The following is a 144,179-nucleotide window of genomic DNA, read 5'->3' on the forward strand; positions in this document are numbered from 1 at the left end:
ACACACTGCTCATGACTGGGTTGATGTTGAAATATAGTAATATTTAATTACCAAATCTCATTCGTAGACGTAGTATCATTAGCTGTATAGCAATAGTGTATAGCCATAACATATTCTCTTCCACCATTGCCAACTCATCACACAGCTCATTTCATTATTATTTTCATCTTTATAATTATTATACCTTGCATTTACTCTGTAAATTCCTGTTAAAGTTCTGAAATTAGAAATACTGATTTCCAGGCCTGGAAATGGTTTGGAATTAACTGAATGTTTTGGAAAAGTTTTGAATACACACTGTTTTAAACTATTGTTTAAAATATGTTAATCAGTCTATCCAGAAAGTCGCAATGTTGTCATTGCAATTATTAATGCAAATTCAATCTATCCCTGTGGATTCTGCACGACCTTGCATTTTTGTCCAATCACCGCAACTTTGTGCAATTTTGATTAAAAAAATCATCATAGTTTCCTACAAGTTGAACCAATCACCACTCCCTCAGCAAACCTTGATGTACGTGACCAAACTCACTTCCTTGTTTCTGGTTTTGAAGCATGTTGTGAAGCTGCAGACGTGTGACACGAATCCCCACCTGAACTGCACTGGCTTTATTCTCACTGGTACAAGTTGCCTTTAATTTTTAATTGATTATTCTTATTAGTGAATTAATTATCTAAGAATTATTAGATCAGCAACTTTTAAGAAAAGCTGCTGCAAAATCAGGTATTTTAGCCCAACAATCCCCAAATAGCCCACATAATCTTAAAGGGACTGATAAAATTTCCAAAACATGTTTTTAATTATGAAATACAATACTTGTATTGAAATTAACTTTTAGATACACAAACCAAAAAACTCTGTAATTTAAAACTTATAGGCATTATTACTTTTAAATTGATAAATGGGGCAAATGGGCTGAAATTCACTTAAGCAAATGCATGATTAGTGAAAGTAAAAGCACATCGGTGTGTGCAATAATGACGCTCTTATTCTAGTGCACTAACCACTAGGGCAGGTGGTATAGGAAAAATGTGGCACGGAATTGGAATGGAATTCCGAGTCTACTGTGTGTGTAGACAAAGACATTCCATGCTACATTTTTGCTACACAGCCTGTCAGAGGGCTAGTGCATCTAAGTAAAAGATTTGCATGTGCTGCTGTTGAAATGAATTTTGACAGTCCCCGTCAAAATGTGTTCATAATTACTACATATCTGACTAGTCATGTGTTGCATTATAATATTTAGTACAATAGTTTGCACTGCTGCTGCCACTGCACATAAACAAGAAACCATGCCATTCCCAATTAATGGCAGTGTTTTAGAATTGTAGGCTACTGGTTTCAGTCTCTCCCTATGCATCTGTGCCAAAACAGCAGCAGCCACATTTCCATCCTCTGCCACAGAGAGGTGAAAGGTCAGCAGCATTATTCACATGACGAAACACATGTCTCATTTTCTCGGTCCAATGAATAGCTGGAGGAGTCTCTTTCAGTGTAGCCCCCCGCAAATCAGCATCATACTGTATGTAGCATATTCAGGTAACTATGCCCAGCAGTAGTTCACAATTCCAAGGAAGGAAAGCATTTCCTTCTCTGTTTTTGGCCTCAGAATTTCTTTTATTGCATTGATTTGTTCAGGAGACAAATCAATCCTGCCCCTGGCAAGATGAGTCAGCAAGGCTAGTTAGTCTTTAATGCAATTCTCGTGTCAGTGATGCAACCTAAACTGTTGGACTGTTAACATATGCCATGCTCAACGTTGTGAAATTGATACTGACGATTGCAATATGTGAACGCAAATAAATCCTGTGTATTTTTTTTTTTTTTTTCGTATTTGTAGAAATTTATAGAAACAATTGATGACAGGGTAGTGAACCAGGCAAGGGTCAAAACCAGAGAATACTGTAGTAGTACTGTCCAAAATACACTGGCAGGAATTCAAAGTCCAGAAAAAAAAGACAAGGGGCATAGAACAAGGAAGCAAGACAAGAAGATAATGTTCTGGCAGCTGGACAGAAGAGGGTCAGTTATCCATGTATTCTCACATCACTGCTATGTAGACGACACCCAATTAAATGTGTTGTTCCCACCAAACAACCCCACTGTCTCTGAGCAGATCTTGTCCAGTCTCTATGACACATCCACATAGATGAAGAAACACCACCTTCAACTAAATTTCAATCAGGAGAGACTAATAAGAAGTAGGGTTGCAAAATTCCGGGAATTTTTCAAAGCTGGAAACTTTCCATGGGAATAAACGGGAATATATGGGAATAAACGGGAATAAACAGGAAATTTACAAAATTGAAGGTTGGCCCTTAACAGAGAACTTAAATATAGTTGGGGAAAATATATTGTAGCATAATCTTGGCTAAAACAACCAGATTTAATGCAAGTACACTTGAATATTTATGCTATTCCTCAATCAGATGAACACAGCACACTGCTTACTCCAGGGCTATTGAGGCCACACAACCTACATGCACTGTGCATTTGTCCATCACATGCACAGATGATTTCTAGAACCCTAGAGTTTTGAAGCCACACATTTGAGCCTGCGGACTACATAAAGTCAAATAAGTTTTGATAATATTATGGGGTAAATATATTTGACCTATGGTATTAATGTTTAACTTGTAAATATTAAATGAAAATGTATTCATACAGTAGCCAGCTAGCAGGTAAGCTAGGTAGCACCATTTCATTGACCATTTAAGAGGCTAGCTTATCATGATGCTAGCTACCTCAAATGTGATGCTGTTTCTTCCGCCTCCTGCAAGACAGTTTTCTGTAACCATACAAGAATTTATACAGCATCAATTGTAAAATATTTTGAAGACCGTTCCAGTTGTTTAGCTAATTATATATCTGTTCATGCTATTGCCTTAGTGTTTTTACAAGGTTTTTTTTTATCTAATTCTACAGAAAAATGCCACGTTCGCCATCCAATGTGTGGAGGCATTTCACACAAGCTAATGTTGAAGGAAAGTCTTTGTATATGTGTAAATATTGTGGAAAGACATACATGAAGAATGCCAGAAAAATGCAGCGGCATATTGCAAAGTGCCATATATTTCCTCAAAGCTCAAAACATGCAGCAGACAAGAGTTCCACTCCAGGGGAAAATGAATCTGCTGTATCAGAGTCAGATACCCTCTCATCAGCTCCTGGTCCCTCTGGTATCAGAGGATTCTTTGCCTCGATGGATGAACGTAGCCAGAGAAATGTAGATGAGTGCAGTCTATGCAACAGGATCAACCCTGATGCTGATATCCAATGTGTACTGGAAGAGATTTTTGAAAGTTCTCCTGCCCACTTTTCTACTGCTCAAAGCAGAGGAAACTGCTGTGGTCAAGTCATTGGAGAAGCGCCGGGAGTTCTGCATGAAGCCAGTGCATGCAGCAGTGTACATGCTGGACCCAAAATATGACAGGGGCATACTCTCTGGGGAAGAGATTAATGGTGCTCTTGCTGTAATTACAGCCATGTCTGACCACCTGGGCCTTGATAAAGGCAAAGTTCTGGGCAGGTTGGCGAAGTACCGAACCAAACAAGGCCTTTGGGAAGAGGATGGAATCTGCAGTCATGCCAGCACCTATCTGCATCGACCTGGTGGAAGGGACTTTGTGGATCTGAGTCCCTTGCACCTGTAGCCTCCATTATCCTCCAAATCCCACCATCATCAGCCGCCTCTGAGAGCAACTAGTCACTGTTCAGAAACACACACACATAGGTTCGCAACAGGCTCACAAATGTGAGAGTGGAAAACTGGTGGCCATTCGGGCAAACCACCGAGCCATCCTCAACAAGGCTGGACAGTGACACTGAAGAGGAGGAGTCAGAGTCGGATGTTGAGGAGGTGAACATGGAGGATGTTAATGAGGCCCATTGCCTGAAAGGGTTTGGCAAAAATGCAGAACATTTTTTTTACTTTTTGATTACTTCCAGTAAGAGGAATCTTCCCCCAGAGTCTAGACACTAGTGGTGGTGATGAGGAATGGAGGTCGAGAATGAGGATGTCTTCATGAGGGAAACTTCTGGTTTGACTGCAAGTGGTCTGGCATCCATGGTGGAGGTGGAGAAGGGGTGGAGGTGGGTCGCAGATTCTTACAGTGCTGAAATGACAGCTGAATGACAGCTGACAGTGGGACAATTTTTAAAGTTTGACAGCTTATAGGTGATTGGCTGAAGGCTACAGTGTAAGGTTGTGATTGGGTGAAGATGTGAATGACCGGATGGAGCTTATAGATAGCGGCAAATGTTGCTTGTGACTCAGAAGGCATTTGCAAGGGGATAGTCTTCCAGACTGAACTTTTGCTAAGCTTCATTTCAATCAGGAGAGACTAATAAGAATGCTTAGACCTCCGCAGGAAGTGGATCACCATGGACAAAATCCATAGGTTTAAGGTCCTTCCAATAAGAGGAATCTGTCACAGACTGCTCTGCTTCTCAGTGTTTTTCCACTCACTCTGCCTCTGTCTCACTCTCCACTCTGCCACACCACCTCATCATCCTGACTTCCCGGTATCGATTCTGCTCGTCCCTGACCATCCTGCCTCGTCTCTGCCCCAATAAACGCCTCAGCCTGTCGCTGACCACGAGTTCTGCCTGTGCGCTTCCTGGTCCCCATCTGCCTGTCCCTGTGGCTGTTTGGCGTTCTCCAGCTCCGACGTCGCAACGTGAGTGCTTCCCTGTTGTTTTCCTGATCCTTCGTCTGACTCCGATTACCCGCTGCCTGCTCGTTCCTGGTTCCGATCCTCCTGCACCCTCGACCAAGTCTCCAGCCTGCTCCCTAACGGTACTGTTGCCTGTGTGTGAGCCTCCCCAACCCGCTCCACTCACCTGCTCCGCAACACGGCATCTCCGGCCCCGGCCCCAGCCCCGGACCCCTTCCTCTCCCCAATACCCAATATCTCTGCCGGTTCATTAATAAAAGTCATTACCAACTATTCATCTGTTTGGTTGTGCTGCAATTGGGTCCTACCACACCCCAGAGAAGAGCAGAAGTGAGGACAACATTCATAAACATGTTAACAGTTATGTATTGTGCGATGATCAGGGAATGATACCAATGCCAGGGAATAAGGCCTGTTATAAAGGAAGGCCTAGTGATGATGTAAGGGACCACGGACAAATTGTGTTGCATAGTGTTGCAGTGTTGAGTGATGCAGGGGAACATGGCAAATATCAATGCAGTGGAGATAGCCATTAATGCGTGAGTATAAAGCTGGCAATGAAGCAGGGGGGAATTAATAGCTATGATGCATGAAAGTGAATTTGTGATGCCGAAATGCTAATAAATATACGATGAAACAATGACTTATGATACAGGGAACATGGGCAATTATGATGCAAGGATAAATAGCCAAATGATGCTGTCACAACTGAACTAAGACTTGAACCCAAATGCACGACTGCAAGACAAAGTACCAAACAATATTTTAATAACAAAGTAGCAACGGAAAATCACTCTAACAGAGGAATATCTATTCAAAGTACCCAAATAAAAATCACTCTTTCGAGGAAAACCAAACAAAAATTCAGGACACAGGAAAAGACAAAGTATCAAAATAATGCACAGCAAGACTGTGGCAAAACGTAATATTGAATTCAAAACCTGGCAGAACATTGACATGGGATTATGGCCTGGGGTTATAAAAAGAAGTGATGTTGAATTAGTGGGGGCGAATATAATTTACCATGGCTTTAAAAGGACAAAAGGTGGACTTGATGCAAGCTATAACAACACAACAAGCCCCCTTTGCTTTAGAATGCTTAAGGAATAAACCATAGTGACTAGGGTGAAACACTAGGTCAGAAAAAGACATATTTCTTAATAAATTAGTAAATTAGATGTGGTAGTGAATTCTCCAATTCATTTTTTTTGGGGCATTTTTGCCTTTGTTGTGATAGAGACAGTGAGAGAGAGACAGGAAGGTTGGATTGGGTTGGATTTGCTGCAGTTTCTCTTCGGGAAAAGATGGTTTCATGTCAGTGGTATCGAGTGTGATACCTAGAAACTCGAGCTTTGTCACTGGACCAACTTTTTCATCTGACAGAGGAATGCCGAGATGACTAAACTAAAGTTTTGACAAGGAGGAAACAGAGTTGTCATTTGGTGGGTCGATTAGCAAAAAAGTATCAAGGAGATGAAGTACGGATGGAAGTCTAACGTTGTTGAGCAGGATCCAACAGAGCTCTTCTGACACAGAATTAAAAATGCATGGACTACTTCTACAACCAAAAGTTAATCTCGTGGGGAAAAGAAGCTTGGAGTTCCACTTTAAACCAAAGAGGTGCATCTGTGATGTCTGCCTTGGATAGCCATGCGCCCTGACCTGCTAGTTTGATTAGTTTTATCGTATTATCCACTGTTGTGTAATGAAGGGAGAATGGGATGGGAGGGATGAGACTGTTAATGCTGACAATGGGACCGGAACAAAGAGACAATAAATCAGAGATTAGTCTTTTCTTGCCTGAGTATTTTCTAGTAGCTTTGCCAACAGATTCAAATGATGCACTGGCAACAAGTGGCAGCAAGTCCACATAGCTTGTATTTTTTTGCAATATATTTGTATATATTAGTATATTTTTTTGTCGATTGATGCTTATTTATTCTACATCATTGTTTCATCTGACGATGGACAAAATAATGTACACAAAGGAAGAGCTCCTGGCTTTGAAGTTTACCAGATATGGAGTGAAACATCCCATACCAGCTGAGCTGAAGAAGCCTTACTGTGGATGCAGAGCATAGTATCTATCTATCTATCTATATATAGGACTTGTGCGAAACACTGGGAAAGGAGATTAATCAAAGGGACCAATTCAGTAACCTTTATTGAGTTCTTTTTGCAGTAGCTGGGACAGAGTCTCAGGATCTTTTATGGCAGCCTGGAGTCACATTAGTCACATAAGTAGAGTCAGGGGGATGAAACAACCCCTACCCGGAAACCCTGAGAGAGGCCAGTGAGTAGATAATCTGTGAATACTGAATCGGGATGAGTGGACAGTTCTGCAGCCAGAGCCTGGATGTTTATTGGAGTAGAGGGATGATCTTTTAAGATGTTTTTGAGCCTTGCCTACTCACCTGACGATGGCAAGCCAGGCGGTGGGATTAGCCGGCGGGGGCACACCGAACAAGGATGGGCTTCCTTGCACACGCTGCACATGTGGAGAAAGATGCAGCTTGGGTAAGTACAGACATTTTCATTTAAGTTATTGCAAATGGGCCTGTTATTAAACAATTCCTCCTTTTGGCTGCAGCTGTCAGTCATGGGATGAAGAGAAGGGGCTTGTGAAGGCAGGAGCAAAGCTGTCAATGGCTCTGAAGCTGGTGGCAAAAAAGGCAGCTGAGGACAGAGGGACTCGGAGTGGCCTCTCCACAGTGGTATTGGCAAAATGTTTTGTGGACTGATGAAACTAAGATTGAACTATTTGGGAAAAACACCCAGCACTACATCTGGCGTAGAAAGGGCACGGCATATCGTCATGAAAACATCATCCCAACCATAAAGTATGGTGGAGGAAACCTCATGATTTGGGCCTGCTTTGCTGCATCAGGGCCTGGCCAGCTTGCAATTATTGAGGGGAAGATGAATTCCCAAGTTTATCAGAGAATTCTTCAGGATAATCTGAGAATGTCTGTACATCAGCTGAAACTCTCTAGAAAGTGGGTGATGCAACAGGACAACGACCCAAAACACCGGAGCAAGTCCACAACAGAATGGTTCCAGAAAAACAAAATCCGCCTTTTGGAGTGGCCAAGTCAGAGCGCAGACCTCAACCCAATAGAAATGCTATGGATTGACTTGAAGAGAGCCATACACATGAAACGTCCAAAGAATATGGCAGAGCTTAAACAGTTCTGCCAGGAAGAATGGGTAAAAATTCCTCCTCAACGATGTGCAGTTCTGATCCAGAGCTACAGGAAGCGCCTGGTTGAGGTTATTGTTGCTAAGGGGGGGTTCAACCAGTTATTAATTCTAAGGGTTCACTTACTTTTTCCACTGCCATTTTGAATGTTGAATGAGTGTGTTCAATAAAGACATGAAAGATCAGATTTTTTCTTGTGTTATTATTTTAGACACATTATATTTGTCAATACCCTTGACTTAGATGAAGATCAGATCAGATTTTAGGACAAATTTATTCAGAAAACCATGATATTCCTAAAGGTTCACATACTTTTTCTTGCCACTGTACATGCTGTTCAGACCCGCTAGTTACTTTAGCTTAGCAGTTAGCACTAACTTCTCTCTCCCCCTCTCTCTTGCTCAGTGTTGTAACTTCAGTGTAGAGGATTGTGATGTTTATTGCATCTTCAGCAATGTCTGCTGTCTCACTTTAGGCACAACTCCATTTACTAACCAGAGCTAACTGCGCACTCTAACTGCCATCCCTGAAAATTTTTCTTAAAAAAAAAAAAAATTAAATAGAATTTATATCTAAATCTGTATAGATTTTTGTACTGTATCACCCAGTTTTGGTCTCATTCTGTTATCTTTTACAGAAATCCCCCCAAAGTGCAGAGAGGGCTGTCCAAAGCTCCAATAGATGCTCATATTAAACTGAGCTCTGAAGCTCTTGCCCTCAATAGAGTCGAGGGGCGTTTAAAAACTGCGACAAAACCTAAACCTTAAACTGTAGGTACACATACAAGATATCAATTTCTTTATTGAAGCCTTGGGACGGCCGTGGTGAGGTTATCTTTTCAATAGGACTTGTAGTTTTCCCTCAGATCCAATTTTCGAACACAACTTTCATCTTAAAAGCTGTTGTCTGCAAAGGGAGACAGAGGGGATTGTGTGTGCATGTTTCCCCCCTCACCCTGGTGGCCACAGTCGCCACAGCAACCAGTGTCTCAGCAGGTGCTACGGACAATTTCTGGGCAGAAATGGACAAAATTGTTTATGATTGGCTAACTAGACTCATTAACTCTTAGCCTTTCAATTCAGGTATGAGAGCAACTGTAAGATAAATCAACACAGTGTATTTGCGTAAACTTGTATGTGTGTGTTGATGTGTGGTTTTTTGTAGGGCTGCCATGATTAGTCGCTATTATGGATGACGTTTACGATGAAAATGCTTTGACGTCAATATTTTGTGTCGACGAATCCTTTCTCATACATACATTGATTTATTTGTGGCGGCAAGTCACTATTAACTGCCATATATTTATTCTCTCTTTATCTTTTATGGTCACACTGCTACTCTGTCCTCTTTCTTGCTCTCTCTGCTCTCTGGGATAGGCAGGGCTGCAGGTACACAGCCCACACACAAAGACACACACACGTAGCAAACGGCACGACAGAGGCTGTGCTGGACACAGAACCAGGTGACATAAAGATAACTGAAGATTCCTGGAGTTGATGACAACTATCACTGAATTTTACTGTAAGTGCAATATAACGTAAAAGGCCAGTAAGAACTTTATCCAATCACCTGTTCAACATAAAACAAACAGAAAGGAGATATTTTCATGTTTCTTCCGCCAACTCCCAGTTAAGTGCTGGTTAAGCTAATAATGAACTGTTGGGAAAGGCTACAACGAAAGCTGTCTGTAACTGATTATCTTACTTCATCATGAATCTTAAAACTTGGCAGGTTGTTGTAAACTGAGCAACTGGCTGAAACAAACCAGAACAATCAATTCAAATCCTGTTCTGAATTTATTCAGAACTTTTTTTTTCCTTTTTTGTAAATAAAGAACCAGTAACAGTCTGAGCTGAATCGATAAGGATCTGGATAAGATAAAGACAAAATCCTAACGATACCCATCCCTACAGCTGGTTATGTCTGACTTTGGGAGGATGAGCACATAATGGCACGGGAAAACACAGGGGATCACAGGAACCAGAAGCACGAGGAAGACTTTACTTAACTTAATTGGTAACTCCGGGAACAAACACAACAGCAGACTCCAAGGACAATACAGCAGCAGGCCGAAGCACAAGTTAACACACGGAACTTAAACAGATACCAGAGGGGAGAATAACAGACAAACCGACCCAGACAAAGAGGGCACAGAGACTAAACAGACACAAGGGAGGCAAGGGTGATTGAACACAGGTGAAACACATTAGGGCAGGGCAGACAATCACCAAGGAGGGAAACAGGACAAAAACAGGAAGTAATACCATCAAGAAACACAAGGAAACTCACTACAAAATAAAACAGGAAGTGACAAAAATCCAAACATAAATTCAAACATAAAATGTGTAGCGTGAATACCACAATTTGAAATTTGCTCTCATTAAAGAATGGGGCACCAGTCCTCAGGGAGGACAATTTGATTAAAAATAAGGATTATTTTGATCAATCTCACATCCAAAGTTTCTCGATTACAGGGATCTCCGATCTTCACTTCAAAGAAACACAGGGGCTTGATAGTTGTCGCCACCCCTTAGGTTTTCCTTCTCTTTCTTTGTTTCAATAAAGAAAGAGAGAAATAAAACCTTAAGTTATTTTGTTTAATTTGTCTCTCTCTCAAATTGAATCGAAGGCAACTGGACTTGTATTTGTCTGTGGAAGACGTTTCGCCTCTTATCCAAGCGGCTTCATCAGTTCATCATGTATTGGTCTCTCTAGTCCGCACTAGTCTGACCAAGAACGTGGAGTAGGACCCAGGTATTTAACCTCTTGTGGGTGGGTCCACCAAAGTACCTGTGAAAGTACTGGTTTCACCTGACCATTGTTGTGATCTCATGTGGACGACCGTCGTTAGGGTCAGGTGACCCTGTTGTTATCCCGTGTGAACGACAGTCGTTAGGGTTAGGTGAGCCCCTGGTGGATGACGATCGTTGAGAGTCGTCTGAGGTTATGTTGTTGACTCTCCTGGGTACCGATGAAAGGGCGACATTGTAGATGGGGGATAGATGGTGTCGCAGACCCCCTCCCCTGTTTAGCGATGGCCTCTCCACTTTTACATAGATGGCTTCCTTGACTCCCCTTTCAAACCATCTGTCCTCCCTGTCCAAGATTTTGACATTGCTGTCTTCAAAGGAGTGTGCCTTTTCCTTTAGGTGGGAGTAGACAGCTTGATTGGTACTGAGCTACCTAGAGTGTAAGCTAAATGAGCCTGTAGTGGTGTTACTAGGTCTCGAGTGGCAGTGGCAAGGATGTCCTGTACCAGGGAGAGTGGAACCAGGTAGCGAGGGATCCTACCTATGTCTAGACTATCAACTGATGACCCAATATCCCTGAGCATATCAGACATTAGCATAGTCACCAGCTGTGTGTGAGCATAATCTGCCTGCAGGACGGACAGTAACAAGTTTACTGCTCCTAGAGTCTTGAGTAAGGTTTCACTGTGAGTGTTAAATACTAGGACTGTTCCCTGCAACGTCTTCCCAATAGTTTTCAGCTGGGCCTGTTGTTTTCCTATCTGTTCCTGAATCCCGGGGATTTCAGCCTGCAGCTCCCCCCATGTGCCATTTGACAGCGGCAATATTTACAGCATTAACTGAGGAGACCCCTAGAGTGAAGAGAGAGCCGAGAGCAGCAGCTGCGGTTAGCAAGCCTCCAATGAACCGCTTCTCTCTTTTGTTGACACTGCTCAATTCAGACTGAGTGATGGTGAATTTCTGAAGCTGTTGCAGCATGTGGGTTATGTCTACCTCCGCGTGGGTTATAACCTCCTTGTTCCAGCGAATGCCAGCCCAAGAGGTTAGTTTGGCTGTGGTGGGGACATTTCGGCGACAAACTATCTCAGGATTGAATCTAACGAACACTTTCTGGGTGTGTAGGCAACAATTTGTGATTAGAAGTCCAGGTTGTTCCTTTGGAACAATCCCCGAGTTAGGCCCAGGTTCTACGGTCTCGGGGTTCGCCGGGGTAGTTATCATCCCGAGAGTCACGACGGCGAGCAGCAGCCACATCATCCTGATGGGAGAAAACGCATGGTTACCGATTATTAGTGGCACAAATTAGTTTGGTGTTTCGTTTGAAATGGGCTGGTGACTAGTTACGTCACCCCCACTAGTTCGCTTTGCGATGTCAATCACTAGTTGGGAGTGTTGGACGGGGCTTGAAGAAAGATTGGTTTAAGTTTAAAATTTGGGTTCGTAGTGTATTTAAATTCAATTTCTCATTCTTATATTTGCACAACGCAGGTATTGAGGCACTATCGCGATTGTTCGACGTTGGTGAGCGATGTCTAGGTGTGCTAAGGGTTTTAAATCAGTTTATGACCTGACTGGGGTATTGTCGTCCCCTGTATGTCGCATGGGGGGGTCTTATGTGGTTTGATCTGGTTGCGATGGACCCATTTCAGGGTGGGTTCTTTCTGGCCCTTGCTAACCTTGATCTGGTACACAACGGGAGAAAGCTTGTCTGTGATCAGGTGGGGACCGGCCCACCGAGGAAAGAGCTTTCGGGTGAGCCTTCCTGTGCTTGGGTTGGTTTGTCCTGTTGGTTGGGAAAAAATGTAGTACCACACCTTGGAGCTCTTCATGTGAAACCTTTTGATCATAGTAGGCTTTACGTCCTTCTGCGCTTTTGTCCAGGTGTTTTTGGGCAAAGGCAGGGAGTAGAGGAGGGGGTATACGCCCAATCACTGGGATCCCTAACTCAAAATCGTGGAACTCTGTACTGATAAGCCACCCTAGTGGTGTGGACCTGGGAATCAGTATGGTCTCTGCGGTGGTATTTTGAACCAACAAGTAAGTTGACCTGGAGCATAGCTCTAGTAAGGGAATAGCTTCCAAGGAGAGTCCCATTTCGAAGAAAAGGGGAGATGGTTGAAAGAGTGCCTGTGGGTGTTCGCAGGTTTACGCGTACTGACACATTTTGGTGTATGGTGGTACGTGATGTTCGTTACTTATCTGACAGGCATCAGGGACGGTTAGTCCCGACTTCATGTTCTCAGGGTCAGGGCAGCGTGAGTTGTTTTGAGCTCCGGTGAGTGACCATAAAACATGGTTGATAGTGTCCAGTTGTGCATCCAGCCTAACCAGAATGTCGCTGCCTATGTAGGTAGGATGTGGTAAGTCTGGGATGACCAGGAAGAAATGTTTGAGCTCCCTCCGATTCCACTGCAGCTTTAAGGCGCAGACACCTTCTGCTGTGAGCATAGTCTGCGGCGTAGGGTCTGCGGGAAAACAAAAAGTTTTCTTCACAAGCTGTAGAGTGGGATTTGCTTGTGAGAGGGAGTTATATAGCTCTCGGCTAATAGCAGATTTGTCGGCCCAGAGGGCTAAAGTCACGTCCTCAACGTCAGTGTTTTCAAGTCTTATGCCACTGACCACTTGAGGGCAGTATTCATTGGCATTAGTTGAGGGATTTAGTGCACACAAGAACGTCTCTCGTTGGATCAAAGAGTCTGTAGGTGGCCACATTGGCATTGTGGTGATATCCGTCCTCACTTAGGGGTCATCGTTGACCTGGGTCACGTCTGGTTGGTTGGACCGAGCGCGCTGGGCCAGAGTGTTGGCCCCCTCTGTCTCAAGGACGCAACACTGAATGTGAGTGTCTTGGGGAAGAGCAATAGGCAGTGGCTGTCGCACTTGTGCCAACATCTTCAAGCGTTTAAAGTCGATTAGGGGTTCAAATCGATTGAGGAAGTCTTTGCCGATGAGAAGGGAGATGGAGTTCAAGGGAGACACATACACCGGATGGACTAGAGTCATGGGTCCAATGGTCAGTTGTATCGCTGACATGGTTGTCAGTGTGGTTCTGGTGGGAGTGTATGGCTGGACCTCCAGAGAACAAGGTTGGAGTTTCAAGTTTTTGTTAGATTGGCGAGCCATCCCCTGTAACTTATTGAAAAGTGTTAATGACATCAATGATGTCTACTGCCATGTTAAGGAGTGCTTCGTGTTTGAGCATTCCTTCAAGCGTCAGGGACATGTAGAATTTCCGTGCAACCCCTTTCTCATTAAGGTGGCAGAGAAACTGTTGAACAGGTGGTTCGACTTGGATGGCCGAGGCTTCTTCACAAGGGGACCTGTCTTCGGGGTCAAGCTGCACCACCAAGATTGCGCTTGGGGACATTGATTTGTCACTTTCCTGAGCTGATTCATTAGCATTGTCATCTGGGGTCGAAAGCGTCTGGTCCTGTGGTGGCGTAGACCCAGGTACGCTAGGGGCTAGGTACAATTCTTTGACCACCACATCAGGTTGGTCGGGGGACTTGTTTTGAGGGCCAGCCTCAGTGGCTACTGACGTTATTAATAAGAGATCAGCCATTTTGTTTTTCAGTTGCATTCTTTGGATGAGGCGCCTGATGGTCTCCATCTCTTCCTCGCTTAGACGAGATGTTTTGTTCTTACCTTCTGTCTTGTTGGGTTTCCGTGGAGATTTTTGTGAGTCACCATCTTGCTTTGTGTCTTCTTCAGATGAGTCTTGGCGAGGGTGTTGTACTGGTCACCTGTCTTGTGGGTATCTACCCTGGGGCCAGAATCGATGCTGTCCCTGGTCATCACGCGCCTTACGATTTTCCCATTTGATTGGGTGGGAACCTGCTTCAGCGGTGATCCCCTGAGTTACGGCGTGGCTCGTACCTTTGTTGGTTTTGTCCTTTACCAGACCAGGGAGGTCTTGAGGGTTCGTGGTTGTGGTAATTTTTTTCTGTTTTTCTGTAGGTCGATGGCTTCTGGGGCCCTGGTTGGCTGGTCCCTGTACCTCCCCACTTGAAGCCCCTTCTAACTCCATGGGTGGAGGATTGGTGTTGAGGGTCAGAACGATGGATTACTTCATGTAAGTCTTGTCAGTTCATTAGTAGACAGAGCTTTTGTCCTTGGAGCTGATAAATATTCTCATAAAGTCATCTGCTGCTGCCTGAGAATTTACACTGAATAAGTGTTTGAGAAAATGTTTAGGCCTGAATCTCGGATCATTGGTCATGCCAGCATGTCATTTAGATTCTCATGAGGAAAATTCACTCAACTTTTCGATAAAATAGTCAATAAAATAGTCGTTCAAGAAATAGTCATTAGTAGCAGCCCTAGTTCTTTGCACGTGTACATGTCTTTCTATAACTGTGAGGACAAATTTTGACAGGGAGGCAAGGGTGATTGAACACAGGGGAAACACATTAGGGCGCAGCAGACAATCACCAAACAGAAGCAGGACCAAGATAGGAAGTAAAAACAGAGACACACAAGGAAACCAACTACAAAATAAAATAGGAAGTGACAAAAGTCCAAACATAAATTCAAACAAAAAGTGTCTGCCATGGCAAACCAGGACAGTAACTTGAAATATATTTGGGCTTTGTGATTCTGATGACTATTACCTGTCTATATCACTTTGCATCTCAGCTGATTTTGGTTTGATGACAAAGGAAGAGGGAAGATGGAGATAGATGTCTGCAAACAGACCAGCAAATTTGAGATATTAATGGGGATTCAAACTAAATACTAAAAGCATTATACAACTTTATTATATGAGTAATCTTGTTGGTGTATATTAGTAGGCTATTGTTGGAGTACTAGGTGCTGTGTGGTGGAGGAGCAGTGATATTGCAGGTCAGCTGAGTGAACCATGGTGAGATTGTTGATGTTTCAAATAAGCCAGCATTCAGTCATAGTAAATGTCTATTATACAGGCATATTATATAAGGAATCATATTCATAATTTAATATCAATTATATAGGTTATCATACTGAATACAAAATACGTATTTAAGGAATAATAATGATAATAATAATTATTATTATTATTATTATTATTATTATAACACTTCCAAAGAAGTGTTATTACAAGTAATACTGTAATTATTAGTTAATACTTACCTGTGTTGCTTTTAACACTTGAGCTGTGATCAGGAGCTATGACTTCAATATTTACAGGTTCAAGAGAGCATCGTGGCCTCCTCTGTTTGACCACAGGATGATGCACAAATCTGGTGAGAGCAGCATCTGCTCTCAGCCTAGTTTTGCCCTTTTTGGTCTGAACAAACTGGTCTGCCTCAAAATGTACCTGCAGAATGACTTGAGTTTACTTCCCACACAACAATTCAGCTCTGTCTACCCACATAAATATCCAATATTGGTTGAATGCTCAGTATTAGGGAACACTTTACTTACTCGACATGTATATACTAATTACATTATTACTTTATAGGAATTCATATCACATCATCATCAAATTTTCTGTGTATCAAAACATACTTGACAAATAAAAAACTCAGTAACTAACAAAACAGCAGTAACTGATGCCACTTGTCACACTTTGTTTAACATCAGCAGCAAAAGCTTTTGATGATCAAAACTAATAAAGTTCCATAACTTTAATAATCGCTCAAGGCAATTTCCTGTGCAAACCTATATAGGTGTGTCCAAGAAAGGTTGAATCGAGGGCAACTGGACTTGGTTTTAGATACTAGAAAAAAGTTCAGAGCTGAAGAAGCCTCTTGGATGAAAGTTGAGATATCTTCAAGTATCTAAAACTAAGTCCAATTTTCTTAGATAACCATGACATGGATGACTGAGAATCTTCACAGATGTATAGGTGTATGGGTGTGTCTAAGCCTCTCCTCTGCCTTTCCCCTCTTTTTCAACACAAGAACCATAGGGAGATTCAATGGAGCCCGAAGATTCTCTGCAATGAGACAGCATTGCGTCTCAACTCCCTGGGTTTTACAAGCCTCTCCTTTTTCCTTATTTTTAATAAACCAAATATTAAGCTTTCCAATGATGTGTTCTTTTGAAAAGGTACAAATACAGTGTTTGAATACCTCATATATTTTTGGTTGTGAGTAAGTAAGGTTGTAAGTTAAGTGTTTAACATGTTATACATGTGTCTGGGTTTAGATTTATTAAATGAATTCATGACAATCTTTGACAGTCACCTGTGTTTAAGAAAATTCACTCAAGTCCTTAGTTCCAAGTTTGCTGAGAGGTTAAAATTGAGGATGGCGTCAACTTCTTTGGGATTCCAACTTCACAGAACGTCCAACAACACAGAGCAACAATAATGGGGTTTTCAAAAGGATCCCTTACCTCTAAAAGTAATTTGGATTGTAAGGTCACTGGTGTGTCTTTGGTCTGGAAGAAGGAGTCTCCATGGAAGCATGTTGCAATCCAGGTCACGCCACCATTTGTTGAACAAAATTCACTCAAGTCCTTAGTTCCAAGTTAGCTGTAGTGGTGTGAGTTTATTGGTATTCCAGAATACGGTGAACCTACTGACACAGAGCGGGTCTGAAGCAATAGACTGACCCAGAGTGAAGGGCATGGGGACAGTTATACACTTGATGAAAAGGGGTAACAGACATGTGGTCAGACAGGATGAAAAATGGATCAAAAGAGTATAGAAACAAAAGGTATTTTCATATAGAGGCCTTACAGTGTAACACCTAGGGTCAACTTACCATGGGGGCTGGGAGGGACCCCCAGACTGTATCAGTTAGTAAGGTAAGGGCATCTTATGATAGTGAGGAATTTAGCAATATAAGGAAGAGGGCACTGCATCCAGACAGACAGGCGCCAAGTCCCAACTACCCAAAATGTGTATTTTCTTCCTCACCTGTCAGTCTTCTTCTGTCCTATCTGAAAGTCATAAAGATTACATTAGTCATTAATATTACTGAGCCTTTACCTATCATGGGATTACTGAAACTACCATGAATGAAAAAAATATTAGAAAATGTAATTCTTCTCTTCCCCAACAGCATCATGCTCTTTAAACACAGGCTGTATACCCTCAATTGTACCCAATTTTGCTTGCAGTAATGTAACTACACATACTATATAACATTCATTCATTCATTCATTTTCTACCGCTTACCCTCTAGCAGGGTCGCGGGGGGGGCTGATTAGCTGACACTGACTGATTGACACCTGTCTCTAGCCAACACACAAACAGAAAATGGACCTGAGATTTTCAAGGTCTACTCCAAACAGGAAACTTCAGTACCTTACCAAAAATATACATTTCCCCATATTGATGTCCAAAAATAACTTCACACTGAGCCAGGACATATATACAGAATATAAAAGGATTGAAATGCAAGGCATACATTAAAAATAATTTATAAACAAAATTAGTAGGGTACTACAGAAGCTTTTCACACCATCAGCTCAGTTCTCATGTTTAAGTATCTCACTCAGTTGTTTACCTGTTCTCTGTGTAGTCACTCCTTAGACAAACATACTCAGTATTTCAGTCGATTACCTGACCAATTAATGTTAACATTAATTTTTACTTTGCTCGTCTTGGTTAATAATTGATTTAACATAGCAGGAGGGAGGGACTGTTGAGCGATGAGGTAGGACACACTTACTGGTAGGTCCAGTACATTTAAGTACATAATTCCACTTTGATATAACCACAATAACTATTGATTTAAGAAGTTTACCAATTGATGTTTTAGAGGAAGCTGAAGCAAGAAATCCAGAGAAAATGCTGACAAAAGGTCACAGAGTGGGACTCAATAGATCTGAACCTCAACTGAGCTGCCTCTCAGGAAACACCAGAGAGGCAGCTCAGAGAGTGGCTGTAGCATCACTTCACTCTGAACTGACACATGTCAAATGAGAGATTTGTAAAATAAATAAAAATTTATTAAAAATAATTAAAAAAAAAAACTAGCATTACCTTCTCATGGTTGTCTGCCTCCACCACTCAGACCAGTTTCAGGTTACATCCCTGTTTATCTAGTTGTGTAAAATATGAACCATTTGTGTGAATTTTTTCCCAATTGTTGTGTGAAGTCTTGATTAATGGCTAAAAAGTGTTTTGTGAGATCACACTGATCTTGACCTTTGGCCACCAAAATGAAATCAGTTCATCCTTGAGCCTAATGAATGTTTGTGTCAAATTTAAAGAAATTCCATCAAGTCGTTACTGAGATATCGTGTCCAGGAGAATGAAACGGATGGATGGACAACCTGAAAACAATACTGACTGTTGCCAGTGCAGAGGTGTAAAAAAGGTATCGGGCTATCACTGTATTGAGAGGGGAGATAGCGATGCTAAAAGCCCAGATGGACGCACAAAACCAAACTTTGAAGGAGTTGGCAGATGCGGCTCTTTGGATGTAGGAGCTGGAGAAGAAACTTTCGGGAGAGGTGGAAAAGCTCGCAGAAAAATGTGAACCTGTTTTATCCCCTGGGGGATTGCGCACTTTGCAGGGGCGTCACCCATCTTCTTCCGTTTTTTAACTTGGAGAAGAGAGTAATTTTCCACGGAACTTTTGAATAGTTTAATTCTACAGTTTACCTATAAACTCGCACATTGGTCTTCCCTACAGCCACTGTTGGACTGTCTTAAGGACATCCAAGCTTTAATGTTCTGTTATTCGGACCCAGTGGTGCCTGTGTTGGCCCACACATAGACCTGAGCTCTGTAAGTCCATATGTAAAATCCACTGTTAGAAATCTGGGTGTGATTATGGACAGTGATTTTAAATTGGACAAACACATCAATTCAGTTGGGAAATCTAGCTTTTTCCAACTGAGGCTTTTATTAAAGGTCAAGTTCTGCCTGTATTTTAATGATTTTGAAACAGTCATCCATGCTTTTATTTCATCCCGCCTTGACTACTGTAATGCTCTTTATGTTGGTGTTAACCAGAACTCCCTCTCACGACTACAGTTGGTCCAAAATGCAGCAGCTCGTCTTTTAACAGGAACAGGTAAGCAAGAGCACATTTCCCCCTTGCTGGCCTCCCGTCACTGGCTCCCTGTCCGTTTTAGGATTGATTTTTAAAATTTTAACTTTCGTTTGTAAATCATTACATGAGCTAGCTCCATTTTACCTGTCGGAACTTTTAGTGGCACATATACCTCTACGCACTCTCAGGTCTGCTGACCAGTCGCTTTTAGTTGTGCACAGATCCAGGCTAAAGCTCAGGGGAGACCGGGCTTTTTCAGTTGCAGGCCCCAAACTCTGGAACAAGCTGCCTCTACATGTCAGACTGTCCCCCTCACTGCCTGTTTTTAAATCACGTCTTAAAACACATTTTTATTCTTTGGCCTTTGACTCAGTATGAGAGTTGTAATTTCTGTCTGTTTTCACCAGTTTGTGTTCTTGCTGTCTTGTTTTTATGTTATTGATTTTACAGCACTTTGGTTGTTTTAAATGTGCTTTATAAATAAATTTGATTTGATTTGATTTGATTCCTGCATGACCGTAAAACATTAAATGAAATACCATATAAACCTAATGGCACTAATAACGACAGATGGAAGTAATACGAGTGTTGAGTTCATATTACATCCTTCAAACCTGGAATTAATCATAATACAAGTGGTTAACAGAACCGATACTTCGGAACCAAGTCGATGCCACGTGGCAAAAAATGGGATGGTACCCGTTTTTTCGTGGTATCGAAGGTACTGACATGTGACAAGATTGATAGTCACCCTTTTAGGAATTAACGTAAGATTGACATCCTATTTACAGTTGAATGAGTGCCTGTCATGCCCGCTTGCGCATCAGGTCTCATTGTACACAAGCAGGATGTCCTTAACTGTATGAACAACTTATCTCATGGTGCAAAAGTTACCTCAAAAGTTACAGTAATCTACCAAAAACATATGTAAAAGAACATTAACACTAATTACTGCATCACTGGCAACATATGAGTGACTCAGAACACATTTAAGCACAGTTTCTCCGGCACATGCTCTGCCTCTGCCAAAGGGAGGATGAGGAACGTCCACTACTAGGCTGCAGTCTAGTCGCAATAGCAAATGGAAGATGGCGACAAGCTCAGGCACAGAACTTGGTCCAGCTGCAGCACCTCGGCTTGTTGAAAGAATAAGCCAGAAGAGTCGCGTATGGAAATGTTTTACTTTCGAGGCGGATGACGAGGGGTCTAATATAGACCCGCAAAAACCCGTTTGTAAACAGTGCCTTTGCACTTTCCATACCACAGTTGAAATGCTGTGCAATAAAATTTTTATTGCTTATATTTTAGCAAAGTATTGTTTACTTTAAATACTTGAAGGCTACATGCCACTGTTCTTTTTTGCAGTGTCAAAAGTTGTTTAATTTTATTGTTATTATATGTCCATATTTTTATGACTAAGTATTAAAATGCTCTGCAATAAAAAGTCGACTGACTGTATATTTTAGTGCAGTAATGTTCATTTTAAATTCTTGAAGGCTACATGCCATTTTTCTTTGTTTTTTTGTTTTTTTATTCGTATTTTACAATAAAGGAGTGAAAGAGAAAGTACATGGAATTTATTGTGTTTTTTTTTTAGGTACCTTTGTCTCGGTTTCCTATCAATTTGATAGTTTGATGGTGGGAAGAGTAACAAAGTGTCAATTTTGGGTCCATAACTCTGTATATCCTTACAATGAACTTCTTTAATGGCTTGTGACTGATGCCAGGCCAGGTGTGTACACTACAGGGCCTAGTGCATGTTCTGGCCTCAGAAGGCAGAGAAGGGAGGGAGGGTCTGTATTCATTTATGCCATCTGGTCGGCCTACTTCAGGTATTGGAACAAGACATGTTGTTTTCCACAGAACTGGGACCCTCCCTGTTTGTAGACTTAGGTTGAAGATCCTCTGGAGAGGCTCAGCCAGCTGGGCTGCACAGTCCTTTAACAGCATCAGACAGACACACCGGGCCTGTTGCTTTTCCAGGACTCCTTTTGAGCTCCTTCCACACCTCTCTGGTGTTGTTGTGCTGCAGCTTGCTCTCTACTTTCTTTTTGTAGTCCTCCTTCCCCTGCTTTAATCTCCTCTTCAGCTCATGTTGCACACACCAGAGCTGTCTCCATCCCTGAAGGCCTACTTTTTCTGGTTGAGGAAGGTCTTGATGTCACTGGAGATCCTGGGTTTGTTGTTTGGAAAGCAGTGTACAGTCCTTGCTGGTATTACAGTGTCCATACAGAAGTTAACGTAGTCCGTGTTACATTCAGCCATTCTGTCAAGGTCAGTCTGTTGTCATTTTCCTTTGACTCCAACAGTTCATTCCAATCTGTGCACTCAAAACAGTCCTTTAGTTACTCACTGGCCTCTGGGGTCCAGTTCCTGAATGAGCGGGTATATATAGAATATCCTGCAAAAAAACAAACACATCATTCATGCTGGGCTTCTTTTAATATGGCAAATGACACATGTTCTTACTCTCATCTGTGACATGAAGTGAGTTTGGTGTGATCCTGTAATGTCAATCTGTTTGTTACTCCACACTGTTTAAAGAGCAAGACAGCTGCATCAGTTAATCATCTCTGTGATGATAACAGCAGATAGCATTGTGGCTGAACCTGAGGCCGCAACAGTGTGTGTGTGTGTGTGTGTGTGTGTGTGTGTGTGTGTGTGTGTGTGTGTGTGTTCTTCCAGCAGCGGACATTTGCTTAACACTTACTTACAATTGTCTGTCAGATTGTCACATTAAAGTTTGACAACCACAGAGAAGAGGACACCATCCTGACCAGAGCTCCCCCTGCTGGACAGAGACCATCACTACAGGACTCTGTAACTGCTCTGTGAGGAAGGAGGACCATGTTGAGTGTTTATTCTGAGCCAGACTGAGGTCACCTAGATTCACTTCAAACTGCAATATTAAGCATTTGTAGGGCTGTCCCCAACACCAGGTCTTTCTGTCGTTGCGCTTTTATATTATAAATTTAATTATTTAAATGTATATTTTTGGGGGGGCATCAGAAAATAGTCCAGGACTGAGAAAGATGTTATGATTAACACTGCTAACACTGAGTTACATTACAGAGAAATGCAAAACTGTAATAATGAGCCTTTAAAATATACAATTTACAAACGAGTCCAGGAAGTTGGCCGTCTGTCAACGACACTGATGAAGCTGTAAGACTGAATTACAACCAGCAGGGAGCAGCCATACTAAGTGGCTAAAGTTAGGCTATTTACATGTTTCTAATGATAAGTCATGTTTGAGGTTGAGGTTGAATGACAGGTGAGTGTTTTTATGTTGCCTTCTTGGGGTCGTCCTTTAGCCTCTAGAAATGATCCACACTATGGACTTCCTGTCTGACATAGCAGTGTGTAATGACTGTAACAGTGTCCTGTGTTTACAGGTTGTCTCCATGTTGGAGGTAGCGTGTCCCCTCAGAGTTGCCGTAACACTGCTATAAGGCAGGAGGGTTGTCAGAGTCAAACAAAGAAGTTATTTTATATTATTTATTAGTGAATAAGATCAGTCTGTTGAACCAAGACACTATCATCTAATAACCTCAGGGACCAGACGTGTAGGCGAGTGACTGAGTGTCACCATTTCCTGTTGAGTTTGTTTTTCCTGCGACCAACCAAAATGGTCGGCATTTGGTTGGCTGTTAAGGGGCAGCCCCAGAAATTTGGGAGGGACTCCACTTCGCTTGTGAGTTGAGTGACCTGTCTGTGTGAGTTCAGTTCAGTTCAAACAGCAGAAAGATTTATTACTGATGTTATTTTATTTTGTGGATAAATAAACGTATCCAGTCACAACTATTCTTCAGAGTTTTTCATTTCAGCTCCTCTTTTATGTATCTGATTTTATATGAAAAACAAAACCAGCTCAACAAAGTACAAATAAACGTCTTCTCTGTGAAAATTTGATAAAAACCACAGTGAACAGCAGTAACGAAAATGTTTTTTAAATCATACTAAATATGTGTGAGGGGGTTTATAGATCAACATGTTCAGTAGGAGCCAGTGTAAAAAAAAAAAACATCCAGAATGTGTCAGGTACTGAAAGTTGTTCATAAATTTCAGATTCATAACCTTGTTAAAATCTGATCAGTCAGTTCCCAATTTAAATCAAACTTTTGCTAATTTAAGACTTTCATTTAGGTTATAATTATTATGTTTGGTAGTTTGTGTGTAGACATTTCACATGTGAGAACTGAGAGCTAATATTTCTCAAGCTAAGTATCAGAAAAGGTTTTGTTTTGGTGTCTGTGCCAAACGTCAGGGATCAATGACACCCAGCCTCCCTATGAGGACAGGAGCTTTAACTGACCCTTACCCACAGATTTAGGCTGGTCTCTACTTTACTACCTGACACTGGTGTGTGATGAGAAACATGAGTCTTATTCACTGATGTGTACAAGCCACTGAGCTAATGCTAACACTGCTGGAATCTTGACTCTGGTTCTATAGCAGGACAATATCTTTACATCTCCTCTCTCAGGCTTCTCTCTGGAGCTCTAGTAACAACAGGTCAGCGAGCCAATCAGAAGAGCGTGCCTGCTTTGATGTGACATCAAAGTTCCAGAAGTCCAGACGGCTGGTTTTAAGGCTCAGTTCCTGAATGCAGGCTGTGTGCATTTCTCTGTGGACTGAGCGATTTGATACTTTCACAGTAATAATATATAACCTAGACCTTTATTCTTTATTTGGATTCCCATTAGCTTCCACACAGTGGTCGCTAGTCTTCCTGGGACCACACACAAACAATAAATAAAACAAACAATTATTAAAATAACAATATGTCAATAAAGCAGAAAAAACAAAACAAGCCAAATACAGAAAATAGTTAAAATAACTAAAATAACTACATGTAAAACAGTAAAACAATAAGCAATAATAATGTACAATGAAAACTGATTATCACAAATGCGAAGAAAATGAAGGCGAAGGAAGGTGCAGAAACCAGTAACATCTATATCAGGGGTTGGGAACCTTTTTGACTCAGAGAGCCATGAAAGCAAAATATTTGGAAATTTATTTCCGTGAGAGCCATATAATATATTTTAAGACTGAATTCAACTAAATGTGAGTATAATAAGCCTCTGAATTTATTCTTTTAAATAATGTTGTTATAATACTCACCATTAATGCGACTTCTGGTGCTGCATGGATTTGCTGATGGGTTTGTAGTCTGGTTGGTACTTGGTGAGGTTAAGCTTCATGCACCCTGCTCAGTAGCTCTTGGCACGCTTTCTTCCTGCTGTCCCCCGCAGGGTATTTTGATGCAAAGGTAGCATGGCGTGTGTCGAAGTGCCGCTTTACATTTGACCGTTTCATCGATGCAATTTTGTCATTGCAAATTAGGCACACCGCAGAACCTGCTCTCTCCACAAAGGCGAATTCTTCAGTCCATTCGTCCTGAAATGTACGATACTCATCATCTTTTTTTCTTTTCGCCATCTTCTTCGTCGAAGGGTTAGCTTTGAGCTAATGACCGAGCAGACTGATTCAAAAGGGGGCGTTTACCTGTTTACCCAGCAACGGCCAACGTAGGCTATTATCATCCAATTAAAATAATGGACAATTGCTCCTGCAGCCAACTGCAGCCCTGAACAGGACATGAGCAGTGGAAAATCGATGGATGGATTAAAACAAGTGATAATATTTTATGTTTTATCTGAAAAGCCGAAATCTGCGAGCCAGATGCAATCATCAAAAGAGCCACACCTGGCTCGCGAGCCATAGGTTCCCGACCCCTGATCTAGATGATGTTTATCAAATTTTGTTTTATTAACCTTTTAAAAGAAAATCTATTCTTGGTCTGTCTAATGTTGATGAGGAGCAGATTCCAAGCAGAAGAAGCTCTATAAAGGAAAGTTCTCTTCATACAATTTGTTCATCCACACTGCACCATCAGTGCTCACTTGACGTGTTTTGTACCCACGACAAAAACCTGTATATATTAGTTTTTTGACAAAAAAGTGTGGAGTAATAGTCCATATAACATTTCACATGAATAACAGGAGACGAGATTTTAATTTTGCTTCTACGGTTAGCCATGACAATCGATTATGCATCTCACACACATTAGTAAGAAAAGAACAATGTGAGCTAACCTAGCTGCTCTGTTCTGTGCAGTTTGAAGGGTTTTTTTTAAGATGTTTCTCAGCAGCACTTCATCAAATAACTGGGCAGTACTCAAGGTGTGACAAAACAAGTGATTGCAAAACAACCTGCTCAATTGATATCACATCTATAGACAAATTGACTGCGCTAGGGTTAGCAAGAACATTCCTACTTCCAAATACATTTTGTTTTGGAAATGTTTGGTACCAATTTGCTAATTCTCACCCATTTAGTGATACTATACAACTCCAACATCTAGTTTCTCTCTAAGCTCCGCTAAAGTTGGTGACACACAGTACAGGGTTGAGTCATTGGCATACATAACTACATGCGCATTTTTAACATACACTATGTTAAGTCATTTATGAAAATTTGGAATAAAAGTGGACACAAGCAACTCCTCCGTTGAACACCTCAAGATATTTCTTTGCTGTCAGAAAAACTGCCATTAAAAATACTTGCTGTGTCCTGCAAGAGAGGTGACTCTTCATCCATGCCAGAGCAAGAGGTGAAAAACCATAACATTTGATTTTATACTGTGGTCAATGACATCAAAAGCTGCTGTAAAATCCATAAGCACAACTCCTGCTAATTTCTTTTCATCCATGTATGTTAACCATTGATCAGTCATGTGTACTAATGCCATACTAGTAGAGTGCCTCGGTCTATAAGCATGCTGTGCTTTTGTTGGTAGTTAATTTCTACTAAAATAATTCAAAATTTGATTAAAATTATTATATTGATAATATATTATCTCCTCAAGTGTCTTATTTAGAGTGAAACCTGCTCTGGGTTATCTTGGGTTAAGGGTATGATTTTAGACACTTTCCATAGCTCCAGAGAAGTACCAGTGGGTAGACAGCTATTAAAAACATGACATTGGTTTGGAGAGCTGCCTGGCTACAATATTAAGAAGTTTCCAATCTAGGTTACCAGGAGATGTATCGTCTGGGAGAGAAAGTAACATCTCTTCAACCGTGTCTTGTTGAACTTTGTTTAACCTCCTCACAGTGCTGCTAACAATACTGAATGTTAAATTGAGATCATCTAACTACATGTGAGATCTTAGGTTGTCTACTTTGTTGATAAAGAAGTTATTAAAGTGATTATGTCACGGTTTGTGGTAAGGCTGGGCCCAAATGCATGCCAAACACAAGGGAGTTGGAGGAATGAACTGACTTTACTTACAAATAAACAAGGAACATGAAAAGGAACCAGAAGCACGAGGTAACACAAGGAACATGAACAGCAAGCTGAAGCACGAGGAAACACAGGGATATAAACAGGAACTAGAAGCACGAGGTAACACAAGGAGCTAGAACAGCAAGCTGAAGCACAAAGTAACACTGCGGAGTTAAACAGGTAACACAGTACAATAACAGATGAACTGACACAGACAAAGGGGAGCACAGAGACTGAATAAACACAAGGGAGGCAAGGGTGAATAAACACAGGTGAAACACATTAGGGCGGGTCAGACAATCAACATGGAGGGAAACAGGACAAAGACAGGAAGTCAAAACATCGAGAGACACACAAGGAAACTAACTACAAAATAAAACAGGAAACAACCAAACTCAAACATAAATTGTCCGTCATGGCAACCCATGACAGATTAGCTACATCATATGGCCTGGTGATGAACTGTCCTGCACATTTTACAAACTTTTGAGAGTTGCATGTATTCTTTCACATTATTTCATTCAAAGTTTTCCCTTTCATGTACAGAGCAACAAATTTTGTTTTCAAAATATTCTCTCTTTGATGTAATCCAATTTAGAAACCTAATTTTTTAAGTTTACAATAAAAACTTCTATCTGAAACACCCCCTGATTTATGGGCAGCTGCCTTAGCTTTGAAGCATTAAAGATCTCAGCATATTAATGCATGGTGCATGACTGTTCCTTACAGACCATTTTCTAAGTGGAGCATGCTCATCCACCAACCTTAGGAATTTATCCATGAAAATTTCCAAAGCATTGTTTACATCATTTTCCTGACAGACATCAGGGCACTGTAAATCATTAACATCATTAACAAATGAGTCAGCATTAAATCTTTTAAATGACCTGCAGTAGACAATCCTAACTCCAGACTTGGGCATTTTAGTCTTTCTTGTTAAAGCAATTCAATTATGGTCACTGTATCCCACTGCCATTGATACTGCCTGTGAACACAGCTCATGTATGTTAGTGAAAATATGATCAATGCAGGTTGACTTATTAACACCATTCATGGTTGTAGAGATTCTTGTAGGTTGGGCCACTACCTGAGTAAGACCTGCTTTATAATCAAACAACAGATGGACATCTATATCTATATTTATACTGAGACCCTTTGAGATGTTTGTGGGAAACCAGATCCTCTTCAATGTAAAGGGACAACACTGAACCAATGACTACACACTCTACATTTACAGCTGACAGTTTTTATGACAGACAAACACACAGGTGGGTGAAAACTCAAAGACATGTTCATGTATTGTCTCCTCATTCATTTAGCCTTTCCCTTTGATTCATCACCACCTATATGTGCAGAATGCAAAGCAGCTCACTTGTCCTTGTGGGCATCCCTAGTGAAACTTTGAGCATGTTAAAAATCAAACAGAGGATGAAATCAGGAAATGTCTCATCAAAAAAAATCATCACTTTATTAAACCATGTCAAATGAGCAAAGAAAACAGAATCACACATTAATAACATACAAATGCAACTGGTAGAGTTCATGGCTTAAACATTTACTCAGAAAATACACCATACGTCTGTGGCTGATTCACTGAGGGACCAGTTTAACAGTGAACACATACACAAGATTATGAGTCCAGACCCACGTCATGGTCTCAGCTCTGAACCGTCACACTCGCTGTTTAAATCTTTTACTTCAAACCGGCAGGAAGCAGCAACAAAGTGGCATTAACAAAAAAAAAAGTGACATTGTGCTGAAATGACAAAGACTAAGCAGTTTCCTAATGAAGTAACAATAAAAACACAAAGTCCATCATCAACTGAACCTATACTGACTAATGACAAACTAAAAGGCTTTTTGTTTTACAGTGGGGTTGTGCAGTGACAGACATGATCACTTACCAGCTTCCCACCTACAAACACTGAGAAGTTCAACATCAACATTTCAACTAGAGCTAAACAATATGCAAAAAAAATAAAATAAAAATCATAGTGATTTCAGACAGTTTTCATTTTCACTGAAGAAAACAAAAATGATGATGTTGTGATTTATGCTCCTTTATATATGAAGAATCTGATCTGTAGACCAGGGTGTCTCTGTAACACCATCACACTTCATTCATGGTCTGACATATTTTACCTCTATCAGAAAAAACTGCAGCTGCTGTGATTTGAATATTGACCTGATAATATTTCCATTGATTGTTCAGCCCTTATTACAACACTAAAAACCTGAACAGGGTGGTGGGGTGGAGAGGATGAAGAACAGTTACATCATCCAAACTTTAATATACTGATTCAGTCCACACCAAATATCACTATAATAATACAAAGATATTATTGTATTTAATGATTCAGGTATAAGTGATGCAACCACTAAACAGCAGCTCAGTTTTATTTGTCACAAGACAAGGATCGATGTACAGTAAGACAAGCAGAGAGATGAGGGTCAGACTCTGTAGCAGAGCAAAACTGCAAAAAAAAATGTATTAAACAAAAAAATGTTTCAATATTATGAAAAATGTGGCATATGTTGGAAAATATCGTGTATCAAAATATCAGCCTGAGCCTAATCACAGGGTCCAGACAAACCTGTCGACCAATGAACAACTGATAACAAGTCTGCAGTGTTAATGTTGCTCATAGATCAGTCTAATGTTAGTCAGGCTGTTTCATTAAATAATGACAGACTCATTTTTAAAGAAAAACATTAGACACCTTACCCCCAGACTAATTTAGTTCTAAGACCAATGTTACCATGGAAACAATCAATGACACATGTGCTGACCAGTAGCACCAAACGAGTAACAGGAAAACATGGCTCATAATTTGCGGTTTGTTAACATTGTTATGGAGAGAGCAAAGAGAAGGGGAAGAGGTTTTTTTTTTGACTAAAGATCAGATTTTTCTTTTCATTGTTTTTTCAGTTGATTTGTGTCATTAACTGCTGCTTATGTATGGAAAACCTCCCTGTGGGCTAACAGTGAGCTGTCAGCCTATAGTGGTCTGATCTGTTCTATCTATCTGTTGATCAACACTAGGTGTTAGTACTATAATATATTATAGAATATCTTTTTCGTGCTAACAGTAGTTCATCAGTCCAGTTTTAACCAACAACCACAGTTTACATATAATGTGCTTCAAAATACAAGAGCTTGTACTCTTGTATCACTTCACCACTGGAGGTTTGTAACTGGTGGAAGTGGGTATCGAGTTCAGATTTTTTGTTGCTCAGAAGGAGTCCTCGGGGTCCTGGGACTGATTAAATATTTGCATACAGATGCAAGAAGGAGTTTTACAGTATTCACAGATCACAGAGTAAAGCGGAGCTTCTCTGCTGAATGCTGGGTCTTTGTTTTCAGACTGACTTTCCTTGATTAAAACAACAGGCTTAGTTGGGGATTTCTTTTGTTTTCTGAACACATTTGATAAATGCAATATTCTCAAATGGAGGTCAGGACAAACACCCACACAGACAGAACCAGGAACATGTTTCAGGCTTCAGCAGTAATTCAGGGTTCATGATGCTGATACCAGAGTCCAGTCTTCAGGCTGGTTTAGGATCAGGTGTTGGGTTCAGGTTAGGGGCTGAGGGCGGGCAGAGTGGGGGGTTTCTTACTTTCGTTTGGTCTTGGTGTCAGTGGTCTGGAAGACACTGGAGGCAGACATGAGGTTCTCAATGTACTGGCCCAGAACCTGGTTCTCCGACTTCAGTTTGAGGTTCTCCTCTTTGACAGCATCCACCCGGGCAGACAGGTCTGAGTGCGCACGCACGCACGCGCGCGCGCGCACACACACACACACACACACACACACACACACACACACACACACACACACACACACACACACACACACACACACACACACAACCACACACACACACACACACACACACACACACAAGGTATTTAGTTTTATGGAGTGCAGTAAAGAGAAAACAAACACTGTCTCAGGTCTCTGACTCAGGCATGGGTAATAAACATATTGGCAATTGGTCTCAATTGTTCAGTCATGTCTAAATAGGATAAATATAATATTATTTTCATTACATCAAATTATTGATCATGTGTGTCTTAGTATTTCAGTGTAGATGCTGATCTTCCATAAATGATTCAAATGGACACTGTACAGAGAAGCAGCTACGACATCAACCAGTCTAACTCCTCCAGAAGAGCTGGACCTGCTGTCAGTCATGACTGCTCAAGTGTCACTGTTAAACTGAGCAGCAGATCCTGCAGTAAAATGATCTAACGAACTCTGTAAGTTTGACAAACAAAAGGCTACAAACTACAAAGGACCTCAGTTTGGCTACGACGGGGAAGTAAGTCATGTCTGTGAGGTTCTCAGTCCTCCAGGCCCTGGTCTCTCTCAGAGCTTTACAGAGGCAGCTGGACCTGGTTGAGGTTCTTGAAGATATTGCTACAAATGAAGCTGCAGTCTAAACACAGAAAGCTTTCCTTTTAGCATAACAATTGCAGTGACCATAATTGCATAACAACATTGACCGACTGATTGATCATATTTCCACCACTGGTCAGCAGCCTGCCTCGTCACCGAGTTCCTGAATCAAACTGTCTATTAGGCGGGTGTTTACAGATGTAGCTCATTGTCTCTAGATTTAGAGACTTGTTTTCAAACAGACTGGGTACAGACCTGGTTAAGGTCTGGACCATGTATGGATGCTGACCAGGGACTTAGGGCTATACCTCTTGTTACTGGTAGTCTACTGAGCCGCTCTGGTTTCCTGGCTGCTCGGAAAATGCAAGGAAGAGGAGTGTTGCCAATACACTGAGCCATGTGTAGCGTTAACGCCATAATTTAGAATTTACAGTCGCTGAAATGTCCTCCCAGTCCTCTGGGAGAACAACAACTAATTACTTTATTGATAAAATTTATCAATCTCTATCAGAAGCCATGACTTCTCCATTCAATGGATCTCCAGTCTCTACATCAAAAGAATACAACAGGACAACATCTGGGTGTAAATAAAGGAGTTTATTAACTAAACTACTATCTACAGAGTAAATGCAAGGTGTAATAATCATAAAGACGACAATAATAATGGAATGAGCAGTGTGATGAGTTGACAATGGTGGAAGAGAATATGTTATGGCTATACACTATGGCTATACAGCTAATGATACTACGTCTACGAATGAGATTTGATGGTTAAATATTACTATATTTCACCATCAACCTAGTCATGAGCAGAGTGTTAAGACCGGCCTACTGTGAGTTGTGCTGTAGCTGAAGACCCTCAGCTGGAACCCAGGTGGCTGTGGTTGCCATGGTAACCTTGGAGACGTAGGATCTAGGTGGATTCTCCTGGAGGCCGTGTCCCATTATCACAGTGACAGATTCTGCCAGCGTCTCAGTGATTCAGCTCTGGTGGAGTTTGTCTGTCTCGGGCACTCTTGATTTCTGGTTGGCTTCTCTGCAGGCGGTCGTGCAGATGTGTTATCTGCCGGCGTCTCTTGCGGGTTGATGCGAAATAAACTCTATTGCTCTTCACTTTGGCTGGATAACTTTAGAGGACACTGACATTGACCAGATGACTCTAAAGTTGTCTAAATCTTCAAAAAGGAAAACTTGATGATGATTAAAAGTTACAAAATTATTTTGAGGCACTTCTGTTGTTTTGGTTCAGTTGGTCTTGACTTGGCTTATAAAAATAAAAGATCGCGCATGTAGCCAAAATAATGTTACTTGGAGCCTGTGGCAAAGAAATAATAAAGGACGTGAAAAGTGCAAATGACTAAGAGCCATGAGTTTGTGGCTAGCAGCTTAGAGCTAAGAGTTTACATGGCTACAGAGCCGGGCTTTGAGCTGGGACTCAGAGCTTTGAGCAAAGTTCTCAGCTTCAATTTTTTTGCGTCATTTTTCTAGCTTCAGCTTTTCAGCCTCTAGCTTTTAGCTTTGTTTCTCCGGCATCTCGCTTCTTAGCATCATCAACATACAAACCTAATGGTACTAATAATGACAGGTAGGAGTAATACGAGTGTTGATTTCATATTACATCCTTCAATCCTGGAATTAATCATAGTACAATTGGTCAAATGATCAAACAACAATATACACATTTCCTAAAGCTAATAGTCTATAAATGTGGATTACACAGCAGTTCTTTGACTGTAATAATAATAATATGGACATTCTGGATGTCATGTAGTGTGTGTCACCTTGTGTAAAGGATGCTGCCAGTATGGTCACATGAAGGACATTGTCTTAAAGTCTACATGTTACATTTCAAACATTCTATGGGATAGAAGTTTGGGATTGAACTATTACATAGAAACATCTCATGAGTTACAGAACAGTTAGATTTTTAATTTTACATTCTTCCTTAGATCTGTGTCTGTGAAGAGTGTTCTGCTGGTCACTACCCAAGATTGGAATGTGGGTTGTAGTTTATGACTCTTATCTAGAGAGGGACAGAGGAAAGGAGGTTGGTTGGTGTGTGTGCGTGTGTGTGTTTTCATGCATGGCACAGAGAGGCCAGGATTCACACCTCAGTGATAATCAGTCCTTTTGTTGTTACTTGTCCTATATAAGAAACAATCAAATATCATTAGACAACGCCTTATTGTTACAAACTGGAGATTTTGCCTAAATTCTCCAGTTGCCTGGTGTCCATTGGTTGATCCTCTGGAACTGACCCTTTGACCTTTGGTCTGGTTCTGTGTCTTTCTGGCATGCTAAAAGCATGGACTGTTTTTGGGAGAGGGGTCCTTTGTCTCCGTTTCCTATCAATTTGATAGTTTGATGGTGGGAAGAGTCACAAAGTGTCAATTGTGGGTCCGTAACTCTGCAAGTCCTTACAATGAACTTCCTTAATGGCTTGTGACTGATGTGATGTGATGTGTGTCTGTTTGTTAAACTCAGCTGGTTCTGATGGCAGAATTAAACACTGTTGGGCAGCAAAAACTTATTATCTTATTTGGTAAGAATATTAGAGCTATTAGAGCTTATGAAAATGATGACAGACTGTTCATTCAACACTGCATTGTTTCTACACCTCACAGAGAGACCACCCCCTCACCACTTCTGCTTTCTTCAGTTGTTCTCAGTGAGCTGTCAAGCTGCTGCTTTTTTCTGATGTGTACATTAGTGTGTGTGTGTGTGCGTGTGTGTGTAAGTAAAACAAACAGCAGAGGCCTTTTGTTCACTTTGTCAGGACAGAGATGTTGTGTAGGACCAGTGCTGTCTTTGTGATATTCAAATACTTTCATTAAAGCTGGAGTAGGTAATCCAGGAGATGTTAGCCTTAGTTAGCTACGTTTTTAAAGTATCCACTCCCACCCCCTCCCTTCAGGCATCCCTCCAAAGCAACTCCCCCAAACCACATGAACAGGCACTTCTGGCAAGGGGGCGAGGGTAAGGCAGAGGAGGTTGTGGGAGAGCAAGACAAGGTGCAGATGAGCAGGTATCTGTAGTAGCAAACATTTTTCTGATTTTTTTCTAACCAACACCACCAATACAAAATTCAATAAAGCTCTGTTCTATTATACAAACCCCAATTCCAAAGAAGTTGGGACATTGTGTAAAATGTTAATAAAAACAGAATACAGTGATTTGCAAATCCTTTTTGACCTACATTCAATTGAATACGCTACAAAGACAAGATATTTAAAGTTCAAACAGAAAAACTTTATTTTTTTTTGCAAATATTCACTCATTCTGAATTTCATGCCTGCAACACGTTCCAAAAAAGCTGAGACAGCTTTCCTTTTAACAACACTCAATAAGCGTTTGGGAACTGAGGACACTAATTGTTGAAGCTTTGTAGCTGGAATTCCCTCCCATTCTTGCTTGATGTACGACTTCAGTTGCTCAACAGTCCGGGGTCTCCGCTGCCGTATTTTGCGCTTCATAATGCGCCACACATTTTCAATGGGAGACAGGTCTGGACTGCAGGCAGGCCAGTCTAGTACCGCACTCTTTTACTACAAAGCCATGCTGTTGTAACACGTGCAGAATGTGGCTTGGCATTGTCTTGCTGAAATAAGCAGGGACGTCCCTGAAAAAGACGTTGCTTGGAAGGCAGCATATGTTGCTCCAAAACCTGTATGTACCTTTCAGCATTAATGGTGCCTTCACAGATGTGCAAGTTACCCATGCCATGGGCACTAACACACCCCCATACCATCACAGATGCTGGCTTTTGAACTTTGCGCTGATAACAATCTGGATGGTCCTTTTCGTCTTTAGCCCGGAGAACACGACGTCCATGGTTTCCAAAAACAATTTGAAATGTGGACTCGTCACACCACAGCACACTTTTCCACTTTGCCTCAGTCCATCTCAGATGAGCTCGGGCCCAGAGAAGCCGGCACCGTTTCTGGGTGTTGTTGATATATGGCTTTCGCTTTGCATGGTAGAGTTTTAACTTGCACTTGTAGATGTAGTGTCGAACTGTGTTAACTGACAATGGTTTTCCAAAGTGTTCCTGAGCCCACGTGGTAATATCCTTTACAGAATGATGTCGGTTTTTAATGCAGTTTTGAGTATTCCTCAACTTTCCCAATCTTTTGTTGCCCCTGTCCCAGCTTTTTTGGAACGTGTTGCAGGCATGAAATTCAGAATGAGTGTTTTTCAGTTTGAACTTTAAATATCTTGTCTTTGTAGTGTATTCAATTGAATGCAGGTCAAAAAGGATTTGCAAATCACTGTATTCTGTTTTTATTTACATTTTACACAATGTCCCAACTTCTTTGGAATTGGGGTTTGTAATAACTACTCGTGTCTGTGATTTGGCTCCCTAGACCATCACTGACCCACTGCCAAACTGGTCATGCTGGATGATGTTACAAGCAGCATAACGTTCACCACGGCATCTCCAGACTCTTTCATGTCTGTCATATGTGCACAGAGTGAACCTGCTCTCATCTGTGAAGAGAATGGGGTGCCAATGGCAGACCTGCCAATTCTGGTGTTCTCTGGTGAATGCTAATCGAGCTGCATGGTGTTGGGCTGTGAGCACAGGTCCCACTGGAGGACGTCGGGACTTCATGCCACCCTCATGGAGTCTGTTTCTGTCAGTTTGGTCAGAAACATGCACACCAGTAGCCTGCTGGAGGTCATTTTGTAGGGCTAGTTGGTGCTATTCTACAGCCCTGTCCAGCTCTCTTCATGTAATGGCCGGTTTCCTTCTATCTCCTTCATGCTCTTGAGACTGTGCTGGGAGACACAGCAAACCTTCTTGCGACCACACGTATGGATGTGCAATCATGAAGGAGCTGGACTACCTGTGCAACCTGACTGGGCTGCAGGTACCACTTCATGCTACCAGTAGTGACACGGACACTAGCAAAACACAAAACTAGATAAGAATCAGTCAAGAAGGATAAGGAGAGAGCAACTGTGTGTGGCAAACAGATGTAAAACCATTCCCTATTTGAGCGTTGTCTTGCTTTTGCCTCTCCATTGCACCTGTTGTCACTTTCATTTGCACCAAAGCAGGTGAAATTGATTCACAATCATTTGTGCTTCCTAAATGAACAGATTGATATCCCTGAAGTTTAACTGACTTGGTTTTATACTGTGATGATTAAGTGTTCCCTTAATTCTTTTGAGCAGTGTATATATAACATAACTGAAATACGATCAACAAGATATACATAATGTATAATTGCCATACACAGTATATTTACTGTTGATTATAAGCAGATGTGAGTGTTGGCTGACAGGTCAGGCTCTGCATTGGCAGTGACTGTCCTTTAGAAAGAAAATTACAATTACATTGGCTGATTTTAAGAGGTTTGAAGAGCCAAGCTACATTTCTATCACATAAAGTTGCACTCATTGGTGAGAGAGACACTGACTCAGAGAGATGAAATGGTGGAGCGGGGGTGGTGGTCTCTAGAAAAACAAAAAACATAAACGTCCCATTCATAACTATTACAGACATTAGATAAATACTATCAAATGACATTTGCTCACAACTACAATGCAGACATCGACAAACATATACACAGATTGAATACAAGGCAATCTTATGTATAAACATAGTTAGCTACGCTGTCTACTAGCATAGCTGATGTTGCTTACACCTACAGTCTTACCTAATGTTAGCTTTGGCTAATACATAAAACATACGTTGCTTATGAAGCAGCTACCCCCCCCCCCCCCCCCCCATCCACTTCCCAAAATAAAACAAACAAGAAAATTACCTGTCTAACAGAAATACAGCCACTGCCGTGTCAGTTGTCACCATTGTTGAAAAGCAATGCCAATGTTGACTCTTGCTCAGCCTCTTGCACTGTCCATTTTTATTTTCGTTGCAGCTTTTTCTGATACCATCTTCCTTTTATGATGAAGCTGCTGTTGAAGTCAAAGCCTTAGGTGGAACTAGTTGTACTTTCTCTGCCATTCCCGTGCGTCTTCTTCCTCTTCTTTACCCGAACTGCCGCTTGTCCAACCCAAAAGTACTTTGGTCATTTGCAGTAGTAAGCACAAGTGCACGACCAGAGCACACGCATTGCATTCAGCCCAAACAATGATTGGTAAGTGATGATGCCCTGCCACTGTCACAGAAGATAGATTTTTTCTGTTTATTGTCAGAGCATTTCATTTATTCATCGCTATCGGGGTGATGAGATAATTTATAGAAACATAACAAAAAATGTTTCTAAAATAGATTACCTACTCTAGCTTTAATGTTTTCTTCCCAACTTTTTTTTAAAACTGTATAGTATTTATGGAACAGCTCACCTGAAGCCTGAATCTTGTTTCAGTCCTTCCCGTGTCTCCACTGTCACAGACTCAGCTTTTTTTCCACTGTTTCACCTGCTGTGGAGGCCAGTTCCTGTTTTGTTGCTTTGTTGGCACTGTTTGAAGTGTTCGGCAGTTCACTACTGGTTTTACTACATTTCCCAGCGGCATACAGGTAGTATAGTTATTTTTAAAATCATAAGACGTTTCCATTAGTAAAGATGTTTTTCTACTAAAGGCCCAATGAAGAGAGAAAATCCGTGCTCGTCAATCCAAAACCATCATCCTGGATCTAGATGATGTGGTTTGATGATTTGTCTGAAGGCAGGCTTCATGACCTGAGTCACTACCCAGGATATTAAGGTGAAACATCTGGTCTTCTGTTTGTATTGGGTAGGACTGACTGACTTTGTAGGTAAAAAACTACACTGTGTGTGTGTGTGTGTGTGTGTGTGTGTGTGTGTGTGTGTGTGTGTGTCATACCCTCTAAAGTGTGCTGAAGCTCCAGGACCTGGTTGATGAGTCTTGTCTTCTCTTCCAGTTCAGCCTGGTTCTCCAAGTCACCTGCAGCCATGAAACAGACAGTCAAGCACTGTATACCTGTGGTTCTCAGATTATTTCTGGCATGCCCCCCTTCAGTAGGGTGACCAGTCATCCCCGATTTCCAGGCACAGTCCCTGTTCTTGGTGGCCTGTCCCCGGTCAGAGATGCCCCCTGAAATGTCCCTGTTTTTAAATGTGAATTAAAAACCGGAAAGACAGGAAGCAAAGCAAACAGGCAGATGTCTCCAATCAGGGGTTGAATTTGGGTCAGAGACAGCTATTCAGACCAGTTATGATTACTGATTCCTGTATAACATTACAGCTACAGCAACTGTGGAGCTTAGCTGGTACTAGTACCTGTGAGTAAAATAAACAGATGACATTGGATAGTTCTTATAAGGCCATTTCATTCATCCGGTGTTTTTACTTTGTTAGAGTTGTTAGACTTTGAAGATGACCCTGTGAGTGTTGAGAATAGCAACCCTCACATTTAATATTGTATAACCAGGTTTAATCATCCATATCATACTGTGATGTGTTGTAAGACTATTTCATTTATATAAATTGTATTGTTTGACCTTGGAAAGTAGTAGTTGTCTAGTAGCCAGCAACCTACTACCATTTTAGATGCATAAAGTTTTTATAAATGCTTTCAAATATGAAACAGACATTCTTCTAATAATCACTTCCTGTCCTGATCCTGTTTTACACTGTTCTTGATGTATTCTTGGTTTTCATCTCAGTCAAAGTACTTGTGCAGGTGGCTGTTAGTTCACTTAATCCAAGAGGTTAGGTGGTGTAAAAGTGCAGGAAATCTGTTTTAAATCTCAATATATTTTTCTGGGGGAGAACATCCACCCCACCCCCCCACCAATTATGTAACTTCCGGGTTAGCTCCCCCATTTTAAAACATTACGAGTCGTCCGTCCATCTAAATCATTCCAAGTAACCCTGACAGTAACCCTGATAACCATGTACCAAATAACACCTGTGATGATGTAAAGCACTTAAACTTATGACCAAACTTCGGTCCAAATGGGTTGAGGTCCTTCAAAAAGTCTGCAGGACCCCAGGCCCTGCCATCAAAGGCTCCCCCTCCTCAGAAATCCCAATTTAACTCCTGTCTCCAACCATAGTTTATTACAGTACAACGATTACCATGGTGTGTGTGTGTGTGTGTGTGTGTGTGTGGTCTCACCATTGTCTGAGCTCATGGTGAAATACTGGTCTTCCTTTTTGGAATGCACGGCTGCAACTCTCAGGACACTGTATGATTTAGGAAACATATATTAATATGTATCACTTAATTTATGTTGTTCTAGCTTTGCAATACGAGACACGCCTAGTTGAAAGTGACGTTACAACACTCCACATAGCACATAACTGGAAATTCTAATATTTCATGTTTTAGTGTCTTTGCCAAATCTCCTGTAAAGCTTCTCATTTAAATATACCGTGATAGGCGATAGCGACTAACGTCACATTCACTGATTTGAAAGGTAGAATCTAAAAAACGTGATTAAACTGCATTGTAGCCCATTATTTACAATAAACAACCTAACTCCCTGTATATGATACACGAGTGCCAAAATAAAAATTAAAACAAAAAAAGATGTTTTTCTTTAATGGAGTTCTACATCACAAGTTCAAGATTCAAGTGGTGCATCATGGCTGAGGTTAGATGTATCACAAACGATTAAAAATAAAATAAGGCACTATTAAGCAAGAGCATAGCTAACAAGCGCTGAGCTCATTAGCGCCACACAGAGAAATATGATGTCAACCACAGTTAGCTTGTTAGCTAGCCGCATTAAAACGGGTGGAGGTAGAGGCCAGCTGGCAGAAAACACAAACCCCGAACAAGGGCTGCTGATACCCACCGAGCTGTTAGCAACATTAGCCGGACGTTGTTTAGTTTCAGCTGCGGCACAAAGCCATAACAAGCAGAAGAACAATACTGTGACGCCAGAACACAAACCGTACGAACTGAAAAACAACTACAGCTGCTGAAACGTTGACTCTCCACAGACAGTGTAAAGGGTTGTTTAGTTTCCCACAGCTGTGTCCGGTGTGTCAAGGTAGCCACCATCAGTTCGGTACACCGTACAGCCGCCAGGTGGCGTAATGAACATTGCGCTGCCTTCAAGCGACTGTGGGAAATCATCATCATCATCATCATCTTCATCTTCTTCATCATCATCATCTTCTTCTTCTTCTTCTTCTTCTTCTTCTTCTTCTTCTTCTTCTTCCTTCGGGCAGACCAGGTTTTAGGGCATTGCTGCCTCCCACTGGCGTAATAACGTCGTTGCTACTTTAACCCTCTGAGATCTGTATCTTGGAGTAAGGTTTTGATATCTTGTGATAGAGATCTGTGGTTTCAGTATATTACATCCCTAGCTCTTTCTTTTTGAAGCACCCAGTCACCAAGCAGTGTTCTAATAGAAAAGTTTGTAATTCCCAGTTTGCCTAATCCCATGAATAAAATTCTCCTTCCCCCACCAGAGAGCGGACAATGCATCAAGACATGTTAACAGACTCCAGGAATCAGCACCAAATTACTTGCTAGTCCACAGTGTCCCAGCTTTAACCTTGTCAGCTTGAGCTCATCTTCCCATGGCATCTTCATTCTTTTGCCAGGTTTCACTGATGGCTGTGTGTTGTATAGTTTCATTCCTCTGCTGACTGCATGCCACACTTGCTATCAATGATGATTCAGTCTCTCACTGATGATGCTGTGACTCTCCATCCTGCCAAATGGCACATGCACATCTACACTATCCCTGCCTAATCTTGCCCTAGCTACCCATAGGAAACCCGCATTACAACACTATCATTAAGATGTTCACATCTGTCTGGTGTAGCTCTGGTCCTATCTTTATTAAACTAAATCCCAATTCCTCTGAGTACTTTCTTACATAATTTATATAGCTACCCCTATTTATCCTAATACCACCCTTTTCAAATTCCCAACACACCGCGAGCAGAGGGATTGATGGAAGAGCTGTTCCAAAGCCTTTAAATTTCATCCAGTAATGTAGTGCTAATTTTAATCATCACATTCTCAGTGGAGCTCCTCCTGTTTTCACCAGCAGCTGGGAACAATGTTGTCCAGAATGCCTCAGAACACAGCCTCAGAGCCTTGGCCAGAACATCATCCAACTTAGTCATTACAGTTTTAGCCACTGACCCATATGCCAAGAATCCATTGTCAAAAATTGCTCTTATCATAGCGTTATGAATCATTAGCATAAGACTCCTATCTGCCCCAGAGGAACATTCTGCATCTCATAATATTTATGACCTTCTCACACTTACTATTTTTTCCACGCATGCTCTTTATGTCAATCATACACCTGCTTTTTCTATTTGAAGGGATAGTCTGCCTGCAAACAGGCAGGCTGCAATACTTGCAGTTACACTTCATGTTACACCCACTTCATGTTATGTCGTACAGCTGTGCCTCCCCGTCCACTGTGAAATGCACAGCTGTATGACGTAACATGAAGTGGGCATAACTGCGAGTATTGCAGCCTGCCCATCTAGTCCGAATAGAAAAAGCAAAAACAACGTTGGGAAAGCAAAAGCGATGTGGCAAAAGCAAAAGCATTTGCTAAAAGCACAAACAATACGGTAAAAGCAATAGGTAAAAGCGAAAACAATATGATAAAAGCAAAAAGAAATATGTTAAAAGAAAAAACAACATAATAAAAGCAAAAACAATACGGTCAAACCAAAAGCAATAGATAAAAGCAATAATTAAAAGCAAAAGCAGTAGGTAAAAGCATTTTTTATTTGTTTTATTTATTTCTATATATTTCCATATTTATTTATTATTTTATTCATTCCTGTTTAAATTTCCACATTTCTTATTATTTTACAGATTTATTATTTTTTATGGCACTCCTATGACTCCATAACTGTGATGTGTTGTAAGATTATTTAATTTATATACATTATTTGTCTAGTTTGAGCTTGAAGATGGTCTCATAGCCTGCAACCTACTACCATTTTAGATACATTATATTTTTATAAATATTTTCAAATTTGAAACAGACATTCTTTTAATAATCACTTCCTGTCCTGATACTGTTATAAACTGTTCTTGAAGCATTCTTGGTTTTCACACCTCAATCTAACTAATCTAGACTAGTGCAGGGGGCAGTTACGTGCAAGTGGGATGGGGCCCTTCAAAAAACTAAGCCTGATGGTTCATATACCTTATGCCAGTGCTTACTGAATGCCACCTGTGCCAGCTTCATGCCAAATCTGGGCCAAATGCTTCGCTCTGTGAGATGTTTCTTCACATTCTGGGAAAGTGGTCTCAGACTTTAGGACTCTACTGTTTATAATATCAACATACTGACAGACTTGGGACCAGGGATGGATATATGTCTACAATATAAAAATACTACTATTTCTAAACATGTATTTGTATGGGGTTTTTTATAATTTTTTACATATGTTTTTGTTTTATATGTTCATGTATTTCATATTAGAAACTCATATCTGTACATATGTTACATTAGTGTCTGGAATGGGCAGTCTGAGTCTGACTAAGCCTTTGAATCTACAGTGAAAACTGCTGTGTTAGAGGCTGGGTCGATGTCACATGCCGTAAGGCTGCTCTGACGCTCCTCTGTGACGGGAGATCAGTCGGGCTGTGGTGTGGTCGTCCAGCAGCATGGAAAGCGATGATGAAAACATAGAAGAGGTTGTGGAAGGTGAGCAACATCTTTCTGCTACTGTATTTCTGTGTATACGGTGATAGGTGGACTAGGTGCTGTTTGAGGTACAGATATCAGGTTTTCGTAAATCTCCATGAGTCAGTCTCGCCGTAGGCCCACACGGTAACCTGGAGCGCCACGGACTTTATTTAAGTAGGAAACCCGCCTGACAGGCGCCTGGGCGCGGTGCGGGTGATGTCTGAGTCTCGCTGCCCGCGTGGCTGCAGGAAGTGTGACTCGTTCAGATAGTGACTGCTGGTTAAGGGTTTCTGTCTTTATGGGCCAGTTTACAAAACTGGTTCAAAGTCAGAACTGGAACTGTCTTGAAATGAACAGTAGTCCACAGCAAATATTACTCTGATACAAGTGAAAGTTCAGTGAGATTTTAAAATAGTGAAGTATTCAAAAGTAGCCTACATTTTTTATGTCAACTCATTGTTGTATTGTTCCAAATTTACAGTACCTGAAACAACCTATTGACTGACTGTAGAACCTTTACAATAAACAGACTGTAGAATATGATACAAAGCCAAGAGAAATGAAACACAATTGAATCAACAAAACTAGCCCTTGTTGTTTTCATATTTCTTTTCTTTAGTCAGTGAAGTTTGGTTGTGTTGAACACAGCAAACATTTCAAACTAAATGGATCTTTCTTCATTTGTAAACCTTCAAACAGGCTTCAGATCAGACCATGGTCTCAGGTGAAGAATCTTCTGCCTTATTGTTTGGACACTGACACGTTCAAACATGACTGACAGTGGAGGAGACTGTGATTAGTTTTTCCATTGTGATGAACACAGTGTATGGTCTATCAAATTATCTAAATAAAATAAAATAAATTTACTGACCAAAAGCTCTGCTTCAAAGTAAGAGTACTTCATAGAAATGTAGAACAAGAAGTACAATATCTGTCTTTAAGTGTAATGGAATAAAAGTCAGAAGTTTACAAAAAATACTCAAGTAAAGTACAGATACTTGAAACATATACTTAAGTACAGTACTCAAGTAAATGTACTTTGTTACTGTCCACCCCTGGAAATAAATGTGTCTTTTCCATAGTTAAAGGAGAGAGAGTATTGGTTCTGTGGAGTCAGCTGTGAGGAGCCGTGAATGTATTCACTTGACTGAAATCACCAGACAAACTCTTTGCGTGTTCAGGTCCACTGGATGAAGATGGTCAGCCCCATGGTTTCTGCACAGTGACCTACTCCTCCAGTGATCGCTTTGAAGGACACTTCACCCATGGAGAGAAGAATGGAAAGGGCAAGTTCTTCTTCTTTGATGGAAGGTAAAGCTCACACAGAAGAAATGTAAAAGGTGAAAAGTGTAAATTTGGTCTCAACACTGGTGGGGACAACACCTTTTTAATGCTGACATATGCTAACATACAACATCTGTATTTACATGTAAATAAAAACTAAACACAGGAACAGATCAAAGACTGAAAGTAAACTTTAGAAAATCATGTGTTAACAGGAAAGAGAGAAAAAAAACTATTTTTTCATGCAACATCATAATGTTTATATTCAGTAGATCTACCACTGTTGCAGTTTCTCCTTTCCACTTGATTTCAACAGTAAAATGCTGCTACTTTAGTGATACATCAGTATTAATGATCTAATAATATAAGGCTGGTGACATAAGCTTGCTAGCAGGTTATCATTTAATTCATCGTAGCTGCTTGCTGGTTAGTTTAATACCTATTACTGATGCCCTGATGTCTCTGTTTTGGAGGAATGATGTCTACAAAGTACAAAACCTGTTGTCATGGACAGCATTAAAGACCCTCTGATGAAAATCAAGTGTTTAATCTTGTTAACGTCCATATCATGTTTTTATATAATGCAAGACATATGATGAGTGAAATAATCAGTCAACACCATGAGTATTTCCACATTGAACTTGAAAGAGATGCCTATAAAACTGTTGACAGGACACCTCCGGCTGTAAACTCAGTCAATTATTAATCTTTGTATGGTATATTTTTAAGCGATGGACTTTCAGTCTTTGTAAAAACTTTCCAAAGCCAACAAAAAGCCCAGAAAAGTTTTTTTTTTTCTGGATGATGTCACCGCTGTGTACGTGCACTCTGGGCGGTCGAGCTGCGTCTCGGGAACGAGGATGCATGCTAGGTTGATGCAAACGCCATATAGATGTACAAAAGTTACTTGGATAACTGAATTAACGACATAAAGGTGAGAAAGATATTTTGATTTTGTGATTTTGCGTGGCAGTTATTGGTCACTTGTCAGTCTTTGTTCTCAAATGTAATTGTTTTTTAATCTATATGTTAGCCTATATATTAGCCAAGTGACTGGCTGGATTCACTGATATGACACTTTTCTTCAGTGAATTTTAAACTGTCTCAGTGTGGTAAAATTATGACTCTGACTTCACGTCCAATGAGTTGGCGGTGAGATGGTGCAACCTGCTGCCCTTCTCCCACCGGTCCCTGAGGGGAAGAACCGTCCTGCACGTCCTCATTGTGTCTCTCTTACTCCCCACATTGTCACTGTGTTCAGTATACAGTATGCTAAATGTTCAATGGCATTCATTATCATTTAAATTAAATCTTTAAAAAACATCCTTTTGATTAATTTTATCTTTTTCAGATGAAATATCTCAGACAGTAATGTACTTAATGAAAATACCAGGGTTCTGTGACAGCTACACTTGTGGACATTGAAATTCTGCAGTGTTGTGGAAATATTGTATTGAACTATTTCATAACAAAGAGTCACACAACATGCAGCTTGGCACTAATTTTACATATACAATGTGAAATAACAGTGACTTAATTAATAAATATGTTTAAATACGAGTGAAACAGGCGTCGGTGGATTGAAGTGGTAAGATGATGAAAAACAAATCATCATGGACAAAATCTCAGTGTATGACCAAAATGAAACATTTTATTTGATATGCTCCACTAAAAATAAGTAGTAGGCCTATAAGAATACATAGAAGACGTGCTATATGAAGAGAGTAAAGCCCTTGTGATAATTGTGACTATATTTGTCACATGCAGCATCAATTTCTTATTAAAAATGCTCAAAAAACTGGTCAAACTAAATATTTTGGTCTGATTATGATTTATTGTGTTCAATCCAAAGTGATTTTAAGCTCTAAAGCTTTTAACTGAATGACTCATTTTCCCTTTAACGTCACAATTAACTGTCAACATTTTCCGTGATATTAATGATCATAGGTTTAACACCACCTTACTTTTCAGAACATTATCTTCATTGTTTTTGCTGTCATTTGTATAGATTTATGATTTAAAGCCCTGAGCAAGTCCTGTAGAAGTCTTCTTACCCCTCCAGATCCAGAACGCCGTTTGCTCGTTCTCATAGCCCAGAGGCATGATGGGAGTGACACTACTGCGCATATTCAGTGGGCCGCATAACACGGAAGTAAGCTGGAAGCCAGAAACTTTTTTGGTGTATGCGCCAGGCGAGCAATTTCTATAGAAATTAAAAGGTGCCATTTTAAGATCCGGTATCCAGTTCTTATAATACATCCATGGACAGTACAGAGAACCAGAGTTAGCATCAGCACAACACTGTGTCAGCTCTTGCCAGTTGCTCTCTGCTCTTTCACCTGTCAACCTGGAGCAAGCAGGTGGTGGGTGGGGCTCAAGGCCTGATCCACATTTCTCAATCAGGAAGTAAGAGTAGATGAGTTTCAAACCCAGTTTTTATGTGTGAAAACCATGTTAAACTAAATATGAATCATAATAAAGGATTTTTACGGGGTTTAAAACATGTCTGGTGGAAGTTTACGTTATATGTGCTGCAGTTCAGACAATAGAGGAAAAGGAATCATCTGAAATACTACATTTACACCATGTTTGAGTTCTGACACTGATAACTGACACACTGATCTGCAGTCACCACCTCTGTGTCTGACAGTGTGATATTTATACATGACTTGAGGTAGTCCCCACCCTTTCAGCCAATGAAATGCTACCATGTCTAAATCAGTCATCTTGGGACATGTCACTACTGTCCATATGCAAACCTACACCTTTGTAAAAGGTTCTTGATTGTCATGACTGTTTATCACAGTAGTGATAGTGACAAGTATTTTTAACAAACTAGACTTAAAGTGTCTACATTCATAAAGCATGGAAGCATGCTCTGCAAAATGATGACATCAGTATTAGATTAGGACCGCTGACAGGAAAAAGAGCTGACATGTCTGTCTGTTAGCTTTAACATGTCAGGTGACCACAGTAGATGATCTGAAGCTATAGGCGTCACCAATAATGAATGACAGTGTTGTGCATGAACGTGTGTTCACTGAACGTGCTCATGTTTGTGATTAATTGAATGTATCTATTTGCAACTATGAATGTGAGCCATGTTCACTCTGACATTCATTGATGCTCATGCACCAGAAGGTGGCAGTAATGCACCAAAAATAATAAAAAAAAACATAGAAAAGAAGAACTGGCTTTACAGCAGCACTTGAGGATTTACTGCACTGAACTGAACTCATAGGATATCTTTCAGCTAGTGACTGTAATGAAGGGGAGTTGCAGCCTGTACAGCCTGTGATCTGCTCTGTATTTCTGAACTGCTGTATAATGTGGTTCATGCAGGCTTAATTATTTTCAGATGCTTAATCCAGCTGCAGGTCAGGCAAGTTAGTCCAGACATTCCTCTCCCCAGCGTTTCCAGCCTGTCCAGAGGCCTGTACTACAAAGCAAGTTCAACATTCCCAGGATAACTTTTAGTTATCTGGGTTAACTCAACCTAACACTGACCATCCTGGAATAAAAAGAACTATAACTATTAAGAAATACTACTATTTCTAAACATAACTATATTGTAAATAAGTGCATGTATTATCATTAAGTGTCTTATTGAGTATTTCCGCTTGTTTGTCTGATGATGAACTTATGAACATGTGAAGCAGATGAAACAGTTAAAGTTAATGTCAGACTGTTTCCGTTGCAGAGAGGAGAGAAAGAAAAGAGGAAAGAAGTAATTGAAGTCTAATGAGTCAGTCTGACTGAAATGAAAAGAATTTCAAAATTATAAATCAATTTTTTTCAAAATTACGCAGTGAGTGGATCATTGTTCTAATCAAAGACATTAGATGTTTAGTTTTTATTTCCAGTTTGAGTCTCCTCATGTTATTCTGAGCTGCAGTGATGAAGAAGAGAGTAAAAGGATCAGCACTGTCAGGAATCCTGTTGGATTCGATTAAATATTTGTTTGGTTCAAATGAAGCTCTAATAGATATTATGTAGTTAATTAGTGATAAACTCTCCTCTGTTAGAAGCTCTGTTTTAAAATCAGAGTGGACACATGCTGGTTTGGAACAGCAAAACAATTCCTCTGATTTATGTAAATATCTGTTGCTTGTTATTATTGAGCCCTTTATTGTGAATGCTTTTGTTCCTGTCAGGGTCCTGTAGAAAGGATGACTCAGTTTTCCAGGTATCTGATTCGTCAGTAGTTTGGCAGTAGCATGTTCTGGGTCTACCTTGGGGGTCTCTAACCAGATGAACCCAGAAAACCTCCAAAGGAACCCTAACCCTACCAGTTGAATCTTAAAGTACTCTTACTCTTCTGTCAAAATGTACTACTTTAATCACAGAATATTACGACTTTATCCTCCTATATTTTAAATTTTTTCTCAAAATGTTTTCACTCCTCTCTCCTGATGTTCTTACTTTTTTATAGAAATTTTTGTCAAACTTTGTCCTCAAACTCTCAAGGCTCTATTTTAACAATCCAAAGTGTATGGTCTAAAGTGTGTGGTGCAAGTGCATTTAGGCCATGTCCACAACCATTTGCTATTATAATGGCAGAAAGAACATCTGCTGCTTGAGGCAGATGGTTCAAAAGAGCTGCTGTGTTTCACACAGAATTAGATTCTATTTGTGGTGAGTTGATTACATATTGTGACTGACCAGTGAGTCCAGTCCTGGCATGGTTGTGCGTCCACCAATGTTACTTTGTGCTTTGTCCTTGATAATGAGCCTTTCAAATAACAGTGAAATACTGAACCACTGACTTCAGACCAGGTTTTTGCTGGTCAGTCACTTTCTGCCAACTAAAGATAGCAATATGTCAACAATGCTCCTGACCACACCTCATTTTAAGACCAGCACGCCCATGGGCACACAGATGGATGGAGAAGTGTATTAGCTATTTATACAACGTGGGCGCTGGACGGGAAAATGACAACTGCATCGGTCTGAAACTAGCAAAGACACTTGTGTTGCGCTTTATGCGGGGTGTAAGACAGGACCCTCTGACTTTTTCCTAACAATGTCCCTATTACTCTGTTGTATAGAACATCTGTAATATTTTATTACAGTTTGAGGATCAGAACATGAAGTTAAACATATTTAATGCATTGAGAGCTCAGCACCACTGAACACTAATAACTCCATCCTACATATCTGACGATGCTCAACATGATACTACAGCTGTCTTCTTTCTGTCCCCTCTCCACAGCACCCTGGAGGGTTTTTACGTAGATGACACTCTGCAGGGACATGGGGTGTACACATATGAAGACGACAGCATCCTCCATGGGATGTATGTGGATGGGGAGCTCAATGGGCATGCTCAGGAGTTTGATGGAGAGGGCCACCTGGTGTTCAAGGGCCAGTATAAAGACAACAACCGCTGTGGGGAGTGCTGGGTGTACTACCCTGTGAGTCAGCTCACTGCCCATGGTCACATGTGGAGACTTCACTCAGTTACATGAGTTCAAGCACTTCTCTGGCCATATTTATGAAATGTTGTTTAGCCTTCTTTAAGATACACAACACAGAAGGAAAGTAACTGAATGATCTTTGTTAACTGTGATAATTGTGCATATTGGTGTGTACTGTGGTGCGTCTAGGATGGGGGCTGTGTGTTTGGGGAGGTGAATGAGGATGGAGAGATGACCGGTGACTCTGTAGCGTATGTCTACCCAGACGGACACACAGCTCTCTCTGGGAGCTTTGTCGACGGGGAGCTGATTGAAGCTCATTTCGCCACCCTGATTTCCAACGAAAGTGGAAGGCCGCGCTTCGAAGTCACACCAAACAGTGAGTACACATGTCGTCTTCAGTCAGTGCCAGTGTTAGGTGAAGCTATAGGTGTCTGTTTTTGGTTCTACTCTACATTGTCCTCTTTGTTTTTCAACACTGATTTTGCAGACTTGAACTACAGACCTTACCCATTTTAACCCATGTACTCTTTCAATGTTGGGGGTTTGCCTCAAGCGGCTGGATTATTGTTATTATTATTGAGTGTTGTAGTGGCAGATCTGGATCCTGTAGCTCCAAATCAGAGATACCAGAATGAGGAAACAGAGAGATACAGAGAGGAGAGCCACAAACTATGCTCAGCTGATAGCTGAAGGTTCTTCCTCCTGGACCCAGACTTGGAGCTGGTTCCACAGGAGAGGAGCCTGATAGTTGAAGGCTCTGCCTCATGGACCCAGACTGGGAGCTGGTTCCACATGAGAGGAGCCTGATAGCTGAAGGTTCTGCCTCCTATTCTAATCTTAGAAACTCTTGGAACCACAGTAGACCTGTGTAGGGCAGAGTGTTCTGTTGGGATAATAGGGAACTATGAGCTCTTTAAGATACAAAGGTGGCTGACTTAATGACTGAATGCCTTTGTAGGTGAGGAGGAGGATTTTATTCCCTATGAAATCCAGTGCCAGAGAAGCCAACATAGGAGAGATGTGATCTCTTTTCCTAGTTCCTGTCAGAACTCCCCCTGCAGCATTTTGGATCAGCTGGAGGTTTTTCACTGAGTTATTGGGACATCCTGATAATAAAGAATTACAGTATTCCAGTCTGGAGGTAACAAATGCATGGACTAGTTTTTCAGCTTCCTTTGGAGACAGGATGTTTCTGATTTTCATAATGTTGTGCAGGTGGAAGAAAGCTGTCCTAGAGACTTGTTTTTAAGTAAAAGACATGTCCTGGTCAAAATGACCCCAAGGTTTCTTGCTTTAGCACTGGAGGCCAAGGTAATGCCATCCGGAGTAAGTATATTATCAGATGATGTGTTTCTGTGGGTTTTAGGGCCGAGTACCATTTCTTCAGATGTGCTGGAAACTGCATGAGTCAGAGTGTAGTTTCAGTCATATTTGCTTATATTGTTCTGACTTGTTTATTGTGTTTAATGGTTGGAGGGACTTATGGAAACAACTGGACTTTAAAATGATCTACTCTGTCTTTAAGGTCCTGTTTACTCGTATGACAAGTCCACATCCACGTGTATGGCCACCCACGCTCTGCTTCCTGACCCATATGAGAGCCAAAGGTGGGTCAGTTGTATACATGATTCCCCTACAATGCGATCCTGGAGCCACTTCAGGGCTGTTCATCATACTGTCATTGTATTGTTTGTGTTTGTCAGGGTATTTGTGGCGGACTCCACGATTAAAGGAGCAGGTCAGGGTTTGTTTGCTAAGACAGATGCTGAAACGGACACTGTGATGGCTTTTTATAATGGAGTACGCATCACTCACTCTGAGGTATGACACACGTTTTTTCATCTAGTTATTGTACCCCAGAGGGTACCTCTGCAGTATGTGGAAAGATTGTGGAGGAGCTAAACTAATTTGAAAAAATAAATTCAAATTAGTATATCTGTCAAATTAGTATAAAAAAAATACCCTTCTTTTAAACGCAAAGTATGTCACTCAATCAAAAGAATAACAAAAGGCGGCGTTGGGTGAAGTAGCGTGGGATCATGGGAGTAGTTGTCTTCACCACCATTACCGTGAGCTCCTCTCGGTTTGGATTCCTTCAGTGTCAGTGATTCAGGAAATCAAACAGATCTGGTGATTCTAACCATTAAAAACACTGAATAAAGCAGTTTCACATTAAAAGTGTCACACTGATGCTGTACGGAGGACAGACGCCAGGGAAGAGTTGGAGCTGAGATTGATGCTAACCTTTGTTTTGATTGTTTCTCTGATAACTTATGACCCAGAGGTTCAGCAGGTTTTTACCAGCAGCTGAATTATCCACAGAGATGTCCTCCTCTCCATAACAAACAGACCAGGGGATTAAAACCAGTAGAAACACCCATAATCAGTCCCTCCAGAAAGTTGCAGTGTCTTGATCGCAATAATTAACGCATATTAAATTTACTATGTCATTATCACCATCATCATGACTTAGTTGAGGCCCGTGCATATTTTCCCTTGTTTAGTCTTAGTTTGTTGTGATACTGACTGAAATTATAAAGTTGCGACACGCAAGCACCTTTTTTGAGCTGTATTGCTTATACGTCACTATAAGAGAAATAACAGAAATTAGTAGTAATTGTTCTTGGGAGGCAGGGGGCAACAAGCCCGTACACACATAAAAAGCTCCATGTTATAAATTCATAAATTCATGAGGTTATTATAAAGATCAGCGCTACCTGTGATTAAGATTTCCTTATAATATTTGTGAAGACTGTCACCACCTGCACTGCACTGGATTTATTCTTGCTGGTACAAGTTGCCTTTGAATTTTAATGAATTATACAAAAAGAGATAGTGACAATTTTTGCAATTTTTATTTTCCCCCACAGTTTAATTGCAAAAAAGACATCTGCAACATTCATTGCAATTTTTAAGAAAAGCTGCTGCAAAATCAGATATTTTAGCCAGCAACAATACCAATAAAAGCCTACCAAATTCCTGGAGGGACTGCATTAAGCAGGTTCACTTTAATTAGTGTTTCACTGATGCACAGGACAGGATATCTCCAGCAGCTGGGAGCTGAGCTGTCTAACATTTACTCTGATAACTTAAAATATAAAATTTATAGTTGAAAACCAAGGTGTAAAAAGTGTATGTAGCTTAAATGTTGAGCTTCTGTCAGACCAACACAACACTGACACATTGTCCTAGAGGATATTATGTCATTGACAGGCAACCAATGCATTGTTACCATGATTAAAATCACAGATTTCTCTAATTTGAGAATTTATGGAAACATTTGGGATAATGTAAGAAAAAAACTCAACAACATATAGAACATACAGTGCTGTGAAAAAGCATTTCCCCCCTTACAGATTTCTTTTCTTTTTGTTTTTTGTCACACTTACATGTTTCAGATCATCAAAGTAATTTTTAATATCAGACAAAGATAACCTGAGAAAATACAAAATGCAATTTTTAAATGATGATTTAATTTATTAAGGGAAAAAAGCTATCCAAACCAACCTGGCCCCTAAACCTAATTGGTTGTGCCACCCTTGGCGGCAACAACTGCAATCAAGTGTTTGCGATAACTGGCAATGAGTCTTTCACATCGCTGTGGAGGAATTTTGGCCCACTCTTGTTTGCAGAATTGTTTGATTCAGCCACATTGGAGAGTTTTCGAGCATGAACGGCCTGTTTAAGGTCATGCCACAGCATGTCAATCGGATTTAAGTCCGGACTAGGCCACTCCAAAACTTTCATTTTGTTTTTTTTTTAGCCATTCAGAGGTGGACTTGCTGGTGTGCTTCGGATCATTGGCTTTGTAACCCTTTCCAGACTGATAGATATCAATGACTTTGTTTCTCATCTGTTCTTGAATTTCTTTGGATCGGGGCATGATGTGTTGCTTTTTGAGATCTTTTAGCTTACTTCACGTTGTCAGTTGACAGTTCTATTTAAGGCCGGATTTCCACCGGGCGCGTCAGCGCCGCGGAACGTCAGCGGAACGTCAGCGCCGCGGTCACCGCAGCCAAACGCTGCCACTCTAATCAATGTTAGTATTTCCACCAGAAGCGCTGCGACACGTCTCAGCAGCGTCCCAGCAGCGGCTCGCCGTGCCGCAGCGCTATCAATCCGTAGCAGTTCTATTTTTGACGCTGCCGTTGCTAAATCGCGTCAAGCTCAACAGAGTAGATTGCACCAGACAGGAAGTCAGACACAGTATCAAAGTAAAACACTTCCGCCCCCTTTCAAAATAAAACACAACACGCACGTCATCTAACTTCACATCAACATTATGTATCAGAGCGGTTGATATTAACAGAGTGGCGACAGCTGACGTTCCGCGGCGCTGACGCCCCCGGTGGAAATCCGGCCTTAGTGATGTCTTGATTCTACAGGTCTGGCAGTAATCAGGCCTGGGTGGAGCTAGTGAAATTGAACTCAGCTTTCCAAAAAATGTGGTTAATCACAGTTAATTCATGATTTAACAAGGGGGGCAGTTACTTTTTTACATAGGGCCAGGTTGGTTTGGATAGCTTTTTCCCTTAATAAATGAAATCATCATTTAAAAACTGCTCTTTGTATTTACTTAGGTTATCTTTGTCTGATATTAAAATTTGTTTGATGATCTGAAACATTAAAGTGTGACAAAAAAGCAAAAACAAAAGAAATCTGTAAGGGGGCAAATACCTGAACACCACCTGTTGCAAATAAAAGTGTTTGTACTGATTAAAGCATGTGTCTGTCTGTCATGGCTACATCTCAGGTAGACAGCAGAGATTGGGCCCTGAATGGAAACACGATCTCACTGGATAAGGACACTGTGATCGACGTCCCTCAGCCCTTTGACCACACAGAGAGATACTGTGCCTCTCTGGCCCACAAGGCAAACCACTCCTTTACCCCCAACTGCAAATATGATCCGTGAGTACAGATGGAAGAGAGTCAGACATTTTCAAAATAAGAGTCAAAAGTTTGAGATTCAAAGTTAGTTCTTGATCAGGTTCATGTAGTGTCTGTTCTTATGCTTTCATTCACATCACACATGCAGTTTATTATTTCCCATGTGTCAATCTTGGCTGGATGGCTTGTGCTAACTTTGCCCTCTTGACTTTTGTTGTAGAGATTTGGGGAAACAAGGACTCACACATAACAATGTATATTAAGGCAACCAGTCTGAGCCTCCAGCTGCTTTCAGGATAAACTTGATCGTTATATGAATCATTTCAAACACCTGTCTTTGAGTCTAGACCCAAAGTAAACACAGGAAGTAGATGTCTGTGATGGCCACTACAGCTAACACTGCAGAGGGATCTGCAGACAGGTGACAATGGAAAGGAAAAACCTGAATAAATAGGTGGAGAGACATAGCAAATTCAGATGTACACAGGTAAAGCGCATGCTACAATTAATCCGTTAACATCCCATCATAATCTGGGGCAGGTATGAAAATGCTGAACAGGCCCAGTTGATTCTGATTCTGTATCAAGAATAAAAGATCTGAGTGACTCTGAAGAGGGTTCATTGTTGGAGCTTCAGTCACATTCAACTGGCTGCTGTTTCCATAGCAACAGCGATAAAGTGACATCTGCATCTATGGGACAGACGTCAGTAAACAGGGTTGGACATTTGATGACAGTGATTCTCGTGCATTAGTGAAGAAGAACAGATGAGCAGCTCTTCCTCAGGTGACTGAGAATATGAATATGATCAACCTGAGTCAACAACAGTCGTCCACAGTCACACAGAGGGATGTTATAGTAGAGCTGCAGTGATAGACCCTCATTACAGAGATGAATCCACATGTGAGAGTTTAGTTGCGGAAACCATAGACACTGTTCTACAGAGATGTGGAAAACAGTGATGTGGTCAGATGATTCGTCCTTCCTTCCTCCATGTTCTCATCAGATGGGTGGGTTCATGTGTGGCGAACACAAAGAGAACAGTACAGGTCTGAATGCTGGACCACGAGACAGGGCTCTCCACTATCATCAAACACCACATGAGGGAATATGTTTATGTAGAACGGTTCATCCTCCAGTAGAGTTCAGAGTTTTCTCTCAGCTACCATTGTAATTTCAGCTGATAGTGGGTCTAGGAATATCACAAAGTCCATACTACTGGGTAACTACTGAGTACTCATGTAGTAATCACTACTGAGTACTCATGATATAAAAGTGGTGTCTACTGAGTCCTCGTGTATTAATGTGGTAATAACTGCTGAGTCCTCGTGTAATAATGTAGTAATGACTACTGAGTACTCGTGTAACAATGTAGTAATAACTACTGATTACTCATGATAATGTAGTAATAACTACTGAGTACTCATGTAATGTAGTAATAACTGAGTACTCATGCAATGTCATGCCATAATGTAATAACTACTGAGTACTCATGTAATAATGTAGTAATGACTACTCAGTCATCATGTATTAACAGAAATAACTAGAGTCCTCATGTAGTAAGAGAAATAACTGAGTCCTCATGTAATAATGCAGTAATAACTAGTGAGTATTCTTGATAATGTAGTAATAACTACTGAACGCTCATGTAATAATGTAGTAATAACTACTGAGTCCTCATGTAATAATGTAGTAATGAGTGCTCCTGGGTCAGAATGTCAGCGTGGTGACGTGATGCAGCTAGTGTAATCCCATCAAAAGAGAGTCTCTAGTTTTCTTGTTAAATTAAAATTATTTGTTTTGTTCAGGTATGTCCATCCTCGCTTTGGGCCAATCAAGTGTATCCGAACACTTAGGGCTGTGAAGATAGGCGAGGAGCTGACAGTTGCCTATGGCTATGATCACGGGCTGACGGGGAAGAACGGCCCAGAGGCTCCTGATTGGTACAAGCAGGAACTGGAGATGTTCCAGCAGACACAGGAGGCTCCCACCAGCCAATGAGAGTGCAGAATGCAGACAAATACCTCTGGACAATACAATAACCCTCTACCTGTGCTACCACTTTTGAAGACTCCTGAAGCATATGGAACTTGATATCCCTGCAGCTGCAACCCATATTGTAGATATTTTTGAAGTTACTATGCTTCATATGGTATTCAAGCAGAATACTGCTTGAGCAGTTCAGTTTGATTGGAAGTCCTGGACATCCAGGGCCAAAACAACACAAGAACTATGCAAGAAACCAAATGTTATTAAAGGAGACATGTCAGTAGCTGGAAGTGCTGTCCTCTTCATCACATATTACTCATATAGGAATGATTTACATGCTTATGGTTTGAGGGTATTGAGGATTTTTCGGTTATGACTTTCATTTCTTTCAGTTTTCAGTGTCAATATCTTCACTTAACTCTTATGTCAGTAGATTAATGTAGCAGCTGCAGTTTTCAGGGCTCCCTTCAAGGTGTTTAAAAACACTATTTGTGTGGCAGAATTTACTCTATTTAACTTGCACTTCATTTGAACTTACCCAGCCGGCCCCTTCCATGTAATACTGTGCAAAAGATTTAGGCACTTTAGATGTTCAGATCCTCTCCATCATCATCATCATCATCAGGAGGTGTCTAATTGGTCCAGATTCATCCTGCAGCAGATGATGTCAGCATCCTGATCTCAGCAACTGGTGCTGTTTTGTTTTTTGTTTTGTTTTTTTTTTTTTGGGGGGGGGGGGGGGGTCACACCAAATATGATTTGATTCAGTTTTTTCTCTTTGCTGCACTTTGTATGAAATTCATTGATAAATAACCAGTCATGGTATTATATCAGAAAGCATCCTGACTTTACAGCATCTTTTCACAAGTGCCTGAAACTTTTGCACAGCACTGTACATTTAAAAAGTTTAATTTCACAAGCCTACTCACTGAGGCTTGCACACAGCTTACAGTATGCAATATATATTACAGTGACTTATTTATTATATCTATCCATAAATTGGTAAAGCACAGTATTTACTGAGATTTGTAGGTGATTTGTAACTTGAGGAGAACATAATGGATGGTCTATTGTAGTACATGTGAGCCTGTTCAACTTTTCTCACCTAATTAGACCCCACAAAATAAAGTCCATGATGAAGAAAATTTCTCTGCATGCCTCATTTATTATCATATCATGGAAGCAGTTTGTCAGTTAATGCTATTGCTACAATCTCAAACTAGTATTTATCTAATAAACATACTGCGGTGTTTCATATTGCTATCAGTATTTATAAAACATCACCTGCATGAGTTGGTAAAAGACAAAACAATGTGAAACTAAATTTTAGTGTGTTTAAAAAGTGAGGTTTGAAAAATTTAGCTGTACTACAACAAGTACTGTAATATTTAATGTGACTTATATTTTAGGATGAAAGATAAGAGCTGATGTCAGAGAGAAGATTCGATAAACAATGCTAGTAAATAGTGATAATGCAAATGACTTACTGTGATGCTGAAAGCTAATCGATTTAGATAAATCCAAAGTTGGCCACTTTATTTATAACAATGTGTTTATTTTTAAGGGTATATTTTTCATGTCTATGTTTTTTATACATCCAGTGATACAAAGATGAACTAAGTCCCAACATGAACATATTAGCTGGTAAGTTTCCTGGATGAGCATCTCTCCGGCAGGCCTATGTAAGGTTACAGGTCAGATATAGAACTAAAATTACTTAACTCTGACTGTATATATAAGATAAAACATTCCTTTCTTAGTGCCACATTGTGGAAATTTGTAATTTGTTTCAGCAGAAAAGTGGAAAAATCTTAAAAAAATAATAATAATAATAATAATAATTATATAATTATAATAATAGTATAATATGTACAATTAGACATTTAAATATGACAAAAATGCAGCAGAAATGGAATATTGCAGTTATTTAGATGAGACAACCAAAAATGCTTTTGGGTTCTTCCGTTAAGACGGGGACGGGCGCCGGAGAAGGGGGCGGGGCCAGCATCCTGAGAGTCCAAATTCTGGGCATAATGTCTCATATGCCTCCTCTGCACCTGCTGCTATTCAGTCAGGTTAATGGATAAACTTCCTACCTGCAGAAGTAGAGCTAGAGACAGCCCGCAGCCCGGAACAGGCACACGGCGGAAGGGAGGAAAACACGGGAGGCACCGTTCTCTGAGATGAAAATAACTGCACTGTAGTTTTCACAGACTTGTTGCTGTCAACACCAGGACCGTTAATGACACCGGGACCGTTAGTGACACCGAAAACTCCTACGCCGATCATCAGGCTGAGGGTAAAGCCGCAGGTTAAAGTTAACTTGGGACCGGGGTGCGGACTGTTGGAACTGGACTTTGTAGCCGGTTAATACCCGGACATGGACCAATACAGGTACTTTATCTTCAACCAGAAGAGCGTACTCGTCTTCGGGATCCTCCAGATCGCCTGTGCAGGTCTTTGTGTGGTCTGTGGGTTCATGGACGCGGTTTTCCGCAAGGACACCCCGCTGAGTACCACCAGGACGCCGGTGTGGGGAGGACTGGTGAGATACTGACTCTATTAGAAATTCTTGTCAACCTGTAACCTGCGTCTTTACTGCTCTCCGGTGTAACCTCTATACTACTGACACTGTCAGTGTTGTTCTGTTGGCAGCAGATATGCCTTTACTGGTGCTGTCTGCAACAATGACGTTACATTGTGACTGTAATTATAATGATCTTCTTATAATCCCCAGTTATTATGTTTATTGAAGTCCAGTTCCCAGGTAGCAGGACATGTAGCCTACAGGGGTTTACCTACCTGACACCGGGACGTGGTTTACCTGTTTACCTGATCTGTCCCTTGTTCCCACCTGCTGCTTGTCTGTAAGTTCACTCTGTTCATCTCCTGCAGATCATGGCCTCTCCAGGTGTTCTGGCTCTGTTTGCCTCGCAGAGGAAAAACTCAGTGCTGGTAAGTTTGTCAAGACAAGCTGCGTTTTTTTCTCCACCATTACTTCCAGGTTCTTTCTGGTTCTCTATGAACATAAGTCAGAGAACTACCACAAGTACTTAATGTGATGTTCAACACTGAATTATAGTTTTTCTCAACTGCTTTGATGCAATTCACTCATCAGAAACATCATTCTCACAGCTCTTAATGCAGTTCTCAAAACAGTTAATGCATTTCTCATAACACTAAATCACCTGTGCAAAAGTCTCTAAAACAATCAAAACATTGTTCACGTGTCAAAACATGCAGTCAGTCAATCACTTCAACATTGGCACTAATTAATTAAAAATTTTCACCAGACTTAGACACCAAATGTTTTGATGTTTTGATAAAAACCTGACTGACTTTAGAAAAAGACAACTGCAAAAATATAGTAAAAGTAAAAAACGGTCAGAGACAACACTGTACTGCTGTTACAACAGTAACATGTTGGAAAAATACCTATATTCTGTTTCAACATTCCATTAGTGTTTATTGTACTGTGTACATTTAAACCTCTCAGCAGATCACTGTCCTGTCACAACACTGTATGGAAATGTACACTGCTCAAAAACACATTGGATTTTGATGAATGAATTATTCAAGTTGAAAATCTTTACTGATGTACATTTTATAATTTGTTGAGAACAAAAAAAATTGAAATCACCACCATCCAACTTCCGAATTTCATCACAGGAACTCATAATGTGACTCAGTAGTGTGTATGGCCCCTGCGTGACTGTATGCACTCCCGACAACGTCTGGGCATGCTCCTGGTGAGTTGGCGGATTGTGTCCTAGGGGATCTCCTCCCAGATACACCGATGCACCGATACATAGGGTTTACGTCGGGGGAATGTGAGGGCCAGTCATTGTCATCAATTCCTTCGTCATCCAGGAACTGCCTACACACTGTGGCCACATGAGGCCGGGCATTGTCCTGCACCAGGAGGAACCCAGGACCCCCTGCCCCATTTTTTTTTTTTTTTTTGACTTGCAATTTTTATTTTATAATATTCATATCAATCATACAACATAGTGTACACAATGCAAATTGTTCCAACAATCCACCCATCCCCCAGCCCCCCATAACCAGGAAGGGTGGAAGGGTCAACTAACTATAGAGTGGTCTAATTCACGTGGTTAAAGAGACAATGCAGGACAGGGATGACAGGGCATAACAAATAAATTGATACAATTCTATAAATAAACTAAAAAGAATGTCTCCTGAAGAAGTGAGAGAAACAAGTTATAAAATAAATAAATAAAAATACCGTAATATCACAGCCCCATATATCATTCCTGCTCATCATAAACAATGTGCATCCACTTGGTCTTTACTCTGTTACATATATAAAGTCAAGGTACAAGATCCACTTTAGGATAAATTTTTATCAACATTATTTGGGAGTTGCCACAAATCCTAGTGCAGTCCTGTACATCAAATGACTCCCCCAGATCCCTTTACAAGGAAAGTCTAAGGGCCGACACCCCACCATCTCCTCCATATTCTATCAGCATTCTATAATATTTGGCTGCTCCATGACCTGGAGAATTTTATCTAGCTTATCTGCTGGCTCTGGGGAGTACACACTCAACCCATAAGTCCTTTGCAAGACATGGCGTAGCTGAAGGTATCTCCAGAATTGGGTTTTAGGTAAATCATATTGTTTTTTTAGGTCATCAAATTCTTAAGTGTATTGTTGTTGTATACATTTTTGTTTTCTTTTTTTTCTTACAACTTTATTTATCAGTTTTACATATCAAACTTACAATACTATAAATGGTTAAGCATTCATGACAGAAGTTGTAAGTCCCCAACCCCTCCCCCCACACCCTCCAGGCAGCATCACCAAAATAAATAGATTAATACATAACAGTAAATAAATAAAATATAGTAAGATTACAATGATAGTACTACTGTATACCTAAGTTTTTCCAGATCCAATCCCAGCATCACTTCCCTTGAAATGGGTATGCTATGGACCCAAATGCAGCACACAACTGGATATAGTTTGTAGTGACCTTTTAATTATGAACCAGCAGAGATAATGCACACAGGTGGGTATTGGGGCTAGAGGAAGGGGTCCAGGGTGGGGGCTGGAGAGCCGTGGGTCAGGTGAGTAGAGCGAGGTGACTGAGCTCACACACACAGGGGAAAGTTGGAAGGCAAGCAATGGTACGTTGTTGAGGGAGCAGGAGGATCAGAACCAGGTAAGCAGTCAGTGGGGCGGACGAAACAGGAAGGAGCAAGCAGGCAGGTAATCAGAGCCATATGAAGGATCAGGAAACCAGCAGGGAAGCACTCATGTTGCAACGTTGGAGCTGGAGAACGCCAAACAGCCACAGGGACAGGCAGACGGGGACCAGGAAGTGCACAGGCAGAACTTGTGGTCGGGGACAGAAGGCTGAGGTGTTTACTGGGTCAGAGACGAGGCAGGATGGTCAGGGATGAACGAACTCAATAACAGGAAGTCGGTCCGGAGATGAACGCTGGAAAGTCTTGCGTAATACAGAGAACAATCTAGCAATGAGTGAGTGGACCAAGGCCGCTTAAATACTGGCTTAATTGGAGATGGCATGTAGCTGGGAGCAACAGGTGGGGACGGTGAGGCTGATGAGGAGATGTAGCAGAGTGGAGAGTAAGACAGAGGCGGGATGAGTGGAAAAACACCACAGAGATCAGGTAGGAGCAGAGGCAGATTGTGACAGAACCCCTCCGTTCTAGGAACAGCTCTCAACGTCCCATACGAGCCATCCAGAAGCGGGTGGGAGGAGGGGAGCCCAGGAAGGTGGGGCTAAAACTCCTCAGAGCTAGACGAATCCATCTCTTGAGCAGGAGTCTCCAGAGAGATAGAGGACTGATCCTCTTCAGGGGGAGGAACTTCTACCGGTGGATCAAGGAGAGGAGGGGCTGCCCTGCGACGTTGGTTGAAGGCCGGTACCGGGGTCTTGGAGGGTTGGTCAGGGTGCTGTTGATGGAAATCCCTGATGAAATGAGTATCTAGGATGTGATGAGCAGGGATCCACGACCTCTTTTCGTGACCATAACCCTCCCAGTCGACCAGATATTGAAGACCTCTCCCCTGACGACGGGAATGGAGGAGCCGGCGGACCATAAAAGTGGGACCTCCCGGGGCATCGAGTGGCGTAGTGTCTAAGCAGGCGCCCCATGTGTAAGGCTACAGTCTTCGCTGCAGTTGGCCCCGGTTTGAGTCCCGCATCGGACGGCTTTTGCTGCATGTCATTCCCCCTCTCTCTGCCTCCCCATTTCCTGTTTCTCTACTGTACTATCAAATAAAGGCATAAAAAAAAAAAAAAGTGGGACCTCCCTCGATGATCCGAGGAGGAGCGGGGGCAGCTGGGACCAAGGGGCTCACAAACAGGTTTGACCTTGGAGACGTGGAAGGTGGGATGAACCCGCATGGACCAGGACAACTTGAATCCCACTGCTACCGGGTTGATGATCCTCTCGATCTCAAAGGGGCTGAAGAATCTGGCAGCCAGCTTCTTGGATTCGACCCAGAGGGGTAAGTCACGGGTTGAGAGCCATACTTTCTGGCCAACTTGGTAGAGGGGCCCCTGAGATCAATGACGGTTGGCATTAGTGGAGCTGCGGGTAGCAGAACGGATGAGGGTGGCTCAAGCTTGCATCCATGACTGACAGCAACGACAGATGAAGGCCTAGACAGAGGAACAGGAGGCTTCTTTTTCCAGGGCCGGAAACAGAGGAGGTTGGAAACCGTAGGCACACCGGAAGGGGGACAGCCCGGTGGCGGAGCTGGTCAGGGAGTTGTGGGCATACTCGACCCACAGGAGCTGCTCGGCCCAGGAAGAGGGCTGTTGCAAGACCAAGCAGCAGAGAGCCCTCTCCATCTCTTGATTTTTACGTTCCGTCTGGCCATTGGACTGGGGGTGGAAACCAGAGGACAGGCTGGCGTTGGCCCCAATAAGCAAACGGAATTCTCTCCAGAAGATGGAAGCAAACTGGAGATCCTCGGTCGGATACCACATCCACCGGCAGACCATGGAGACAGAAGACATGTTGCAGCATGAGTTCAGAGGTGTCTTTGGCCGATGGCAGCTTTGGCAGGGGAATGAAGCGAGCCACTTTACTGAATCGATCGACCACTGTGAGAATGGTGGTGTGGCCCTTGGATAGAGGCAGCCCAGTGACAAAGTCTATGGAGATGTGAGACCAGGGGCGATGAGGGACAGATAAGGGATGCAGGAGGTGAGCTGAGGCTTGATGAGAGGGTTTGTGCTGATTACAGACGGGGCAGGCATTGACGAACCCTCTTGTGTTCTCATCCAGGGTGAGCCACCAGAACCGTCGTTGAAGGGCGTCCTTGGTTCGTTGAATGCCCGGGTGACAGGCGAGACGGGAGCCATGAGCCCGCTGGAGGATATCGGACCGGAGATCAGGAAGGACGTACAGATGGTCTGGAGGGCCGGAACTAGGCCCAGGCTGGTCCAACAAGGCTGACTTGACCCGTTGTTTCACTTCCCAGGTGAGTGAGGCCATGAGCGTGGAGGGGGCAAGGATGGTGTCAAGGGTGGACTCTCCTCCTTCTTTGTCCAGGAACTGTCGAGAGAGGGCGTCAGGTTTGATGTTCCGGGAACCAGGGCAGTAGGAGAGAGAGAAGTTGAACCGCCCCAGGAACAGGGCCCATATGGCCTGGCAGGAATTCAGCCTCCTTGGCAGAATGGAGGTACTCGAGATTCTTATGATCTGTCCAAACCAGGAACGGGAGCTTGGCACCTTCTAACCAGTGATGCCACTCCTCCAAAGGCAGCTTGACTGCCAGCAGTTCACGGTTCCTAATGTCATAATTTCTCTTCACTGGGGACAACCGTTGGGAGAAGAAACCACAGGGGTGCAAATTCTGATCGTCAGCTACTCGTTGAGAGAGGATGGCCCCTACCCCCGTGTCAGAAGCATCCACTTCCACCATGAACTGCCTCTCACAGTCTGGCATGTGGAGGACATAGGAGCGGACGTTAACCGGGCCATGAGGGTCTGGAACTCCTTGTCAGCATTGGGAGACCAGCAGAATTGCACCTTGGAAGACGTCAAGGCAGTGAGGGGGGCAACCGCGGAGCTGTACTCACAGATGTACCTCCAGTAAAAGTTGGCGAACCCCAGGAACTGTTGCAGCTGTTTACGGGAATCAGGAATGGGCCAGGCAGTGACAGCTGTAGCATCTAGATGCTACCTTGGTCAAATTTACTTGGTGTACCCCAGGAAGGAAATGGAGGAGGCATGGTGATGAGGTGGCAGAGAGGTGGCCTTGGCCTTGCTGAATACTTCCCGGAAGTCATCGTAGTCGGCAGGAAACCAGAGATGTCAGGAGTTGGACTGAAGGACAAGGCAGAGCGGGGAACAGAGGCTTGCTGGAGGCACACTTGATGACAGGCGATGCTCCACCCTTGGACGACACCGGTAACCCAGTCCAGGTTGGGGTTATGCCACCAGAGCCAGGGGATACTCGTTCCTCCGGTGTGAGGCTAGTGCATCCCACCTGCATGGGTTCCGGCTGACATCCCTGACCCAATGAAAATAGGTGGGAGGGTTCCTTCCTTTGCAATTAAACAGTATCAGATGTCGGGCAAGCAGTGATGCATAGGCAATTGCATTTTTATGAAGGCTGGAAAGTTCTAATTTATTAACTATTCCAAAGATAGCTGTTAGAGGGTTAGGAGGCAATTTCCTACCAAATATTGCCGAGAGTGACTGAAAGAGAGACAGGAAAGTGATTATGGACATGACTGGAAAATGCATCCCAAGTAAATGGGGGAATAATGACATCAGGGACAGGTTGGGGTAACATTAGGATATAATTTGGCTAATCTGTCATTGGAGTAATGTAATCAGTGGACTACTTTAAATTGGATTAATCCATGACGTCTGTCCAGGTATCCTCTGGAATAAACTCTCCAATATCTCCTTCCCACGCTGCTTTATCTGTGTCCCATGTGTGGGGATAACTGTTCAGAATGAATGTATATATTCTTGATACAGTACCTTTATTAAATGTACTGACATTAAGAACTGAGTAAGCCAAGTCTTTACAGGGTGAACATGGATACCCTGGAAAATGTTTAGAGACAAAACTCCGAGCCTGAAGGTATATAAAGTAATTACAGTTTGGTAAATTGTGATCCTTACACAGAAATGCAAACGACATAAAGCTATCATCAGTAAAAAGATCTTGAAAATAGACCAAACCGTTTCTATGCCAAACTGCAAATGCCAGATCTAGTTGAGACGGTGCAACATGATGAACATTGGAGAGAATCTGCATATGTTTTTCAGATTAAAATGTTTTCTAAATTGGCCCCAGATCCTGATTGAGTTTTGAACCACTAAGTTTGCGTTCTGTTCATGTGCTCTAATATTTAATAAGAGAGGTGCAGTTAAAAATGAAATTGGGGAGACTGGCCCATGGGCCTTCTTTGTCTGCAAACGTGGTGATCCAATATGTCAGTTTGGCAATATTAGTTGCTCAATAATAAAATAAGAAATTAGGCAGACTCTCTCTAGTTTGCCTTCTTTATACATGCAGGTTTCTTAATCCATATAAACAAGGAGATGAGGCGATCTAGCTGGGCAAAAAAAGATTTTGGGAAAAAATGTGAATCATTTGAAACAGGTATAAAAACCTAGGCATTACTGTCATTCTACTGAATTTATCTGCCCACCCAGAGAGATAGGGATCCTCGACCACCGATCCAGATAATTTTTAGTACGTTCTAAAATAGATTTGTAGTTGTATATAAAAATGGCCTTAACTGAACCTGCTATCTCAATTCCCAGATAAGTAATTTTTTTTTATTTTCAATCTTAAAGGGCAGATGATCATAGTTGACCTGTCTTTCAAGGTTATTCAAATTAATTTTGTATCCTGAAACATTCCCAAATCTCTGCAGCAAGGAGAGAAAACAGGGTATGCTTTCTGACAGTCATCTGCATAGAGAGATGTTTTATGATTTGTTTTGCCCCTGTATATACCCGTAATCCTTCTATCTGATCTGATGGTAATTACCAACGGTTCAATTGAGATGTCGTACGAAAAGGGTGACAGACAGCAACCCTGCCTCATTCAGAGACAAAACCATTTGTTCGAACAGTGGCCATTGGTGCTGAATTACAAAACAAAGGTCCTATTCCAAACCGTTTCAAGTAGCAAAAAAGATAGCACCACTCAGTCCTATCGAACGCCTTTTTGGCGTCATGGCTTAGAATAGCTTAACGTTGTACTGTTGAATGAGGGGACAGTAATGCATTAAACAGCCTCTGTACATTAAAAAATGATTGTCGTCTAGGAATGAAGCAGTTTGGTCTTCGTTAATGATGGTCGGAATAATGGCTTCTAGCCGCTGCGAAAGGACTTTGTTAATATTTTATAATTGCAACACAGAAGGCTGATTGGCCTGTAGGAACTACACGCTAAGGGGTCCTTATCTTTTTTCAATAACACTGAAATTATCACTTAAGAGAATGTTCGAGGCAATTTTCCATTGGCCAATGATTCATCATAAACAGATTTTAAGATAGGTACAGGTTTTGGAGAGAATTCCCTATAGAACTCGATGGGAAACCCATCTGGGCCCGGTGCCCTCCCTGTTCGCCTAATAGCCTAATAGCACTTTCTTCTAGCTATTTCTTCAGATGATAATGGCTGTTCTAAGGACGACTGAGTGTCAGGAGAAAGTCTTGGGATAACTAGAGAATTGAGAAATTAGTGAATTTCAGACAAATTAGTGCCTGCCTCTGAATGATATAGGGCAGAATAGTATTGTTTAAACTGATCATTAATGATTTGAGGATTGTGAGATATTGAGTCAGCACCTGTATTAATCTTTGGGGTCGTCTGTTCAGCCTACTCTTGTTTGAGTTGAAACGCAAGAAGTCTCCCTGTTCTATCTCCATGCTCATAGTAAACCTGTTTGAATTTTAAAATATTTTTTTCCACTTTCCATGTCGTAATTGTATTAAATTTAGATTGAAGCAGTAACTTTTCTTTAAAAAGATCTGGCGTGGACGAGAGAGCATAACGTTTATCAATATCTGCAATTCTGCATATCAAATCTTTAAGTCGCTTAGAGCGCTCCTTGTTACTATGTGCAACATAAGAGATAACTTGTCCCCTGACGTATGCTTTCAGAGATTCCCATAGAATACTCCTCGAAACGTCCTGAGTGTCATTAATTCCTAAAAAAAAGTAAATCTCAGATATGTTCTGAAGTGTTCACTTGAAAGCAAGTGGAGGTCTAGACGCTAAGTTTGCTGGGGCGCTACATTATCTGGAAATATCATATCTATTTGTACTGATCTGATAGCACTATGCTGTGGTACTGACTGTTGGGAATAAAGGGAAGTGATTGGTCATCTACAATAAAATAGTCGATCCTGGAGTAACCATGGTGGATGGGGGAAAAAAAATTAAAATTGTTTTGTATTAGGATTTTTTGTCCGCCACGGATCTGACAGGCCACAAGAGCGAAGAAAGGAGTTAATAGCCAATGCAGCTGATGACAGAGTACTATCTGGTCTCAGATGTGGCCTGTCTACATGAACATGAAGAACACCGTTGAAGTCCCTATCCAACACCAGTTTATAGGAATTAAGGTCAGGGAGAGCTGAAAAGACGTTTATGAAGAATAATCCCTTCCTTTTGGATTTAACATCTTCCACACATCTATATAACCCAAGGAATCAGCCATATGTTTCACTGCCATCGAAGTCTTGGACATCGTAATTGAGATAGTACTACTACGATCAAGGATGGGAACCATTACCAAATTAAAATCTCCACCAATAATAGCCTTGTGATCTCGTGCCTGCTGCATTTTTGCCTCTAAATCGGCAAAGAACTGTGGCTCCTCTCCATTCAAAGCATAAATAGTTGTCAAAACAATCATGTGACCTTGTATTTCAGTATTTATTATAAAAAACCCTTCCCATTCTATCTTTAATTTGCCTTATGCATTTTAAATTGTATTTTTTTATTAAGTGTTAAAACGCCACAGATCCTACACATAAACGTGGCTCACCCAATCCCTACACAATTTTTCTGATTCCTCAGCAGAGAGATGCATCTCCTGTAAAAACACTACATCAAATTGTTTAGATTTCAAAATTGCAAGTATTTTTTTTTCTTTAATTGGATGTCCCAGGCCCTTCACATTCCAAGTGGAAATGCACAAATTGTCCACTCCTCAACTATGTGCTTATACGTAACCCTGTTAGCCCTTTCCAACCTAAAGAGGCCAACTACCCAGACATAACACATAACCCTGAACACTGTGTGAACCCCTTTAATAGAACACAGCTGACAGTCCATGAGCATTGACTGACAAGTGACTTACCCCACATCGACCGAGAGCATTATTATCACTACATGTAAATCAAACCTTTGGAGGAGAGCACAGCAAACAAAATGATGGGGTAATAAATAACAATAATAATAATAATAATAATAATATCTGCACAATGACCAACGTCCATCTCCCTTTTTTTCTCCCTCTGTCCCCTTAATCCAGACACCTCCTCCAGGTTAATGTGCCTCACAGATGAATACCTCTTATTTTGGTCCTGGCCGTTTCCAGGTCATACTCACACCGGAACCTTCTGAATATATTCCATTGCTTTTTTCGGGTCATCAAAGTGCTTCTGCCCCCTGTTGTGATTGATCCGCAGCATAGCAGGGTAGATGAGTGCGAACTTAGTTTGCACTCATGCAGAGCCTTATTACATTCCTTGAATTTATCCTGTTTCAGCTGTGTAGTCCGTGAGAAGTTGAGGAATGTCATGATTTGGTTACTTTCCCAGGTCAGCTCAGATTTATTCCGTGCCATGCATAAAATGAGCTCTCTACCAGCCAAGCGTAGGAAGCGAACCAGGATCATTTGCAGTCTCTCCCCTGGATTTGGCTGTGGTATCGGGTTCCTTTGCACCCAAATCTCTGGTGGTTGCACAGTTTCATCCCTGCCAAGGACAGAAGTCAGTAGTTTCTGCATAAATACTGTCATGTTCCTGCTTTCTTTGCCTTCTGGGAAACCCACAAATCGTAGGTTATTGCGTCTGTTGTGGTTCTCCAAATCTTCAAGTTGTCTTCCACCTCAGCTTTAGTGGCGACGGGGTTAGCCTCCAGTGACACACATTTTTTAATCTGCGTCCTCCAGCCATTCCACCCTCTTCTCCATTTCCACCATTTGTGTGATAAGTTAAGAAAGTTTAACCTTTAACCAAGGCTGTGGTTCAACGTATGCCCTCGAGGCTGGCTAAATGACTGGATATTTTTTGCAGTGTAGCAAAGATTAGTGATATCCTGGCTAATGTGCCATCTCTGGGGCTCCTGACCTGGAGTTGTTGTTGTCATGATGTGTTTTTTGAGACCGCAAATGCTTCTTAATGTCCCTGCTTTTGAGATGTTTCGCCATCCTATGTGATCAAAGCAATTTCAACGTGTAAAGCACATCCATATACAGTAACTTCTTAAACACAATGGCTTCAGGATTATTTTAACGATAATCATTGGAACCTCGGTTCAGGAAGCTATCTTCACCAAGCACGTCACGTGACTCCAACCTGCCAATTCTGGTGTTCTCTGGCGAGTGCCAATCGAGCTGCACAGTGCTGGGCTGTGAGCACATGTCCCACTAGAGGACGTCAGGCCCTCATGCCACCCTCATGGAGTCTGTTTCTGACAGTTGGGTCAGAAACATGCACACCAGTAGCCTGCTGGAGGTCATTTTGTAGGGCTCTGGCAGTGCTCCTCCTGTTCCTCCTTGCAGGAGCAGGTGCCAGTCCTGCTGGGTTGATGCCCTTCTATGGACCTGTCCAGCTCTCCTCATTTAACGGCCACTCTCCTGGTACTCTTGAGACTGTGCTGGGAGACCCAGCAAACCTTCTTGCGACTGCACGAATGCATGTGTCATCCTGGAGGAGCTGGACTACCTGTGCAACCTGATTGGGCTGCAGGTACCACCTCATGCTGCCAGTAGTGACAAGGACACTAGCAAAACACAAAACTAGAGAAGAATCAGTCAGGAAGGATAAGGGGAGAGAAATTGTCTATGGCCACCACATGCAAAACTATTCCCTTTTTGGGGTTGTCTTGCTTTTGCCTCTCCATTGCAGATCTTTAATTGCACCAAAGCAGGTGAAAGTGATTCACAATCACTTGTGCTTCCTAAATGGACAGGATACATAGATAGATAGATAGATAGATAGATAGATAGATAGATAGATAGATAGATAGATAGATAGATAGATAGATAGATACTTTATTTATCCCCTAGGGGAAATTCATGTGTCCATAAGCTCATTGTTGATAATAAAGAAAATAGTTAATAATAAATAAACAATAATAATTAAATTAGTCCACTTTCTTTGGCTGAGTTGTTGTATGGACCAGCATGTCCAGTCTCCTTGTGTTCAGTTGTGTGTTGCAGACAGCACCATAATATAAAGTACACTGGCCACCACTGACTGGTAAAACGTGCATTTCACTGCAGACTTCAAAGGACCTGAGTCTCCTAAGGAAAAAGAGCCGGCTCTACCCCTTTCTGTATATGGCATCCGTGTTCAGGGACCAGTCCAGTTTACTCACCAGGTGCACACCTAGGTATTTATAAGTGTGCACCACCCCAATGTCCTTCCTGCAAATGTTGACTGGCTGAAAGGTGGGCCTAGACCTCAGAAAGTTGATGACAATCTCCTTGGTCTTGGAGGTGTTCAGAAGGAGGCAGTTCTTGTCACTCCATTCACTGAAGGCCATCGTCAGATCCCTGTACTCCTCTTTCTGCCTGTTTTTGATACACGCCACAATAACTGTCACATCCTACTTTTCTGGATGTGGCAAAACTCAGTATTTAAAGTCTGCCGTATACAGGGTGAACAGGAACGGAGCCAGAACAGTCCCCTGTGGAGCCCCAATGCTGCTCATCACTGTCTCTGAGACACAGTTACCCAGCCTGACGTACTGTGGTCATCTTGTCAGATAATTCACAATCCAGGACGTCAAGTAGGGATCCACCCCCATCCCTCCGAGCTTGTCTTTAAGGATGGGGGGTAGGATGGTGTTAAATCCAAGTAAAAGTGGGCCTGGTGGAGCATGTAAAGGACAGCATCATCCACTCCAATATGTTATTGTAGGCGAACTGTAGGGGTCTAGAGCATGTTCAACCTGTGGCCTTAGAAGGCAGAGAAGCAGCCGCTCCAGGGTCTTCATGATGTGTGATGTGAGGGCCACCAGTCTGTATACATTTATCTCAGCCGGTCGCCCTTCTTTAGGTACCGGAACAAAACATGATGTTTTCCACCGGACCGGGACCCTCCCTGTCTGTAGACTTAAGTTAAAGATCCTCTGGAGAGGCTTAGCCAGCTGGACTGCACAGCCTTGGACACACACCACCTGGGCATGTTGCTTTTCCAGACCATAGCCTCTTGCCCTCTCACCAACTGACCCGGTGTTATACTGCGATGATTAAGTGTTCCCTTAATTTTTTGAGCAGTGTATATACAAGCCTTTGAATAACAGACAAGTTTTAGATTTAGAACATTTAGAACATTTAGAACAACACAACACAAAACTACTATACTAAAAAGTGTTTGGCATTTGATGCAAATACTTGATTTTTTGATGCTTTTACTGCATGTTATTTACAATGCAGTGGCACATAGTGGTGAGATCTGATTGGTTGTGGCTGTGCACCTGAAGTCAACTGATTACAAGGAGTGGGGTGAGAGAGGGAGAATAGAGATAGTCTTCCTGACTAAACTTATGCTACATTAAAACAAACCTAATAAAATTGTCATTTTAGCATATTCTTTACACCTAGTTGAATATTAAGGAATTAAGAATAATGTATCAGAAAAACACACACACAAAATGTGTCAGTCAGAAACACACACACACACACACACACACACACATACACACGCACACACATACACGCACACACACAGAGTACTGTTTCCTGGGCTGAACTGGTCCTCCTGTCCCTGCAGGTCAGTGTGATGGTGGCAGCAGCTGGCCTCTCCTGTGTGGCTGCACTCTTCATCTCAGGTTATGCCTGTCTGACGCTCACCTACGGGGAGGAGAATGAGGACGTCTTCCACCACCATGACAGTCCTCAAGTGGTAACCACTGCTCGAAAGTTTTAATAAAGGAAGCATGTTGACCTCCTTCAGAGCAGACCTGTTAAACACAGATGTAATTAATATCCTGTCAGGAATAACTGTTAGCCTCCTGGTATTACTGAACAGAGGCATCATAAATATTATTGGTTCCACCTGTGATTTTTGTGTTGTTACATGTCAGTAACATGTACCATGAGAAAGGTTGATGAGGTTTAGCTTTGAAGAATGAAAGATTAAAAAGATGAATGATAAGTCAGCTGACAGTACTTTTTGTTTTACATAGGTGCACAAATTTTCATTTTTGATCATTACAATTAAATTAAAACTGCAACTGCAGTGTGAGCTCAAACAAAAGACTTAAACAAAGTGTAGTGCTACAACATCACAGCTTTGAGTGTTTTATTACTAACAAATCATTCATACATCATCTCTGCTCAGACATTCGTGCTCCATCGGATGGTGAAGGGAGCCAACGCCACCATCCTGCTGACCTGCACCATCAGCCTGGCCCTCTCCTCTCTAGTCGCCTTCCTGGGCTGTCGCAGCCTGCCCCGCTGTGGCTGCTATGACGCCAGAACAGGACTGGTAGGATACACTAGTAATCGATAAGCCCAGTGAAAACTATCTTAAACCTTACCCATGATGCATTGCCCTTCATTCAACCATGCCCCTCATAGTTTTTGACATAAATAACCAGAAGATAAAACAATAAACACAGATCAAACTTGACACATCTGAGGCCTGTACTATGAAGCAGGATTTGAGGTTATCGGGTTAACTCTCGGTTTTCAGTCTTACAACAGTGGTTCACTTGCTATCGGGGTAAATCATCATGGTAACTGATGCTGAACTCCTGCTCCGGCGCAGGTTTACTTCAGAGGATCAAATCAAAACCTGTCAACAGCCCAACAACTGACCAATCAGATCACTGGAAAAACAGAGTCATCAATCCTACAGGATCCTGACAGGAAAAAAAGAGTGAAAAAAGATTTAAGTGATCAATAACGATGATCAATTGACATATACAGTATATAGAATCAGAATCAGAAATACTTCAGTAATCCCCTGCGGGAAATATAAATCAGTGGCATCATTATGCTGTTCCAGATGAGCATGTGTCCACTCTCAGTTTCATAACAGAGCTTGAATGGAGAGTTTATCACATTAAATTAATATAATTACTATTATATCTTCATTTTAATTGAACAAAGATTCTTTAATCCAGCAGGATTTCTGACAGTGATGAAGCTTTTACTCTCTTCTTCATCACTGTAGTTCAGAATAACATGATCAGACTCTGTGATAGTAACTGGAAATAAAAACGAAACCTCTGATGTCTTTTAGTAAAAAAAATTATCCACACCCTGTTGAATATTTCCATGATTATAAATTTGATTTATAATTTTTAAACATTTCAGTCAGACTGACTCATCAGACATCAACTACTCCTCTCCTCTTTTCATTCTCTCCTCTCAGCAGCCGAAACAGTCTGACTTAACTTTAACTGTTTTTTCTGCATCACGTGTTCATAACAGAGCAAAATTCTGAGTAAGAAACTTAATGATAATTCATGAATTTATTTACAATATATCCTTAATCTGATTTAAATAGTAATTATATTTTGAAATATATTTTTTTATTCCAGTCATGTGATCATATTGTTTACATTTCACCTTGTTGAATGTCACTTGGTTATATGGTTATAACTGAACTTACTGGCAGGTAATAGCGTTTCTTCTCATATCTACTAAGAACTTAATTCATGGTTCTTACGTTATACACTACTCACAATAAGTTAGGGATATTGTTATTTACATGAGTGCTTTTCCTATTTGGTCTGAATTTTAATAAGATATGTAAAAGTTCCCTTTGATATTACTAATAATGAATGAGAAGAAACACCATTTTCGTTAGTTTAATATTTATTACCCCAAAAATTTAGACAATAACAAGGATAGCCCCAAATAACAAAAATTGACAATGTCAGTAGCAGGTGTTTCCACCATTTGCCGCAATGACGGCTTGACAGCGATGTCTCATGCTCCTCACTAGCCTCATGATGTTGTTCTGAGGCAATGCGTTCCACTCTTCCACAAGTGCTACACGCAGTTCTGCCAGGTCACGTGGGGGTGGAGTACGATCATCCAGTCTCTGCTTCAGCTGGTCCCAGACGTGCTCTATGGGGTTCAGGTCAGGGGACATTGCTGGCCATACCATATGAGGCACTCCGACTTCCTGAAGTCGAGCTGTGGCAATTCTGGCACGATGTGGTGGAGCATTATCATCCATGAACAGAAAGTTGTGGGTGTGCTGGCGGAATTGGGGGATGATGATGGGTTCTATGATGTCTCTGAGGTAAGAACGTGCAGTGACTGAGCCATCTACAATAACCAAATCTGTTTTGCGCTGACTGGTGATGCCTGCCCAGACTGTTGCACCTCCTCCATCAAAGCGAACCATGGGGACCATGTTGACCTCGGCGTATCGCTCACCTCGCCTTCTCCAGCAACGCTGACGACCATCATTTCTGTGCAAGGTGACCCGACACTCATCAGTGAACAGGACGGTAGACCACTGCTGCATTGTCCAGGTCACATGGTGACCTGGACAATGGTCTTGTGCCCACTGCAAACGTTCACAGCGGTGTCTTGGTGTCAGTGGAGTCACCTGCAACGGTTGTCTGGCATTCAAGCCAAAGCGGTGGAGTCGGTTGCGAATGGTTTGTCTGGAAACCCTAGTACCCCTCACATCTCATAAATGGGCCTGCAGCTGTGTGGCAGTTGCATAACGATGTCTGAGTGCATAGGTCCTTAGGTACTGGTCATCGTTGCGGTCTGTCACTCCTGGGTCTGTCACGAACTCTGCCAGTAGTTCTGTGTCTTGATGCAAGTCTGCTGATGACACTTTGAGACACACCAAGTTCACGAGCAACATCTGACTGCCTGCCACCGACCCGAAGGCGCGCTATGGCCAGGTGGCGCTGCTCGTCCGTTAAGTGACGTCGTGTGTTCATGGCTGTTTGAATGATGAACTTGGAATGACTTACTGACAATACCAGCTTTTTATACCCACAGAATGTTGAAATTGATGCCACATTGAAAAGGGTTGTCTTTTAGTTTTTTGGTATTGGCCCCAATATGTGAGGCACACTGTACACAGTGAGACCATTACGTGGAAAACACAAAATGAGGTGTGTCTATCACCCCAATACAATTGCCTCCCTATCCCAAAAATCTCTGAAGTGAAACAAACACCGTATGTATGAAATCCACTGAGTCTCTCACAATATCCCTAACTTATTGTGAGTAGTGTAATTAACAACTCTGCCTCTTTCACATGAACACGCTTGTAGCCGGACAGGTAACCCCAGGGTGAGAGTGTTCACTTGTGTGTGTGAGAAGGCTTCAATTGTGTGTGTGAGAGTGTTTCAGTTATGTATGAGTGTTCAGTTGTGTGTGAGTGTTTCAGTTGTATATGTTAAAGGTTTCAGCTATCTATATGAGACTGTTCAGTTGTGTATGTGTGAGAGTGTTTCAGTTGTGTGTGTGAGAGTGCTTCAGTTGTGTATATGAGAGTGTTTCAGTTTTGCATATGAGAGGTTTCCAGTTGTGTATGTGAGTGCATGCTTTTTCAGTTGTTTGTGTGACAGGATTTCAGTAGTGTGTGTAAAATCTTTTCACTTGTATGTGTGTGAGGTTTTCAGTATAGTATGTGAATGAGTATGGTTTCATATGCATGGTAATTCTAGATAATGTCCCTGATGGCCGGTCATAGATACCTACCTGTAAATTCGGTTATAAAATATAATTATATTGTAAAAAAGTGCATGAATTATCATTAAGTTTCTTACTGAGTATGTCCAATCTTTTGTCTGATCTTGAACAAACGTTCATAAGTTTGTTCATCATCAGACAAAAGAGTGGATGCAGATAAAACAGTTTAAGTTAATGTCAGACTGTTAATGCTGCAGAGAGGAGAGAAAGAAAAGAGGAGAGAGGTAGTCGATGTCTGGTGAGTCAGTCTGACTGAAATGTTTAAAAATTAAAAATCAAATTTGTAATCATGGGAAATATTCATCAGTGTGTGGATCATTGTTCTAATCAAAGACATCAGAGGTTTAGTTTTTATTTCCAGTTCTGGCCACAGAGTCTCCTCATGTTATTCTGGGCTGCAGTGATGAAGAAGAGAGTAAAAGCATCAACACTGTCAGGAATCCTGCCAGATTAAAGAATATTTGTTCAATCTAAAATGAAGCTATAATAGTTATGATATATTTATTTAGAGTGATAAACTCTCCATTCAAGGTCTGTTTTAAAACCAGAGTGCAATGCATGTGATGTCTGGAACAGCAAAACTCGTTATTATTTATCACTTAATTGTAAAGTCTTTTGTTCCCGTCAGGATCATATGGGAATGATGACTCAGTTTTTCCAGGTATCTGATTGGTCAGTAGTTTGTTGACAAGTTTTCATCTGATCCTCTAAGTAAACCTGCTGGAGCAGGTTAGGAGTTCAGCGTGAGTTACCATGGTGACTGGTGTCTTTTCAGAACATTAAAGCATGTAAATCTATTTTAGTAGACACCAAGAATGAAATGATTAACACTGAAAATGGGTGCTGAAGTTTCAGTGGTCACATGACCTGAATTAACCAATTAAGGGGATGATTGTGTCCAGTTTGTTTTTCACAATGGTGAAGACAGTATCATAAATACTTTAATCAAAAACAGAACAAAAGTTATGAAATCCCTGTCAAGTAGAAACCACGACTGAAGGAAGGTAACAAGAAGACAAGACTAATGTTTGAAGAAACTTAAGCCACAGTGTTTTGGGATAATGTTCTATGGACAGATGAAACCACAGTAGAGCTCTGTTGTGTAGTCCTGTTCAGTTGCTTACTGTACTGTAACTTTAAACACATATTGGACAAACAGTGAGGTTACAGTGAGGGATGATTGTTATTTTCACACTGTGTGTTTCACTTTTACAAGAGGCATTTACATGATGAGGACTAACCAATGAGTTTTTCAAATACAATGCCATCTCAGGCTCATGAGTATAAACACCCAGTATAAACACCCATTAGAACATCACTGAGTAGAGCACAGACCTCCACCAGCCAAACGATTGCTTCCTTTTGTTCTCAAGTAAAACTTGAGATTGTTGCCTTTTGTTCTCAAGTAAAACTTTATTCATTCATCATTTTTAATTCTCATGCCTAATAGCTGGTCAATGGTTTATTACCTGTTGTGTGAAATGATGACATCAGCATTATACAGGTCACACAGCTCTACACCTATATGAATTGTCTTACTGCTGTGTCACAACCATTGTTGTTGTGTATCTGTATTAGATGTATGTTGAAGGAGATACTGATACTGCCGTATGTGCTTTTCTTTACTATTAATAAGTACAACTCTGTGTGTAAGGTGGATTTCAACATGCTCTTCCACCAGATCCAGATTACTATCTGGACCTGAACCAAACTGTACAAACTTATAGATCAGCAACATAAATATGTCCAAAGATTCCAACATTATTTCCTGAGAAACTGATGAAAATGTAGAAAAATGTTCTGTCTCACAAAATTCCTGAATGCTCCTTTGAACTGGTTCGGCACCAAAATTTAACAGATTCCTCCCTGGATCAGGACCGCTCTCTCCATCAAGTTTGGTGCTAATCAGTTCAGAACTGAAAGTGTCCTCCTGCTGACAAACAGACAGGTGAAAACACAACCTCTTTTTGGTAGAGGTAATGAAAAGCAGGACAGAGCCACTAATGTTTCCCAAAATTCTGATACAGTATCATCAAGGTCCTGCTTCAGTTCTGCATGGATCTCTCTTCCTAACGTAATCTGTGACCCTATGAAATCATGTAGTTATTATCTGATAGGTCCATTTCCTTGGAGGGGATGTTAGATTAGCGTGAGGCCTGACATACTCTCTGACAGTTAGACTGGACAGTTGAAACAGCAGTTAGAAGAAGGGGTTTAGTAGAGACTGAATTCACTGGTGTCAGAATTAGTCAGTCAATTTCTACTCTACTAAACAAGGCTTTTTGATTGACTGATTATTATCTCCAAGGATGTGACATTATTTTTTTAATGAACTGACCATTCTGTCTCACCGACTGTGTGTGTGTCTGTGTGTGTGTGTTATAGGAGACACTTGTTCCTCAATGTGACCCTGGGGACACGGAGATGGTGTGTACCAGGAGAGGTAATTTGACATCAAACTTATCTCTTTTTTTTTACTTTTTTTTTTCATCTGTATAAACAACCCCTGAGAGTCAAGTGGATTTTTTATTCCTGGAAGGAAGAATTTTTTTTTTCACTTGCCTCATGGGGATTGTTTTCACAGATTTAATTTGAAAAATAACACAAAAAACAACAAAAAAATAATAAAAATCAGTAGTGCATACTTTGTTTTTTTTTCTTTTTCTTCCCAGAAAAAGAAAATCACTATCCACTTGCCTCTCAGGGGTTGTTTTCTACAATGGAGTATTAGAGCCACATTGATGGAAAAAAAAGGAAATCTGAAATTACAAGAATAAAGTTGTAATATTTCGAGAATTAAAAATTAAAAATTTCAAGGAAAATTTAGGAATATTACCAGCAACCAATTAAACAGGTGAAAGGTCAGTGGCAGCCTGAGCTGAGGTGGCAGAAAAAACACTAATACACTGCAGCTTTAAGAGTTGTCACAGCACACTCCCCGCATGGCATGATTGAATGCCACTACTAATACTTTAACAATGAACTAGAGGTGTTACATACTTCTACTTGGGAGGTAGAAGAAGAACTATTTCTGACACAGGTCTAAAAAACACTTTAGTCCCATCTTTCCGGGAGACCTTAATCTCTGCCTTGTGCACTTTGTTGTCCTTGCTGGGGAAGACCTGGGTGACTAATCCCATTCATTCCTTGACATCTGCTGATCTTTGAGAAGCACAATGCTTCCAGGCTCCATGTTAGGCTGAGCGGTCTGCCACTTCCTCGTCTGCAGTGAAGAGAGGTAACCTTCTGGCCCAAACCATCTGCTCCAGAAGGTTTCGGCCAGGTGCTGTATTTGGCGCTATTGTTGTTTGAAGATGTCTTTTTTTCCAGAATTGTCAAAAGGAGCTGAGGGGACGCTCACTTGCCGAGTCAAGAGCGTGGCATAAGTAAGGGTCACTTGGGTCAGTAGATACAGGTATGAAAGGTCTAGCATTGATAATGGCTGCCACTTCTGCCATCAGTGTGTACTTCAGCATCCACGCTTAGGTCGACAAGCTCAAAGGTGTCAGGTTTTCTTTCAGAATCTTGCTTCAGGAGAGTAGGTCCACTGAGCCACATGTTATCTAACAGACAGGCAGCAATGACTGATCTGGTTCCATAGTCTTGGATTTTGGTCTGTGGATACATACTTCCATTGCTGCAGATGAGATGATCTTTGTATATGTGTGACACGTACATGTAGAAACGTCTTGTCTCATATATATATCCCAGCACCACTTGTGTATCAGTGTAGAAGGTTGTGGCATCTATCTGCATGTCAAACTCAGATTAAATAAGATCTGCTAACTCTACTGCCAGCACAGCAGCGCAGAGCTCTAACCTTGGGATTGTGTGTTCAGGCCGGGGAGCCAGTTTTGCCTTGCACATGACAAAACCTGTGTGGCAGTTTCCATTTTCATCGATCACCATAAGGTAAGCAACTGCTGCTACAGCCTTTGTTGATGCGTCTGAAAAGATGCATAGTTCTCTCCTCTTTGCTGCAGAGGGATAAACCTTGGTATAAGGTCTCCAGGATGTCCACTTCCATCTCCTCTGGCAATGGCGAATCCCAGTCACTTTTCCCTTGGGAGAGTTCTTTTAGGATGTGTTTGCCTTGGATGGTGACAGGAGTCAAAAATCCTATCAAGTCATACAGGCTGTTCACTCCTGAGAGGATGCCACAGCGTGTAAAAGGCTTCTCTTTAATGTTGACTTTAAAGGTGAACGCGTCAGACACAAGATCCCAATTCAGGCCCAGGCTGTGCTCTACTGGAGGATTATCTGGGCTGAGGTCCAAGTCTTTAGGTGATTGGCGTGATTTTGAGGTGAGAAAGCATACATAACCTCTTGGTTGTTAGAGGCAATTTTGTGCAACCTCAGGTTGGAGTTTTCAAGAATGTCTTGGGTCCTCTTCAGCAGACAATGACTTCAGCCTGTCATTGAAATAGAAGTCACAGTTGACAAACTGCTTCACCTCAGGATCATAATGTGGTTCTCATTCCTTCACAGACTGCCTGAGGCAGTAGATGGCAAATGCTGGACTGGGACTGTTCCCAAAGACATGCATGGTCACACGATATTCAATGAGGTCTTGGGCTGGATCGTTGTCTCGAACCATGAGAAGCACAAGAAGTTCCTATTTTGTTCCTTCACATGGAAGCAGTGGAACATCTGCTGAATATCTGCTGTGACAGTGATGGCTTCTCTGTGGAATCTGAACTCCCAAGAGGGTGTTATTGAGGTCAGGCCCTGTTAAGAGGACGTCTTTGAGAGACACTCCATCATATCGGGTGCTGGAATCAAACACCACGCAGATGTTGCCAGGCTTTCTTGGATGGTACACACCAAAGGTACCACCGTTCCTCATTTTCCTCGAGGGGAGGGGCAGCCTCAGCATGTCAATTCTCAAATATCTTCCTCTCAAGGCTTTGTTTAAGAGAGGAGAAGCACTTGAGGGCCTGGGGTTTATTAGGGAGCCGTTGTTGTAGCTGTCTGAAAGGCAAAGGAGCTATCCAGCTGTTACTATCATCTTTCTTGAGGTCCTCTTCCATTATTGAGGTGAAGGTGAGGTCGTCAATGGACAGACCCAACTTATTGTCAAAGCTGGTCAGCTGGAACACTGTGTGGCCTAGGAAAGTAGGATCTCCATCACAGGCAAGGCATGCGACAGGTAGCTCTGATGGTCTGGGGCCGTATTTCTCTTTCACGTTAAGAATACTAGGACAGGGTTTAAAGTTGGTTGGACGATCTATGTACAAGCCTGAGGCCATCCTACCCATGTTCTCAGTTGCGCTCGAGCAGGTCTTCAGAGAGTATGACACGGTGGGGCGTTGGATTTTGAAGGTGTCAAAGAATTCAGAGCGAGCCAAAGATCTGTTTCTTTGTTCATCCAGGATAACATATACTTTCATCGCTTTGTCATGGCGACTGGCAGGGTAAACTTTAACTGAGAGAATCTTTGAGCAGGACCTGTCAATGAGATCTCCTCCACAGACCTGTGTGCACTGAGTTGTGATCTCTGGGGTTTGTGTGGGGTCTGGCTCCCCGCCATGCCCTGAAGAGGGTACTGACACATTGACCCACGGTGCTGGTCCTGGATGGTCCACTATCACATTCAGTGCATTTCACAGTGCATTGACACTCTCTGGCGGTGTGTGATGTGGACATACAACACTTGAAACAGAAGCCGTTCTTTTTGAGGAAGTTCTTTCGTTCCTATATGGGTTTTGCGCGAAATGCCCTGCACTTTTGTAGAGAATGTGTTTTTTTGTGAATGGGACATCTCATCTCAGGCTCATCTGCTTTCTTTCTTTGTCTTGGTCTGAGCGGGCAGCTGCAGACATTTCTGTTTTGTGGACAGAGACCTCGTATATTTATTTGCTGGGGTCTGTTTGGCCTGTAAGCATGAAACTAGGATAATTTCTGATCCACACTTGCTGTTGGAGGAAGACGACAAAGACAGAAAAGGGGGGAAATGCAACCTGTGTTCGCGTTTGTAGCTGGATCCATAAGATAGCCCCTTTTTCTGTAGGCTGTATGGGAGCTTTTGAACTATGGGGTTAATACCTCTAGCCAGGAAGGTCTCCCTCGGCCCTGGTAGCATCCAGCTCCATCAGTAGATCACTAAAATCCCTGTTGTTGGGGCGTCGTGTGGCGTAGTGGTCTAAGCAGGTGCCCCATGTGTAGAGGCTATAGTCCTCGCCGCAGTCAGCCCCGGTTCGAGTCCCGCATCGGACAGCCTTCGCTGCATGTCATTCCCCCTCTCTCTGCCTCCCCATTTCCTGTCTCTCTCTACTGCACTATCAATAAAGACATAAAAAGCCAAAAAATATAACTTAAAAAAAAAAATCCCTGTTGTTGCTGATTTTGGGGAAGCTATCTAGTTTCTGAAACAAAGCTTTCTCAATTGCTTCAGCTGAGCCATAACATTCGTCCAGTATGTTCCATAGCATCTTCAGCCCTTTTGCTGGCTGGTTTATGTGGACGGCTCTAATGTGCTTAGCATGCTCAGCTGACTCTTTTCCCAGCCATTTAACGAGAAGATCAATTTCTTCATTGTACGTTAGATCCAGGCCTCTTATTGCATTCAGGAATGAACACCGCCAAGCTCGGTTGCTCTCTGGCTGGTTGTTAAATTGCAGCAGGCCTGTGGTGATGAGCTCGCGTTGTGCTAGAAATCTTACAAAGTCTGACATGTGGGAATCAGTAGCATGAGTGGGCTGCTCACCATAAATGTCAGGGCGGAAAGGTGTAACATTGATGTCGTTATGATGTGTTGGTTGGCCATGAGGAGAGGACTGCCAATATTCTTCATCAGTGTCATTGAAAGTTACACCATGAGAAGGCTGGTTTTATTGAGCTGGAGTGCGATCCATGTTTGGAGTGAGAAAAGGGTTAGGAGATTTATGTTTACTTGGAATGTGAGAAGGAGTGTGATGAATGTGAGTGTTAGCAGCAGTGGGGATAGTGCTTTCAGTACTGAGACATGGGCCGTGTACAGCCTGGACCATAGGTGGCTTTGCCTTGTCCTGAAAGGATGGATCCTCTTATTGTGCTGACTTTCTTACCTCACATACTTTGGCTTGCTCCTTCACATAATCTTGTGTGCATTGAGCAGAGTCAAATGGCAGTGATATGAATGGGAGTCTACAGCTGTGTCTTTTTTCATTGGTGGCGACTGTTGCCTCTAGTGCCTCTGCCTTTTCCTCAGCTACAGCAATTTCCTTTTCTATAGCCAGCATCTCTATCGAAGCCTCTAGCGGAGCTTTCTCCATTTTCAATTTGAGCTCCTTCTCAGTAAATTTCAAACATGTTTTGGCAGCTTCAGCTTTAGCCCTAGCTGCTGCAGCAGTCGTGTTGACCGAGAAGCATGAGACCTAGTCTTCACAGACCTAGTCTTCACAGTATATAGTTTTTCCTCCATTATGCAGGTGAGTTAATTTCACACTTATGTATTTTCAGCCACACTAGTTGTTGATGGTGATGCCAGTTACCACAATCTCATTAACTGCTTTGTCTGTAGAGTGCCATCTTTTCACTGTACTGCCTTTCCCACTTCTTAAGCATAAGCATTAAGTTTCAACATTCTTCTCACATCATGACTCTGGAGACGTTACTGATGTCCACAGGTTTTAATGACATTTGAAATTGTGAAACTACAATAAAAACATGAATTTAAAATTAAAGAATGTTCTTTCATATTTATCAAATGTAGTATATAAATAATAAACTTTCCAACTATAACATAAGATAAACAATAACTTAAGAGTAATACGTACAGACGATGACATGAGAGATAAGGGATGACAGCAGATGCTTACAGATTGTTGAGATGTCCATCCACGTCAAAGCAAATGTAAACACACATACTTCCTGTCACTGACTATCACTTCCTGTGTCGTGTCATGACATCTGAAACCTATACCGAAATCTACCAAAGGTGGCGGAAAAAATACTAATACACTGCAACTTTAAGAGTTGTAACAGCACACTTATGCTAATGAGCCAGAAGATGGATTATCTCCTTATTTGTGAAACCTATGCTAAAATAGAACTAAACAGGATGCACCACATTCCTCATTTTAAAGCTTCTGATATTTCCCCTCTAAAACAACACGCAACCTAAAATTACGACTTTATGCTCTTAATATTGACTTTTTTTCATTTAAAAATATAATTTTATTCTTGTAATATTATGACTTTATACTTGAAATTTCAGATTTTTTTGATTAATTCTCTGTTGTAGTTTTAACAGATGAAGAAAAAAAAGTGATCCAGGCCAAAAAAAAAGGAAATACTTGCCTTTTTCTGTAACAGTCTGTGATGTAATTCTCCTCTGTGTCCAGCAGGTGGTGATGATGACACACTCTTCAACTCTCCAGCTCAGTCCACTGACCAAGGCCCCACTGAGGAAGAGGAGAGGCCCTCTAAACTGCCTCCGTACATCAGACTGACCTGACACACTTAGTCGGGGAGGGGACTCAAGATTTCATTCAAATCTTGCCAAAGCTGAATATCTGTATAAGACCAACATCAGGACTGAGATGTTGTTTGTTCTAATTCATAAATCTTTGTACATTTTATGCATTTAATAAATAAATAAATGTGACTGAAGTGATTTCTAAAGAGAGACAACTCCAGTGTGACATATTGAGGGAAGTTTATTGCAAGGCTACACATGACAAAACCATTGCAGGCGTTTCCCTCTTCCACTTGTAGTTTCGTTCATTAGTCACTTTGTGAATTAATACTATTCTGTCATTGATGTTTTTCTTTCAGCGTTTGCAATGAGAGGTACAGTAGCAGTGTTTGTGGTTCATGGCTATAGTGAAATGAAATGACAAGACCCAGTCCAGTGTGCGGGTATCAAAAACAAAGGACACTTAAAGAACAGAAACCAAAATCTAAAACATGACGTCATCCTCTGTCGTCACACACAGTCCTCCATCCTGCATGGACAGCCTTTGAATAGTGAGTCCTGAGAGAAGGCCTTTTGGTTTGATCAATGGTCCACATCCTTCAAGAAGATGTAAAGATAGAGTGTAACCAGCAGAGGAGCCAGGAGACCAGATGTGGCCATGACAACCATCCATGACCACAGAGACAGAGCTGCACACTAACAGACTGAGGTGTCATGGCAACAGCTTTTATCATACAACACACATGCCAAACATTGTATCACAAGTTTACACACAGGCTGAGGGGTGGGTACAGGCTTGTACATGAACAGGTGCATACCACAAACCCTCACACTGTGGGCACTGTCTGTGCTCACCTACACAGAATTATATTATCCAACAGCCTGTTCGTGTGTGTGGGGGGCAACTTGTTCACTAATCAGAAGGTAAGTGGTTTGATCCCCGGCTCCTCCAGTCCGCATGTTGAAGTGTCCTTGGGAAAGATACTTAAGCCCAGATTGCCTGTGATGGCTGTTGAATGTGTGAGTGAATGTGGCTTGTACTGCAAAGCGTTTTCAGTGTTCTATAAGCCTACAAAGGCTTACAGGGGGACTGATGTGGTTTAAAGGAGTACTCTTAATTCTGAAGTGTTACATAACAACATCACATGCTGCCAGTATGCAGAGTTAGCTCTGGTGCTGGATGCTAACAGGTACTGTCACTCAAAACAAGGTGTCTTCATTTAAACCTGCAATCACTTGGAGGCAGTGAAAACACGACATGTCATCACATTTTAAGTTCTTATGTTCGACTTGTGGTCATACAGCTGTTTATTTCCACATCCAGCTGTTATCGATGATAGATGATTCATGTGTATCTCCTGATGAATCTACAGTACAGTACAGTATTCCCTCTCTTTTAGCTCCATGTTTGGTCACCAGCTCCTCCTTAGCTTTCTTTAGTCTGTCTGCTATTTGTATGATGAGCAGTTAGAAGACAGAGGCTGTTTACAGTTGAAAACGAGGCCATGAGAGTGAACCAGACCAGTATGGTTATGTCTGAACATATGAGCTGAAACTCACTATGAAGCTCGGTGAAGCTGAGGGGAGCTGCAGACTGTGATAATTGTCTGTAGGTTCATCACTACCACAAACTCCTCTCACATAATCATCATTAAAATATAGATTAAAGCTGCATTAAAAAGGCTGTTTCTTTTGGTTTCTTGTCAGGAGCAGGTGGAAGCTGACAAGAACTTCAGCCATCATTGTCTTTATAATATAAGAGATCCTCTGAACAGCTACGTCTTAATGACAGACTTGAGGCTATAGTGAGGAGATGGGCCAGGGCTAGCTGGTTAGCATGCTAACTTCAGTAGAAGAAAAGACATGATAGTTAACACTGGTGTTTGTTTCCACCTCTGGAGACAGCTGTTGGTGAGCAAAGGAATGAAGTTTGATGCTGAACTCTCAACGTTTCTTCTCGACGGGTAAGTAAACAGATGGTAATGCTAATGTTAACTATGTAGCAAAATAGCAAAACTTACATATAGCTGCTTTAAGCTTTCCTGCTGCTTTCTGTTGGGGGAACCAACCTCAGTCATTAACAATAACAGCGCAGTGTGTAGGTAGTGAATTGGTTGAAATGATGAATACTGATTGGCTAGAGCTGACTGGGGATGCAATGATTTGAATTTTTGTCTCCTGAATGACTCAGGAACTGTAAATAAACTAGTCTTGAGAAACAGTGGCGTTGGCCAAAGACGAAGGGTTTTCACTCATCACTTAAGCTTTGGTAATGTAAGGTGGAACTACCATTAGCTATTAATCTGTTACAGTGATTTTTTATTTCTCACATTTGAACCTCTCCTGGGCCAGCCCACAATAATGACACGGCTTGACCTGATTGGACCAAACCAAATCAGATGAAACATCTTTTCAGCTGAATCAATCTTACTCAACCCTGAATTATTAACCACAGCAAAACAGGCAGTTGCAGCAGGGGCCCCGAAGGCCCGAGGTTCACTGGGTCAATGCAACTGGTTTCTGGTAATCTGATTAAAAGTAGGGGAGAGTGGGGTAAGATGAGCCAGTGGGTAAGTTGACCCACCCCCTGTATCTTGGCAACCGTGCACTTTTACCACATAACAATGTGACCATACATTTTGGAACCACGCATAATTTCTGCCAGACTGTGAAAAGGAGAAGCACATGGGAGGAGTAGTAAGCACTGCTTTACTTTAAAATCTGTTTTTGGGTTGTCAAAGTAAATTTTTAGCATATCAGATGTAATGGCTGCTACATCAAAGCAAATTTATCTGGGTCTAAAAATATTTATGATGCATGTTGGTGATTTGCCAATGTATAATACGATGCAAATTATTTAGCTAAATATGAGCCTGAATTGGTAAGATAGCTAGTTTTTTTCCAAAATGGCGGCTATGGGGCAGAGTGAGCCAAACGCTGTGGGGTAAATTGGTTTCTAATATTTCTATCCTTCTGAAGTCTGTGCAGTGACATAATTGCTTCCTGACCTCCAATGACGGTGCAGTGTCTCGTAGCTGATAGCTCAGCAACAGAATGACCGCTTGGTCAAAAAGGGCAGTGCTGAAAGCAGTGACCACCTTGTTGTGACATTACAAAATTCCAGAAATTCTGATGGCTTGTTTTAAGCTCTTCTGAATACAGGCTGTTTGCATTGCTCTGTGTACTGAGCGCTTTGATACTTTCACAGAGTTAATATAGAACCTAAACCTGAGGCCTGTACTATGAAGCAAGTTTAACATACCCAGGATAACTTTTAGTTTGACCTGCAGGATTCCTGTAGGAATTATGATTTCGAGGTATCTGATTGGTCAGTAGTTGATCAGCTGTTGATCCTCTGAAGTTAACCTGCGCCGGAGCAGGTTAGGAGCTCAGCGTAAGTTACCATGGTGATTTACCCTGGTAAGAAGTGAACCATCGTCGCTAAACTGGTTAGGTATTAAAGCAGCCACACTTAAAGGCACCCTGTGGTGGCCACTGTGGAACAGGTCCCATTGTCATCCTCACACTCATTATACAGTGGGTACGGAAAGTATTCAGACCCCTTTAAATTTTCCACTCTTTGTTTCATTGCAGCCATTTGCTAAAATCAAAAAAGTTTGTTTTATTTCTCATTAATGTACACTCAGCACCCCATCTTGACAGAAAAAAACAGAAATGTAGAAATTTTTGCAAATTTATTAAAAAAGAAAAACTGAAATATCACATGGTCATAAGTATTCAGACCCTTTGCTGTGACACTCATATTTAACTCACATGCTGTCTATTTCTTCTGATCCTCCTTGAGATAGTTCTACTCCTTCATTGGAGTCCAGCTGTGTTTAATTAAACTGATTGGACTTGATTAGGAAAGGCACACACCTGTCTATATAAGACCTTACAGCTCACAGTGCATGTCAGAGCAAGTGAGAATCATGAGGTCGAAGGAACTGCCCAAGGAGCTCAGAGACAGAATTGTGGCAAGGCACAGATCTGGCCAAGGTTACAAAAGAATTTCTGCAGCACTCAAGGTTCCTAAGAGCACAGTGGCCTCCATAATCCTTAAATGGAAGAAGTTTGGGATGACCAGAACTCTTCCTACACCTGGCCGTCCAGCCAAACTGAGCAATCGTGGGAGAAGAGCCTTGGTGAGAGAGGTAAAGAAGAACCCAAAGATCACTGTGGCTGAGCTCCAGAGATGCAGTAGGGAGATGGGAGAAAGTTCCACAAAGTCAACTATCACTGCAGCCCTCCACCAGTCTGGGCTTTATGGCAGAGTGGCCCGACGGAAGCCTCTCCCAAGTGCAAGACATATGAAAGCCCACATAGAGTTTGCCAAAAAACACATGAAGGACTCCCAGACTATGAGAAATAAGATTCTCTGGTCTGATGAGACCAAGATTGAACTTTTTGGCGTTAATTCTAAGCGGTATGTGTGGAGAAAACCACGCACTGCTCATCACCTGCCCAATACAATCCCAACAGTGAAACATGGTGGTGGCAGCATCATGCTATGGGGGTGTTTTTCAGCTGCAGGGACAGGACGACTGGTTGCAATTGAAGGAAAGATGAATGCGGCCAAGTACAGAGATATCCTGGAAGAAAACCTCTTCCAGAGTGCTCAGGACCTCAGACTGGGCCGAAGGTTCACCTTCCAACAAGACAATGACCCTAAGCACACAGCTAAAATAACAAAGGAGTGGCTTCAGAACAACTCTGTGACCATTCTTGACTGGCCCAGCCAGAGCCCTGACCTAAACCCAATCGAGCATCTCTGGAGAGACCTGAAAATGGCTGTCCACCAATGTTCACCATCCAACCTAACAGAACTGGAGAGGATCTGCAAGGAAGAATAGCAGAGGATCCTCAAATCCAGGTGTGAAAAACTTGTTGCATCATTCCCAAGAAGACTCATGGCTGTACTAGCTCAAAAGGGTGCTTCTACTCAATACTGAGCAAAGGGTCTGAATACTTATGACCAGGTGATATTTCAGTTTTTCTTTTTTAATAAATTTTCAAAAATTTCTACATGTCTGTTTTTTTTCTGTCAAGATGGGGTGCTGAGTGTACATTAATGAGAAATAAAATGAACTTTTTTGATTTTAGCAAATGGCTGCAATGAAATAAAGAGTGAAAAATTTAAAGGGGTCTGAATACTTTCCATACCCACTGTAACACATTATAGGTTCTCATCAGGGATTTCAACATTATTGTTGAAAAGAACCTATATTGTGTTTAGTGTGTCAACAATGTGGTCAACATGCTAAGAAATTTAGCAATGTGTTAGCAGAGGCAGGAAAGACTGCTAGCTAGCAAACAAAGTGTTACAACACAGGTTTCAACAATATTTACAATATGCTAATATTTTCAAAGATGGAACTGCACTCAGTGTGTTACTGAATGTAAACACAGCTCTTTGTTTACAGGGCACCTGTAATGAAATGTTAGAATTAAAACCAGATGGACTCCAACCAACCATTGTGCGTTGTGTTCTGTAGTGATGACACGAGGGCTCAGCTCAGCACACCTTTCCATATGATGCAGTCGGTCATACATTAGCACAAACTATGGCCTAAAACAATGTCACAGATTGTGTGTTAGGTTACAACACACAATCTATCGTCTAAATGTGTTTCCATGACCACATGAATATAACTGACCTGAAACTTGGGTGGTGCAGGCTCAGGACTGACAGAACAGAATCAAATTTTTGGCTACTTATTCAGTTGGTTCCATGAACCAACAGTAGATTTTGGCATTCAAAACAACAATCACACTAAGAACTGCCCAAAACCATTGAAAGCCATTTATGTAAATCAAGCCCAAGCATTGGAAAAATGGATCATCTTCAAATGGAGACATTCATCTATGTGCTGTTCTGATTGTGAAGCCATTTTTCCTCGATCCACTATTTCTCTCTAGACCTCCTTTCTTTCCTCAGCTCCATCCAATTTCACTTTCATTGGCCTCATGCAGCCTGGAGCTGAAGTGGTCTCCCTTTTTTCCTCCATGTTCCTCCTTCAGCAGCTGCTGCAGCCCCAGCTCCTGGTCCCATCACCCCCATCATGTACCCCCCTGCTCAGGTTGATGGTGCCCCCTGATCCCCCGGGCGGCTGGCTCAACACCAGAGGCTTCTGAGACTTCAGCTTGTGGGCCACCGTCATAAAGATGGCCTCCACATGGTCACTGTTTCCACTGCCGTGGCTTCCATCTCCTTGGCTGTTTGGGTTTTTAGCAGATGTCTCGAACACGGGCATGGAGTGAGCGTCTGCAAACTGCTGTGCCACGTCTGTGCCCACCTGTATGGAGTCTTGGAGGTCACACTTGTTTCCAACCAGGATCCTGGGGACCTCTGTGCCCAGAGCGTGCTGCTTGCACTCCTCAATCCAGGCAGGGAGGCTGCGGAAGCTAGCGGCATTGGTGACATCATAGACAAAGACAACAGCGTGCACGTTGCGGTAGTAGTGCTGCACCATGGACTTCCTGAAGCGTTCCTGGCCTGCAGTGTCCCACAGCTGGATCTGTGGAGGTCAAAGTGGAAATGGATCAAATCTCACTGGAAGACCCAAACCAATGATGAATGAATTCTACTATCAAGTAGTGTGTGTGTGTATTGAAGCCTGATCTGTCTTATTGCTTTGTCAAAACTGGCTCTCAGGTCATGGCAAATAAAATGAACCCACAAGAAGGAATGGATATGAAGATCAGTGGCATCAGTCATGTAGTATGCATTGTGTGGGTGCTGGAGATAAAATAGTAATAGAAACAAATAGTAACACATTGGAAAAGAGTTTTCCAGAGGGCAGAGATTTCAGAGTGGCTGGGAGTGTCAGGCCCAGGAACCCCTTCTGTGAGCAGCCCCGCCTACCCGCACAGAGACAAGACAACTAATACGCACAACTAGGGGCCACCGCAGCCTGTACCACAGAGCTCCACTGTTGGCCAAAAACTAATGAAAATACACCAATGAGCCACAACTCTGGTTGTACACAGCATCTTTTCTGCCATCTTCTGTCTGCCATCTTCTGTCTCTACAGTTGAGAAAGAAGACAGCGACAATCGCTTCCTGTATCTGTGTCATGGGTTTTGACACTGCCCCACCCCTTCAGGAGACTAACAGCAGGTCTGAGTCTATTCACTACAACAGGAGAAGTAAATGTGATGACAGATAATGATTCTTTCGACAGTTAACTAAATAAATCAATATTATAATTGTTTTTTTTCACAAGCCACAGATATTCCAGACACTAAAATGTAATGACAAATCAAGAGAAAAATAACTTTATTTGAGACCTGTTTCTGTCTCCGCAATAAACTCTCCTGAGATCTGTCAACACAAAACCCTACTTCTTTTTGTTCTTGCTTCACTGCTGCAGTAGAGCTGATGATGTCGCTTTAAAACCAGACAAACAGAAGATTAGAGGGACTTATATGTGAACCATGAATTAAAAATTACAACTGAAATAAAACTTGTGTTTCTTTGCTTAACAATACCATTATTATTATTATTATAATTATCATTATTATTATTATTATCATTATTATTATTGAACTGCTTAACTTTTAATGATACTGTAGTATCATCATACTGATATGATCTCGTACTGAGTTGATCAGATAAAACCTGTGGCAAATCAAGCACAATTTTGTACGGTATGTAATGATATATTGTTGTGTGTTGTAATGTTTTGTGCTGTTTAGACATGGACAAGATATTTATCATTGTTAAAAAATCCCCAAAGCTTTGTCCAGCAACAAGCTGTAATAACAGGAAAAATGTACGTCTTTTCTTTCCCAAAAGATGCATTCTGTAGATTATATAGATATTAATATCAGCTACTGTCACATTTCATATCAGCAACTCAGGTGGTTGCTACCTAGGAGACAGGAAGTGTAGTATATTTCATACCACTGGCACCGATTGTAATGTATCTTAGTAATAGAGGATTTTTGATTGAGCTGATTGAGTGGCATGGACGAGACATGCTACTATGAGGGGCTGTCAGGAACATTATCTAGTATGCGGGGCTGTCAGGGACATTATCTACAATTGCCATGCATATACATATGAAACCATACGCATTCACATACTATACCGAAAACCTCATACAAATACAAGTTAAAAGGTTTTACACACACTACTGAAACCCTCTCACACAAAAACTTAAAAATTATACTCTCACATACACTGAACTGAAAGGGTCTCATGTAAACTAGTGAAACCTTTTACATGTACAACTGAAAAAGTATGTGCTCACATACACAACTGGAAACCTCTTGTAAACAGCCTGAATGGTATACAGAAACTGTTTGAAACGTATTACAAATCTTTATACAGTCAAATCAGGTCAATAGAAACACAATTGTTGAATTTCTAAACCCTCTAGACCTTCCTATACTTGGTAAAGAAATTAATGATGAACAATGGAGGATATAAACAAAGCTATTTCAAACTTGAAAACTTGCAAGTCGCCTGGTATTGATGCCCCCCCCTCGAATGGTACAAATCCATGAGAGAGCATCTGCTCCCTTAACTGGAAAGTTGTTTTAATTATATTCTAAAAGAAGGCCACCCCCCCCCCCCCTTAGAGGCAAGCCTTTATATCGGTTATCCTCAAGGAAGGAAAGGATAGGATGGACTGCAAAGGATATAGACCTATCAGTGTCTTAAACACAGACTATAAATTGTATGCTGCTATCTTAACAAAGAGGATGAACACTGTAATGCCCCTGTTAATTGATGAGGACCAAACTGGATTCATAAAAAACATACAAACCCATGACAATATAAGGAGAGCCCTACATGTTAACGAACAGATTAATAACGAAAAATCAGCTCTATTGTTCTTAGTTTAGATGCTGAAAAGGCCTTTGACACGGTTGGTTGGGAATTCCTGTATTTAGTAATGAATACATTTGTGAAGTGTTTATATTTTGGACACTTTACTCTTCCCCTACTGCATGAATGCAAGTTAATGGTAGCCTCTCTAATTCCATAACTCTACAACGTGGATGTAGGCAGGGCTGCCACGCTAATCTTTTCAATTTATGCACTGAACCCCTAGCCCAACAAATACGGCGAGAGACAGAATTGAGTTTCAATGACAGTGGTAGCTTGACTGAATACAGAAGAACATCAACTTCTTTAGCTAAACACTTAAGAATATTGGCTATGGACTGATTTGTTTACAGTAAATAGCCTATAAGGTTATAAAACATGTAAATAATAAAAAAGGAGTTGTCTTTACAGTGATCCCATAATTTAGGATCCCATGTTGATGTTGATTTTATGGCTCTTTGTTAGATAGCAACCTTGATTCAGTGGGTTTTTTTGTTTCCTTTGTCCCATAGCTGTGCAGCATCACAGGACAGAGGGAGGTAGCCTGTTGTTCTTATTTATGGGAGGAGTGGAGTATAAAGTACTAGCGGTGCAGACTAGCGGTGTAAGAAAATATCTATACACTAAAATATTGCGATAATTCATTCCGTGATACTATGTCGATTCTTTGAAGCGCTTTATCCATATTTCATCAATAGTTTACATGGTGACAGTAGTTGTTGTAGTTGTGACGGTGGTTTTGTGTTGTATTTAAGCCTCCGACCACTAGCTGGCATTAGGCATTCAGCCATTTGACTCTCCCCTCCCTTCTACTCCTCTCACTAGACTATCTCGCGAGCTTACAGGCCTCGGGCGCAGACAGAGCAGATTAAAATATCGCGGTCTACAGTTTAACAGTTATACAGGTTGAACAGGTGTATTGATAAAGTTTTGCTTTTTACTTGCGAAGGTTTTATTGCACTTAGTTAAAGTAACTACAAGTGGAGTTCACATCAACTCGGGTAATCTCCAGGTTATTTGTTTCACGTCAGCGCTCTGCCGACACACACACACACACACACACAGAGAGCTGGGGCAGATAGATTCTGCAGACTAAATGCAGAGTTGGGGGAAAATTTGCGTTTGTTTAAAAACTGATCCGCAGAGATCTTCTCTCAAAAACAAACAGACCTGATTAAATTTTCAGGGTATGCCCTCAACATACATACAACTCTTTTGACATTTAATTACACTCCCACTCGAGAACTTATCAGAAAATATAGTTTCAACTGGCACTCATCCCACATCAAGTACTTGGGAGTAAGTTTACCCAAAGATCTATCACAGTTATTCAATATTAACTATAATAACATTAATAAAAAAATATATGATGACCTCAATGGGTGGGGCCTGCTCCCTCTGGCCCCTCCCTCTGAATTAGATCAGTTAAAATTAACATTCTCCCTAGATTATTATATATTTTTCTATCACTCCCAATAGAAATCCATCAGGAACAATTTAGAGAGTGGAATAAGCATATCTCCCAATTCATATAGGATAAAACGAGACCAAGGGTGAAATTCTCTACTCTTCGGCTGCCAGAGGAGGGGGGGGCATGGCCCTCCCATCTTTAAGGGATTATTACTTGTCGGCACAGTTGAGACCTCGTGTACTCTGGTGTAACCCATCTTATGTAGTCAAGTGGAAGAGTATAGAGTTATCTTTAATAGACATGTCAATACAGTCCGTGCTTGCCTGTGTTGACAGGCATAAGGAAATATTACAGATGTCGAGTCACTGGGTGAATTTATCGCTAAAAGTATGGGTGGAAGTAGTTCAACACTTCCCACTCCAAAGAGAGGTTAAATTACTTAGATGGCCAGCATATGACCCTGACTTCATGCCAGTTTTGCTAGACTGCAGATACAGACAGTGGATCTATTTTGGCATGACTTCCATATGCAAGATTGTCAGCAAGTGGGAGCTTAAAAGTTTTGACAATTTATGTCAGACATAGGGGTTGGGAGGACAGGACTTTTATAGATATTTACAGCTCCACGATTATTTCTGTAAAAAGGTTCTAATCCAAGAGAACTGTCAACTGTAATTCATATATTTGTTTATGCTAGCATCTCAGGAAAAAACAAAGGTCTTATAAGCAAGCTATATCATGGCATCACATTACTGAACAAAGATACCACAGACTATGTAAAACAACGATGGGAAAAAGAACTGGACATTGAAATAACACATGGACACATAAGACATGTGGCTTCATGCTTGGAAAATACAGTCATCCTCCACCAACTCCCGGACCTGGAGAGACTTCTGCTGGAAAAATTCGCTTATTCGCTTTTTTATCACTCCTAAACAGAAGTCTAATCAAACTGGTACACAGCTACCCTGCTGGAGGGAGTGTGGAGGATTTATTGTTGATCAGACTCATGTCTTCTGGTCTTGTCCATCTATCCAGCCTTTTTGGAATGGTGTAGCAGCAATTATCTCAAAAATCCTGGTATTTGATGTCACTATATCATTCACATACCTCTATCTGGGACACATCCCTGATGGACTAAGCAAAGACGATACCTATCTCTTAAAGATCATGCTGGTAGCAAGTAAAAAAGCTGTTACAAAATGCTGGCTTCAGAAGAACTGTCCTACTGCTGGACTCTTTATTAATGTTGTCAACCATCTGCATCTTCTAGAATAGATGACTTACTCCATTCGACTCCAAAAAGAACTGGGGGAAAAATTATGGAAAAAATGGTGTGTTTATTTAGCCAATGAGAGAGATTCATTATAAGTATGGTTTGTAACTCAATATTCTTCTTTAAATAAGGCAAATTTGCCTTTGTCAGTGACCATCCAATGATCACATGTCTGTTTGTCCTAAATGTTTGTTCCCTGGTAGTTATTGTCAAAACATATCCATAAATATTCATAAATAAAAAGTACAAAAAAAAAAGACAAAACAACTGGAAACCTCTCATAAAAACTAGTGAAACATTTTACATTAACAACTGAAACACTCACGTACACAACTGAACAATCTCATATACACAATTGAAACACTCTTACACACACAACTGAACACTCTTTTGGTTGAACCCCATGGTTTTTGTTTGTTCCATTGGTTTTACTGTAAAGGTCAGGCTTTTATTTTGAAGTATAATGATGGTAACAACCTGGTCTGTGTACTTTCTGGCCAACAAATTTGAGTTTTGAAATGAGAAAACCAAAATCGGGCAACAGCTTGTTTCCTGATAACCATTTAGAAATAAGGAAGGAAAAATAATAAAATCACAGCTGCTTTATGTAATAACTAGTCGTGCAGTGAATGCACTTCGCCACAGCTTTTGCAGAGGAGACAGAACCAGACTCCAGGACTTAAACAATGAACGCACGGTCATTTACAGGTACAGTAAGTGAGTTAACTCTTAAGTTACGTCTGTGTTTGTGATCTCGTGCATGACATTATAGCATTTATGTTTAGTTTTCCTGCCATCCTGTTTCAGTTGTGTGTGAGTGTTTCAGTTGTGTTTGTGAGAGTGTTTCAGTGTGTATGAGAGTGTTCAGTTGTGTGTGTGTGTTTCAGATGTGTATGTAAAAGGTTTTAACAGTTTGTACATATGAGACCTATCAGTTGTGTATAAAGCTCATACTTTCTCAGTTGTTTGTGTGAGAGGATTTCAGTAGTGTATGTAAAATCTTTTCACTTGTACATTATGTGTGTGAGGTTTTCAGTAGTTGTACATGAATGAGTATGGTTTAATATGTGTATATACACATGATAATTCTAGATAATGTCCCTGATGGCACCTCATATGCTACCGAGCATATCAATCACAGTTGTTGTGGTCTGTGTCACTGTGATGTGTAGTTATATTTTGTTAATCCAAACGAAAGACTTTAAGTCTAGATAGTTTACTTTAACTACTTTGATTTTAATTATTCTTATTTGAACGTGTCTCTTGTGAGGCTCCAACTTTGTTGAGGGACAACAGTAAATCTCCAGAGCAGCCCTTTAATATGGTTTTGTTTGCTCACTGCTGTTTACAACTAAAAGTGATCATCTCACTGGTCTTAATGGTCTTAGTGGTTTTACACATAGAGGCCAGTGGACCAGAAGAAAAATAAGGCCAGGACCTGTCACTCCCTTATTTATGACTGACATGCCCTTGAGCAAGGCACTGAAGCCTCAGTGGAGCTGCTCAGCTGTCCACCACTGGAGTTTCATGATGCTTCTCACACAGTTAAACATCTGTCCCCTGCTCTCTCTTCTTTTACTGTCTCTACAGGGTGTGAGACATCTCTATGACACTAGAAACCACAGACTTAACATCTGCATCTGTGTCTGGACTGTATCTACAGAGGTTTTCATACAGTGACCTGTGACGTCAGTGCACACCTTGATTTTCTCGCTGTCAATCTCGACCAGCCTCTCCCTGAAGTCCACCCCGATCGTGGCCTCGGTCTTCTCGGGGAACTTGCCGGCACAGAAGCGGTAGGTGAGGCACGTCTTTCCGACCCCCGAATCCCCGATCACGATGATTTTAAAGATGCGTGTCCGCGGCGGCGGAAGAGTGGAGCCAGTCAGAGACCCGGAGAATTCAACCGCCGACCCGCTCTCCGCCATATCAGACCGACAGGCTGGACGAACGGCAGGCAGAGCTTTCTTCAGCAGCGGTCCCTATAGCCGCTGCCAGGCGGTGGGGGGGGCGTCGGTGGAATGCCTCCTCGGGATCGGTAACCGGTCAGAGATTGAATCCAGAGACGTTAGAGGTTCCGTGCGTTTACTCGACGTTCACCAGCTCTCTACCTGCGAACCAGTGCATCCAAGTAAACACTCCCAGTCCACAGCTGTCAGCCACGTACTGTGTTGTCAAGGAAAGTCTCTTCTCGCGAGATACATTTATGCAGCGTTCACTGTCCCGTGGGAAATAATGTAATGTCGAGCTTCATTGAAGAATCTGTCAGGTAAATAGAGTTTACCTCGGTTTTCAGTGCACGGACACCGTTAATACACAATGCTACCCGGTTCAGATGACGTTTCGTACACCTCTACTTGAAACTCTGTAGACTGTTCACGTCTGTTTTCACCTCAGAAATCAGATGATCCGACAAAAGCACCGCCCTCACTGACTGTGTTGAAGAGCGACATCTGCTGGTTCAATGACAGAACAGCTCCATCTCTGGAAAGTGACACAAGTAAGTAATAACACTTTTACAGGTTTTCACTTTCATTAAACATAATTCCACATTCATAAACTAACTGAAACTCCATTAATCATCAATTTTGGCACGACTATATTGTTGAAGACAGCTGTGGAACATTAACTCAGCTACTGTGTGGTCCAAACTTGAGATATTTGAGTATTTCCCTGTTATTACTTCTACTTCACTTTATTCCACTACATTTAGGATATTGCACAGCTTTGGTTACTAGTTACTTTGCAAGATTCAGACTCTTACTTATGAACCAGTTAATTAATTATTATTGTAGATTAAGCCACCCAGCAGTAAAGTAGTTGAAATTAGCTCAATCTTTACCAGCTTGGGGGAGCAGGGTACCAAGGAGTCTGTCACACATCTAAGTTTTATGGTTATATTGGTGTTTAGGAGTTTATCTACATCCTTGCAGAGATTCAGACTTTCACACTTTTCCATCTCTCTGTCACAACAAATCATCTTTTCAATATGAAAATGTAATATCAGGATTGTAGTGACCCAATTATCATAGTTATTATCACGACATTGTTAAAATGTGCTGAAAATGTTCAAAAAGTAATAAAACACAACCTGAAATAATTTCACCCATGGAATGTTGCATTTAAACATTAATATAAATGTCCAACACATCTAGGTCACAGATAACGACAAGGGACCAGTACTGGGTTTGCCTGTTGCATGCCCAGTGTAAACAAAGGGAATAGCAAATGTGTTATTATTATTAGTAGTAGTAGTGTTAGTAGTAGTAGTATTAGTGTGAATGGAGAGTCACCATTTAACTTTTTTCTATTTATAATTTTCCAAATATTAAGCTTTTCTGCTACTTTTTGCCATTCAAATGAATGGAGACTGTTCAAATTCTTGAAAACCTCAGCGTCTTTGACCTTCAACTACTTCAGCATACTTTCAGCTACAGACCTCATTCAAATTCTAAACTGTTCACAAGACTTTCAGCTAAACTTGTATTCAACTTTTTGATATCTAGTTTAAGTTTTATGCTTTTTTCTTAATTCTGATAAATTCTGACACACACACACGCACACACACAGACACACACACACACACACACACACACACACACACAGTTTAAAGTTTGAAACTTTAAACTGTTCACAAGACTTTCAGCTATTAAGTGATTATTCGGCTTATTGATATCTTAAATTAAAGTTTCTACTGTTTAGGATGCAGTTCATCTTTCTGTATACAAATGATTTCTTCTTTCACAGTTTTAAAGCATTTTATCAACCTCCAGCTTACAAGCTCTGCTTTTAGTCTTCAGCCATACTTCAGCTAGTTCAGCATGGCATCAGCAATTGCTTAAGCAATTTCATTCAGCTCTCAGTATTCACACACATTTTCAGCAGGAAATGCAATTTGTAGTTATTGTTGTTATCATTATTTCATGAGTTGTAAACAGACCTGTCACCTGCCGAACATGGGGCTGTTAAACTAGAACCACTGCAGCTACATTGCTTGAGGATGAAAGAGTGAGCTGCAGCCCTGACATAAGATTTAAAAACACACAATCAAAGATTGAAGTGTCTCACACACCGACATCAGGAGCACCAATCCAGTTTTATCCAGTTTGCACGTCAGCTAGGAGCTCAGTCTCTGTGTCTGCAATGTGTGCATGTGATGACATTGCTCCAAACAGAAAGGTAAACTCGTCTCATGTAAAAGCACTTTTTAGTGGGTTTACCTGTGTTTGAAAACCCTCTTAGTTAGTGGGTATCACTAACTTTGGTGTAAAAAGTTTTAGAAGGCAAAAAAAATCCCTGGAGAAGTGCTGTCACTGATTTTAACCATGTTTTAACTGACACATAACAAACCTACATATCACAGGGCTGACATATAGGGACAAACAACCATTCACGCTCACATTCACATGTATGGGCATTTCTAAAAGTCACTAATTAACCCAATGTGCATGTCTTTGGACAGTAGGATGAAGCCAAAGAATCTGGAGAGAACCCATGCAGGCACAGGGAGAACATGTAAACTCCACACAGAAAGGCCTCTGGCCTGAGGTTTGATCCCAGAACCTTCTCACTGTGAGGTGTGTAGCGTTAACGCCATAATTTAGAATTTACTCTCATTGAAATGGGGCACCAGTCCTCTTGGAGGACAACAATGAATTACTTCATTGATAAATTTATCAGTCTCATATCAGAAGCCATGACTTCTCAATTCAATGGATCTCCAGTCTCTATGTTAAAAGAACACAACAGGTTTATTAACTAAACTACTATCTACAGAGTAAATGCAAGGTGTTATAATCATAAAGATGAAAATAATAATGAAATGAGCAATGTGATGAGTTGGCAATGGTGGGAGAGAATATGTTATGGCTATACAGCTACGAATGAGATTTGATGATTAAATATTACTACATTTCGACATCAACCCAGTCATGAGCAGAGTGTTAAAACCAGCATACTGTGAGTTGCGCTGTAGCTGAGGACCCTTGGCTGGAACCCAGGTGACTGTGGTTGCCATGGTAACCCTGGAGACGCGGGATCTAGGTGGATTCTCCTGAAGGCCGTGTCCCATTATCACGGTGACAGATTCTGCCGGTGTCTCAGCGATTTAGCTCTGGTGGAGTTTGTCAGAAGACTTTCTGTCTCAGGCACTCTTGATTTCCGGTTGGCTTCTCTGCAGGCAGTCATGCAAGGGCAGATGTGTTATCTGCTGGCGTCTCTTGTGGGTTGATACGAAATAATCTCTAATGCTCTTCACTTTGGCTGGATAACTTTAGAGGAGACTGACGTTGATCAGATGACTCTAAAGTTGTCAAAAAGCTTCAAAAAGGAAAACTTGATAATAATTAAAAGTTACAAAATTACTCTGAGGCACTCCTGTTGATTTGGTTCAGTTGGTCTCGACTTGGCTTATAAAAATGAAAGATTTCACGTGTAGACAAAAATAATGTTACTTGGAGCACGTGGCAAAGAAAGAATAAAGGACGCGGACAAAATGATGAAGTGCAAAAATGGCTAAGAGCCAAAGAGCTAAAGAGCCTTGGCTATCAGTTTGGAACTACATAGCTACAGAGCGATTGAACAAAGTTCACAGCTTCTAGTTTCTGCATCATTTTCCTAGCTCTAGCTTTCTCTGCTTCTAACATTGTTTTCCTCTTCTAGCTTCTCATCCTAGCATTGTTTCTCCAGCGATGTGTGAATTGATCACAAATATTTTATCCCCTGCGGCTGGCGCACGTTTCAGGGGCGTCACCCATCTTCTCCTTTGTTTCAACTTGGAGAAGAGAGTAATTTTCCATGGAACTTTTGAATGGTTTAATTGTAGTTTACCTATAAACTCGCACATCCATCTTCCACCATGACCATAAAACATTAAATGAAATAACATATAAACCTAATGACACTAACAATGACAGACAGGAGTAATACAAGTGTGGATTCCATATTACATCCTTCAAACCTGGAATTAATCATAATACAAGTGGTTAATTGATCAAACAACAATATAAACATTTCCTAAAACAAATAATCTATAAATGTGGATTACACGGCAGTTCTTTGACTGTAATAATAATATGGACATTCTGTATGTCATGTAGTGTGTGTTACCTTGTGTGAAAGATACTGACAGTATGGTCACATGAAGGACATTGTCTTAAAGTCTACATGTTACATTTCAAACATTCTATAGGATAGAAGTTTGGGATTGAACTATTACATAGAAACATCTCATGAGTTACAGAACAGTTAGATCTTTAATTATATATTCTTCCTCAGATCTGTGTCTGTGAAGAGTGTTCTGCTGATCACTACCCAGGATTGGAATGTGGGTTGTAGTTTAGACTCTTATCTAGAGAGGGACAGAGGAAGGGAGGTTGGTGTGTGTGTGTGTGTGTGTGTTTGTGTGTGTGTGTGTGTGTGTGTGTGTGTGTGTTCATGCATGGCACAGAGAGGCCAGGATTCACACCGTAGTGATAATCAGTCCTTTTGGTGTTACTTGTCCTATATAAGAAACAATCAGATATCATTAGACAAAGTCTTATTTTTACAAACTGGAGATTTTGCCTATATTCTCCAGTTGCCTGGTATCCATTGGTTGATCCTCTGGAGCTGACCCTTTGACCCTTGGTCTGGTTCTGTGTCTCTCTGACATGCTAAAAGCATTGACTGTTTGTGAGAGAACGATCCTTTTTCCGTGTTTCCTATCAATTTGATAGTTTTATGATGAGAAGAGTCACAAAGTGTCAGTTGTGGGTCCGCAACTCTGCATGTCCTTGCAATCAACTTCTTTAATGGCTTGTGACTGATGCCAGGCCAGGTATGTACGCTACAGATGACAATACTAACCACTGTAGCACCATGCCGCCCCTGTACATAGCCCAACTTGAGTAATCAATCATGGTTATAGGATGAATACAATTTGAATGGTAATTCTAATCATCTGGCATTTCTAGTGTTCAAGTGTTTCATCTCTAGATCCAACAGGTGGGTCTTTTGTGGCCCTATTTTCAAGATTCATTGTGTACCCGTAATGAAATCAAACAACACTGACTGAGAGCCTGAGGATTACACTGTTAAATATAAGTATTGGGTTACGGCTCAGTTCAACAGCTAACGATACAACTGTTAAAACCTCAAGCTTTTGTGATAAAAAAGTCAATAAATACAATATTAGGCAGTGGATCCTGAACCTGCTGGTTCTGGATCATACAGTCTCTTTGTCTTACTTGAAAAACAAAAGTTACTGATGCAACTAGCTGGACAACAGCCACAGGAACAGGCTAAATTCTACTAAATCGCTAAAACATCTGTCGTCATCATTAATATCATACATTTATGAAATGTTTGTCCGTACGGTTTGTCATTTGCACTAATGATACTAATGATACGTTTCACTACAGACCAACATTAGACGTTACTCTCAAGTCTAAAAGAAAAGTTGCAAGCTCGGCATCAAATCACATCTCTTTACCTGGAGCTGTCTCCAGCAGTGGGAAGCCAAACCAGGATTTACTCGTGTTTTTTTTCTTCTTTTTACCATTGAATGTGGTTTCTTGTCAGAGCAGTCCTTCGGGATCAAAATAAAGATCACTTTCTAGGACCTTCAGCGATCTCTGCATTTCTGTGATGCTAGTTGGAAGTTTGTTTGTTTTTTTAGTCGGAAGCTGTAGTGTAACTTCAAGCTCTGGAGGAAACTCTTCTTCTTCGTGGAAGTGAACGCAGACTAGACACTACACTGACTAACACAACATCTAGTGTATTACAACATGATGCTACTGTTAGTTGGATAGCATGCTCATTTCAGTAGATATCTCTGAAATACAGTAGATGGAGGTCTTGGTCATGAGTTGCCACAGTTTGCTAGAGAGGAGAACTTGACTACTCCTGTAAGAAGATAAAACATAGTAGAATAAATACTTTTGTTTTATAATTTTTAAATCAGAGTTGTGTGAAAGGTGAAAGGAGGATTCACCACAGATGCAACTATCACCAGTAATCAAGCACTGAAACCCAAGTCCAAGCCAGAAAGTAATGTCAATTACAGCAAAGTTTGTCACAGTCTCAGCTGCAACAACAGGATCTCCACCCTCCTGCGTTCTCTCTCTCCTCCTGTTTCCCTGCTCCTAGTGTGTTTCTCCCTCCTCCCTGTCTGTCATTTCCCAGTCAGGTGTGGCCTAGCTTTCTGGTCGTCGGTGGTGCGGCACACCTGAATCTCATCCACCTTCATCAACCTCCGTTTAAGAACCGCGGCAGTTCATCCACTCATTGCCAGATTATACTTACTCCTTCGAGGTACCTATCGGCTAGACCTGAGAGTAATTATTCCTTGTGGTTATTCCTAGAGTTTTGTTCCTGTGCTCACTCTGCGTATCCTCTGTCCTCAGCCGCAGCTGCCTCCACCTCCCTGCTACGGGTCCAGAACCATCACCTAAACCATCAACTCATCTACCTACCTTTCCATCGCCGAGTACTCAATAAACTCCCTCTTTTTCCAACTCGAGTTTTGAGGTGTGCTTTTGGGTCCTAACACCAAGCCATAACACAAGTCTGTGTATTTTCCAACCCTGTCAGGGTGGAGAATATGCTATGGAGCAGTGCAAATAAAAAAAGTCTCCTCATAAGGAGAAGACTGACTTAGAGGTAAAAGCTCTATGCTTCAGCTGTCTGAAACAGTGGCACATGAGTAATTCATGCACAAAGAAAATAAGCCGCCAAGTTTGCATGCAATAGCAATATATAGTGTGGCACATGAAGGCCAAAAACAATGTTATTATCAAGGAGGTAAGACCCCTCATCATTGAAAAGTAGTCATAAAAAAAAAAGGACAGGCTGCCAGAGTCAGCGATACAGGTGTGACAGAGCATCTTAGCAATAGTTCCTGTTCAAATCGAGACCATCAAGGACCAAAAGGTGACAACTTACATTTTACCTGACCTTGGCAGTACTGCTCATGTACTGAGAAACTAATAAAAGAACTCAACCTCACAGGCAGAAAAACACTTACCAAGGACCATGGGGGAGAAAAGGATTGTTAGTGCTCAATGGTATCTGGCTTGAAAGTGAGCAGCTTAGACTACAATGATTTTCTATAAAATCATTCTAAAAAAGTGTTGCCAAATCCAAACCCCCCTAAGTGTTGCAATCAGATAGGGCCACTCTATCATATCGAATGCCTTGTGGGCGTCTGAAGACAGTATGGCAGCCCTGTCCTCTTTGCCGTAATCAGCATACATAATATTAAGGATTTTGTGAACATCACAGAAGGAGTGTCTGCTCGGGATATGGTCTGGGTGGATGATAGTTTCTATCAGTCTACCAAGCCAATTTGCAATTATTTTAAGATCATAATTTAGCAGGGCAATGGCCCAATAACTGCCAGTGTCATGAACTCCCCAGAGCACAGAACAGGTGGACACAAATACACAACACAGAGGGTTCTGACGTAAAGGCAGGTTTAATTCCAGACAGGGTTCGGTACACAGGCAGGCAGTCAGAGGTATCCAAACATCGAGAGGCAAAAAGGCAGGTCGAAAAGGCAAAAAAGGTCGTACACAAAACAGGCTATGACTATGACTATGACGAGACTGTGAGACACACAAGGTAATATACAAGAGGTAATCAGGGAAGATGGGAAACAGGTGTGACGGGACGGGGGAAGGGTGTGCAGGAAGGTAAATCTAGAACAGAGACAAAGGGTTAGTGATTTCAAAATAAAAACAGGAAAGACAAGACATAACGTGAAATGTGCGAAATCTAAACAGAAACTTGATCAGACTCATGGACATGTGACGCACCCCCGCCCGCTCTCCCCCCACCCCCGTCTCTGATGGGACACCTTGAACATGGCGCAGACTGTGCAAGCGTTAACATAATCAGTGATATTGTTCTTCATCTTGGACCACCAGAAACGCTCCTGCACTACAGACAGGGTCTTAAGGACCCCCGAGTGGCAAGTTACCTTGTTGGTGTGTATGTATAACCTCCCCCTGGAGTTCAGGGACCACGAACAGTTTGTCCTCCGGACACTCCGGAGGAACCTGGACACCGACACTAGCCGCTCTGGCCTTGTCCTCAACTCCCCAAGAGAAGGCTGAAAAAAAACAGGACTTTGGGAGGATGGTTTTGGGAGCCTGATTGGAACACACGCGAGAGAGAGTCAGGTTTGGTGTTTTTGGAGCCAGGGCGGAATGAGAGAACAAAATCAAAGCGGCTAAAGAAAATAGACCATCTGGCCTGCCTGGAGTTTAACCTTTTGACAGATTTCAGATATTCAAGATTCTTATGGTCAGTCCAGACCTGAAATGACTGTTGTGCCCCCTCGAGCCAGTGCCTCCACTCCTCCAGAGCCACCTTGACCGCCAGCAGTTCCCTATCCCCAGTGTCATAATTTTGTTCCGCGCTGGTGAGTTTCTTGGAAAGAAAAGCACAAGGGTGCAATTTACCATTATCTGGATTAATCTGTGAGAGCACCGCCCCAACACCCACATCGGAGGCGTCAACCTCGACTATGAACTGCTGGCAGGGATCTGGGAGTGTGAGCACGGGCGCTGAGGTGAAACTCTTCTTGAGGAGGTTAAAAGAGGTTTCACATTCTGTGGACCAGACAAAAGTTTGGTTAGGAGAGGTCAGGTTATGCAATGGAGCAGCAATAGAACTATAGTTGCACATAAATTTGAGATAGAAATTGGCGAAACCAAGAAACCTCTGAACCTCCTTCCTAGAACGAGGCGCGGCCCACTCTGCAACCACAGAAACTTTGGCGGGGTCCATCTGGATCTTCCCCTCAGCAAGCACAAATCCCAGGAATTACACAGAGGGCTTGTGGAACTCACACTTTTCCGCCTTGACATACAACTGGTTGTCGAGCAACCGTTGTAGCACCTTCCGGACCTGGCCTTTCTGAGTTTCCTCATCGGGGGAAAATACCAGGATGTCGTCTAGATACACAAATACAAAAATATTGAGCATGTCCCGTAGGCCGTCATTCACAAGATTCTGAAAAACAGCAGGAGCATTGGTTAACCCAAAGGGCATGACAAGATACTCATAGTGTCCTGTGGGGGTGTTGAACGCTGTCTTCCATTCATCCCCCTGCTTAATGCGTACGAGATGGTAAGCATTACATAAGTCTAGTTTTGTGAATACCTTGGCTCCCTCAAGGAGTTCAAAGGCCGTGGAGATGAGCGGGAGAGGGTACCTGTTTTTAATTGTTATGTCATTGAGCCCCCGATAATCTATGCAGGGGCGCAGGGATTTATCTTTCTTCTCCACAAAGAAAAATCCTGCTCCTGCCAGTGAAGAAGAAGGACGGATAATCCCTGCCGCCAGCGAGTCCTGGATGTACTCCTCCATGGCTTGACGTTCTGGGGAGGAGAGAGAGAACAGCCTACCCCTAGATGGAGTAGCTCCTGGCAACAAGTCAATACAGCAGTCATAAGAGCGGTGAGGAGGAAGTGATTTAACGTTTACTTTACTGAAAACCGAAGCTAAGTCATAGTAACAAGCAGGTAACCCCGAAAGGTCAGGGTCTTGGTGAGCCAATGCTGGCTGCGGAACAAAACATGACTGGTAACAGCCCTGGCCCCATGACAGAACTTGACCCTTACCCAGTCAAAATTGGGGTTATGTCTGGTTAACCAGGGGTGCCCGAGGATAGCCAAATGGGACATGGCGGGAAAACCATGAAAACTAATACTCTCAGTATGATTATCAGGAAACGTGACTTTTACTGATTGAGTATGGTGGGTAATCCGGTCCAGAGGGTTGCCATCAACCGCTTTCACCTCGAGGGGACGTTGTAACCGGAGCTGGCTCAGGTCCAGACTCCTGACGAGAGAGGTTCATGAGATTGGCATCGGAGCCGGAGTCTATGAAAGTCGGCACCATCATGGAAGCAGTGTTCGAGTGAAAATTAACTTTAACTTCATAATGAGCAGGGTTATGAATAACAGTGTTCTTGCTCACCCTTACAGCTGTCTTGAGTCCGTACTTGGAGGCCTTGATATGGCAGTCTGCGACCTGGTGTCCCAGAAGACCGCAGTAGAAGCAGCGCCCGTCCCTCTGCCGGCCAAGGCGCTCCTCGTGGGGGAGACGGGTGTTACCCAGCTGCATGGGTTCCTCCCTGGTGTCGGATGGTGGAGTGAAGGATGTGGAAAGCGGGCGAAGTCGATTAGGCCGGTCAGGACACCGGTCTTGATCCCGTTCCGTGAGCCTCTTGTTGATCTTGATGGCGAGAGCGATGAGCGAATTCAAATCCCCCGGTAAGTCTATGGTGACCAGATGATTCTTGATGCTTCCGGACAGCCCCTGAAAAAATGCGTCAGCTAACGCAGCAGCATTCCATTCACTCTCAGCGGCAAGAGTACGAAAGTCTATGGCATAGTCTGTGACCTTACGTTTGCCTTGCCTCAGATTGATGATCGCCCGGGCAGCCTCCCGACCTGGTGAGGTGTGCTAGAAGATCTGCGTCAGCGCCCTGGTGAAGTCCGCGAGCGAGGCACATGACGAGGTGCGGCGACTCCATTCAGCAGTAGCCCAGGCTTCAGCGTGTCCAGACAGGTGTTAGATGATAAAAGCAATCTTGGAGTGCTCAGTAGGAAAGGCTGCCGCCTGCAGTTCAAAATGGAGGTCACATTGTGTGAGAAATGGCTTGATATCACCTGAGTCTCCTGGGAACCTCTGGGGCAGAGACAACAGTGGGCATGATGTTGCATTCACATGGGGTGGCGGAGTGGCAGCGGCCACGATCGGCGGAGAGTCAGGGCCGACATTTGGCGCAGCTGCAGTGAGGGCTGCATTGTCGAGCTTCTCCAGAAGCATATGAACCTGCGAGCCCAGACTTTGTATCATTGAGTCTTGTCGTATGGCCAGGTCACTCAGACTTGAGCAAGCTGTTGCTCCTGCTGAGCTAGCTTCTGACCCTTAGCAGTAAGGGCATTACGAACCGGGTCCGTGTCGGCTGTGTCCATTCTGGCCAGTTTGTTCTGTCATGAACTCCCCAGAGCACAGAACAGGTAGACACAAATGCACAACACAGAGGGTTCTGACGTAAAGGCAGGTTTAATTCCAGACAGGGTTCGGTACACAGCCTAACCTAACCCTAACCACAGGCAGGCAGGCAGTCAGAGGTATCCAAAAATCGAGAAGCAAAAAGGCAGGTCGAAAAGGCAAACAAGGTCGTACACAAAACAGGCTATGACTATGACTTTGACAAGAGCTGGGACGAGGACCGTGAAGTGCAACAAACTGGCAACGAGACTGTGAGACACACAAGGTAATATACAAGAGGTAATCAGGGAAGATGGGAAACAGGTGTGACGGGACGGGGGAAGGGCATGCAGGAAGGTAAATCTAGAACAGAGACAAAGGGTTAGTGATTTCAAAATAAAACAGGAAAGACAAGACATAACGTGAAATGTGCAAAATCAAAACAGAAACTTGACAGACATGACAGCCACGGTCTGTCTCATTTTTATATTTTTTTAATAGGACACAAATATGTGCCTCATTGAGAGAGGATGGGAGCCCCTTATTTTTGAAAGTACCTGGAATCATTCTTAGTAAGGTAAGCGAGAGGACCTCATGAAAAGCTTTATAAAACTCTGGCCCAAACCCAGCAGGTCCAGCTGCGTAGTTGCATGCTCATTTCAGTAGATATCTCTGAAATACAATAGATAAACGTCACTGTGGCTCCTTCCAATACTATTGATAGTATTAGTTTATTTTTTGAACATTTTAAACTAAAATTCTGGCCAGATCTGGTCAGATTTTACACATCACACCTTTAAGTCTGTCAACATCACACCAGATTTAGGTTTTATTTTATAAATGGCTCGTTTTACTTGCTCTCCTTTCAACTGCCTTGCCAATAATCTATGGGGTTTATCGCCAAATTCAAAGTGCCTCTGTTTTAGTTTAAGTAGTAGGTTGCCAATTTGAATGGAGTTATATTCATATTTTAATTTGAGAATGTTGTTGTAATCTGATTGGAGCAAAGAGTTTTAGTAAGCCAGTTCAATAGCTAGTAGTTCCCCTTTTCAGTGTAGCTTCATAAGAAATAATTTGTCCTCTGATATACGCTTTGAGTGTTTCCCACAGTGTTGAATCATTGAAGCATTGTAACAAAACAAACTTTCATTCAGTCTGGCAGCCAGTAACAACAAACAACAACAAAAAAAAATGGTTAACAAGTATATGAAAGAAAACCCCACCCAATGCTTCCCCAACTGAAGCAGAGCTACCCCCATCAATATCTGGGACTGACGGACAAAAGACGGAGAAAAACACCTCCACCTACCAGGCCCTCAGTAGCACACATAATCAGAAACAGTTTGAACTTGAAACAAAAACTGCCATGTTAAAAGTCTGTTCAGAGCATGTTTAGACTCTTCAATTATATTGTGAAAAGTTTTTCAAAGTTTTTGGCCTATGAAGTTCTTGGCGTCAGTCGGGTTACTAAATGCTTTTACTTGCCCTTAATGGTGAACATGAAGCTTGGCTGGGAAACATAGTGAGTGCTGAATCCCCTTCTCTCTCAGCAGTTGCAGAACCTCATGGAAGTTCCGCCGTTGTTCCATCCATAAGGGAAGCGTAAAATAGGTTGACCTCCGTAGTTCACAGAGCACTGCCTCCTGAGTTAAAGAATCTTTTCCCTCTCCTGTGCAAAATGCACTCAGGCAGTTATTGTGCGGGGCATGGAACCGTATGGTGGTTTGGGCTGTTGAATGCTGTGCGTCTGGTCAATGACAACTGACTTGGTGAAGTTGTTATCCCCCAGCAGCTTAGGGATCAGGTTGGAGACAACCTCGGTCGACCTCCCCTTTTCCTTGGCTTCCGGGATGCCGACAATCTTGATGTTATTGTGTCTGGATCTCTGAAATCTGAAATCTGAAAGCTGCTTGTGATCTGCGTCCTGATTCTCGGCGTCAGCCAGCTTCTCTTTGAGCGCTTGCTGGCCAGACAAAAGACTCTGCAAGCTCTGCTCGAATTCAACAAACCACATGTTGAAGGACTGCAAGAGCTTGTTCGACATTTTCTGCCAGATGAGTGGAAGCTCGTCTTCCTCTTCAGCTGATGACATGTCTGGAAGTGTTGACTGAGCTAATGTCTGCCACAGCATTGGCTAGCTGGCACGCAGCACCCTTTCCGCCCCATGCAGTTTTACTTGACATATTTATGTTCCACTTTTCAGTGCAGAGGAAGATAACCAGTGAAAGTTTTATAAAAGAAATTGGAGAGTCAAATGTTCAAAAAGGCAGTTTCATTCGATATTACTTGGTGTGCTGTAAGGAGCTCAAAAAAACACAGCTATTCTGCACCTTCTAAAATTCTCTAGAGCTGAAGATGTAAGTCCTTTGCAGTTGCATTGTACAGTAATCAGTTCTGAGTGCTGTTAATTTTTACACCAGAATAAAGAGGAAAACCAAGTTGAGAGCAACTCCTTTGTGGTTGTGGCATCCTTCCTGTAACATAGACACTAGACACTGTTCAACAGCAGCATCAACAGCTGTTCATGGCACATGGACCAGGTGCTCCAACTTCAGCAAAGCAGCTGCAAATCGATGACAGTATCTGACTGCTCGACACACTCCTGATTATTTGCCTTTCAATTCATTCACAGATGATATAATAACTACTGCAGGTTTAAAATCAACTGTACCAACAGTGGCGTACCTTTGTCACCACGGTTACTATAATTATAATTTTTATATTTAAATACACAGCAATGTTTTCAGTCTTTGGGTGAATTCAATGTACAATAAATGTCACAGCCCTGAGCACGGACAGGATGTAGTTATTGTCTCTATGTACAGACGTACATAGAGACAATAACTAAATGAGGTTCCTTTAAAACTTGTAGTGATACAAAAACTTGGACCTGCTTGTCATCTACAACCTCACCTTGTAACACACATCGCAATCATAAATAGTCACGTCATTAAAACTCCAAATTGAAATTGAGATAAGCTGCACAACCAAAATTCACAAACAAACTGATCTTCTTTAATTTAAAAAAATGACAGAAATGCATCTAGTGGTGAACATGTATGAAACATAATGTAAATATACTGTGGGCTCTACTATCTGACCTATACATGTGAGCTGTGCTGCTTAAGTAAAGATGAGCCATGGAGGCCCAGCTGCCAAATATGATTAGGGCTAGTGAGTTGCAGCCTTTTTTAGAGGGAGACACGGTGAGAGAATGAGAGCATCTACTCATGAACTGCTCTCCAGCATTAAATGCATGAACCCATGTTCTCAGGATTTTCTGGGCCTGTCAGTGTCACCGTTTCTCCCACACAGCTCGGGGGAAACTCTGTTGACGAGGTTTGATGTCAGAGCAAATGTTGGTAAACGGTTACCCACGTCACAACGACTGTGGGTTTTCTCCCGGTGGGATGACTAGTCCTTCACATGTGTACACACATGATCTATCTTTGCCTGTGTCTCTCCTCCTCTTTGTGAGCCCTACATGAGCAGCGCGCTGACGCACCACATGTCACATGATATCAGCCTTCCACTGCTGCTCTATTATGTGCCGTATGTGCAGACGAGATGGGCCAACATTTGTTGGTATGAATCACGTTGTTTGCAGTGTGTCTTTATGCTTGAGTTATTTGTATGATGCCCAGCAGCAGCAGAAGCAGCACAGAGAAGTGAAAGGCCGTCTACTGGAGTAAACATTGTTCCTCATTGAACAACCCTAACCCTAACCCATGTCCTTTATTCCAAATGACCCTGAGATAATAACCCTAACCCTAACTATATAAGTCATTCCCTTCACCATATTAAAATCAGATGTCAGACATCTTCACCTCTGATCTAACGATGTCTTTCTCACACATTGTATGTGTTAGCACCAGAGTTCTTTCAACAAATCCTTCAATGAGCCTAAAACATTAACTACATTAGTGCAACTATAATATAATGAGAATATATATTTTATTTTGCTCTGTGTATGTACATGAAGTGATGATAAAAATAAACTGATATGAATGGTAAATGAAGCACATATAACACATTACACTTTTTCTATCAGTCATACACTGATGACTTCAACACTTGGAGTAGCCAAAAATTGAACCACCATTCATACCAAGAGTTAACCTGAGGACCCAGGCATCAAGAAATGAATAGACTAATCTTTTCTGGTGGTACTTTTGTTTCAAGTTTATAAGGTATTTAGATGTACAGCAATAGCAAAACAAGTAGTCAAACAAAACAATTAACAATATGATACAATTACCTAGAAAGAGGTACAGTTTTGTTTTGCTGTGAAGTTTGCAAGTTTGATATAAACAGGGCAACACTCCGTCCAGGAAATAGCCATTCGAAATGGACTGGAAGCTTCAGGGTTCACCAACTTTATTCATGTACCTGTATCGACTAAACCAACTCAGGCTTTGTCTCTGCTGCTGCTGTTTTTCACACATTCATATTTCTGACTCCAGCTGATTCAAATGGAGGCTCTACTCTTTATTTACACATTGTCCTGGTGAAGATTTGTTTGTGTGTTGCCATGGTGAACTGTAGTCTCGGAGCTCCATTGTTGATAGCTTTCATCACACATGTACTTAACTAAAGAGTGAACATACTTAGAGTCGATTTGGAGTTTGTTAAACCTGTCAGGGACAGATTCAGAGTTTGTTAAACCTGTGTTCAGGGTTCAGGGTCAGATTCAGAGATGGATAAATCTGTGTTCAGGATTCAGGGTCAGATTTAGAGTGTGTTAAACCTGAGTTCAGGCTTCAGGTCAGATTCAGAGTTTATTAAACCTGAGTTCAGGCCTCAGGCCCTAGGTAATGCGAGGCCATGCTGACGAACACTTCAGTGAAGTTGAACGTAAAAAATAAATGAATAAGGACTGAATGTTGTATGGACTTTGGAAGATACAGACCTAAAGCTGCAGACATATTGTGGGGAGGACGAAGGCTGAGTTGAATGGGGTGGGCCAGAGTGTGGCAGTGTGTTTCCCACACATGTGATACTCCTTGCGTGAAGGATGGTGTTTTTTCAGACTTTGCCTGAGATTCCATTTTGTTCTTTGGTTGTTAACCCTGGTGGTTTAGAAGCAAGCGTTTTTTGTTGTTCTTTTTTATGCAGGACTTTTGCATTTAATAATAAAAATAATCATTGGTTTCCTCACACTTTTGTTTAGCCTCCTTATCTTCCTTTCCTCCCGGAACACTTTTTTCATTTATTACTTCTCCTCACCCCCTGGCACACATCGGGGAACATAACAATTAGTGTTGAAGAACTGTATTTGAAGATTGTTCACTTTTTCTTTTTTGGAGATAACACAGTGCTTCCTGCCTTTTGTTGCCTTGTCCTGATGATCTGTGTAGCTCAGTTACAGGCTCAGGAAAACATCCATCAGGCCTCTCTTCAGCAGCCTCCACCTGTGGCACTGAGCTACACAGCAAATTCAGTCACACTGCAGAGCACCTTACTGTTTGGATTGTGCTACAGTATATATTGTGCTGACTGCACAGCACACTAAGTGCCAATAATGCTAACAACTACAGCCACAACACCCACTATGCTTTACTGACACTAAAAAAACTTGAACCTTCTACCCATGCAACTTTTACATATTATCAAACCGTTTACTGTCAGCAATATAAATGTAAGCATTACAACTTTAAATAGTTTTACAAACTCATATATTTATATTTCAAATGATGCACTGACAACAAGTGGCAGCAAGTCTGTGTAGCTTGTAGTTTTTCTTTTGCGATATATTTGTATATATTTGTTATATTTTTTGTCAGTTGATGATTTTTAGTATATGTCATTTTGTCTGATGATGGAGGTTAAACTTCCCATACTGACTGAGCCGAAGAAGCTGTACCGCGAATGCAGAGCCAGGGCTAAGCTACAGGCTAGGAGATGAAGATATAAGCCTTTTCTACCATCAATCCTCATTGGAAATGTCAACTCCCGGGCTAACAAGTATGATGAACTGGAGGCAATTGTGAAGAACCAGCGAGCATCACTTGAGTGTAGTCTGATATGTTTAAACATCATGCTCCTGACCATTGTGTGGATTTACCTGGCTTCACTGCAGTATGAGCAGACAGAGATGCCAGAGCAAAGTGGAAAGAATAAAGGTGGACTGGTTCTGCTTGTGAATAATAGGAAATGCAACCCAGGTCATATCACAGTGAAGGAGAAGATCTGCTGTTGAACTGTTGGCAGTTGGTCTTAGATCATACTATCTCTCACATTGTCCATTGTTGTTTATATTCAACCATGAGCAGAGCCTGCAGTCACAATTACTACTGTTTTTAGGACTTTCCCCTTAGGGATAAATAAAGTATTTATCTATCTATATTTATCTATCTTGAGTAGTACATACTTGATTAGCGAATTAGCTTGTTAGCTGTGGATATTCCTTCTGGTTCCTGTTGCCTTTGGATGTTCCTGCTGGGTCCTGCTGCGTGTGGATTTTACTCCTGCTTCCTGCTGCCTGTGGATGTTGTTCCCATGTTCTTCTGCCTGTGGATATTAATCCTGGTTCTTGCTGTTTGTGGATTTTGTGGATTTTTGTTCCTGCCAAGTTTGCTTGCCACACTGACATTGGATTTTTGTTGAAAACTGTACACAATGAATGCTGAGTCCCTCCTCATTGGCTTTGCAGGGGGCGGAGAGCTTTGACAGAAAAGACTTCATGTTTATATCTGTATGCCTCTAAGTTTTCTGTCATATTGCCTGTCGGAGCTACAATATGTGCTATACTGACTCCTGCTACTAATTGTTTTCTTCTTGGTCTGCAAGGCAGACAACAACTTCTTTGCTATTTTCTGATTTCTTTTTAAGCACTTGTTAGTCACTATTGCCCACAAACACACCTTAGCCTTCTGAAGCCCTGTGACTATAAATTAAAACCCAAAATATTAATCTGCACACACACACGCACATGCACCGTTGAAAACTGGTGTGACTCCAATCTCTCCTTCCAGAAATTGTAGGCTAAGAACTGTTTTAATTACACCTGATATTTGCTCAGGGCAATTCCTGCTATATTTGATATATGGTGTTTACTTTTTAAACTGTAAGTTCCATTCATACTGTTCTGACAGGTCTCAGACTGAATACTTGATAGTATTCAGTCAAAGACTATAGAACACAGAATTTTTGTTCAATGTGGTTTGATGTTCTTTACACCTTTTTATAACTATTAAAGGCCTTCATAAATGTAGAAAGTAGCCTACCCACGGGGGATCTTCAGCTTTAGGGGTTTTAAGGGGTGGGACACGGTATGGTTTTTCTCTTCAATTGTTTTCTTTTTTACATCTGCTCTTGTTCCATTGTTATGTTTTGAGGTATTACTTCATTTTTATCTCATCTCTTTAAGGTATGACTTCTCAATTTAACTAATTTCCATGAACGTGAGGGGGATTCATTCTCCAATTAAGAGAAGAAAAATTCTCACATATTTAAAGAAACAATATTTTATCCAAAAGACCCATCTCTCTGACACAGAGCAAATAAAACTAAAAAGGGACTGGGTTGGCTATGTCTATTACTCTTCATTTACCAAAAAAGCAAGGGGAGTTGCTATACAAGTCAACAAAAACTTGAATTTTAAATTAATACCAACAGAAAAAGAGTAAAATGGTAGATTTATTTTGGTGAAACTGTGAACTCAATATGAACTCAATATGAATAGGGTCACATTAGTTAATGTATAAGGCCCCAACCACAACAATCCTGCTTTCTGTACTGATTTGACATTAAAACTTGCAGATGCTGAGGGCTGCTGTTTGGTTGGTGGTGATTTTAACCTTGCCTGAGACCCAATATTGGACCTATCCTTTCCAAAATCTTTCAATCAATCAAAGGCAGCTTTGGAAAGGATTTGGGATTATGTCATATTTTGTGCCAACTTAATCATACTGTAAAGGACTTTTACCTAAAGTGTCCATGGCTGCTACTCCACAATCGACATGCTACTAATGCCACAAAATATGATCTGCAGCATTACTGAATGCTCCCACTTGGCAGCTATGCTGTCTGATCATAACCCATTAAAGTTTACTTGGGAGATGGGTATTACACAATCACCATTTTACAACTGAAGATTTAAAACATATATGCTTAAGGACCCTGAATTCATTAAATTTATAAATGGGCACATTGATTTATTCATGGAAACTAATGCAAATTCCTCTTCCCACTCCAACATATTGAAAGCCTTAAAGGCATATATGAGAGGACAAATTCTTTCTCATTGTATCTTTAAAAGAGAAGATTAGAAATCTTGAACATAAACATGCTGATACTAAAAGTGAACTAGTATTTAACACACTGGGTTCAAAATGGATTCAGTATGATAATTTATGTACAAATAAAACTGAGGCAGCCATGGCCATGGCCAACTATCATTACTATGAATTTGGAAATAGGACTAGTAAATTATTAGCTTGGCAAATTAAAAAGGAAGAAACTGATAAGATTTATCCAGTCAGTAGCAGCCCCCTCTTCAACCCACAGGACATTAATCAAGAATTTAGGACATTTTATGAAACATTGTACAAGACAGACCATGATGTAGAAAACACCAAAGCAAAAACATTTTTTTAATTCATTAACTTTACCTAAATTAGATCCCAAGGACAAAGATCGTCTTGATGCTGACATATCTGAGGGAGAGGTTCTCAACACCATTAAGTCCCTAAAGAATAACAAAGCTCTGGGGCCAGATGGCTTTCTAGCCTTCTCCAAAAAGCTCCTAAGCTCCCTAATAAACATCCGAAAGGAATCTCTGGCTAATAAAACTTTGCCTAACTCCCTCCCTGGAATTGGCTACTATAACATTGTTACCAAAACCTGGCAAGGATTGTACAAAGTGTATGTCTTATGGGCCCCTCAGTCTCTTGAATTCAAATTACAATTTTTTCTGACCAGACAGGCATTGTAAGAAATTGATATGGATCTGACAATGTGTGGAGACTTTTCCATAATATGGAAGCGGCTCACACATAAAATGCTAATCCATGGATGTGGAGAAGGCATTCGACAGGATAGAACCCAGCTTCCTTCTTCACCAATTTTCAACAACTAAGGGAACATTTTAATCTTTCAAATTATAGTTTATTAAAATACTTTCAGATTAGACACTGGATTCACAACAGATACACAGATTTTCCACAAATACTACCAGAATCCCCATTTGAAAATCTTTTGACTGGTGAAGACTTGTTTACAACATCTTCTATTTATGTATGTATTTTTAATACTAACTTGAAGTGGGAAACAGATCTCCATTGTAGCTATGGTGATTGGTGTAATATCCTTGAAATATCTCCAACTGTATTGGTCTCGACTAAATACAGTTTAACATTTTTAATAGAACCAATAACTGTCAGAAATGTAAAACTTGTGATAGAGATTTACTTCACATGCTTTGGAATTGTTCTTATCTGAAAGAATTTTGGACATGGAAGGGATCAGGAATTATTCTCATTAATATTTCAGTCTTGAGAATTGAGTCTACTACTACAAAACCCACATTTGCATGTTCAGGTCCAGGGGGCAACTGGCCCTGAATAGAGACACCACAGTGGAAGCAAGTGACGGTGGAGGGGTTGTTGTGGATGAGATGGTAGTGAGCAGAGGATTTCTGTATGTGTTTCCTACTTGCCTCCGTCACCCCAATGTTTTTCAGCTTGCTGAGCGCCCTGCAGCTGGAGCTGGAGGTGCATTGTTAGGGGTCAGTGGTGGAAAATGCTTCTTGTGTTTCCACAAATGTCCTTTGAACCACAAAAGTTACATTCAACGGAGCTTTATGTGCAAATTAATCAGCTTCTCTTGCAGTGCTTTTATTTTATCACCTTTGCCACAATAAAACTTTCAGTAAACTCCTCTGTCAATAATTAAAACATGTCAGAGTTTGAATCTCTGGGTGGTCTCCATCCTGTCAGAAAGGTCCAGAGAAAGGACACAATCCTCTGCTTCAGAGTCATGTTCCCAGGAGCAACAGATTGTTGTCAACAGAGGAGCTCAGTTCACACAACACTAAGTGCTTGTGTCTTCACTTTAAAATGACATTAAACTTGAAATAAATCAATAAATCAAATGAAACACAGATGTTACAGAGTCAGAACAGACTGGGGAGGATGGGGGCAACCATGTTGATATGACGTCTAACATGGTGATAGAGGGAAAATGACTCCTCTGTCACATTTCTCCCTTTACTTATGTATTTGTCCACATCTCTGTGTACTTGCGTGTTCCTCTTTGTTTTCTGTCACTATGTGTTTTGTGTGTTTTTAAGTTTGTGTGCTTCTACAGCATCTGTGACTCACAGACAAACAAGACAGCAGGTGGTGTGTGATGTAATATGGGCCAGATATAAGTCTGCTGTCTGTCTGCAGGATCTACCTGAGGAGGAAACTACACTGGTAAACTGGACCCTCATGGATTGACAGTTTGGAGATGTTTCAACATGAAAACTGAAACTTCTCTCTGGGCTGGGAAGAGTTGTGCAGCCGTTGAGAAGTTTTCTTCCTGTTGTTTCATGGAAAGAGTTTTTTCTGTTGATACTAAGTGAACATTTAATTGGCTTTGAGACACACAGTAGTTGTGAACCGCAGGACTGGTAAGCAGAGGATGTCATCATCAGGGTCCAAGCTCCCACTGCTCCTGTATGGGATCCTCCTGTACAGCTCCTTTGCTCCTCTCCCAGTCATCAGCAGTAAGAGACAAACCCTGCAGAGCGCCATGTCGCTCGTCCGGGCCGCTGCCAGCTCCTGGGACAAGAGGGAAGTGACAGCGAGCAATGGAGATTACCTGCTGGGGATCAAAAGACTGAGAAGACTTTACTGTAACGTGGGCATCGGCTTCCACATCCAAGTCCTGCCTAATGGGAAGATCACCGGTGTGCATAATGAGAACAGATACAGTAAGTAATCTTACCATTCCTCATTGACATCCATGTAAAGCTGTGACACTGGTCATAACCAGCTGGTTAATGAATTTAACCAGGTAATTTTTATGTTATGAATATACAGGACCAGTCATTCCTGTAAAAACTGTTAAAAAATAGTAATTTATCACAATGATAATAATAATCATAATGAATGAATTGTCAGCATTTTAAATATATATATATATATATATATATATATATAAAATACACTGGCACTGCTGAAGAGAATGAGGATACTGTGGAATCAAAAAGCAGCAGTGATTCCTACTGCATATATATAGGTGCATCTCAATAAATTAGAATATCATGGAAAAGTTAATTTATTTCAGTAATTCAATTCAAAAAGTGAATCTCGTATATTGAAATATTAATAAATATTTCAAGCGTTTATTTCTTTTAATTTTGATGAATATGGCTTACAGCTAGTGAAAACCCAAAATTCAGTATCTCAGAAAATTTGAATATTGTGAAAACGTTCAATATTGTAGACTCACGGTGTCACAGTCTAATCAGCTTATTAACTCAAAACACCTGCAAAGGTTTCCTGAGCCTTTAAAAGGTCTGGTTCAGTCGGCTACACAATCAAGGAAGACTGCTGACTTGACAGTTGTCCAGGAGACAGTCATTGACACCCTCCACAAGGAGGGTTAGCCACAAAAGGTCATTGCTTAAGAAGATGGCTATTCACAGAGGGCTGTATCCATGCATATTCATAAAAAGTTGAGTGGAAGGAAAAGTATTGTAGAAAAATGTGCACAAGCAACAGGGATAACCGCAGCCTTGATTGTGAAGCAAAGGCCATTCAAGAATTTGACAGACTGACAGCCTGACTCCAGCCACAGACGTATCCAGGACATGGGCTACAACTGTCGCATTCCTCTTGTCAAGCCACTCCTGAACCAGAGACAATGTCAGAAGTGTCTTACCGGGGCTAAGGAGAAAAAGGACTGGACTGTTGCTGAGTAGTTCAAAGTCCTCTTTTCAGATAAAAGTAAATTTAGCATTTTATCATTTGCATGCCATGTCATCCGCTGGTGTTGGTCCACTGTGTTTTATCAAGTCAAAAGTCAACGCAGCCGTCTACCAGGAAATTTTAGAGAACTTCATACTTCTTTCTGCTGACAAGCTTTATGGAGATGCTGATTTCATTTTCCAGCAGGACTTGGTACCTGCCCACACTGCCAAAAGTACCAATACTTGGTTTAATGACCATGGAGAAGAAACCTGGGCTTCCATAACCTCAGCAGTGCCACAGGCTGATCACCTCCATGCCATGCCGCATTGATGCAGTAATTCATGCAAAAGGAGCCCCGACCAAGTATTGAGTGAACATACTTTTCAGAGTACAAATTTTCTGAGATACTGAATTTTGGGTTTTCATTAGCTGTAAGCCATAATCATAAAAATTAAAAGTAATAAACGCTTGAAATATTTCACTCTATGTGTTATGAATCTATATAATATGAGTTTCACTTTTTTAATTGAATTACTGAAATAAATTAATTTTTCCATGATATTCTAATTTATTGAGATGCACCTGTAAATGTGTTTATAGATGACTTAGAGTCCATGTAAACCCTGTGTCTGTAATGTGTGAGCACAGACGAAGGCCACCAGGATAGACAGATCAGGTTCCAGCCCTGAGATCTGCTGAACTGACAGTGTTAAAACAAAACTACAAGATGTGTAAACTATCAGGCCAGCAGTACAATGTGATTTTCTGTGTGTGTGTCGGTAACTTTATTGCAAATGAAAGCTGAGAAATAATAGTAAAGAGTAAAACAATGGTCCAATACTGATGATGAGGTGCAGCTCTCTTCTTGATGTACACTATCTGCTGCTGTTTGTGGTCTCATTTCATCCCAGCCCTTCTAGAGATTTCCCCAGTGGAGAGAGGAGTGGTGACTCTGTTTGGGATGAGAAGTGGTCTCTTCCTTGCCATGAGTGACAAAGGGAAACTCTACGGCTCGGTAAGAACTTATCAGGACCTGATAACTGGACAGATGTTTTTGATACTAGAGCCAGACTGCATAATCTCCATGATGGAATGTGACAGGCAGGATCCCTGGTATCTACACATCTCAGTACTGGAGTACAGATGGGCCTGAGTTGAAATCATTGCACTACTTCATTTCATTTATTTCACACAATTCAGAATAAAATCCAAGTAAAAAAATACAGAATAGCAATGGGTGAAATAAAAAACATGATAATATACAAACATGACGATAGCAAAGTGTGAAAATGGGTCATCACAATAATCTTCAGAAACTTGTGACTGTCGCTTTCCCTGCATATACAGATACAATGACAGGCCCAGAATAGCTAAAGCTTAATACCTTATATAAAAGCCTGAAGAAAAACTAAATGGTCCAAAAACATCTGTCCCATCAGTCTAAAAATTAATTCAATAGGCAGGATACACAATCAGAATAAATGGTAAGTGAAAATAATATCACAGTAGAGTAACCAGTTGTGAAGACACTAGAGTTTAATCATATTTTAGTGACAACTATCTCTGTTTTTAAAAACAACTTAAAACAGCAGAGACATTTTTACAGTTATCAGACTCATTCACACCTTTGGACTGCTGCACACCACACAACAACAGTTAAGTTCTCACCCTTTATAAGAAGCTTTTTTCTGGTCTTGCAAGTGAAGGACGGTCAACTGGAATAAGGTCTTAAAAACAACATAATATATAATACAGGCATTGTGACAGATATTTCACTCAGTAAGCTTAAAAATACAATGAGAACTTATACTGTGGACCATCATGTATGAATCTGTAGTTTCTCCTGATAACTAGGAAAAGTATTACATCAAATAATATTACAGTCTTTTAGATGAGGCTTCATATGTTCATCCTGCCACTGCTGTTGAATGTTCACTGAGGTTTGTGTAGCTGATCCGTGTGCTGTGAAACTGGTTTGACCTCAGGAGGGAGTTGTGGTCATTGCTTTGTCTGCCAAAACATGGCCAAAATGTCTTACCACCATGAGCCTGAAGTAACCAGCTGAACCTGAGGATTGGGGTAGTCCCGTGTTTAGAGAGTGGAGTATCTGCTGGGGAAATAGAGGACTTTGAACTCTTTAAGATATGATGATGTCTGACCAATAATGTTTTTGTACTTCCTATCAATACTCTGCTGCAGCATTCTGGATCAGCTGGAGAGTCTTCAGAGACCTGTTGTTCCAGCCGGATAATAATGATTGAGTGGTCCTAATAATATTGTATGAATAGAACTGATCCAAACACATATCCTTGTGGAACTCCATATCTAACTTTTGTTTTCATGGAGGATTCGTCATTAATGTGTACAAACTGAAATTGATCTCATAAACTGGACACTGATTCTTGAGATAAGGGACAAAACATGTTTTAGGTCTTCTATTTAAAAAAACACATTCATTTGAAATAGATATAGTTATAGACAAAAGTCTCAGCCAACAAACCATGTAAGGGAACAGGTTTTGTCTGACACATCAAAAACGTGCTTTTCTAAGTTGATCAATTCAACAAGAGATTCAAGTCCTCAAGCATCTAATAATAGTGTTCTGTAACAAAGTTAATTAATAAAATGCATTATATACATTTGTCTTCTTATTTCACACTGTTAAGAAAATTTCCAAGTTCCTGAATTTTGTATCCATTTTTAATATTAAGCATGTATAATCAATGTTCTTAGGCAAAGAAGACACCATTGAATGATTTAAGTCCTGACTTAAACCGGATTAGTGTGGTTCCTTTAATGTACATGTTCAGCAAGTGGGCAAAGTGAGGGAGGTGGTGAGGGACTGACCAGAGGAGGCAGAGAGTGGCATGAAAGTGATGTGGAGAGTGGTGTGTCCTTAAACAGAAGAGACTGGTTGACTCTGAAAGGTTCAGAGATTAGCAGTTGATGGCCTCCACCTTTTCAGTGAAGAAGGAGGCAAAGATATGGGCTGAGAGGTTTGTGTGTGGTGGGGGTGGTGGAGGATTGAGTAAGGTTTTAAAGCTGGAGTGTCTGTGGTACTGCTGATCCTATTGTAAAAAGTGATTTTGGCAGCACTGATGCTGGATGAGCAGGAAGATAGGATACAGGTCTCGAGGTAGCATAGGCAGGAATGAAATCAGCTTTAATTGCTCGCTCGCTGGAAATTCTATAGTCCAACAGAGAAGGGGGCGGAGATTAGCCAGGTTCTTTGTTTTATAGCATAGGGATCCTGTAGAGGAACATAGCTACAGTGCTAAGTATGGATGGAGTGCTCAGGGTGAATAGGACAGTTTACCTTGTCAGTGGACTCAAACAGGTAGACTTCCTGGTCTTTACCAGAGTACAGAGTACAAGGGCTGACGCAGCATGAGCTTAAGTGATCACATGCAGATGGTACCAGGCTGTGTTCATGTGGCAGATGTAGGAGACCAGCATCTCATCCATCTTCATCCTGTGCATCACAGCTTCTTTCCAACTCTGGAAGAAGAGTCTCATGTTTTATCTTTTTAATACGTTATGATGCAAATGCGGCTGTGTCACTAATGTAACAACATAATGTGATCAATGACAACATAAGATAGGGTACAATTGGTACTGAAACACTGGGTTCATGTCAAGAATATAATCCATGATTTAACAAGCACATTATTAGCACTGAGATAAACAGCAGTGAGTCATCCAGTTACTCCTCTAACTCTGTGTGTACAGAGGCAGGTGGCTTGGTTAAGGTTGGGCTCAGGTTGTAGGGGGTGGGTTGACCTTTGGCTGCAGCTGCTCTCAGACCTCTGTGAGGGAGTCTGTATACTGTCCTCTGTGAGCAGGTGACACAGTGAAAACAGCTGTATGCTATTCTTCATACAGCTGTGACATCTCTGCCCAGGCATACTTAAGTCGCCAAATGTGGCTCTCCTGATGCTCACAGGGTGTCAATGGTTCAGGACAGGGGGGCACAAACAGACAGACCCTTATTTGATGAAATAATTTCCTCATGTGTGTGTATTTACTGTACCTGTGGGGTCCGATACCTTTGTGGGAACAAAAATGGCTGTTTGAGGGTTAAGATTTGGTTTTAGGGTTTAGATTAGAACCAAGTTTATGGTCAGGGTTAGGTATTTAGTACTGATGATTAAGGTCAGGGTGGTGGGCAGGGAATTCATTATGTCAGTGACAGGTCCCCGGTAGTATAGTAAGATTATATAATATTTACACATCTGACATATTTTTATGTCATACATACATACATTTATTAACATGACTCCTCCAACCTGAACAACTATCAACCCTCTGAAACAACCCACAGGAGTGTCTCCTGAAATAGCGCCCCTATGGCAGCAGGAGTACCGGACCTCGATTTTCATGGTTACAGTAATAAACACAAGCAGCGTACCTAACTTCGTCTCCATTGTTATGGTCATGGCTTGGTTAGGTTTAGGATAGGATGGTGATTTGGGTTAAAATATGTACTTCCTTAACATTAGACGATTTTGGTCATGGTTACAATAATAACAACAAACAGTCACTGATAATAGAAACAACATAAACTGCTGGTTTCACACAGGAATTGAACAACGCTCTCCTGTGTCATATTCATCCAGCCACCACAACCTTCTCCTGACATGGACTTTGTTTCTCTTTATACTCTGTCACCACACTTTTCCCTTTGCTCCTGTCATAATTACTACGACCACTAGATGTCACTTAGCTACAAAACCTAAATATGGGTCATAACAACCTGCTGCAAAGACTAACTATGTTTTCTTCAGGAGGACAGTCTTTGTCTTGTTTCCTAACTCAGAGCAACACAACACAGCACTGTCACTGTAAATAAACTAATGAGCAGAATGAAATGTCTATGTGTGTATGATCAGTAACGATAAACAATAAATAAATACATGTTTTCCACAGGTCTTAAAGGATCAGTGTTTAAATCCTGGTCTGAGCTTCTGTGACATTTAAAAATGGAAGCTCTCACATACTATAACAATAACTGAGTTCAACAATAACTGTTTCTCTTCATCCTCCTCTTCCTCTCCTCAGGGCCACTACAATGATGAATGCAAGTTCAAGGAGAAGCTCCTTGCCAACAACTACAATGCCTATGAATCAGCTGTCTACCCCGGCATGTACATTGGCCTCAGCAAGACCGGCAAAACCAAGAGAGGCAACCGGGTTACACCCACCATGACCATGACGCACTTCCTGCCCAGGATATGAAGTTTAAGATAGAGACTATAGACAGTGCAGAACAAGGTTGAGATTCACTGTTGGACTCTTGTTCTCCAAACACTCAGTCAGCAGAGCAGAGATGAACCTCTGCTGCTGCAATCTGACATGTCCAATCACAAACTGAGCAGAGCTGCAGGTACTGATAACATCAACATGTGTGTAAATGAAGACTCCAGTGTGTTAACAATGACACTTCACTAATATTCATGGGCAGTGCCAGGAGAGTCCAGCTTTAACAGATGTGTCTTCCACCACAAACTCCCTCTTTTTATTTTTCATTCCTGTTGCTTATGGAGTTTCAGTCATACCCACAGCACATGGATTAAAGCTGTAGGTGGTGAACCAACAGTCAGGGACCAGGTCTTAATTCTGATAATCAATATTGATCCAGTGGATATGATGTTATTGTATCACCACATGTTTCACAAATAATAAGTAAACTCCAAATCATCATGTGGAGAATCTTACAGCTGTTATGTGTCTCAGGTAACTGAGAGGTGGTAACTGAGGACTGAGTCGGAGTAAAGATGCAAGAAGGTTAGAAGTATATATTAATAAAGAAATATTTGCAGAGGTCATTTACAGCTAATACTGACATCCCTCATAACTCCTCATTTTCTATATTCAACAGCACCTTCAGAAACACGTGTTTATGTGTGGAACTGCTTCCAGAGGAGTATTTTCTTCTGTTTTATGCACATACAGTCATTATTCCAGTGCAGACACTAATGAAGGCTGCAGGAACATCCCAAAACCCAGAAATCGGTTGCATTTTATCACTTCCTGTTCCCTGGTCCTGAAGTCTCTGGTTTGTTATATGTGTCTTGACTGAATTAAGGTCTGCGGTTAACATAAGCTCAAGACATTTTCATATTTTATTCAACAACATAGAATCGATCAGTAAATACTCCAGTCCTGATTTCTTTAAGCTTTTACATCTCAGTTGCTAATAAGTGTCTAAATGAGACTACAGAGGGTGTCAGGGACGTTAAACGTCATCACGTTGAACATGAATACCAATCAACTCACCAGTCCATCTTTACAGCCTCGTTGTGTTTATACAAACTGTTACTAACTTTGTCAGAGGAAAGGTTTTTGTAAAAGAGGTCAGAGCAAAATCAAACTACAAGTTGAAGTTTAGTGGTGGTGATGTTAAGTCATGTGACCATGGTGTAGTTGGTTTATAAGATTAGCTGTTCTCTACTGCTGATTGTATTTAAGCTTCAAACATCATTCATCATTCAACTTAATTTTTTCTAATAATCCAAAGACAATGGAAAAATCTAATTGGCTTTTAGAGAAGGGAACCAGAGTAATCCAACTTCAGGGTTGGATTACAGAAATACATAATCCCTGCAACTCTTTGCATCCGGCTGCCAGCAGGTTCAATAACTTTCAGTCACTAAAGGTTGATGATGCAGCACAGCTACAGGTCAGCACAGCCTGAACTGCTCACTAAGGGACAGTTGAAAATGGACACAGAAAATACTCAAATAAATATATAAAAAATAAACTTTGGCATTTTTGATATTTGTCCATGTCTGTCTCCATCAGAAAATTGGCAAGTAAATCTTTTCCCCTTTCTGTGGAAAAGCAACAGGATGCACAGTTACTGTATAAAATAAAAGCCAGCAGGATTTGTTCTTACACAAATCAAACACTTATTACGTTGACTGACATCAGAATTATACATCATACAATATAATATTATATCATATCATTTTTAAAAAGGGAATTGGTAAAACACAATACACACTAACCCTCTTTGCCCAAATATGGGCTCCTGGTGAAATTCCTGTTTTACCCAGTTCATCCACCACGATGATCTGTGATGTAGGGTTAGGAGTCTTTATAGTTTCTTTGAGGTGAACTTGTCCCATGTGTAAGAAAGGTGGGTGTAGTCTGTGAGTCTTGTAAATTAACCTGTGAACTTAGTCCATAGTGAAACAAGCTTTAGCTCCTCTAACATCAGGTACTTAATATTGCTCCTCTTGTAGCTGACTGTTAATCAACACAGGTAAACCTTTACAAAACTGTTCAGACTAAATCAGCTGTCCCTGCTCTACCTGCTGCCAGGACTTGTCCCCCAATCCCCAGACCCCCACCAATGAACCAGCCCTAAACCCAGCTGAAAGAGCTGAGCAGCACCGTGTTGAATCATATGTCAGTCTGTGGGAATTTATTTTTTATTATTGTGGAAAAAAAGAAAAATGATTGAATATTAAATCTTTTTCAATGATAAGAATTCAAAAACTGTGATTATTTTTCCACTTTTTGATAATTATATCAGAAACAAAACAGTGTATAGTCTGTTGTGGGTACTGGATAGTGGGTACTGGATAGTGTGAGGCTCACAGGGTTGTAATGTAAGACTGCTCACAGTCTTACATTACATAGTGAATTCCAGCAGAATGGCACATACCTGTATGCTCAGTGTTATATTGTCAGGGTCAGAGGGGTCCACAACAGCCTGTGGCACATAGATGGAAATATGTGCCTCATAGGGTGAATTCATCATGGTAAAAATGTTGGTTAACCACAGTCTATGACCTCTATGCTGTAATGATGTAGTCATAGCTATAGGTCAGGTTTTCAATATTTGGCCATGCAGCACACAATCAATCAGTGCTACTGACAATTATATGGGAATGCAATCAGCTGATGAATATAGAACAGACTTTCTCCTCCTAAATGTTATTTCAGTCATTGTCAAGAAAACCAACAAACAAATATTCATCCAGTGTCCATTATGAAAGATATTATTTAGGAAGCCTGTGTGAGGCTGTAGTTTTCCACCCAACTCTGCTTTTCATGAGCAATGTTGCCATTCTTGGTAGGACAAACACATATGATTCTTCACACTTTTGACACCAGCACTGCTTTACAGTATAAGTCTCATTTTGGGAAACCATAGGGACAACACAGATGCACAGTGTTAGTACTTCTCACACAGGCTGCCTAAATAATGGCTTTTAAAATCATTTTGCAGCTTAAAAAATAACTACCCACATACATTATTGAGCATTAAAGAAACAGGCTACCATTAAAGTTGAAGTGTGATGCTTTATAGTCACTGGGTGACTTATTCCCTCATGATTTTCTATGGCATTAACAAGTGAACCTATGCAATGGTCGTCTTTATTGGCCAATACCTATTTAACTGGGGTGCTATAGTGTAAGCATGTTTGACCCTGGCAGCCTGTTTTGTCTGTCTTGATTATGTAGGCTGTATTTCTTGTGGTAGCCTAATAAAAAAGGACAGTGATGACATTTAATACTGCATTGTCAGCAGCACCGGGAGGCCGACAGACGGGAGAAGCTGATGAGAGAACACCAAAGGAAGAAGACAGAATATGAGAACATGGACAATGATATTGTTGAGGGAGAAGACGACCATCACACTGAAGATGAAGCTCATAAGCCACACGAGGATGAGGAGGAGGAGGAAAAACAAGAAGCATATAATAGCACCGTCTCTACTCATTGTCTAGCACTCACTGTATTTATTCCCGCTACCTCATCATTGTAATTCGCTACCTCATCATTGTAATTCGCTATCTCATCTTTGTAATTCATTGTAATTCACAGTGTAATTTATTGTACCCTACATATGCACATCTCCACTTTACTTATGCACACCCTCACCTTACATACCTGTACAGCACACACTTGCACTTTAACTGCTCTTTTGCACTTCTGGTTAGATACTAACTGCATTTCGTTGTTTTAGTACGTGTACTCTGTGCAATGACAATAAAGTTGAATCTAATCTAATCTAAAAAAATAGCAAATAGTTAAAAGGTGTTAACCTTTTAACTATTTGATGCCTTTTTTTAATTTGTTATTTCACACTTTAAATGGTTACTTGTTTAAAAACTGTCACAACACACCAATTAAATATTTAAAAGTTCTCAAAACTGGACCAGTCGGGAACCAAATTAGGCCAAAAACCAGACACAGAGGCAGATAAAAGGCAAAGTGCAATTTATTTTAAAAATGGTGATAAGTACTCTGGACTGGAGCTCAGGGGGCGACAGCAAAATCTTTGGTCACCATGGGGTTGGTTGACTCTCAGTGCTTCAGGCCTTTGTGATCCTTGGGGGGCTAATCATGAAGCTCTTCCAGTGACAGAGTCCAGAGTCTGATTAGGAGCAGGTTTGTCCTTCCATAGCCTGATGATCAGTGAAAGAATTGGAGGTGAGTAGGGGGAGGGAGAGCACAAATAGAGAGCAGCTTACTTTATCTTCTGGCTAGTTAGCCTTGGCTCCTTTTTGAGAGGGTTTCCAGGTGGGGAGAGCCTTCATCCTCTTCTGCAGTGTCTTGCCTCATGCCCAGCTTGCCCATCAATGACTGCAACACAGCTTAAAACACACACTCATGGTCCACACTAATTACCAATGCTTTTCAACTGCACCTCTTCAGGGTGCATTCAAATGCACTGCAAACTGAGGGAAAAAAACAAACATTAGGGCTGGTTCAGGCTTTTAGACGGCTGTGGGCATGATACAGTGCTTTTAAGTCCATTTCTTGACATAAGCACAAGTATTTGTTCTGTCTTTGTATTCACCATTTTAGATGGGGCTTTCCAGTTCATGGTGCCATAGATGGACAGTCTCGGCTAATCACTTATCTGAATTGCAACACTGACAACCGTGCCACCACTGTGCTGTCTCAGTTTCGTAAAGCCACGTACCTCTATGGACTACCGTTCAGAGTCCGATCAGTTTATGGCGGTGAGAACTTTCAGGTTGCCTTGTTCATGAATCTTGTGCAGGGTATTGAGTGCCGCAGTTTCATTACAGTCCATAACCAAAGAATCATACATTTCTGGTTGTGTTTTTGCATCTGTTGCAATCCCTTTACAGTATGTTCCACTCTCTTGAGGATTCACAGCTTCTGGATCACAGTTTTTATTCCTGAGATTCAAAAAAGCCACATTACGGAGGCCTGGAACAACCATGCTTTGCGTACAGAAAACAACCGAACACCGACTCAAATCTGAACGGAAGGCATGCTCTCAAATATGGCAATGGACAGTGCAGCTATCAACAATGTTTTCAGGGAAAATCCCTACAGACCACAAAATTTGGAGGCAGTTCTGGCACAGCATGGAATTGACTCTTTACCCACTACTGATGATGATGATCTCCCAGCTGTAATTGTAGAGCAATCTCAAATCAATCCCAGTCATCAGCAACAAGAGTCTCATCTCTCATGCCATTGATCACATTTCTGATTTGAAGTATCTGACATGCTGTACAGAAAATTCAAATGTTATGGAAACCTAAGACATGAATTACACAGCTGAATGCATCCGCTGTAGACAGAGTGCAAGAGATATTTTTCTCTTACCATATTATAAGGTTTAGATATTTGTTCACACTGGGATCTTAATGTAATTAATGTTGTGTGACTTGTTACACTTGACAGGCAGTGTAATTAAGGTCTAAAACAAGCAACCGTTGTGCTGTGACCATTTAGAGTAACCCACTAAAGTTTAGTGACATAACTTACAGTATAGCTACAGTTAAGTGCAACTTGGTTACAAGTGGCACAACAATCATATCAAAGACTAAATAGTACTTTTCCATAAACTCACTGCTGTGTAATGCATTCTGGGGTTGCATTTGAAGTATTTAAGGTGATGCTCTGTTTGTGTGCAGGCCTATGTGTGCGTAATGTCTTACATGTACATGTTTGAGTGCTTACTCCCAATAGGATCTTCATCTTTGTGAAGTGACCCTGATTTTTCACCAGATTGTAGGGTAAACTGAGAAAAAGTTTGTTGTATCTATTTGTGTCTTAATTCATCTGTTGAAATGCTGCATCTGTTCATGACATCAGTAACTTCCTGCCTCTCATCTTCCTGTGTAGTTGAACCTGGTGGGATTCTTCCTTTTATGAAAATGCACCATACTGGGATGTTTCAGGCCTCTGTGCTTTAATTTCAAAATTGCAGATGACATTGCTTGAACTTCGGTTTATATATTTTGGAACATTATATGTTTCATTGTTTGGAGAATGTATAATTGATATTCTTACTTTGCTTGTGCTTTTACTTTTAAACTCCAGGCAAAATGTAAGCAGAACAAATGTTTTGAGAAATCAATATTTGCTGAATATGAAAAAAGAGAAATCAGACATCATGCCTCCAGCCTAATGTTGTTTCTTTCTTTAATTTTGGGGTTAAAATTAAGGAGCAGCATTCTTAGAATCTACAGTGTTTAGCAGTAACTCCATACTCTTCAACTCTAGTCGGAACTGTCTATATTTCCATTACTTGCCTCATATTAAAAGTCTACAGTTCTACAGAAACAATCGATTTATTACCATTTACATTAAATGGTCACACTACAGAGGTGTACCTATTGTAGACATAGTAAAACTCTGTATGCATTGCAAAATTCTTGTCATTGTGAAAACTCTGTAAAACACTGATATAAAACATTGCAAAAGTTCCTGTATCCAGGATTTTAAAACTTTTGTAACATAGCAAACTTAAAATGTTCTTTGACATAAAATAAAAATCAACTTATTAGTTCAATTCGCAGTAACTCCATACTCTTCAACTCTAGTCGGAACTGTCTATATTTCCTTTACTTGCCTCATATTAAAAGTCTACAATTCTACAGAAACAATCTATTTATTACCATTTCCTGTACATTAAATGGTCACACTCCAGAGGTGTACCTACTGTAAACATAGCAAAATTCTGCAAATATTGCAAAATTCTTATTTATAATCATTGTAATAACTCTGCAAAACACTGATTTTAACACAGTTTTCTCAATAAAGTGCTTCATCTCACAAGTCCTATTTCCTTCCACCAGTGTGGAATTGATTAAATAATTATTAAATTAATCTCCAACTATTTTGATAATCATTTAATTGGTTTTAGTCATTTTTAATGAAAAAAGTCAAAATTATCTGATTTCAGCTTCTTAAATGTGAATATTTTCTGGTTTCTTTAGTCCTGTATGACAGTAAACTTGAATAGCTTTGAGTTGTGGACAAAACGACAAAACAAGACATTTTAGGACTTTGTCTTGGACTTTGGCAAACACTGATCAACACATGACCACAAATCATTGTACTAATGAAGTACATGACATTATTACTAATAGTATATATACTAATAGTATCGATTTCAATTAACCAGTCACGCCAAAAGCATATATTCATGTTTTCTCTGGCTCTTCTGTTGCTGCCCTGCACAAAGAATTCCACTTCAAATGGAGTGCATAGGTCCTTCGCCTGAAGTGGCATCTCCTCATTAACAAACACGTCATAGAACACTGCCGGATTCTTTCTCAGCTCCTCCAGTAAACCAAGGGGTCTTAACCCCCCCAAACAAACCTGTAAAATATGTTACATAATATATAAGTTGTCCTGAGCATGTTTCATTTATCTGAACAGAGACAGGTCAGGGATTTGCTTACTGGTCCAGGGCAGTCTGCATCCTTCCACTGACAAAGAAGTCTGCAGCAGACTGGACAAGGGAGTCCTTTTCCTCCAGGCTGGACATATGTCTCAAAGCACCTATAATGCTAAGACTGTCTACTGCCTCTGCAATAGCACTGTTCGCCATTGTTGCTTCCTGTATCTGAAAAGAGAGAAATTGAGTGAGTGAGTGAGTGAGTGAGTGAGTGAGTGAGTGAGTGAGTGAGTGTGTGAGTTGCACATAAAAAAGACAAGGATAATTTAAACAATTGTGTAGGAGAGCCAAGAAGCCAAAATTGGCTTATAAGGATACCTCCCTTATATAGATGTAAATAGGTATACACCATGAATAGAAGGGGTGGATTAAGATTAATAAGAAGTTAATAGAAGACAGCTTGAGGGCTATGTCACAACAGACTGTACATTCAATGTGTAATAATTTTAATCTCCTGCTTACTTTGATTAACTGTTCCCTGAAGGTATGGTCACCAACTTCATCTACTATAGTGGGGGGTGTTGGTGTCCCACAGATCTGCTGGAAAAGCCTTTCGGAGAAGAAGTGTGGACCAACTCCTCCATGAACGACACACACAGCTATCATTTTTGCCACCAATGTGTACAGTTTTGTCTGCAATGCTGAAATAAAATACAAACAGCAGTTAACTGTTGCTATGCTCTAATAATTCTAAAAAACTTAGTGTCTTAAAAATGTAATGATAAGTGCTAGTGGTACTACTGACAACTTTATTGGTATAGCAACTTTCAAAACACAAAAAGGTCTTTCTGTACATTTAAAAAACACAAAGCAATGACGAATCAAGGTAAAAACCTAACCAAGAATAAAGTTCAAGTAAAAATGTAAAATAATTAAACAAAGGAACATATAAAATAAGACGGAAACCAGACAATTACAATACAAGATAAAACTTGGCCAAGAGATAAAAAAAACAAATAACAGAAGATAAAACACAATAAATCAGAAATGAAAAATTGTTAATGGAGAGCAATTTTTCAAAATGAGTTTTCATGAATAAACTTACAAGGGAATTCTGCCAGTTGAATGAAGATAGTCACAAGAATGTGGGCTTACTTACCTTGAGTATCAAGACACAACTGCCGGTTTTTCTCAAAGATGTTTGTCTCATGGATGGCCCTCATCAACCGCCTTAGGTAGTCTCTTGTCAGGCCACCTTCATCAACTGTCCCTTCACAATTGCCATCCACAAACACAATGTCCAACTTTGGTTCAGGGTTGAAGTGCCTACGTTTGAATACGTAAGCGTAAACATAAGCTACACAGGAAAACATTACTCCAGCATACATTTCTTTGGTTGCTTGTTGGACAGAGGCTTCCATCAACTTTGCTGACCAGTTTTTTCAGTATGGTCTGTAGATCAATCCTGCAACCAAAGAAGTATATGTGTTTTATTCATGTGTCAAATGTATCATATTTTACAGCAGTTTTAACCACCTCATTAAAGGTAACAGGATATAAGTATCACACTGACTGTGTATACTAACTTTTAGTTAGTGTGAGTCCCTTAAGTGGTATAGATAAAGAAAAATCTTCACACACACAAAAACTGCAATTTAAGATATCTACAATTTAGTAATTTAGTAATTAAGTTCAAGATATCTTCAACTCCTGTCAATTAAAGATATCTATATTGTCCTTTTGGATATCTTAAATTAGATTTTAACTAGTCAAAACGATGTTATACATATCTTGAACTGAATTGTGACTAATCAGAATTAAATTGTAGATCAGGGTTTCTCAAAGTGGGTGCCGTGATGCCATTCCAGGGGTGCCGTGAAATACTTTGATAATATTTGGAATTTGTCATGGTTTGTCCTCCATACATACCTGCCTTCAGTTGTTTTCCACTCACCACTCCCTTGCTCACCCCATCTGCCAGCCACACCCACCTCGTCAGTCACTTCATTCACCTGTTCACTCAGCTGCAGCTCTTCAGCAATCAAGCCTGGTTAAAAGCTCCACTCTCCTCCACACTCACTGCCAGATTGTTCTTTGTTCCCATGAAAGACTTTCCAGCGTTTACTCTTCGTCTGATCTCCCGGTTCCGACCCTGCCTGCTCCCGACCTACCCGCCTCGTCTCTGCCCTGGTAATTACTTCAGCCCTTCTGTTTTTGACAACGATTCTGCCTTGCCTCTTCCTGGGCTTCATCTGCCTGTTCTCGGGGCTGCTCTGAGTCCTCCACCTCCACTGCTGCAGCGTGTGAGTTCTCCTCGTTTCCCCATTGATCATCGCTGGGACAGAGTCCTCATCTCGACCATCGTGAGTGTTCCTGTTGTTACTTACCTGCTGGTTTTTCGGTCCTCTGCCTGGTTCCGACCTACCCTCTGCCGGGTACGGCTGCCTCATCCACAGCTTCATTCTGGGCCCTTGGATTTTCCCCAAGCCCCTCAAAGACTGCCATTCCCCTTTGAATTGAACTGTGTTTATTTACCTGCATCTGCTAACAATAAAAGTCATTACCAATCATCGGTTCTAGTCGGTGCTGCTTTTGGGTCCAAACCTCACCCATTACAGAATTTACCAATTTCAAGCATAAAATTATTTTATATCAGTTTAAACATCAAGTACAAAATTATTTTCAATCAGTTCTAACCGAAACAGATATTCTCTCAAGTTTTCCTTGCATACGGACAAAAAATTGATAGGCACTACTGCATTTTGGTTGAGGGGTAACGAGGCTAACGTTAACGGCAAACGCGCTCTTCCTAACGTTACCTGTCAGCAGATGTCAGAGGCTAGCCAGATGAGAGGGAAATATAGATATGTTTCTTAAGAGAACAAATAATGTCACACCCACTCAGCAACTGACATCGGAGGCCGTGCCCCACCAGTCAGGAGCAGCAAAACGGCCAAAACTGAGGCTTTACAACGATTGCTACCTCAAGTATGGTTTCAGCTGGAGTGGTGTTGCTACGGTATGCCTGATCTGAAGGGAGAAGTTTGTTGATGCAGCAATGGTACCAAGCAAATTAGCAAGGCACTTTGAAACAAAGCATCCGGGATACAAGTTCAAAGTCATTCAATATTTTAAGAGACTGAAATCACAAAATGAGACAGAGCGAACGTATGCTTTCAACTGTGCGTAGGTCTGACAAAGCACAAGAGGCTAGTTTTTTAGTGGCTGAGTTAGTTGCCAAAGCTAAAAAGCCACACACCATTGCAGAATCGCTCATATTACCAGCGTGCAAGAAAATTGTTGGAGTAATGTTAGGGCCAGATGCTATCAAGGAAATCGAGAAAATTTCGCTATCTGATTGATGATATGTTGGATGACATGGAATCTGTCCTCAGTGAGAAACTACGACTTGTGCTCCAAATTGACGATTCAACTGATGGTAGTGGCCTTTGACGCGGTTATTCAGCAGTCTCAGCAGTGAAATGGGATCGGAGCACCAGGGTCTTACTGCACACAAAGGTCATTGTAACATCTTTTGTGGAAGGCCTATACTTGTTATTTTCTGTTCATATTGTGGGCCTACCTATTTTTCCAAAAGTCATGTTTAAAATTTGACCATGAAAATTTGACCATTTGATGAAATATGAAAACATGTTGGAAATTTCGTATCATATCGTCGTCTCTCGCTTATCCAGATCCGGGTCGCGGGGGCAGCAGCCTCAACAGAGAGGTCCAGACGGCCCTCTCCCCAGCCACTTCCATCAGTTCCTCCGGGAGAATCCCGAGGCGTTCCAAGGCCAGCTGAGAGATATAATCCCTCCAGCGTGTCCTTGGTCGACCTCGAGGTCTCCTCCCGGTGGGACATGCTCCCTGGGGAGGCGTCCAGGAGGCATCCTCACCAGATGTCCGAACCACCTCAGCTGGCTCCTCTCGACATGGAGGAGCAGCAGCTCTACTCTGAGTCCCTCCCGGATGACCGAGCTCCTCACCCTATCTCTAAGGCTGAGCCTGGCCACCCTGCGGAGGAAACTCATTTCGGCCGCTTGTACTCGCGATCTCGTTCTTTCGGTCATTACCCAAAGCTCATGACCATAGGTGAGAATCGGAACGTAGATCGACCGGAAAATTGAGAGGTTCGCCTTCCGGCTTAGCTCCCTCTGCCCCACAACGGACCGATTCAGCGTCCGCATCACTGCTGACGCCACCCCAATCCGCCTGTCGATCTCCCGCTCCATCCTACCCTCACTCGTGAACAAGATCCCGAGATACTTAAACTCCTCCACTTGAGGCAAAGCCTCCCCCCGACCTGAAGCGGGCAATCCACCCGTTTCCGGCTGAGAACCATGGCCTCAGACTTGGAGGTGCTGATTTTCATCCCAGCCGTTTCACACTCGGCCGCGAACCACCCAAGCGAGAGCTGAAGGTCGGCGTTCGATGAAGCTAGGAGGACCACATCATCCGCAAAAAGCAGAGACGAGATCCTCCCGCCACCGAAACCAAACCCGTCCACCACCCGGCTGCGCCTAGAAATTCTGTCCATAAAAGTTATGAACAGAACCGGTGACAAAGGGCAGCCCTGGCGGAGTCCAACCCTCACCGGGAACAGGTCCGACTTACTGCCGGCTACGCGAACCAGACTCACACTCCTTTGGTACAGGGATTTAATGGCCACTAACAAGGGGCCATCCACCCCATACTCCCGGAGTGCCCCCCACAGGGAGCCCCTGGGAACACGGTCGTAAGCCTTCTCCAAATCCACAAAACACATGTGGACTGGATTGGCAAACTCCCATGCTCCCTCCAGCACCCTAGCGAGGGTAAAGAGCTGGTCCACAGTTCCACGCCCAGGACGAAAACCACATTGCTCCTCCTCGATCTGAGGTTCAACTATCGATCGGACCCTCTTTTCCAGTACCCTGGCATAGACCTTACCAGGGAGGCTGAGGAGTGTAATTCCACGGTAGTTGGAACACACCCTCTGGTCACCCTTCTTAAAGATGGGGACCACCACCCCGGTTTGCCACTCCAAAGGCACTGCCCCCGATGTCCACGCAATGTTGCAGAGGCGTGTCAACCAAGACAGCCCTACAACATCCAGAGCCTTGAGATACCCAGGGCGGATCTCATCAACCCCCGGGGCTCTGCCACCGCGCAGTTGTTTCACTACGTCGGCGACTTCTGCCCCGGAGATTAGATCATCCATCCCCAGGTCTCTTGGCTCTGTTTCCTCTACGGAATACGTGTTGGTGGGATTGAGGAGCTCCTCAAAGTATTCCTTCCACCGTCCTACTATATCCTCAGTTGACGTCAGCAGCTCCCCGCCCCCACTGTAAACAGTGTGAGCGAGTTGCCGCCTTCCCCCCCTGAGGCGCCGGACGGTTTGCCAGAACCTTTTTGGAGCCGATCGATAGTCTTCCTCCATTGTCTCACCGAACTCCTCCCACGTCCGAGTTTTTGCCTCAGCAACTGCCGCAGCTGCACTCCGCTTGGCCCGCCGGTACCAGTCAGCTGATTCCTGAGACCCACAGGCCAACCACGCCCTGTAGGCCTCCTTCTTCAGCCTGACGGCTTCCCCCACCGCCGGTGTCCACCAGCGGGTACGGGGGTTACCGCCACGACTGGCCCCAGCTACCTTGCGGCCGCAGCTTGCAACAGCCGCCTCAACAATAGCAGAGCGGAACAAGGCCCATTCGGACTCAATGTCCCCCACTGCCCTCGGGACGCGGTCGAAACTCTGCCGGAGGTGTGCGTTGAAAATCATCTTGACGGGTTCTTCCGCCAGGTTTTCCCAGCAGACCCTCACAACCCGTTTGGGCCTGCCAGGTCTGCGCGGCGTCTTCCCCCGCCATCTGATCCAACTCATCACCAGGTGGTGGTCGGTTGACAACTCTGCTCCTCTCTTTACCCGAGTGTCCAAAACATGCGGCCGCAGGTCTGATGATACGACTACAAAGTCGATCATAGACCTGCGACCTAGGGTGTCCTGGTGCCAAGTGCACCTGTGGACATCCTTATGTTTGAACATGGTGTTAGTTATGGCCAAGCTGTGACTAGCACAGAAGTCCAATAACTGAACGCCGCTCGGGTTCAGATCGGGCAGGCCGTTCCTCCCCACCACACCCTTCCAGGTCACGCTGTCATTGCCCACGTGAGCGTTGAAGTCTCCCAGTAGGACAATGGAGTCCCCTTTCGGGGCACTTTCCAGCACCCGTCCCAAGGACTCCAAAAAGGGCGGGTAGTCTGAACTGCTGTTCGGCGCATAAGCGCCGACAACAGTCAGAACCCGATCCCCGACCCGAAGGCGCAGGGACGCAACCCTTTCGTCCACCGGGGTAAACTCCAACGTACAGGCAGAGAGCCTGGGGGACACCAAAAAGCCCACCCCGGCCCTCCGCCTCTCACCCGGAGCAACTCCAGCAAAGAGGAGAGACCAGCCCCTCTCAAGGACTTGGGTTCCGGAGCCGACGCTATGTGTCGAGGTGAGGCCGACTATATCTAGCCGGTATCGCTCAACCTCTTCCACAAGCTCCCGCTCCTTCCCCGCCAGAGAGGTGACGTTCCATGTTCCAAAAACCAGTTTCCATAACCGAGGATCGGACCGCCAAGGCCCCCGCCTTGGTCTGCTGCCCAATCCGCAATGCACCGGATCCCTCTGACTCTTGCTGCAGGTGGTGAGCCCACTGGGAGACGAACCCATGTAGCCGGTTCGGGCTGGGCCCGGCCGGGCCCCATGGGCTAAGGCCCGGCCACCAGGCGCTCGTCCACGGGCCCCAACCCCAGGCCTGGCTCCAGGGCGGGGCCCCGGTGTCCCTCCGGGCCGGGTACTCGGGTTCTTGATAGTATTTATCATTAGGATCTTCTGAACTGTTCTTCGTCTGGCCCTTCACCTAGAACCAATCTGCCTTGGGAGACCCTACCAGGGGCAAAATGCCCCCGACAACATAGCTCCTAGGGTCATTAGGGCTCTCAAACTCCTCCACCACGGTAAGGTGACGGTTCAAGGAGGAGTGTTGGAAATTTGTTATATGAAATATGGAATTTTTTTTGAATGAAAGTAAATGTATTTGATACACTGAATAAAAAAAAAAAAAAAAAGGCAAGTAGGAGGAGGGGCTTGCCATAGGCAGGAGCAGCTTGCTATCAGGCTAATTCAAAGTCGACCGTCATGTTGGAGCAGCCTGAAGAACCCAAAGTTGGAGTTTTTGACCAGGTTTTTAACGCTGCAGTCCGTAAGACAGTCCGCAAGACAGGAGCTGTCAGTGAGAAATGCTGAAGATTTACTTTCCACAACAAGACAACGTCTTGTTATTTCGCCGTCAAGTTCAACGGATTCGGGTAAGCTTTGCTAGCACTGGCTATCAGCATTAGCATAGCTAATGTCAGTTCCATGATGTTAAGGGTTGCTGGCACCTTGTAATTAATATGCTAACGTTTCTTGATTTAGGTTAACATAACCTGATTCAAAGTTAGCTCAGTTAACGTTTTTGATATGTTATTTACAGCATAATTTATTGACCTGGCCTAATGCACCGGCCTCATAAAATCTTTACCTGTTCTTGTTTTAGCTTGAAATTAATAGTATCTTTGGAAATGTGGCAACCAAAGAAGATATTGAACTAAATGTTGTTAGTTCCAGGGGCGGGTAGTAACGAGTTACAAGTAACGCAAAGTAGTTTTTTTTTTTTCAGGCTGGAAACATTTTAACCAAGTCTGACTGTTGAAGCAGTTTTGCATTTGTGTTTGCAGGAGGATCTGGTGGCTGCAGGGAAAAACCTATTTGGCAGGTAAACCTTTTCCTCCTTCCAGGGCCAGTTAGTGAGATTCTGCCCGCTACATCTGTACTTGCTGAACTCACCAAACATGGATTAGGTAAATGTGAGATTGAAGCACATAAGAATTGAATGATATTTACTTTTAAACCTTATTATGCCAAGGCATTGATGCAAGGTTTATCTAACAGTTTCTTGCAAAGAAAACCATGGAATGAGCTGCTATGAATTTAATGTTAACCTGAGCCTGTCCTCTAGGTGTTGGTTGATGGTTGGCTACTTACTGGCTCTATATTGGGAAACATTTGACAATGTTAAATACATTTTGCATTATCTTTAAAAAAAAATGTAGAGCTTACTCTCTGTCATGCACTTTCACAACAGTTTCCATGTATCCATTTTAATAGTCACATCTATGCCCTTCCAACACTTTCTCATCCCTGTCATTTTGAAAAAGTGTTCAAGAATTCTTCCCAAGGTACCCTTTAGCATCAGCTATCTGTTAGTCAAAGATGGGATGTGGTTTATGGTTAGTGTGAGGATCTGGGTGGTGTATTCAGAGAGCAATCTGGACCATATATGTTAATGTTTTTTCACATGCTATGCTCAGTGGCTCATATGTGTGACATCCTTGAGTGTAAGACCAGGCTTTTTCTTCTAAGTCCTATGCAGTTTTGCTAGGAGACAGTTTCAAAGCTGTAAAATTAGCAGAAACAAATAAATTACCTTAGTTTAACTATGGTAGCCATATACAGGCTTAGGCTAGGTATTGGCAACACTATGGTTATGGCTGAAAATATTACAACATATATTGGATGCTTTGATTTGTGAAACGTATTTTCTGGCTTGTCAAACATTCTAGGGGTCTGGGCATTTTGCTATTAGTCCTGAGAGATCTTGCATATAGCAGCTATGACTGTTACTCTGCCACTGGAAACTGATGATACTCATGTTTTACATTTCCATTTTTAGGAAAACCTGTGCATGAGTCCATGGAGGCCAGACATACAGAGTCAAAGATTGGGTTAAACTGGAGTTCATCTGAATTGAAAAACTTTGTTTGCCAAAGCTCATGTCATTTTAAATTTTGTAGGCTTTGAGTTGGCAAGGACAGGCAAAGGACACAAGATCCAGAAATTACAAGTTCGTTCTGTGAAAGAGCTAAAAACAGCAGGTGGCAAAAGCAGACTTTACATCATGCCACGAGCCATCTGTCTTACAGGTATGTAATTCTAAATGTAGGGATTTATATAATGCGTACAGTCATGTAAGTAAGTGTTCTCTGTAAGTGTAACATGTCTGTAAATGAAATTAAAAAGGCTCCCCTGCTGAGTACCCTCAGATAACATCACCACCCTCTGCCATTTCCCAGAATTCATTCCCACCACTCTCAGTTGCTCCAGTACAAGATGAGATGGCCCTTTTGGCTGAGAGTACTCAACTTTGAAATGTGGTTGCAGATCAGGTAAACCATTTTAACATTGTATAGGAGAATTTTATTTTATGTTTTTTTATTTCTTTTGGTGTATGGGTGTACTATTTGGTGATGATTTGTGATAAATGCTTTTTTTATGATTTACTTCAGGCTCTTCAAGAATGGAGAGCAATACGTGCCCAACAAGTATAAAGAAAACTTGTTGGTGAATCAGGAAAAGGTAATATTCCCAAAGTTTTTATTGTGTATGTTTTACATGCTCTTACAAAAAGCATAAATATTTTTTTTAAATCTGTTCTTCTTTCAACAGCAGATGAAGAAACTGGCCTATCAGTCCTGTGAGGAAAAACATCAAAAGGTTTTTGTTTGTTATATATGTTTATTCAACTATCAGCAGAACATTTTTTTTAATGAAGGAAATCACATTTCAGGCTATTGAGACAAGAAGTCAGCGAATGGCCATGTGATGAACCCTCAGATGGGGTGTTGTTAAAGCATCCAGATGGACATTCAACTTGTCTGAGCCAAGTCAGGTGAAGTTTTCAGCTTGACAAAACATCAAGGGTCTTCTCAGTGGTTCAGTGGTTTGTAAAACTTGGCCGGTATAACACAATGTCTCATGTGTATTTAGGTTTTGTTTGACTTTGTTGATGACATATGTCATATGTCATGTTTTGTCATATGGTTTTCCTGTCTTTAACTTGGAAGTTTGTGAAGCTTTTTTCTCTGACCATATGCCTGTACTTTTTGAAGCTGTTGTGTGTTCTAACTCAGTTAAACCTCCCGCTGCTGCTCGCAGATGCCGGGTTATTAACCCTTCCACTGCTGCTCGCTTCTCAGCTGCTTTTAGTCAAATCTGCGTCACTCTTGATCCTGTATGCCTTGACACAGAGGCTCTTTGCTCTCAGTTTTTTAACACTTGTCAGACTGCCATTGACTCTGCCGCCCCGTTAAAGAGCAGGCAGCGTAAAGTTAAATCTGAACCGTGGCTGAATGTAACAACGCGCACTGTCAGACAGGAGTGTCGCAGAGCTGAGCGCAAGTGGAAAAAAGATAAACTGGAGGTGTCTTTTCAAATATTGAGGGATTGTTGGCGTCGTTACCAATCCTCTGTGAAAGAAGCAAAAAGAAAATATTTCTCTGATATCATTGTCTCAAACTGTCACAAACCTCGTGTGTTGTTCAAGGTGATCAACTCTGCTCTGAATGCATCGCAGACTGTGGGAGCTGAGCCCTCCCCTTCTGTGTGTGAA

The 144,179-nt window shown here is 41.7% G+C and overlaps 5 protein-coding genes and 1 long non-coding RNA gene across 7 annotated transcripts; 4 read left to right on the forward strand and 2 right to left on the reverse strand.

The window, feature by feature from the left end:
- Positions 1-29,924: 29,924 nt before the first annotated feature.
- Positions 29,925-40,267, reverse strand: LOC111230385 (short coiled-coil protein A-like). Its single transcript, XM_022757099.1, has 4 exons — positions 39,990-40,267; positions 39,308-39,375; positions 38,051-38,131; positions 29,925-30,612 (listed from the first exon to the last, which is right to left on the reverse strand). Exons 1-4 carry the CDS (start codon positions 40,196-40,198, stop codon positions 30,470-30,472), a joined length of 501 nt encoding a protein of 166 aa, XP_022612820.1. The 5' UTR covers positions 40,199-40,267; the 3' UTR covers positions 29,925-30,469.
- A 2,459-nt stretch (positions 40,268-42,726) lies between these two features.
- Positions 42,727-57,120, forward strand: setd7 (SET domain containing lysine methyltransferase 7). The gene is made up of 8 exons (XM_022757094.1): positions 42,727-42,830; positions 43,994-44,123; positions 49,309-49,510; positions 49,703-49,892; positions 51,042-51,123; positions 51,220-51,337; positions 54,270-54,427; positions 56,214-57,120. The coding sequence occupies exons 1-8, from the start codon at positions 42,791-42,793 to the stop codon at positions 56,404-56,406; spliced, it is 1,113 nt and encodes a 370-aa protein (XP_022612815.1). The 5' UTR covers positions 42,727-42,790; the 3' UTR covers positions 56,407-57,120.
- Positions 57,121-58,499: 1,379 nt separating this feature from the next.
- Positions 58,500-87,885, forward strand: LOC111230384. Of its 2 annotated transcripts, none has more exons than XM_022757097.1 (6): positions 58,500-58,939; positions 59,290-59,349; positions 72,385-72,516; positions 72,955-73,101; positions 78,675-78,732; positions 84,614-87,885. In XM_022757097.1, the coding sequence occupies exons 1-6, from the start codon at positions 58,775-58,777 to the stop codon at positions 84,724-84,726; spliced, it is 675 nt and encodes a 224-aa protein (XP_022612818.1). In that variant the 5' UTR covers positions 58,500-58,774; the 3' UTR covers positions 84,727-87,885. The 2 variants fall into 2 exon arrangements, with proteins under 2 accessions (XP_022612818.1, XP_022612819.1); XM_022757098.1 differs by having other exon boundaries at positions 84,617-87,885.
- A 1,912-nt stretch (positions 87,886-89,797) lies between these two features.
- Positions 89,798-98,431, reverse strand: rab33b (RAB33B, member RAS oncogene family). Its single transcript, XM_022757096.1, has 2 exons — positions 97,914-98,431; positions 89,798-91,205 (listed from the first exon to the last, which is right to left on the reverse strand). Exons 1-2 carry the CDS (start codon positions 98,139-98,141, stop codon positions 90,705-90,707), a joined length of 729 nt encoding a protein of 242 aa, XP_022612817.1. The 5' UTR covers positions 98,142-98,431; the 3' UTR covers positions 89,798-90,704.
- On the forward strand, positions 98,394-104,435 carry LOC111230386. The gene is made up of 3 exons (XR_002665437.1): positions 98,394-98,482; positions 98,611-98,713; positions 104,377-104,435. It is a non-coding gene; the product is annotated as an uncharacterized LOC111230386 (long non-coding RNA).
- A 15,391-nt stretch (positions 104,436-119,826) lies between these two features.
- Positions 119,827-126,335, forward strand: LOC111230392 (fibroblast growth factor 4-like). The gene is made up of 4 exons (XM_022757104.1): positions 119,827-120,118; positions 122,012-122,115; positions 123,911-123,913; positions 126,159-126,335. The coding sequence occupies exons 1-4, from the start codon at positions 119,827-119,829 to the stop codon at positions 126,333-126,335; spliced, it is 576 nt and encodes a 191-aa protein (XP_022612825.1).
- The last annotated feature ends 17,844 nt before the right edge of the window (positions 126,336-144,179 follow it).

The sequence above is a fragment of the Seriola dumerili genome, unplaced genomic scaffold, assembly GCF_002260705.1.
Source record: "Seriola dumerili isolate Sdu_G_001 unplaced genomic scaffold, Sdu_1.0 BDQW01000264.1, whole genome shotgun sequence".
In the NCBI taxonomy this organism is placed as follows: domain Eukaryota; kingdom Metazoa; phylum Chordata; class Actinopteri; order Carangiformes; family Carangidae; genus Seriola; species Seriola dumerili.

What these genes read in the sequence shown, in the direction of transcription:
- LOC111230385 (XM_022757099.1), bottom strand. Translation starts at nt 40,198, where the DNA reads ATGGTGGCTACCTTGACACACCGGACACAGCTGTGGGAAACTAAACAA. An exon ending in CTAATGTTGCTAACAGCTCG is followed by an intron (nt 39,376 to 39,989) that starts GTGGGTATCAGC and finishes TAAATCATACAG; the next exon opens with TGTCCTGAGAGTTGCAGCCG. An exon ending in CACCATGAGCTCAGACAATG is followed by an intron (nt 38,132 to 39,307) that starts GTGAGACCACAC and finishes TCATGGCTGCAG; the next exon opens with GTGACTTGGAGAACCAGGCT.
- setd7 (XM_022757094.1), top strand. Translation starts at nt 42,791, where the DNA reads ATGGAAAGCGATGATGAAAACATAGAAGAGGTTGTGGAAG. An exon ending in CTTCGAAGTCACACCAAACA is followed by an intron (nt 49,893 to 51,041) that starts GTGAGTACACAT and finishes TCTGTCTTTAAG; the next exon opens with GTCCTGTTTACTCGTATGAC. An exon ending in GACCCATATGAGAGCCAAAG is followed by an intron (nt 51,124 to 51,219) that starts GTGGGTCAGTTG and finishes TGTGTTTGTCAG; the next exon opens with GGTATTTGTGGCGGACTCCA.
- LOC111230384 (XM_022757097.1), top strand. Translation starts at nt 58,775, where the DNA reads ATGGACCAATACAGGTACTTTATCTTCAACCAGAAGAGCGTACTCGTC. An exon ending in ACCATGACAGTCCTCAAGTG is followed by an intron (nt 72,517 to 72,954) that starts GTAACCACTGCT and finishes ATCTCTGCTCAG; the next exon opens with ACATTCGTGCTCCATCGGAT. An exon ending in ATGACGCCAGAACAGGACTG is followed by an intron (nt 73,102 to 78,674) that starts GTAGGATACACT and finishes TGTGTGTTATAG; the next exon opens with GAGACACTTGTTCCTCAATG.
- rab33b (XM_022757096.1), bottom strand. Translation starts at nt 98,141, where the DNA reads ATGGCGGAGAGCGGGTCGGCGGTTGAATTCTCCGGGTCTCTGACTGGC. An exon ending in TTGACAGCGAGAAAATCAAG is followed by an intron (nt 91,206 to 97,913) that starts GTGTGCACTGAC and finishes TGACCTCCACAG; the next exon opens with ATCCAGCTGTGGGACACTGC.
- LOC111230392 (XM_022757104.1), top strand. Translation starts at nt 119,827, where the DNA reads ATGTCATCATCAGGGTCCAAGCTCCCACTGCTCCTGTATGGGATCCTC. An exon ending in GCATAATGAGAACAGATACA is followed by an intron (nt 120,119 to 122,011) that starts GTAAGTAATCTT and finishes ATTTCATCCCAG; the next exon opens with CCCTTCTAGAGATTTCCCCA.